Consider the following 144,179-nt stretch of genomic DNA (forward strand, 5'->3'; position numbering starts at 1 on the left):
AGTTATCAATATTATCACTGGTAGGAATACTTCTATAGACTGGAAACTGATTTGAAGGAGATATATTTATTTTGCACAGTATTTAATCACTTGATTTCTGGAAGATTTACCCCCCTTTACGAACATGCCATTTTCTTGCTATATAGCACTATGTTACTTTAACCAACAATTGCACAGTCATGCAACACTGTACCCAAATATTTATTTCTAAGGTTTGATTCAAGCTTCCACCAGCACCAAAATTCAAGGCACCTAATCCCAATTAAAGTATTTAATAAATAGAGAAACCAATTGCTGGTGGGATTTTTTCGGTGCAAGATTTAACAAAAGAGTCATATATATATAAAAAACAATTTTTATTTTCCCATAATAAAATTTCACACATACATGTGTTACAAAAGATATCCTGGTATACAAAGATTACAAGGCAATGGCTGGTCCATATAATGGAAGTATTTTTGAGGTACTTGATTATCCCGACATGTTTCGCAATAGCTTCTTCGGGGGATATACAAGCTAATAGTAACAGAAACATAAAGTTATTTTAAATAAGCACAATCATTTAAAATATATTCAATACACATTTTAATCATAAAGCTTTTAGGTATGAATCTCCAAAATCAAGGCCTCAAGGGGGCGCTTACCCTCCCTCCAAATCCACCGTCCTGTGCAAAGCACCAATCTAGATGTAATTAGAGGTGTGCAGGCCCACCTGATCATCAGCTGACGAAAGGAAAGGCTCGGGGGGGGACATAGATAGGAGCCAGTCTGGACAGTAAAAAAGATTTAAAAGACTTTAAGTTATCTTTACAGTAAATAATTTAATTTAATATCTCTTTTAATAATAAGCCAAGGGGAAAAAGGGGGGGGAAGGAAAGGGGAGAGGGGGGGGGGGAGGGAGGGGAAGAATGGAAGGGGGCGGGAGACACTATCAAGCCTCTATATTAGATATACTTCTCAGAAGAATATATATATGGTATAACAAATTTATCATAGTGTACTTGATATAGGCTCATATCCCACAAGGAAGACATCCTAATGGTCTCAATAATTCAGTCAAAAAAAGGTAGTCCAAATAGTACTTACTAGTGCAAATGATGCTATCAAAGTGCTATTCAGGATGCAAATGGAACATCAAGCCGGTATGCTTAGTAAGGATTAAATGCATATAGATTGCGGTGTGCTGTTACTGCAATACAGCTCAACACCCAAAGACCAGCAACTCTTTCGCTGGGTGCCTATAAGTATGTAAGATGTAATATGTATTGGTATACAAAGACTAAGTAGGTTAGGGTATAAAGCAAGTACAGTTTTCAATTAGAAAAAGCTTACATTGAACCGCAGACCGCATATAAGGATGCCTTAGCACTTCCGCCAGTGCATCTGGCTGGATAGAGCCAGTCTAAGTACTCCCATCCATCAAGCCGGCGTCTGACGTCACCGGCTTGAAGCGGACACGTGCGCCGGCACAGCGCATGTCCGAGGAGGGAAGGAACAGGAGGAGGACTACAATACCCATAAGGCCATTGAAACAATAATGGACCTTACGTAGTCACGTGATAAAAATCACTGAATACCTGGGCAGTACATAGCTTGAATGGGAGGAGCGAAGGCCGCATCTTCCTACACGATCACCCCAACGAACATATGTCCGACGCCGTCATACTAGCGGGCGCTCCGATGGGAATACTCCCATTCGGAGACGCCGTGGGTGTCCGTATGACCACCCAGAATGCCAAAATCCATCTACGAAATAATCTAAGGAGAAAGTAGCATCATTTGCATTAATATCAGGACTGTTGGACAGATTTTAAAAGTGGAGTCAAGGGGAACTTCGCCTCCCAGAGGCAGTAAGCCAATAGGTCAGAAGGGGGACCAGAGATATTCCGACCATAGGGCAAATCGCCAAGGGCCAAGAGTAAGGAGAATCACACCAAACAAAAACATTTATAATAACATACATTTAAATTATTTAATCAGTTATTGTACAAATTTATCCAATAATTAATTAAATAATTAAATAAATTGATTAAATTAATTAAATAAATAATAAAAAAATAAAAAAAAGGAAGAAATAGGGAGGAGCATATAGTAACAAAAGAAGGGGATGACAAATATTCTGTCTCTCCATTTACCCCCCAAAAAAGAAACCCCAAAACACCGACCCCACCTAGGCGATCAGATGGAGGTGCCAGGGGGAAATAGGTATTTAGAAGGTCAAAACAAACTTTATAGAAAAGATCTATAGCTCAAGTTCTCATTAAAGCCTGGAAATTGTATAGCTCTCAAATTAAATATCCATCTTGCCTCAAGCTGAAGCAGTGTTTTATCAACACTGCCTCCCCTCGAGGACAGCGGGACATGGTCCAGAGCAATAAACCAAATAAAATCTGGGTTGAATGCATGGTAGATACCAACGTGTCTGCCTATAGCTGTGGCAATTTTTTTATTTTGTATGGGTTTAATGTGTTCCCTCATACGGACAGAAAAGAGTCTTTTAGTTTTTCCCACGTAGAATCCCCCACACCGGCACTGTGCCAAATACACAATGCCTGGTGTGGAGCACACCACGCGGGATTTAGACAGAAACCACTTACCATTAGGTAGTTTACATTTTGATGAATTCATCATGAATGGACACATGTCACAGTGCCCACACGAATAAGTTCCAAATTGTTTTAAATTAGTGCTGGTTTCAGTGGAAAAATGGCTATGGACTAAGCGATCTTTCAAAGATGGTGCTCGTTTATAAGTTATTTCTGGGTGATTTTTTATATGTTTGTTAATTTGGGGGTCTGCCATTAAAAGGGGCCAAAATCTATGTAGGATATCCCTAAAGCCTTTATGATGATTAGAATATCTTGTGATTAATTTGACAGTATTTATGTCTTTGCGTAATTGAGATGGAAAGATTAAAGAATTCCTCTTTTTTACTTTCACTTTATTATATGCTCTCTTTAAGCAAGTATGACTATATCCATGGGCTTTATGTCTATTGTAAAGATCATTCACTGCTAGTCGATAGTCAGTTTTATTGCTACAATTACGTTTAATTCTTAGATATTGGTTTCCCCGAAAATAAGACCTAGCGTGATTGTCGGTAATGGCTGCAATATAAAGTTCTAACCCCTAAATAAGCCCTAGTTAAAGTCCTTGTAGGTCTTATGTTCAGGGTAGGGCTTATTTTTGGGGAAACAGGGTAGGGCTTATTTGGGTGGTAGGGCTTATATTGCAGCCGTCACCGACAATCACGCTAGGTCTTATTTTTGGGGAAACAGGGTATATGGGATACTTCGCACTAATGATTCAGGATGGAAACTCTTCGCGTGGAGTATTGTATTTCCAGCTGTAGGCTTTCTAAAGAGTGGAGAAGTGAGAGTATCGTCAGGATTCATCTTAATCTTTAGATCAAGGAACTCAATCTGTTCTCGACTATATTTGTATGTAAAATGAAGATTAAAGTCATTGATGGAAATAAGTTGAAAAAAATGTTTTAATTGGAGTTCACTACCAGACCAAAAGATCAAGACATCGTCCAGGTATCTGTACCATGCTATAATGAAGTCAAGGAATGGGTTTAGGTCATCACGTGCAAAAACGTCCTTTTCCCACCCCCCCAGGTACAGGTTGGCATACGATGGGGCTCATTTAGTCCCCATCGCAACCCCCTGCACCTGGAGGTAGTGGGTTTGATTGAACTGAAAAACATTGTGTCCAAGGACATACTCTAAAAGTTCGATAACAAAGTCATTATATTTATTAAAAGATGGACCTCTTTGATTAAGCTATGATCGCACAACTTCAACCCCTTTATGGTGAGGGTTTGCGTTGTACAAGCATTCCACATCAATTGATACAAGCCAAGAATTGGAAGGTACGGATGTATCATCAATAGTTCTCAACAAGTCAATAGTGTCTTTAATATACGAAAAGAGGGAGGTTACATGGGGACGTAGATAGTTGTCAATTAGAGAGCTAGCATTCTCTGTCAAACTTTGACAACTGGAAATGATTGGTCGTCCGGGTGGTTCTGTCACAGATTTATGGACTTTAGGGAGTGCATAGAATGTTGGAGTTTTAGGATCTTTAATGTTGAGGAATTCCCATGTGTTCTTATCAATAATAGCGGATTTATAGGCTTTGAAAATTATATAGCGGTACTTATTATCAAAGTTCGAGATTACTGTAGTAGAGATAGGTCGATACCAGTCACGATTTTTCAAGATATTTTGGCACATATAAATGTATTGTGGAATGTCCATGATGACCAAATTTCCACCCTTATCGGCTGGCTTAATTATTATCTCCGAATTACTTTGTAAAGATTTTATTGCATTTTTTTGCTGCTTGGTAAGATTAAGAGATTTATTAGCAGTGAATAGGCTTTGTTCTATGGTTTTACATACCTGTTCAGTAAAGGCCCATATGTTTGGATTCGAATTTAACAAAGGGAATACGGTCGATTTAGGTTCATAAGTTGATGGAGGGGGGAAGGACATGGCGGCCACGGATATACCCCCAGGATTGATACATCCCGGGTCATCCGGGATGCCATGTCCCTCCTCCCAAAGGTCCATCAAGTCCTTAATAGCCTGCTGTTCAACAATGGTATCTTCTGACAAAAGGTCAGGTAGCTGGTTAGAGGATTCATCCCTAGGTTTATCAAAAATGGTTTTAAATAGTAGCCTACGTGCAAATAAATGAACATCTTTAATTAATTCCAATTTGTCTATATCTGCATCTGGGCAGAATGATAAGCCCAGTTTTAAGACTTCTTCTTCAGAGTTGGTTAAAGAATAACTCGACAAATTAATTATAGCCAGTTCAAAATTTTCTACATCCCCTTGATCTAGACATGTATCCCCGTCTACATTGACCCCGAGGAGGGTTCTTTCCCCAAAAAAAAATTGGGGCAAGACGGAGGTCAGCTGGTATAGAAGTGCCTAAAGGTGAAATAATAGTATTATCCAGGTTACTTACTGTGGGATGACCTGAAACAGATGTGGCATTAGTTGTGCTGGAAGTGACCAAAGTGGGGGTGGGGACAGTGGAGGAAGATCTACGGGGAAGAGATAGAGAAGATTGTTGAAACATTGTACCAGGACGTGGAAGTGCAGATTCAGGAATAGAACTTGGTGCGCAAGGTGGTAGAGGGGTGCCGGAGTGAGAGTGCTGTGAATCCGAAGAGGCTGTGTCCGAATGTCCCTTCCTCTTTTTGGGAAGTCGATCTCCCGAGAGGTCCCGGTAAACGGTAGATTGGCTAGATGAACGGGAAGAAGGAGAAAGATTAGACATATTCTCATCATATTTATTATTTTTAGCTTTATATGAGCGGGGAATTTTAAATCCTTTACTTTGGCCGTTACCTGGCCATTTATAGGCATAGCCACTAGTGTAGGCACTATTATCACGAGTAAATTTCTTTTCCTTAGAACGAATGGTTTCCAAAGTATAATCTTCAACATGTTTTGTTAATTCAAGTTCTTTTTTCTTAAATTTAGGAGTCGTAGCGGCTAATGCATAGTCCTCGTACCATTGAGCAATCGACTTATCTAGTATATCCAAGTCATGCTCATATTGTCTACTTAGTAGGGTCATCATTTCAAATGAACATACTTGGAGATTTTCTTCCCACTTTTGTTTAATAATTTCATCAATCTTATTGAGGTTGGGAAAAATTTGAATTCTCAATCCCCAAGGCACAATTTTATTTTCAATATATTAAAAAAAAAATATTTTATGCCAAAAAGCTCGTATTTTACGTTCCAAAAGACGTTGCAAAAATGAGAAAGCTTGATCAAGGTCCTTATCAGGTATTTCACCAGTCTTCTGTGACTCACGAACTTTGTTCATTAGACCGTCCCAGGCATCTCCGATAAAAGCCGCCCTGAAAATAGGTGGAAGAAGGGGCTAAAAAGGAGGCAAAGGAAAAAAAAAATACACCCAAATACAAATTCTGTGCTTTTTTTCTCACATATAGAGCTTTCTTTTGGTGGTATTTGATCACCCCTGCATTTTGTATTTTTGTTGCGCTATACACAAAAAAAGACTGACAATTTTGAATAAAAAAATAAATAAAATGTTACTTTCTACTATAAAACATATTTAATAAAAAAAAACTTGAACAAAAATCTAAATGTCTTCATCAATTTAGGCCAATATGTATTCTGCTACATATTTTTGGTAAAAAAAAATCCCAATAAGTGTATATTGATTAGTTTCCGCAAAAGATATAGGGTCTACAAACTATTTTTTAACAATTAATCAAGCAGCTCTAATATATATACCGTATATACTCGAGTATAAGCCGAGATTTTCAGCCTCTTTTTTGAGGCTGAAAGTGCCCCCCTCGGCTTATACTCGAGTCATCGCTGTCTGCCCGCTCGATCAGCGTGTCGAGCAGACAGACAGCGGCCATTCTATTCAAAAGCCGCGCCTCCGGCTCCGCCTTCGCCTGTGATAGGCGGAACACTGAATTTCCCAGCAGCCTGTGTTCCGCCTATCACGGACATCGTATCATCCTCGTACTACGGACGAGGATGATACGACGTCTGTGATAGGCGGAACACAGGCTGCTGGGAAATTCAGTGTTCCGCCTATCACAGGCGAAGGCGGCGGCGCAGCTTTTGAACTTTACAATGGCCGCCGACGAAGAGGGCACGGGACGGCACGGGACGGGACGGGACGGGGGCAAGGCAAGGCACGACACGGGACGGATGCAAGGAGGCAAGGCACGGCACGGGACGGAGGCAAGGAGGCAAGGCACGGGACGGAGGCTCGGGACAAAGGTAGGCTGGACACACACACACACACACACACACACACACACACACACACACACACACACACACACACACACACACACATGGATGGAGACACACACAGGGATGGATGGATGGATGGATGGAGACACACACACACAGGGATGGATGGATGGATGGATGGAGACACACACACACAGGGATGGATGGATGGATGGATGGAGACACACACACACAGGGATGGATGGATGGATGGACACACACACACACAGGGATGGATGGACGGACACACAGGGATGGACGGACACACAGGGATGGACGGACACACAGGGATGGACGGACACACAGGGATGGACGGACACACACACAGGGATGGACAGGCATGTCTCACCCTCGGCTTATACACGAGTCAATAAGTTTGCCAGTTTTTTTGGGGGTAAATTGGGGGCCTCGGCTTATATTCGGGTCGGCCTATACTCGAGTATATACGGTATATATATATATATATATATATATATATATATATATATATATATAAAATCAATCATATGATCCTATATACACAATCCTATATCCACAGTTGATCCAGAGGAAGGCAAAAAGACAAACAACAAAGCATGGTCCAATTTGCTCCAGCAGGGGAAAAAAATTCCTTCCCGATCCCCCCGTGAGGAAATCGGATATTCCCTGTATCAACTTTACCTATAACTGTTAGTATCCAGTTATATTATGTACATTTAGGAAGATAGCCAGTTCTTTCCTAAAGCAATATATTGAGCTGGCCAAGAACCACCTCTTGAGGGAGTCTATTCCACATTTACATCTCTTACTGTGAAGAAACCCTTCCATATTCGAAGATGAAATCTCTTTTCTTCCAAACGTAAAGAGTGCTTCCTTTTCCTCTGTGATGACCTTAAAGTGAATAACGCAACACCAAGTTCACTATATGGACCTCTTATGTATTTATACATGTTGATCATATCCCCCTTAATCTCCTCCTCTCAAGAGAAAAATGAAGTTCCTCCAATCTTTTCTCATAGCTGAGCTCCTTATCAGTTTAGTTTCCCTTCTCTCCACTTTCTCCATTTCTCCGATATCCGTTTTGTAAACTGTGCCCAAAACTGAACTACATATTCCAGATGAGGTCTTACTAATTATTTGTACAGGGGCAAAATTATATATCTCTCTCTGGAGTCCATACCTCTCTTAACACAAGAAAGGATTTTGCTCACTTTGGAAACCACAAGTTGGCATTGCATGCTATTATTAAGCTTATGATCTACCAAAACCCCCAGATCCTTCTCCACTATTGCTTCCCCAAGTTGTACTCCCCCCTAGTATTTATGATGCATGCATATTCTTAGCCCCCAAGTCTATAACTTTATATTCATCAACATTAAACCTCATCTGTCACATAGTTGCCCAATTAAACAGTGCATTGAGGTCGGCTTGTAAGTTGGAGACATCTTGTAAAGATGTTATTCCACTACATAGCTTGGTGTCATCAGCAAACACTGAAATTGTACTTTTAATCCCAGAACCTATATAATTTATAAATATATTGAAAAGTAAGGGTCCCAACACTGAACCTTGGGGTACATAACTGATAACCTCAGAGCATTCAGAGTAAAGCCCCGTACACACAATCGGATTTTCTGCAGACAAAACCTTGGACTTTTGTCTGAAGGCACGTGCCTGAATTTTGTCTTGCATATAAACGGGAAGGAATTTTCGGCCAACAAACACGAACATAGTGACGTACTACGTGGTTTTTAGCTCCTTAGCACCACCGTTTGGGCTCCTTCTGCTAATTTTGTGTTAGTAGACGTTTGGTTAGTGTTGATTCGCGCTTTTCATTAGCGATTTTCAGTTTGTTTCTGAACGGCCATTCGTCAACCAGACATATTGAGGAATCAGATATCGTATAAACGTATTATTGGCCTTGGAGTTATTGCTTTGACCCAAGTCCAGTCCAGGAACAGGACGAGGAGTTCTTGGAGCAAAAATTGGTTGCTTTATTAATCGTGACCAATTATGTCATATGCCTGTGCTGCGGGAGCTCCAGGAGAATAATCCAGATGTTTTTCGGAATTATCTCTGGATGACGGACCCAACTCTTGGCATTGTTGACCCACTATATTAAGAAGCAGGACACATGCATGAGGCTATTGTTTGGTTGAATAATAATGATTTGATTTGTTATATTTTCTATATTTTTGGATGCATAGGATACACTTTTTGGTTAAGTTCTATTGGCAGATAGCATGTCTAATTTTATTTGTTTTCTTTTTTAATGCACAATAAAAAATTTGTGTAGAATAATACTTGGCTATGCATTTTACTTCAAATGACAGTTTGTGTTTTTTTTTTAAATGTAACTGCCTACTCCCAATGTAAAATTGACAAGGGACACCAACATAGTTGTATTTTTGAACTACGGGATAATGGTGTTGTGGTAACTTGCCCAAAAAAAAAGCATAATATTATTCATGATATCACTAGAAAAAAAAAGCCTTTGAAAATGAGTTTGCAATAACTCCATCAGTATCACCAGCAAAGCAGCTTCATTATTATCCCATTAAAGAAGAAGAGAATATGCGCTGCATTTCGAGATTTCATAATTTGCCCCGTCACGAATGTTAATTCTCCATTACGAACGCTAGTTTACAAGACCAACCGCTTCTGCTTCCGAGCATGCATGTTTGTACTTTAAACTTTTGTTTGACAGACTTGTGTACACATGCTCGGAAAATCCGACAACAGACATCTGTCCGCAGAAAATTTTAAAGCCTGCAATCCGACATTTATCTGCGGAAAATCCGACAATTGTCTGATGGAGCATACACACGGTCAGATTTTCCGCCAAGAGCCTGCCATCACACATTTCCTGTCAGAAAATCCAATCGTGTGTGCGAGGCTTAAGAATCATTAACCACTACTCTCTAAATTTGGTCTTTTAGCCAGTTTTCTTTCCATTTACAAACTGATCTTTCTAAGCCTGTAGACTTAACCTTACACATTAGCCGTGTGTGGGGAATTGTGTGAAATGCTTTTGCAAAATCCAAATATACCACATCCACAGCCACCCCTCTGTCCAAGGTCTTATGCCGCGTACACATGATCGGAATTCTCGTTGGAAAAAGCTCTGATGGTTTTCCCGACGGAATTCGGCTCAAGCTGTCTTGCCTACACACGGTCACATCAAATTCCGATCATTTATAACGCGGTGACGTACAATACATACGATGTGACTAGAAAAAGGAAATTCAATAGCCAGTAGCCAATAGCTTCTGTCTCGTAGTTGAATCTGAGCATGTGTGATTTTTGGTGTGTTGAATTGCATAACACACGATCGGAATTACCGATAGAAAGTTTTTCCGTCAGGAAAATTGAGAGCATGCTATCAATTTTTGGCTGGCGGAAATTCGGACAGCTAAATTCCGATGGAGCATACACACGGTCGCATTTTCTGGTGAAAAGCTCTCATCTGTCTTTTTCTGGCCGGAATTCCGATCGTGTGTACACGGCATTACTTCCTCATAAAAAGAAATCTGGTTTGTCTGACAACTTTTGTCTTTCATGAATTCATGCTGTCTGTTGCTTAAAATACTTTTTTACAGCAAGAACTTATCTATGTGGTCTTTTATTAAACTCTCAAGTGTCTTCCCAACTATAGAAGTTAAACAGGTCTACAGTTACTTGGAAAAGACTTTGGTCTCTTTTTAAATTTAGACACCACATTGGCCTTACGCCAAATCCAGTGGTACTATTCCAGTCATAAAGAGTCCCTAGAAATGAGAAACAATGGCTTTGAAATTACAGAGCTCAATTCTTTAAGGATCCGTGTGTGTATGCCATCTGGTCCAGGTGCTTTAGCCACCTTTATTCTGTATAAATATTTCTGCACCATATCACTTTTGAACCATTGTGGATCATTTGGGGCTGTGTCAATACCATCCCCATTATGGACATGAGCTCCCCCATGCTCCTTTGTATACACAGAGCTGAAGAAAGTATTTCAAAAATTTGCTTTCTCTTTGTCCCCAGTCACCCACACTAGATTATTTTGTATAGGGCCTACATGCTCACACCTGACCGTTTTACTATTAATATATATGAAGGATTTTTTTCGGGGCTTGTCCTACTATATTTTGCAATCTGTAAAAAACAATGGTGTTGCGCTCCTATTGTGTGCAATATAATGATAATAATAAATCACGTGAGAAATAGTGTGTCCAATTTATAACATAAATCAATGTCTGCTACAATGTGCTAATCAAATTTAAAGTGCCAATGTGCAAATAAATATTAAAATAAATAAGTGTATATGCAGATACCACATGCAGAACATATGTGAACCAATAAACTTACATAGAAACACGTGATTGTGTACCAATTCTCAGCAAATTAGACTGATAAATGTTACTAATCCCAAATCAATTGCAAAACAAATATTAAATATAAAAATAATAGAGTCCTTTTATACCCCTTTTACTTTATGGGTGATTTTTCCCTGTTCTATGGTTCCTCACATTGCAAGCTTACACAGCTGATGGGACTTGAATCAGGGGCAATTTTGATGCCATTTCCCTCCTGGGGCTATTTAAGGCAGACGCCAGAAGCACAGGAGATGCTGGCTTCACTGATGTTTTCTCCCCCAGGGGCTTTGATTTATTTAAGGGATTCTAACGTTACATACGGGGATTATAGCGCCCCTTATTGCAGGACAGGACACTCTACTCCTTATGCATTGTAAGTATTCTTTGGGAAGGCAGAATAAAATATATTTATTTATTTTTATTATTTATATTTATCTTTCATTTTATTTTATTTTTATTTATTTTACTTTATTTTTATTTTATTTTCTTCCCCTTCCCATATGTCATATCATTTGAACTGAATTTTTATTTGTGATTTTTTTTTAGATTCTATGGGCCCTCTTTGCCCTGTTATACAATTGCATATCTGGGTTTGGTGACATCAAATTTTGGAGCGTTGTATAAATCTATCAAAGAGTCTCAACTGACTCGTGGGCTTTTTTGCGATGCATTATTCAAATGATCCATGTAAGGCTTTCCGTTTGGGTTGAGAGAAAAGTATAACTGGAGCCAGAAGGTGGTGCTGTGAGCAGTCCAGCATGGACATTATGTATGGTTTGGTTTTATCTTTCTTCCATTGATATTTTTTTTTATTGGATATTTTGTATTTCCAGAGAGCGGCTTCCCTGAAGAAGATAATTTTTTGTGTCAATCGAAACGCGATGGAAAAAGCCGCTCTTTGTTGCTCTATTTTTGTACATAATGTATGGTGTATTGTGTTAAATATTTATGCATAATTTTTGTATGTATTTTGAAAAAATGGTTTGTTTTGTATCAATATATTGTTTTTATATAACTTCCAATGACATTGCCTTTAAAATCCCACCCTTTTGAGGTATTCCAATATTAAGGTATTGTGGGCAATCTGCTATCGGTACACCGACGTCTGATTGTACCAGGCAAATTTCCCTGCCCCAGCTGCTGCACCGTCGAAAGAAGTTCACTCCCAGCCATCCACATGCCCAGTGGTTGAATGCTAGCTTGGCTAAATTTCTAGCATTTCAACTGCTACCTTTTCAGTTGGTAAACTCTGCCCTCTTCTGTGAGTTTGTGGAATGCGCGGTTCCTCAGTGGTAGGTTTCCAAATGACACTTTTTCGCACAGAAGGTGATTCCGGCTCTGTCAGAAACCATGAACCAGACCGAGACATAAGTACAATTAAATCACACTTGTTTATTAATAAAAAATAAAAAGGTAAATAGAGTAAGCGTAGTCAAAGCATAGCCAGAGCCCAGTAACCGGATCGAGTAGTCAGCCGGTCTAGAGTTCAATAACCAGATCGGGTAATCAGCCAGGCCAGAAGTCAGGGATCCAAGTGGAGCAACAGCAAGCAGGATAAGGAGCCAGAAGGGATGTCAGCAAGCCAGTCTTTAAACAGAGCCGCAGGAGATACTTTCTTGTGATGTGACCAAGACAAAGGCAGAGATGAAGTGAGCTGGACAGCTTTAAGTAGGCAGGTCAGACGAGCAGGATCAGGAACAGCTGGGTAAATGTGGAGAGAGATGAGAGCTGGCAATTAGCCGACAGCTGAGCAGCCAGCCCAGAGAAGGAAGGGTTAAACCAGCCCTGACAGTACCCCCTCCTCTATGACCCCTCCCCCTCAGAGGGCCACCGGGCTTGAGGGGAATATGTTTATGGAACTCATGGAGGAGGACAGGGGCGTGTACGTCCGAGGATGAAACCCAGGAGCGTTCCTCCAGACCGTACCCCTTCCAATGCACCAGGTACTGTATACGCCCACGGAACTTACGGGAGTCAACAATGGATTGTACCTCATACTCCTCAACCTGAATAGGGTGAGGACGTGGCACCGAGGTGGTAAATCGGTTGCAGACCAACGGTTTCAATAAGGAGACCTGAAACACATTTGAGATGCTCATACTAGGAGGAAGGTCCAACGCGTAAGCCACTGGGTTAATCCTGCAAAGGATACGGAAAGGCCCAATAAACCGAGGTGCAAACTTCAGTGAGGGAACATGAAGTTGGAGGTTGCGAGATGACAGCCAGACCCTGTCCCCAACCTGGTAGGAAGGTGCAGGCAGGTGCCTGCGGTCAGCATAGAGTCTGTACCTATCATTAGCATGACGCAAAGCCTCCTGGACTTGTACCCATGTGGAACGAAGACCACTGAGATGCTCCTCTAATGCAGGAATACGCTGCGGAACAAACGAGTCAGGCAACATGTAAGGTTGGAAACCATAATTCGCCATAAATGGAGACAATTGTGAGGCAGAATTCAAGGTACTGTTGTGAGAAAACTCTGCCCATGGTAATAGGTCTGACCAGTTGTTATGGTGGTCAGAAATATAGCAACGTAGGAATTGCTACAAGGACTGATTGGCTCGCTCTGTGGCCCCATTAGACTGCGGGTGATACGCAGAAGAGGAAGCAAGCTGGATTCCCAACTGTGCAGAAAAGGCTTGCCAGAACTGGGAGACAAACTGACTGCCCCTGTCCGAGACAATCACCTTGGGTAGCCCATGTAAGCAAAAGATCTCCCAAGCAAAAATGGAAGCCAATTCCTTAGAGGTAGGCAACTTCTTAAGTGGAATACAATGACACATCTTTGAGAACCGGTCAACCACCATAAGGATAAAAGTGTTGACTTGGGAGTTGGGCAACTCCACAATGAAATCCTGAAATCCATTGACAGGTGGGTCCAGGGCCTCTCTCCATTGGGTATGGGTTGTAGGAGGCCCAATGGAAGGTGTCGTGGAGTCTTACTCTGAGCACACACGGAACAGGCAGCTATGAAAGCAGTAACATCAGCCTGTAGACTAGGCCACCAGAATTGTTGGGATATGGCTCAAATGAGTTGATTCTTTACAGGATTTCCAGCTGCCTTGGGAGAATGGTAAGTCTGGAGCAAAGCAGGACGGAGACTCTCTGGGACAAAGCAGCAGTCACAAGGTTTCTCAGAAGGAGCATGGACCTGAGCAGCAAGAATTTTGTCATCCAAAGAAGAAGTAAGACTGGTGCGAACCATAGCCAAGATACGATCAGGAGGAATCACGGGAACCGGAACCAACTCCGAATTGGAAGTGGAGGAAAATTGTCGTGACAAGGCATCAGCCCTTATATTCTTAGTACCGGGTAAGAATGAGACAATGTAATTAAAACTCGACAAGAAAAGAGCCCATCACACCCTTCTGGGAAAGAGGCGCCTAGCCTCAGACAACAATGTAAGATTCTTATGGTCAGTAAGAATAAGACCCGGCACAGTGGTATCTTCAAGGAGATGTCTCCATTCTTTCAGGGCTCAAATGATCACCAACAGCTCTCTGTCACCAATCTCATAATTGCACTCAGCAGGTGACAATTTCTTGGAAAAGTAGCCACACGGATGCATAGCGCTCTCAGAGTTAGGACGTTGAGACAGAAGGGCACCAACTCCAGTCTCAGAAGCATCAACTTCTAGCATAAAAGGCAACGTAGGATCAGGATGTGCCAACACAGGTGCAAAAACAAAGGCAGCCTTAAGAGTCTCAAAGGCCTTAATGGACTCCGGAGACCAACTCCGTGGGCTACCGTGCTTTCTGGTCATATCAGTCAGGGGCTTGACCAGAGATGAGAAGTTCAGAATAAACTTCCGATAGTAGTTGGCAAAGCCCAGGAAACGCTGCAGGTCGAGGCCACTGTAGGACTGCCGAAAGTTTCTCTGGGTCCATCAAAAAAACAGCAGTGGAAATGACGATGGAACTCGCACTTCTCCCGTTTACAATAGAGATTGTTCTCTTAGTTTCTGCAGCACCCGACAGACATCTGTGTGGTGGCTCTCCAGGGACTTGGAAAATATGAAGATATCATCGAGATAAACCACCACACATAACTGCAACAAATCTCGGAGGACATCGTTAATAAATTCCTGGAAAACTTCTGGGGTGTTACAAAGGCCAAAAGGCATTGCCAGGTACTCATAATGGCCTGTTCTGGTATTAAACGCAGTTTTCCACTCGTCTCCCTCCTTAATGCACACAAGATTGTATGCCCCTCTCAAGTCAAGCTTCGTGAAAACCGTTGCTCCCTTGAGGCGGTCAAATAACTAGGCATTCTTAATAGTGACACGATTGAGACCCCTATAATCTATACAAGGTCTCAGTTCACCGCTCTTCTTCTTCACAAAGAAGAAACCAGCACCAGCAGGAGACGAGGATTTGCGGATGAAACCTCGAGAAAGTGCGTCTGCAACATACTCCTCCACGGCCTTATCCTCCAAGACTGACAAAGGGTAAACCCAGCCACGAGGAGGTATGGCACCAGGTTGAAGGTCAATTGCGTAATCATAAGACCGGTGTGGAGGCAAACTACCGGCATGACCTTTGTCAAGGACATCGCTAAAATCGCGGTACTCCTCCAGCAGAGAGGAGAGTGAAGAGGTGCACAGGACCTTGGCTACCTTCAGGAAGCATATCTCACTGCATTGCGGTGACCAGGAGAGAACCTCAGCACGGAGCCAATCAAAAGAGGGGTTGTGCCTCTGTAACCAAGGATAACCAATAACCAACGGAAATCTGGGTGAGGGAATAACTTGGAATTGGATTATCTCATGGTGAAGAGCCCCTACGGCCATGGACAACGGAACCGTCTCATGAGTCACATGGGCAGGCTGTAGAGGCCTCCCGTCAAGAGCCTCAATGGCAAGTGGAGTGTCACACAGCTGCAGCGGAATCAAGTGCTTCGATACAAAGGCAGCATCAATGAACAGGCCTGCAGCCCCAGAGTCGATTAGAGCCTGTATCTTGATGGACGACTCAGCCCAAGAAAGGGTTACCGAAACCAGGGGCTAATCCTTCTGGATAACTGGGGACGAAACAACGCCACCTAAGGTCTGTCCATAACAGGACCTCAAGGTTCGGGCGTTGCCTGGACGGGTAGGACAAGACTTCAAAAAGTGACCTGCCTGGCCCAAATAAAGGCACAATCTCTCCCTCCTCCTAAAGGCTCTCTCATCCGCAGAGAGAAGCGTGACGCCCAGGTGCATGGGTTCCTCTTCACTGACCAACTTGGTACAAGGAGACATGGGAGGTGAGGGAGGCACGGGTGGGACTGCAAAGCTCGGAGGCAAATGTACTGGAGGCTTCCGTAAGCGCTCCTTATAAGAAAGTCTTTCTCTGAGTCTGGAGTGAATGAGGATGGCAAAAGAGATCAAGCTCTCCAGCTCAGTGGGTATATCTCTGGCTGCTATCTCATCCTTGATGGAATCTGAGAGACCATGAGAAAAAGCAGCCACGAGGGCCTCATTGTTCCAAGCAACCCCTGCTGCCAGAGTACGGAATTCAATGGCGTAGTCAGCAACAGTTTTCGTACTCTGATGCACGAGGCACTTGGCAGCAGAAGCGGAGCGTGCGGTAACGTCAAATAGCCTTTTACAGGAGGCCACAAACTCAGGGTAACTCAAGACAACAGGTTTTTGCATCTCCCATAAAGGGTTAGCCCAGGCCAAGGCTCTCTCAGAAAGCAAAGATATCAGGAAACCTACTTTGCTTCTGTACGCGGGAAACGCCTGGGGCAGCATCTTGAAGTATATCTCATCCTGATTGAGAAACTCTCTGCATTGAACTGGATCGCCCCCAAATAGCTGGGGAAGCGGAGCGGAACCAGACATAACTCTTATAGAGGTGCCTGCCCAGAGACTGGCGCAGCAGCGGGGACGGCCTGCAACTCAGGTTGTACCGGAGCAGCCACAGTGGGGGATTCCAGATGAGCCGTGCGACTCAGGAGCATTTGTAATGCCAAGGCAAACTGATCCATGCGGTGATCTTGCTCATCCAATTTGGAAAAAATATTACCAACAAGTGGATTGAATGTATCTTCTGAATTCATGGCCTTCGCCTACTGTCAGAAACCATGAACCAGACCGAGACAGAAGTACAATTAAATCACACTTGTTTATTAATAAAAAATAAAAAGGTAAATAGAGTAAGCGTAGTCAAAGCATAGCCAGAGTCCAGTAACGGGATCGAGTAGTTAGCCAGTCCAGAGTTCAATAACCAGATCGGGTAATCAGCCAGGCCAGAAGACAGGGATCCAAGTGGAGCAACAGCAAGCAGGATAAGGAGCCAAAAGGGATGTCAGCAAGCCAGTCTTTAAACAGAACCGCAGGAGGTGGTTTCTTGTGATGTGACCAAGGTGAAGGCATAGATGAAGAGAGCTGGACAGTTTTAAGTAGACAGGTCAGACGAGCAGGATCAGGAACAGCTGGGTAACTGTGGAGAGACATGAGAGCTGGCAATTAGCAGACAGCTGAGCAGCCAGCCCAGAGAAGGAAGGGCTAAGCCAGCCCTGACAGGCTCTCTACCGGCATGTCGAAGGCAATGTCTTGGCCTCGCTGGACAGGGCGGTCAGCAGTAAGGTGCATATTATCACTGACTCATGGTCCAGCAGGCATGGACAGGGACGTTACCTATCTTTCACAGCGCATTGGGTGACTCTTTTGACAGCTGGGAAGGATGCAGGACAAGGTGCAGTAGTGTTGGAGGTTGTTCTGCCACCACGCCTCCAAAATGCTACTACTGGTGATTCTGACACATCCACCCCTTCCTCTTCGTAGGCGTTCAAGGTGCTATGCAAGTACACAGGAAAAAATATGCCATGTTATGCTTGCGCTGTTGTGCTTGGGGGACAGGAGCCACACTGGGGCAGAGATTCTGTCAGCTCTGCAGGGGCAGGCTGAGAGGTGGTTGACGCCACTCCAGCTTAAGCCAGGAATGGTGGTTTGCGACCATGGCACCAGCCTCCTCTCGGCCCTCCGACAGGGACAACTGACCAATGTGCCCTGTTTGGCTCACGTCCTTAACTTGGTGGTTCAGCGGTTCTTGGGCAGGTACCCGGGCTTACAGGATGTCCTGAGGCAGGCCAGGAAAGTCTGTGTGCATTTCCGCCGGTCATATAATGCCAGTGCTCGACTGGCTGATCTCCAAAAGGAATTGAACCTGCCCAAGAACTGCCTAATCTGTGACATGCCCACCAGGTGGAACTCAACGTTAGCCATGCTGCAGCGGCTGCACATGCAGCAGAGGGCCTTCAATGAGTACCCGTGTGACTACGGCATCAGGACAGGGTCAGGGGAGCTTGTTTTTTTCCCCACAACAGTGGGCCATGATCAGGGATGCATGCACTGTCCTGTCACCATTTGAGGAGGCCACGAGAATGGTGAGCAGTGACAGTGCATGCATCAGTGACATTGTACCTCTTGTCCACCTGTTGGAGCACATGGTGCATGGAATAATGGACAGGGCACTTGAGGCAGAACAGAGGCAGGAAGAGGAGGACTTCCTTACCTCTGAAGGACCCCTTTATCCAGACAGTGTTCCTGCTGGCCCGCCAATCACACAATAAGAGGAGGAGGAGGATTGTGTCAACATGGAGGTGGAGGCTGGCATTTAGCATCAGCAGCAGTCTTTTAGGGAGCATTTACAGTCCCAAGAAACCCATGGACTTGTACGTGGCTGGGAGGAGGTGGCTGCGGATCATGTCATCCTTAGGCCAGACCCAGAGGACTCCGGACCGAATGCCTCAGCTAACCTACACTGCATGGCCTCCCTGATCTTGCATAGTCTGCGGAAGGATCCTCGTATTCGTTGGATCAAGGAGAGGGATCATTACTGGCTGTCAACCCTCCTTCATCCACATTACAAGGTTAAGGTTGCGGACCTTATCTTGCCATTGCAGAGGATGAAACATCTTCGGGAGGCCTTGCAGAAAGGTCTGTGCAACACGTTCCCAGAGACTGAGAGGTTACAAATTCCTGGTCCTGGACAACGTGCTGCTGAGGCTTCGGTCAGTCACAGAATGAGCGGTGGAGAAGGTGGCCGTCTGACCGATGCTTTCAGACAATTTTTTAGTCCGTAGCCCCAAGGTATGATCGGTTCCAGCAACCATCGCCAGCGTCTGATTTACATGGTGCAGGAATACCTAGGGGCAAGATCAGACTTGGACACCTTTCCCACTGAAAATCCTCTGGGTTACTGGGTCTTGAGGATGGATCACTGGTCAGAGCTTGGCCAGAATGCAATTGAGCTACTGGCCTGTCCTGTATCCAGCCTTCTTTGGAACGCACATTCAGTGCTGCTGGAGGCTTTGTAACCAATCACAGGGTGCGCCTGTCCACCGACTCGGTTGATTAACTGACCTTCATAAAAATGAATCAGTCTTGGATCACCACCAGCTACCAAGCACCTGATGCTGATGTAACTGAATATTTTTTTTTTTTAAATGTCAGATCCCTTCAAGACTGCCTATGCTGATGACTATCCTCTTCCTCCTCAATGATCATGCTGATAGCTTGTAAGAGCATTTTTGGTTCTGGGCACCGCCACCAGTGGCTAAGGCCCAATTTTTCAGCCCCTGTTTAACAGGGGCGTGTAATTACTATTTTTGATGCAATATTTTGCAGGAGGGTTTGTTGCTGCACTCAACTACAATATTTGTGAGTGGTTGCAGTGTTGTGGCACCAGTGCCTAAGGCCCAATTTTTCAGCCTCTGTTTAACAGGGGCGTGTAATTACAATTTTTGATCCAATACTTTGCAGCAGTGCTCATTCCTGCTCTCCATTTAGAGTTTCTGTGAGGTGTTGCAGTGTTGTGGCACCAGTGTCTAAGGCCCAATTTTTGTGCCCCTGTTCAACAGGTGCATGTAATTACAATTCTCGATATAATATTTCACAGCAGAGCCCATTCCAGCGTCCATCAAGTGTAACTGTGAGGACTTACAGTGTTATGGCAACACCAACACCTTAGGCCCAGATTTCTGCAGCGCATATAGGGCAGGCCCCTACTTTCAAACATCCAATTTACAAACGTCTCCTACTTGCAAACGGAAGGAGACAACAGGAAGTGAGATGAAATCTACCCCTAGGAAGGGAAATTCTCTCCTGTAAGAGTTGATATGGGAAAAACGTGTCTCCTCTCCACTGATGCTTTATCCCAAGCCTCGTTTTACTAAAACCCCCACATCCCCACATTTTCAAAAAACATTTGTAATTGGGACAGAAAGTGAGGTGAAATCTTCTGAAGAGGTCCACAGACAGTGAAAAAAATGTTACAGGGGTGATACCTCTTCCCTATGTTTTCCAAAAAGCTTAAAAATAAATTTTTTGACTGGAGCTACACTTTAAAAGTGTACCAGTTCAAAATTAAAAACAGATTCTACTTAACAACAAACCTACACACACTTGTTTGCACTGCCTGTATACTGCTGTTCTGAGTATATAGGGCCTGGGGGCCCCACGCCTTTCCTTTTTTTAATTTGGGTACAGGGTTCCCCTTAATAACCATACAAGACCCAAAGGGGCTGGTAATGGGCTGGGGGGGTACCCATGCCATTTTTCTCACTGATTTTCATCCATATTGCCGGGACCAGACATTACATTAAAACCGCAAGCATTTTGTGCAGGGACTGTTCTAAACACGGGAAATACGTGCCACTTCACAGGCATACCATAGACACCCCCCAAGCACGATATTTAAAGCAATATTTCACTTTTTTTTCACTTTAAGTGTCATTAAAATCAGTGCTACCGAAAAAACTGCCATTTTTAAAACTTTTTTTTTGCATTGATACATGTCCCCTGGGGCAGGACCTGGGTCCCCAAACCCTTTTTAGGACAATAACTTGCATATTATCCTTTAAAATTAGCACTTTTGATTTTGAATGTTCGAGTCCCATAGACTTTAACAGGGTTCTAAAATCTGTGCAAATTTTCGGTCCGTTCGCAGGTTCTGGTGCGAACCGAACTGTGGGTGTTCGGCTCATCCCTATTTCCTATGACCTTTACCGAGTTAAAATATATGGACATCGAAAGCGTTCCAAAAATCTATGGATCGGCAGCAAGCCTGTCCAATTCCACGACAGCATCATACAAAATCAGTTCAGTTCCCAGGTAATAAAGATTGAGACAAAGAGGACCCAGAAATGGTAAGCTGGGGTATCTGTGAGGCATTAGAGATATAATGTATCCAAGTGGCCCAGATCCCATTGAATTTCTCATATCTATTATTACATGTCGTCACCCATTCCTCCACTGCCATCATGTTATTGACCAAGTGGATCCAATCAGCTCGGCTAGGAATATGAGCTGTTTTCCAATGGATGGGGATGGACGCCTGGCTGCATTCAGGATGTGAGCCAGGACTGAATTACAGTAGTGACTGAGAGGAATGGATGGCATGTGAAGCAGGAACTCCAAAAGAAGAGTCGCTGAATTCAATATACAGTATTATCTTAATCTGGGCTGTAATATCTTGCCAAAATGGCCAGAGCTTAAGGCATTACCACCAAATATACAGATAAGTGCCCCGAAGCCCACAGCCTCTCCAGCAGGCAGCTGGGGTTGCGAGCAAAATACTAGCCACAGTGGCAGAAACTCTGTACCACTGGGTCCACAGCTTAAAGCTATTCTCCTGCATCTTTGTGTCTAGAGAACTTTTGTGGGTAAGACTATATAGGTGGTCCAATTGGGCCTCTGTGAACGTATTTTGCAAGTCTTTCTCCAATTCCCATATGTAGACTGGCCTGCTCCTGGACTCAGCTGACACCAGCATCGCATAGAGGACCGCAATGGAGTGAGGGACTGGAGCAGCGACTCATACCTCCCTCTTAAGCTGGCCATACACTAGTAGAGTTTAGATTGAGAATGTAATTTTAAGAACATTTGTTCTATTTTCTAATTGTTAGTGGGGTCAAAATCAACGTTCATTTTTGGTTTTTGTTTGAAAAGTCTATTTACGCCAGAAATGTAGAAAGTACTTTGGAAAAAAACTGTCAGGTCATCAAATGCACTTTAGAGAACTTGCATATGAATGGTCATGAGAAAATCTGTTTGAAATTTACTAGTGAGTTTAGTAGGTCATTATATTCCTGCGTAAAAGGCAGAGACCATCACTGCACAGAACAATGTGGCTTCTCCCAGTTCTGCCCCACGTTATCTCTCTTCATTTTATTGACAGCTGTATATAATAAAACAAGTGGCTGATAAGCGATAAGCACAATAGATGGAGGATTAATGTAAACACAAAACCACCCTATTACATGTCCAGTTCCTAGCAACAAATGAAAGTGGTTCCTATATAGAATTTCCTGTTAGGGAATGTTTACGTTACTTCCCTCAAACAGCAGTAGTACCTTCATCACATCCTATACTTAGGAAGGTAAAATGGAGCTCCACCCAAAAGAGCAAGCGCCGCTGGTCTGCCTCCTCCTCCCCTTCACTGCCACATTTGTCACCTTTTGAGGGGGAAGGGGGAGTGGGTACCTGGTTCTCACAGGTACCTTCTCCCACTTCTGGCTCAGTTCGCCATGGCAAACTGAGCTGGAAGTTCAGCCCCCCCCCCCCCTACCCCGCAACTAGCCCATTCACACAGAGCTTTGTGTATGCACAGTAGGCAGCCAATTATGACTGCCAGTTTCCTTTAGTCAAGATGGTGGCGTCAGCACCAGATAACCGACTGATAAATCGGCTCAGGTAAGGACACTGCTGTGTTCCTGGACAGGTAAGTGCCCTAAAATTATTTGTATCAGTATTATCAGTATTAGTAGCTGCTGACTTAATTTTTTTCTGAAGGAGCTTGGAGATCCTCTTTAATATAAAAGACCCTGCAAGATGAATAGCAGAAATGGTGGATTAAGCAAAAAATATCACATTTTGCAATGCAGCAGTGTAAAAAGGGCCTGAATGTCTAATTTGCAAAGTATCCTAATGTCTATAGAGTTCTAATAGAATAACAGGAAACCATTTGCAAATAGTTGTTTTATTTCAGAAAAAAATATAAAAATGCTCATATCTTTATAATCTTTTACAGAACATAATGAAGGAATATTATGATAACATTAATAAGTAATTACGTTTGCTGACTTCCTAAATGTTGGTAAATATTGAATATTTTGTCCATCAAAACAATTCTTTATTGGCAAGGCCATTCAGTTGCTAAAAAATTGAGTAAAGAAACATAACATATGTTTATATTATGGGTACTGTTGCTCAGCAGATAAAAGAATACAAAGTCTGAAAAAGAATTCAGGTTGTTTCAGTTTCCAAAGTCTTGAGGTAGAACTGCACGATTCTGGCCAAAATGAGAATCACAATTTTTTTGCTTAGAATAAAGATCACGATTCTCGTAGCGCATCATCATCTTTCACATTATACAAAAAATTGGGCTAATTTTACGTTTTTCTTTTCTTTTTATTAATTAACCACTTGCCGACCACCGCACGACGATGTACGTCCATTTTTTGAAGAGGGATATCTCGGTAACGGCAGCCGCTGCTGCCACAACCGAGATATCATCTCTTCAGGCGGCGGTCGGCTGTACGATAACGGTGGTCTCCGCGGCGAATTCGCCACGAGATCACCGCTATCGGTGGCGGGAGAGGTGCCACCCCCCCTCCCGCCGCCCTCCCGCACCTTCCGCCGCTTACCGGAGCCGTCGGTAGCGGCGGAGGCGATCGGGTCCTTCCGTCTGCTGGGCATAGAGACAAGTGAGGCTAAGATGGCCCCCACTCGTCTCTATACCATAGGAGGGCGGAAGCGACGTCAAAACGTCACTTCCGCCCATACCTCTTAAAGGTATTTTTTTTTTTAAATGTCAGATTTTCTTTGTTTTTGTTTTTTTTTGTTGCACTTTAGCCCAAATATGAGATCTGAGGACCTTTTGACCCCAGATCTCATATTTAAGAGGACCTGTCATGCTTTTTTCTATTACAAGGGATGTTTACATTCCTTGTAATAGGAATAAAAGTGATCCATTTTTTTATTTTTATTTTTAAAGTGTAAAAATAAATAAAATAAATTAAAATAAATAAGAAAATTTTTTTTTTTTTTAAAAACACCCCGTTACGACGAGCTTGCGCACAGAAGCGGGCGCATACGTGAGTAGCGCCCGCATATGAAAACGGTGGTCAAACCACATATGTGAGGTATCGCCGCGATCGGTAGAGCGAGAGCAATAATTCTAGCCCTAGACCTCCTCTGTAACGCAAAAAATGCAACCTGTAGAATTTTTTAAATGTCGCTTATGGAGATTTTTGAGGCTAAAAGTTTGACGCCATTCCACGAGCGGGCGCAATTTTGAAGCGTGACATGTTGGGTATCAATTTACTCGGCATACCATTATCTTTCACAGTATAAAAAAAAAATTGGGCTAATTTTACTGTTGTCTTATTTTTTTATTCAAAAAAGAGAATTTTTTCCAAAAAAAGTGCGCTTCTAAGACCGCTGCGCAAATACGGTGTGAAAAAAAGTATTTCAATGACCGCCATTTTATTCTCTAGGGTGTTAGAAAAAAAACAATATAAAATGTTTGGGGGTTCTAAGTAATTTTCTAGCAAAAAAAACTGTTTTAAACATGGAAACACCAAGTCCGAAAAAGAGGCCTGGTCCTTAAGTGGTTAAAGTGTATTTTCTTCCAAACAAACTGCGCAAATACAATGTGACAAAATATTGTCTCTGCTAAAAAAAAAATATATAATGCTTGGGTAAGTAATTTTCTAGCAAAAAATAATGATTTTAACGTAAAACCAACAAGTGTCAGAAAAAGGTTTAGTCTTATCTAATTGGTTAAACTTCCATCATTTACAGACTGAGGTTGATTCCTTTGATCTAAAGAACAAAACGTTACAATGTTTATAGTTAGCTCCGGGCTGAGGAATGTTGTGATACTTGGCAGACTGCCTGTTTTTTGGCGTTTTTTTTCGACAGCTGTCGGCTTGAGCAGAGAATTCTCTGCAAAGAAAAATCAGGAAAATGCTTTGTTAAGATTGCGAGGGGGAAAACATTGCGACCTCCATTCTTAACGATTAAATCGCGCAACTCTATCTTGAGGTAGTTAAAAGAATAACCAATAGCAATAGCAAGTACGATTTACTGAAGAGAGAAGCAATAGTACGCAATTCTATGCAAGATATACTGAAGAGAGAAGCAATATGGATATTTAGGACATAGGTGCTTCTAGGACATAATAAAGTGTAAAATGTATATTTTTTTTATAAATTGTGATGTTATATGCAGCCACAGAATTGTAATTAAGAAGGAATATAAAACAAACAAAAAAAAGGTAAATAAAATTGGTTATATGAGTGATCATTTGTAGACATCTACAGTTTGATTGACATTTCCTTTGGTATAGTATAGCCCAGAAGAGAGGCATGTCTTACTATCCAACAAAAAAGATGTGAAAATAAAAGTCAGTACGTTTTAGCAGATGAGTGCAATCTTGTATTTGTTTCCTCTTTGTATTTGTTTCTTCTTTGAGCCCATAAGAAAGCTTCTAGAACTTGCATGTTTATCTAGGCACCAAGCTGCATGGACGTGGGTGAAGCCAAAAGACAGAGTATAGTTTGAACTGCTTAATGTCAAAACTTGCAATCTTTAATTGCCTTCAAGAAAAACTGCTATAGGAACCTGTCACATGAATACTGCAAGAGGCAAACAGATCTTGCTCTACCCAATTATGCTGGTTCAGTGACTCAAAGCATTAAAGTAGAAGTTCACCCACAATCGAACTAATTCTAAACTTACTTTCAGCCACATTCTAAAACTGATCTATCCCTGTAAAGAAGAAATAGCTATACATGCCCGTTCTGCAGCCGATTCAGTCCGGTCCCATGCTGAGCTGTCAGCAGCGGTTTCAGTGTGTAGAGGTGAAAGACGGCAACAGAAGCCCCATAGTAAGTCTATAGGTGACGTAATTTCCCAGGCATTGTTGGTTCTCTCCTGCACACAGCATCTGCCGCTGGAGACCATAGAGATAGACCAGACTGATTCAGCTTCAGAAAAGGAATGTAAAGGGATAGATAGATTTGTTTTAGAATGTGGCTGCGAGTATGCCTTGAGTTAGTTTTTGGTGAACTTCTACTGGAAACTCAAAAGTGCATGGCTACCAGGCAAATCGCATATTCAGAAAGAGGTCAGAAACAGAATCCAGCGTGTTTCATCTTGTGACAGGCCTACTTTAATTCTACTGCACTACGGAATATACCATTACTGACATTTCAGGTTTTTTTGGCGTTACATGCTTTATTTTCACATACAAGAAAACTTTATTGACAGTATTGTAAACCCACTTTATCCATTACCTATGCATGCTGTTGACAAAAATTGTAAAAAAAAAGCTTTATAGGCTTATGTAGAATACCATGAATTTATTAGTCTTCTAAAGTTGGTGCCCTGATGAGAAGTCTCTTTCAGCTTCTGTAAGCCATCAGTGTTTCGGCAGCATGACTGACATTTCAACGGTGCTCTAGAAACACAAAGCAAAAGCTGTCAAACTGCAAATCATATTTGTCAACTATTATGGTTCATTTATTAGAAATAATATTAATACATTTGTATCCTTTAAATTGTTCACCTGAAACAGCTCAGTTTCTGCTGTGCTGGTAGAAGTGACATATCGCCAAATGTGTACAAAATTAGCAGATCAATCTTATAGCCGGACATTTGCAAGTTACTACAGTGGTGTGCACTGTGTAAATTCAAAAGATAGCTAATGAACTGACTCCAACCCATTGCACAGAGCAGTTAAAGTATGACATGTTTGTTATTTAAAAAATAATAATAATAAAAACCATGCTTTTGCAATCACTTTCATTTCTATATTTCTTGTCAAAGGAGTATAATATATCCAATGATCTGCAGCTATTGCTAGCTAATGTAATCCATGTAATTGAAATTGCTAACTTATAATGTTAAAAGCCCTAAATCTCTCAGCAATAGATGCTTAGCCTTGAAAGATTTTAAGGCTTCCTATGCTTATCAGATCTTTGTATAAGAAATGCATTTTCAAAAATACAGTTCCCACAATCCTGGTTCTGGTTCTAAAATATTTCCCCATTCTTTTTTCTTTTCTATTCCCCCACAAGTGAAGCGGGTGTGGCAATTTTAATTAGAAAAATTCTCGCCCTTTAAAGGTTTCATCCTCTATTCTTGACCAACAGAACAGACTTATTCTATTTGTTAGCAGACTTTTCTGAAACAGGTTCTAGATGAACTGCAAAACTTTAATCTGGTCTATGTCCTCTAATTTGGATAGATGCCCCCAAACTAGAAACCTCCCTCTAGAAACCAGACTAGGGTCTCCACTGAATTTCAGAAGTTGGTTCGAGAGAAGTGAATTTTTAATGCATAGAAAATTAAACATCCCCTTCACAATCAATACATATTCTATTCACCTGTCCAGAAGATATTTTCTAGGCTACATCGTTTTCTTATCTCAGCCCTTACATGTGTGGTACAATAGGATATAGATAATGTGGTTTGAATACACTCCTTGTCTTTTGATCTATACCTGACTGATACCCACACTAGAACTTGTCACTGCAGGTTAAACAAAACTACTCTTAAGGCTGGTACACACTATGAGAATATCAGGCAAATTATCATCCGATTTTCCTTGTTGTTTCACAGCAAGTCGGAACCAAGGAACGAAATAATGTACGAAAATTCTCGTACAACAAAGGATTTCTTTTGTTGTTTATTGTTTCTGATCATGCACAGTCTTTAGTTTCTGATATTTCTCGTACAGAAATTGTACAAAAACGGTACACACTGAATGAAAATCATTTGTTCCATTCACGTACAAGTAAACATTTTGGAGTTTGTCCCTTCTGAAATTTTCGTTTGCAAGTCAGATGTTGAAAGTTGTGTACAGACTATATGAAAATGGAATGATCGTGCCTCATACTGAATTTTTTTTTCCAATTTTCTCAGTGTGTACCTCCATTAAAATACCCTGTGGCATAAGATCAGCTGTCCAATGCTCTCGTCAATATTTTTTCAGCCTAACGCAGGCATAGTGGAAAGGATCTCTACTCTACAGGAATCATATTAACACCTTTCTGCCCGGCCATCATTCTGCGTGAATGTCATATGACGTCCTCTCAGAAAGTGCCGCTCGTGGGGCTGCACAGTCTGTCACCGTCTGTGTCCACCGGACATAGCCAATGACTGATCAGTGTACCGGCTTGCTGCCGGTACTATGTGAGCGCTGTGACCAATCACAGCAGGTAACATGACAGTTGTAAACAATAGATGGCTTCCTTTCATGCCATCCATTGTGTACAATTGTGTTGCTAGCTGTGATTGGTCAATGTGGTCACATGGTACAGACAGGGTCAATAACAGCCCATCTATACCATGTGATTAGCTTTGACCAATCACAGCTATTTACAACAAAACAAACTGAATGAATCAGTTTCATTCAGTAAAATGATTGCTTATAGCAATGTAATGCACTGCTATAAGCAATAATGTGTAAAAAAAAATCCTGATCACTTCCCCAGAGTAGTACAATGTTGCTATTGTAATATTATTTGCTCTGGTCACTGTGTTGAAAAAAAATTGTAATAAAAAATACTGTCACCATTCAGTGTCCCTGATCACTGCCACACCAGTTATATAATGACAATCTACTGCACTGGTGATTTATTTATTTATTAATTTTCCAAAAACCTATGACAAAAACTTAAAAAAACCCACCATGCCTCTTACTAAATACCGCGGACTGTCTACTTTCAAAAAAACAGGTCACTTGGGTGGTATTTGTACTGTTCTAGCATTTTATGACTTCAAGAAATTAGATAGTTTGTCAGTACATCAGGATTGATCAATTTTCACATATAGACCCTAGTTTGGGCACGCTATAACTTTCCTACAGACTAACATACACTGATTTGGGTTATTTTCACCAAAGATATGTAGCATGATACATGTTGGCCTAAATTAATGAAGAACATTTATTTGCAAAATTTTTACAACAGAAATAAAGAAAAACGCTTTTTTTCCCCCAAAATGTTCAGTCTTTTTTTGTTTCTTTAGCCAAATATTAAAAACCCAGTGGTGAATAAATACCACCAAAAGAAAGCTAGTTGTGTAAACAAAATGATAAAAATTTAGCTTGGCTAGTGTCACGTGGCCGTGCAATTGTCAAATTGCCACGGGGCTCCAAGCTGAAAACTTACCTGGGAAGGAAGGGGGTAAAAGTGCCCCAGTATGGAAGTGGTTAAGCATATATGAGGGGTCTGTGCAATTCTGCAGAGAAGCGTTTGAAATGGAATGATAAAATTCTTAAAGCCACTGTTTCACAACAAAAGCTGCTGAACTCTCCCATTTGTGTTTGTTCTGTACTGTCCTGTGCTTTTTGCCAAGAGGAATGGGCAGCTTTACCATCTGAGAAGATAAAGAGCCTCATCCACAAATACCACAAATGACTTCAAGCTGTTATTGATGTTAAAGGAGGCAATATATGGTATTAAGAACGGGGGTATGTAATCTTTTGATCAGGGTCATTTGGGTAGTTTCTGTTGTGATGACAATTTAAAAAGAGTAAACACAGTTGATTGATGATAAATGGCTTCAGCCAAACACCAACTATAAGTGAAAGAAATGTTTTTGTGTTATCATTCATATTCTCTGAAAAATGGCCAAGAAATCAAATTCTGCTAGGGTTTGTAAACCTATGAGCACAACTGTATGTGTGACTTCTAGTCGGGCCGATTTCAAAGTAGTCCCTGCACTACTTTGGTCCGACTTTCATTTTTAAGCAAACACCACAAACGTAACCCTTCTTTCGGCTCTGAAGAAAGATTGGAAGCGACGTGCACAGCCTTAAACCTGGCTCTCACTGCCATAGCCAGTTTTACCACCAAAAAGAAAAGATGGGCTCTCTGCTAGCGAATAGGCTAACACCTAAAATAAGGTCTCATACCTTACCTAAAATAAAATTGCACAATGGCTACCTATCACAAAACCAGAGGTGGAAGATGGGGGTTGTAGAGGGTTACAGTTGTAGTTGGGGGTGCAGACGTGAAATGTGGAGGGGGGGGAGATGTGGAAGGGAGTGCAGAGGTGATTGTGAACAGGTAGTGTAAGCTGTGGATGGGGGTGTGCAGAGGTGACATGTTGACAGAGGTTTTTTGGATGGGGGAGGGGACTGCGCATGCTAATGCAAATTGTGAAATGCAGGGCAGAGAGGGTGAGCTGGCTGTGGATGGAGGGAGGGGTGAAGTATGGGGGGGGGGGGGGGGGGATTGAACTGTGGACGAGAGAAGAGAAGGTAAACTGTGTGTGGGGGGGGGGGGGGGAGTGTGGACAAGGGTAGAGAAGGTAACCTGTGGGGGGGGGGGTGAGTTGAACTGTGGACGAGAGAATAACCACGGGGGGGGGGGGGGGGGGGGGGCGAGGAGGTGAACTGTGGACAAGAGTAGAGAGGGTAACCGGTGGGGGGGGGAGCTGTGAACGAGGGAAGAGAAGGTAACCTGTGCTGGGAGGGGGGGGGGGGGGTGAGCTGTGGAGAGGAGGGGTGGAGAGGTGGACTGTGGACGTGAGAAGAGAAGGTAACCTGTAGGAGGGGTGAGCTGTGAGGGGGGAGGGGGTGAACTGTGGATGGGAGAAGAGAAAGTAACCTGTGGGGGAGAAGGTGAGCTGTGCAGGGAGGGGGTGAACAGGTGAGAGAAGAGAAGGTAACTTTTGCATGAAGGCAAAGGTAACCTGTGTGTGTGTGTGTGTGTGTGTGTGTGTGTGTGTGTGTGTGTGTGTGTGTGTGTGTGTGTGTGTGTGTGTGAGCGTGTGTTTGTGGGGGGTGGACGAGAGAAGAGAAGGTGGCCTGTGGATAGGGAGTTGAGCTGTGGACAGGGGAGGGAGAAGGTAAAGAACACTTTACTTCTCTTTACTGAGGAATGGCGGTATTGGGGGCGGGGAGTTGACTGAGGAGGCTGGGTTCCTGCACCTATTCTCTGAGAAAAAAAGCTGTGTGTGTGTGTGTGTGTATATATATATATATATATATATCATACACACAGCCTTAAAAAAAAAAAAAAAGTATTCATACCCCTTGAAATCTTCCACATTTGTCATGTTACAACCAAAAAAAAAAATGTATTTTATTGGGATTTTATGTGGTAGACCAACACAAAGTGGCACATAATTGTGAAGTGGACAGAAAATGATAAATTGTTATAAAAAAAAAAAAAAATTATATATATATATATATATATATATATATATATATATATATATATATATATATATATATATATATATATATATATATATATATATATATGAAAAGTGTGGGATGCATTTGTATTCCGCCCCCGAGTCAATACTTTGTAGAACCACATATCGCTGCAATTATAGCTGCAAGTCTTTTGGGTAGGTCTCTACCAGCTTTGCACATCTAAAGAGTGATATTTTTGACCATTCTTCTTGGCAAAATAGCTTAAGCTCTGTCAGAGTGTCTGTGAACAGCAATTTTCAAATCTTGCCAGAGACTCTCAACTGGATTTAGGTCTGGACTTGACTGGGGCATTCTAATATATGAATACACTTTGATATAAACCATTCCATTGTAGCTCTGGGTGTATGTTTAGGGTCATTGTCCTGCTGGAAGGTGAACATCTACCCCAGTCTCAAGTCTTTTGCAGAATCTAACAGGTTTTCTTCTAAGGCCGCGTACACACGGGCGGATTGTCTGGCCAACTTAGTCCGCTGAAACGTGTTTCAGCGGACAATCCGCTCGTGTGTGGGCTTCAGCTGACTTTTTCAGCGGACAGTCTGGCGGACTAAGTCTTTCGGAATTTCCGTAATACAGTCCGTCCAAACTTGGTTTCAGCGGACAGTCCACTCGTGAGTAGGCAAGTTGGACGGACTAAGTATGGCGCATGCTCAGAAAGGATTTACACGGCCGAAGGTTGCATTGCAGTGTATTGGACGTCTAATTTCTAGTCCCGTCGTACGTGCCGTACACGTCATCGCGCAAGCTTTCAGCGGACTGTCTGTTCATCGTGTGTGGTCAAGTCCGTTCATTCAAAAGTAGGACGGACTGTCTGTCGGATTGTCTGACGAACTTAGTTGGCCAGACAATCCGCCCGTGTGTACGCGGCCTAAGAAGGTCCTGTATTTGGCTAAATCCGCCTTCTCATCAACGCTGACCAGCTTCCCTGTTACTGCTGAAGAAAGTATCCCCACAACATAATGCTGTCACCACCATGTTACAAGGTGAGGATGGTGTGTTCAGGGTGATGTGCAGTGTTAGTTTTCCGCCACACATGACGTTTTGCTTTTAGGCCAAAAAGTAAAATTTTGGTCTTATCTGACCAGAGCACCTTCTTCCACATGTTTGCTGTGTCTCCCACATGGCTTCTTGCAAACTGCAAACAGGACTTCGTATGGCTTTCTTGTAACAATGGCTTTCTTCTTGCCACTCTTCCATAAAGGCCAGATTTGTGGAGTGCACAACTAATAGTTGTCCTGTGGACAGATTCTCCCACCTGAGCTGTGGATCACTGCAGCTCCTCCAGAGTTACAATGGGCCTCTTGGCTGCTTCAATGACTCCTTGCCCAGCCTGTCAGTTTAGGTGTACAGCCATGTCTTGGTAGGTTTGCAGTTCTGCCATACTCTTTCCATTTTCGGATGATTGATTGAGCAGTTCTCTGTGAGATGTTCAAAGCTTGGGATAGGTTATGAAAAAAAAATAAGCCTGCTTTAAACTTCTCCTCAACTTTATCCTTGAACTGCCTAGTGTGTTCCTTGGCCTCCATGATGCTGTTTGGTGACGAAGGTTCTCTAACAAATCTTTGAGGGCTTCACGGAACGGCTGTATTTATACTGAGATTTAAATTACACACTGGTGGACTCTATTTACTAATTAGCTGACTTTTGAAGGCAAGTGGTTCTACTAGATTTTAGCGAGTAAAGGGGGCCAAATACAAATGCATGCCACAATTTTCAGATATTTGTAAAAAATGTGGAAAACCATTTATAATTTTCTTTCCACTTCATAATTATGTGACACTTTGTGTTGGTCTATCACATAAAATACATTTACGTTTTTGGTTGTAACATGACAAAATGTGGAAAATGTCAAGGCACTGTGTGTGTGCATATACACACACATACACATATTATATTAGTGAGAACTAGGTACCACTTCATCATAAAGTAAATCAGTCAAATTTTCATCTCACATTCCTCTCAAAAGACAATTTATCATGGAGCCAGGAGTTATTAGACAGACAAAATCCATAAGGGACTTAACACATTAAAGCTGTTTTGACAGGTACCCTATCCCCACTTCTGTTGGACCTTGCCACGACCAGGTACGTCAGAGGTTTGGCCCCCCTCCTCCTCCCACTGCCAGGCCAGTAAGAAAACACAGCGTGATCCATGCATGCACAGTAGGGACCTGGCTGTGAGGCTGCAAGGCTTCACTGCTGGGTTCCATTACCAGCAATGGTGGCGGCAACACCCAAAAGCTGATGGAAACATCGGCTGGGGTGCAGACATCGCTGGATTCCAGGACAGGTAAGTGTCCTAATATTAAACAGTATATGTAGCTGCTGACTTTTAATTTTTTTGGGGGGGTGGGGTGCGGAACTCCACTTTAAGGCGAAACATTCCCTGGTGACATCATCACACTATACCATAGCTGGTCCGCGCAAATTGTTGAAAGTGAGAGAGATGTCAAGCTAGCTAGTTTGGGATGTGTTGTAGGCGATGGGCGGATTCCTTACACTCAGGATTTTATCACAAGCTCTTTAAAATTTTATTTCATGTAAGTGGTTTTAATTCTTATAATTTTAATATAGTATGAAGAGAAAACACTATGTAATATCTTTCTGGTTCTTTACGGAGGACATTATATATGAATAGGTGGGGTCTGGATACATTATACTTGGAGCTGATACCATACCTGAAGAGATACTAATGTGCGGGGGACCGCCTATAATTTAGAGGAGAATACATTCACGTACACTGGTGATAAAATAACTACAATTATGGGTGCATGGAGGAGTGATTAGTTCACGGAATTAAGCTTTTTGTTTGTGGAGTTAAATGGAAGTGTTTGTTTTAAATCACAGAAGATTTTAGATGATTTTTTTTTATACAATTGCACTTTTCATAGGAATTTAACTTCCGCTGGACTATTTTTATAATTTTTTATGTTTTTTTTTTAGGCACTTAGATAACGTAAAACTGGTGGTCCATATTTGTATATATTTATCCATGTTAAATAGCAATGATTTGTTAAGATATATTTATTGATAAAGAAAGAAGGCATCCTGTACTGCATTAAAAAGCAACAATCAGGTGTAAACGTGACCATGTGCAAATGATGAATATGCAGCACAATGATAATAACAACAATCATTCAACAAAAATCAGTCCATATTAAGTGAAAAGTTTATAAGTGAATCAATCCATCCAGAAAGTGCACTGTGCATATTTAAACAGATAAAGGGATCTGTCACCAGCAGCACTCTCACAGACAAGCCTCTTACCAGATTTGCAGGACCATAAGCTATAATGGTCAAACAGGCAAAAGCAGCTGGACAACGAAGGGGGAGAGTGGCCGTCAATGGATTACAGATCCCATAAGGTGACTCAAAATGGTTAGGAAAAGTAAACTGCTATAGTGAAGCCCATCAAAATTCAAAGTGTTTTATTCAAAAGTAACAACAATTACCTCAATACAGATAAGCAGCATGTCTATTGCTGATGATTACAAATGCAGCAGGCTGTCGGCTTGTACAATACCGTTGGGTAGCAGTTAGGTGTGCGTGATGTTGTCACTTATAGACCACTCACTGGGTTTTGTCATCAATGATGTCTTCAGAGGATAGGCTGGCCCATATGCACAGTGAACTTTTTGAATGGATTGATTCACTTATGGACTTTTCACTCATTATGGAAAGATTTTTGTTGGATTGTTATCATCATTGTGCTGTATATTTATCATGTGCACATGGTCATGGTTGCTTTTTAATGCAGTACATGATGCCTTTGTAGGAGGTGTTTTTTGAACTTTAGATGATTTTTTGAGTGCTGCGTATATATTTTTCTTTATTTTATTGGCTGGCATCACAGTTTAATAATCGGCTGCCAATATTTTTCTTTCTTCTTTATGCATTTTATGACTGAGCGCAGATATTTCACAAATTTGATATTTATTGATAAAGCACTGCACTGATTTTGGTTGTTATTACTGTACATAAAGTATTTTGGTAAGCAGTACCTTCATGCCTTGAAGAGTATCACACCAGTCCATGGCTGCAATCTGAGGGATGGCAGTCAGAAGAATACTAGTTGCTTTATTTGCATTTTCTTTTAATGTTTTCAACACTCTATCAACAGACACCTGCAGACAAAAACAAGGCACTATTAATAACAAGATAGTAATATTTATTGTAAATATAATCAAATATGGGAAAACGAAAAAAAAAAGAAAAAAAAGCAAATCTGCCAAAACATGGATATTGTTCTAGTGGTTTTTAAGAGTCTCAAAGCCAGGCTAACCTCATAGAGCTTATGGTATATGGAAAAAATAAATAGATAAAAGTAAAAATCATCTTTTACTGCACAAATTGTTGGCCCTCAAAGGTTATCCAGTGTAATAAAAGCCATACAGCAGCTTTACTGTAATAAAAGCCATACAGCATCTTTACTTCAACATCAGTCAATAATTCAAATTTCCTATTCATAAATAAATCCTTTAGTCAATTTGTCACCCTCTATTAAAATACTGAGATACTATAGTTGCATCTACATTTTTCATGTGTTACAGATAATAAGGTAAAATGTTTAAAAATAGAAATACTTCTACACCATGTGAATCAAATATACAAAAGTCCAAAATCCAAAAGTGAAAGTATAAAATACAAAGTTTGTCCGCAAATACAAAATAAAACATACCGAGACCCAAAACCAATTTTTTGTATATGTGATGCCATAATCTTCCTGTATTCATAGGATACCACATGCACCTTCGCCTTCACACTTCATGCAAAATAACTTCTCACCAGAATGTAAGACCCCACTCAGATAAAGAGGTCAAATAGTTACATAGTAGGTGAGGTTGAAAAAAGACACAGGTCCTTCAAGTCCAGCCTATGTGTGTGATTATATGTCCGTATTACATTGCATATCCCTGTATGTTGCGGTTGATTTTGAAACTATTGATGCTCCCCGCTGAGACCACCGCCTGTGGAAGGGAATTCCACATCCTTGCCACTCAAATCACTTAGGCACTTTGCATTTCTCGAAACTGAAAGCCTCCAATCTCCTCCTTCTATAATTATTCAGGGCAAATATATCTCAAACCGTGGAGAAAGGAGAAAAATAAAGCCAAACCCATTAAAACTACTCACATTTAAAAGGTTAAATAAATTCACATAGGAATAGTGCCGTACCACCCAGCTTACTGCTGTCAGTTCCTTACTCCTATAGTGAAATGGCAGAAGTTAGTGGGTGAAGCCAAACCCACTGACATGTTTCATCACCGGGAAGGACTTCATCATGCCTTTAATGGATACCGCTTAGATTTGGCTTTTTCTTTTCTGCTTTTTTTAGCCATTTGAACTCTTCGAGTGAGGTCTTAAATTCTGGTGAGCAGTTGCTTTGCATGGAGTGTGGAGGTGAAGGTACACGTGGTATATGATTACAGGAAGATTTTGGCATGGGGATCATATATATAAAAAATTGGTTTTCGATCCCACTATATTTTATTTTGTATTCACAGACACACTTTGTAATTTGTAATTTCACTATTGAGTTTATGGACTGCTACACACAGTGTAGAAGTATTTGTATTTTAGTTTATGTGGAGCACTGCATGTTTTAAATATTTCTATGTATATGTGAGCGATACATATATTCGTGTCAGCTGCTTGTGTGTTTTATTTTATAATGTAATGTTCAGAAGGAATGCCCAAACCATGGTATTATTAAAGGGGACAACAATCAAGAACGTTAGGGCTCATCCACACATGCGTCAATACTTTGTGTTTATGTGGCATTTACAGATAAAATAATATTACCACAATTAAACATACCATATAAATAGATTGTACATTATCAGTTTAATCAAGTAATTGTTCCATATAATATTTCAATAACCAAATTTATTAAAAGGGGATGCATCCTAAAAACGCGTTTTGTGAATGTTTTTTTCACTTCCTGTGGAAATGCTCTCTTCTGCAATAGAGACGTGTAGCTAGTAAGATGTGTTTCCTGTAGGCAGACCACACAGGATCTGTATTGTGCTAGTGTACTAAAAATAGTTTTGTTTCTTTATAGGATCTGTGACCCCTCTTATGTTCCACAGAGTCAAAATAAAATCAGCAGCCATCTGATCCAAGTCAGTGCAGAAAATTAACAAGCAAGCCTAAACTGGGTGAACTTAGCAGTGGGTAGGCCACACATCCCCATTCCTTGTAAAGCTAATTGAGCCAAAAGGGAGCAGCAATCAGGTAGTCCAGACGGTTCTGCAGTATCCAGGGGTGCAAGTCCAGGTGCACAGAATAGAGGAAACTCAGAATGGGAGTAAGAAGACAAATCTGTAGTACAAAAAAAATAAAAATAAAAACTGTCAACCAAAATAAAAGTCTCGGAATCATCCAAACACTAATAGTTCCGCAGGAGTCCCAGGTTGCAAAATAAAATAATGGCATAGCACTTGTTCAAGCACCCAGGGTGGCCAGTCAGTTGGTATCTGATCAGGTGGTATTGAATATGAGAGCATAAAGGATCATGTAGACTCTGCAATTAGCAGATATTTTTGGAGGCTTCCCATAACAGCCAAGAGAAAATAAGAAAGAATGTCAGGGCATGGCCCTCTCATGTAGCGTTGTTGTCCTGAGGAGAAGACAGGGGCTGTTCATTTCTGTCCAGCCAGGAAGCAGCCGCTTTGGTAGTATTAATGAAGAGAGTTTCTCCATAAGCGACAATCTATCATTTCAATGGATATACAGTAGCTTGGGGTATTGGATTTGCAGGTGCGGAGTCACCCCTTAATATCCACACATTGAGCCTTCTGATTTTGCATTTCAATGGAAAAGTCAGGGAAGAAGATCTTTGACCCATTAAACTCAAAGCTACCTTTCATACAGGCCAAGGTCAGGACAGCTTCCCAGTCTTTGTAGTGTAGTAGTTTTAGTATGAAATGCCTGGGGGAGTTGCCAGGAGGGAGGGGTCTAGCTGGTATTCTGTGCGCCAGCTCCATGGCAAAGAATGATGTAAACCTAGTGCGATCAGAGATATGTAGGAGCCAGTTTTCTATGAACTTCATAGGATTTTTTTCTCTTCTTGCATTCAGGCAATCCCCGGATCCTTATGCTATCTTGCACAGTCTGTTTTAAATTTCGCCAATACGATTGTTGTTATGCACAATTTCAAAGCCACTTGGCACCAACATGGCTTTCAAACGCCACCATGCGTTTCCGCACTTTCTACAAATTATGTCGAAGTGACCTCCTCTTTCACAGTTGCTGAAATTGTAAAGTAAGGGTGGTCAAAGTAGTGTTACAGTTTGGACTGCATTAAATATGGTACATGCTTCAAAGTGGGCTCTGCTCCTGGAGTGCTGAGCTCCTGTGGGATAAATGCAGCCTAGTCTCCTTCCTCCTCCCCAGCTACCAGCTCCCACTCCCCAGGTTTCCCGTTTACCTCAGGTGGTGCTGCAGTTAGGGCAGGCTGTAGAGGCTTGATTCCCTCAGTGTCTGGCAGCGCGATAGAAGGCTGTGGGGAAGGTTCCCTTGCCAGTGTACAGGTGAAATGCTCCAATTTGACAGCAGCCTCTCTCCACTTTTCTTTGTTGGAGCACAGGGGGAGCGAGCCGGCACCATCTTGGGGAGGCCACTCGTTCCTCTTTGTCATGACTTGGGTGCGCAGGTATCTCACTGGATGGAGTGGAGTTGACAGTGGGCAAAATTGTGCAAATGGGAAGCCTCCATAGCCAATGATAAGCCGAGGTATGACTGGAGCTGGACAGTCAGTTTCTTCTTATATGCAGATCCAAGCCCCAGCAAGAACATTTAATGGAAAAAGTCTTTCAGAGAGCTGGTTCTTAGAATCGCCAAGAGTCACACAAGTGAATGGATTTAATGCAGATACATATAAGCAGTAAAGGTTTAAAGGCTGAAGTTTTTTTACCTCAATGCATTCTATGCATTAACCACTTCCCGCCCGTCAATAGCATATTGACGTCCGGGAAGTGGTTCTGTTATCTTGACTGGGCGTCATATGACGTCCAGCAGGATAACATGCCGGCGCGCACTGCCAGAGCGCCGCATCTCAGAGCATGATAAGAAGCCTCTGTCAGAGGCTTCTTACCATGTGATCAGCTGTGACCAATCATAGCTGATCATTGTGTGAACCAGGAAGTACTGGTAAACGGCATTCCTCGGTTCACGCTGAAAGGGAGAGCCGATCAGTGGCTCTCCCTGCCAGGGGGGGGGGGGGGGGGGGGGAGTCTGTGCTGATAATCAGCACATTGATTATCAGCACAGCCCCATCAGATGTGGAAAAAAGGTACCAAGTCAGTGCCCCCTCAAGATCGCCTATCAGTGCCAATTTGTGCCCACCACAGCTGCCTGTCAGTGCCCATCACAGCCGCCTGTCAGTGCCCATCACAGCCGCCTGTCAGTGCCCATCACAGCCGCCTGTCAGTGCCCATCACAGCCGCCTGTCAGTGCCCATCACAGCCGCCTGTCAATGCCCATCACAGTCGCCTGTCAGTGCCCATCACAGTCGCCTGTCAGTGCCCATCACAGTCGCCTGTCAGTGCCCATCAGTGCTGCCTGTCAATGCCCATCACAGCCACCCTTCAGTGCCCATCAGTGCTGCATATCAGTGCCGGCCTTTTTAGTTTGTTTAGCAAACAATAAAAACCCCAGTGGTGATCAAATACCACCAAAAAAAAGCCCTATTTGTGGGAATAAAATAATAAAAAATTAGTTTGGGTACAGTGTTGCATGACCGCGCAATTGTTATTCAAAGTGTGACAGGGCTGAAAGCTGAAAATTGTCCTGGGCCGGAAGTGCCTGGTATTGAAGTGGTTAAGGTAAAAAAAAAAAAAAAACTTGGGTGTAGCTTCCCCCACCAATACTTACCTGAGCCCTATCTAGATCCAGTGATGTGTATCAGAACAGTAGCTCTCCTGGGTCTCTCTCTCCTCACTGGCTCAAGCAGCAGTGAGAGCCAATGGCTCCTGCTGCTGTCAATCACAGCCAGTGAGTCAATGAGGAGACAGCGGGGGGTGGAGCCGAGCGGCACTGTGTGTGTGAATGGACACACAGAGCATGGCTTGGGAGAGAGTCTGCTTGAGTGCCCCCATAACAAGAGGCTTGCTACTGGGGGCACTCAGCAGGAGGAGGAGCCAGGACAACAGACAGAGGACCCAAAAAGAAATGGATCAATGCTACTCATGCATGCAAGTATAACATGTTTGTTCCTTTAGAATCACTTTTGAACAAGTTTCTGTAGCTCTAAGCACTGTGGAGCAATTTATTCCTAATGTTTACAGCAGAATAAATAAAGATATCCTTTCTTAGCAGCTCAGCTACCCCTGCACCACATCCCAATAGTGACTGTCTAGCTTTCTAAATCCTAATGTAAAATGTGGTGGGGAGCAGAGTGAGCAGAGATATTTGTTAAATGTGACTACTGAGGATGCATGAGGTCAGCAAGGGTTATTTTACTTTTCATAAATGCCTATAGCCTAGTTGCCAGTCCACTTTTTAAGCTGATTTTGTTCATGTGAACTTCAGGCTGTCAGTGCTCAACATTAGCACATCAGAAATTCTCCCTCAATGTATTGCATAAGATCCAGGGTATTCAATTAGTTCTGTTAATTTCATATCCACTTATACTTTTCTTTTGGAACGCTCTAATTTTCATAAATCACTACTAACATACAGTGAATACATTTACCATGCATGCAGTCAGTAACATGTACATAGTTGAGTATTGACATACCGCTTCTTCGTGTTCCTTCCAGCAGTCATAATCAGTCGCCATTGCAACACTGGCATAACAGATCCCAGCTTCTTTAGCCAGGACTACTTCTGGAACAGTGGTCATATTAATGACATCAGCACCCCAAAGACGAAACATGTTACTTTCTGCTTTGGAGCTGAACCTCGGTCCTTCTATGGTAACCATTGTACCCTTTGTATGGAATTTAATACCAAGTTTTTTGGCAGTGTCTATCAACACCTACAAGACAAGATTCTAAAATAAATATTTGTAGCAGTTTTTCCATTTTTTTATATCAATAGAAAAATATACGGTCATGTTTTTTTATGATACAAGATACAGCATTTCATCTTTTTCTGCTCAAAAACAAATATACAATGGCGAAAAAAGCACAAACACCTTGGAATTAACTGGTTTTCTGCAGTGATTGTCATAAAATGTTATTTGATCCTCATCTAAGTCACAGCAATGGACAAACACAATGTGCTTAAAGCTGATAACACACAAACAATTCTAATTTATCATGACTTTATTGAACACACCCATTAAATGTTCACAGTGATGGAGGAAAAAGTAAGTGAACCCATGGCCTAATTACTTGAAACCTAATTGGAGTCAGTAGTTTGCACACCTGGAGTTCAAATAATGAAATCAATTAGGAGGTGTGGTTGAGGCTCCATTAACACTTGTGCGACTTGTTATGCCTTGAGCTTTTAAAACCACATTAACCTGATGGAGATGCTGTGGAATGACCTCAAGAGACATGCTGCAAATGTGTCTGAGCTGAAGCAGTTTTGTAAAGAGGAATAGTCAAAAGTTCCTCCTGAATGATGTGCAGTTCTGATCCAGAGTTACAGAAAGTGCTTTCTTGAAATCATTGCTCCAAAGGTTTGACCAGCTACAGCACAGGTGTCACACTGACGGTCCTCCAGCTGTTCACTACAAGTCCTATGAGGCATTGCAAGGCTGACAGTTACCAGCATGATTCCCACAGGCAAAGGCACGATGGGACTTGTAGTTACGCAACAGCTGGAGGGCCGCCAGTTTGACACCCCTGAGCTATACAGTAATAACTCCAAATGTTCTTTTACTTTTTCCTCCAGCACTGTGAATTTTTAAATCAGTGTGTTCAAGAAAGACAAGAAATTCAATTTTTTTTGTGTGTCATCAGCATAAGCACAATGTGTTGTTCCATTGTTGTCATTTAGAGGAGGATCAGATCCCATATAATGCCAAAATTACTACAGAAAACCAGTTAATGCTAAGGGATTCACAGCCTTTTTCTTATCACTGTACATGAGGCCTAGCCCCCTTTCTGACAATCAATGGGATATACTCAGTAATATTTGTTACATACGATAGGAGCACTCACCTCTCTAGTCTTAATGCAGAACGGCTCAGCCATAGGAATGTGACAAACACCTGCCAAACAGTTAGGTCCTCCATCATAAAAGGTCTGCTCTCTTTTGGTAGTTCTGTAATCAGAATGAGAATACATTAACAATCTTACAGGGCCAAGCCACACTAAAGCAATTTGTAGTAGTGCACGGAGAAGTGAAAAATTTAATATATAAATATATATATATATATATATATATATATATATATATTCCCAAACAATTACATATTTTCTGAAAGCAGAGGCGCTGTAGAATGAAATGGTGACAGTTGCAAATTTTTTATATTGCACAATTTTTGTGCAACTGTCTACTGTATATTTTTTTTAGGAAAAATACACTAAAATGAATTTTAGTGCACCCAAATACAACACAATTTTTTTTAGCAAAATATTAAAGAAGTGGTTGTGTCAAGTAAACCGATACCAAACAGGCCATAAATTGCATGCATCCATGAAATAGCAAAAACGTCAGTACCCAAAATTGTTCATTAGTCACATTTTAACCGCTTGCCGACCGCTTCATGCCGATATACGTCAGCAGAAGGGCTCGTACAGGTAAACTAACGTACATGTACGTTGCACTTTAAGAGGCGGCCCGCGGGCATGCGCTCCGCGAGTCGGGGGTCCCATGGACTCGATCGCCGTGGGGATACCCGCGATCATCTCACGGAGAGGAAGAACAGGGAGATGCTAAACAAGCATCTCCCCATTCTGTCACTATCACTACTGTGATAGGGAGCAGAGATCAGTGATGTGTCACACGTAGCCACGCCCCCCCACCGTTAGAAACACTTCCCAGGACACACTTAACTCCTTAACTGCTCCCTAGTGGTTAATCCCTTCACTGCCAGTGGCATTTACACAGAAATCAGTGCATTTGTATAGCACAGATTGCTGTATAAATGGCAATGGTCCCAAAAATGTGTCAAAAATGTCCGATGTGTCCGCCATAATGTCACAGTCACGATAAAAATCGCTGATCACCGCCATTATTGGAAAAAAATTTTTTATATAAAAATGCTATAAAACTATCCCCTATTTTGTAAACACTATAACATTTGCACAAACCAATCGATAAACGCTTATTGCGATTTTTTGTTACCAAAAATATGTAGAATACGTATCGGCCTAAACTGAGGGGAAAAAAATGCAGAGGTGATCAAATACCACCAAAAGAAAGCTCTATTTGTGGGAGGAAAAAAGGATGTTGATTTTGTTTGGGATGCACGTCGCACGACTGCGCAATTGTCAGTTAAAGTGACGCAGTGCCGAATAGCAAAAAGTGCTCTGGTTAGGAAAGGGGTAAATTCTTCCGGGGGTGAAGTGGTTAAAAGACTCTACAGGTCATCTGTTTATAGTTTACAGCAATATGTGTTGTGCAACCACTGCTTGCATACACAAGCAGGCCTTACATGCGTGTTTGCAGTCATGTGTATGTGCAGGGCACCAGGGTTGCTTTTATTTTTTATTTGTTAATTTTATATTATAACAATTTACATTTTTAACACTTAACATTTAGATTTTTTGCTATCACAAGGGAGCCAACAAGCCCTCTATGTGACAGCATTGACAGGTTCTCTCTTTGGACAAATCAGGGGTCTACTACACCTCTATTGTCTCCCCTGCCCTCTGCTAAAGCTAATCAAGCCCAAGACTGTGCTTAATCAGCTTACTAAGATATTCTAGCTGGAATTCTAACAACTCTAAACCCATTAATGCTAAGAGCAGAGCGTTTTAGGGTTCAATGATTGAACGATGGGGAAAGGGGAGAAATGAGGGTACCTTCACAGTTCCATGAACATGATCCTGTGGCTATAGAGCAGTGGTTTCCAAACTGCAGCCTTTTGCCTGCCTTTATACGGTCCTTGGAGATTCCTCCTACAGATCTAAAATCCTATTACACCCACTGATATAAATGTTGAAACCTTATTTCCGTTAATTGACAATAATGATTGGTCACTATTCCTTCCACTGATACCAATGGGGCAATATTTCTTCCACTGACACCAACAATGGGACACTATCCCTTCCACTGACACAAACAATGGGGCACTATTGCTTCCACTGACACCAATTATGGATCACTATTCCACCCACTGACACTAATGATAGGGCACTATTCTTCCCACTAACACCAACAGTGGGACACTATCCTCCCCACTGACACCAGCTATGGGGCATTATTCCTCCTACTGACACCAATGATGGGGCATTACACTGACCTCAATGATACAGCATTATTCCTATCACCAATATCTATTAGGAGGCAAAATTCCTCCGCCTACTGACCACAGCACTGACCATAGTCCAGCCCCCCCCTCCCCCCCTAAAGTCTGAAGCACAGTAAACCATTTAACCACTTCGCACCCAGGCCAATTCTGAAATTTCTCTCCTACATGTAAAATTCATAATTTTTTTGCTAGAAAATTACATAGAACCCCCAAACATTATATATGTTTTTTTAGCAAAGACCCTAGAGAATACAATGGCGGTTGTTGCAACTTTTTATCTCGCACGGTATTTGTGCGGCAATTTTTCAGACATTTTTTTTCCGAAAAAAAAGTTTCATGCTTTAAAAAAAAAAAAAACAGTAAAGTTAGCCCAATTTGTTTGCATAATGTGAAAGATGAAGTAAATAGATACCCAACATGTCACGCTTCAAAATTGCACAGGCTCGTGGAATGGCTCCAAACTTTGGTATTTAAAAATCCCCACAGGTGACGATTTACATTTTTTTACTGGTTACATGTTTTGCGTTACAGAGGAGGTCTAGGGCTAGAATTATTGCTCTCACTCTAACGTTCGCGGCGATACCTCATGTGTGGTTTGCACACCGTTTTCATATGTGGGCGGGACTTACGTATGCGTTCGCTTCTGCGTACAAGCTCACGGGGACAGGGGCGCTTTAAAAAATTTTTTTATTATTGTTAATTTTACTTTTATTTTTTTAGTTTGACACTTTAAAGATAAATAGATTTGATTACTTTTATTCTTCCTATTACAAGGAATGTAAACATCCCTTGTAATAGGAATATGGTGTGATCGGACCTATTTACAGTGAGATATGGGGGTCAATAAGACCCCATATCTCACCTCTAGGCTGGGAAGCCCAAAATAAAAAATAAATAAAACGATCACGGCTTCCCAGCCGAGGCGGCGCCGTTATTTGAATGCAGAGGCCGGGCATGACGTCATAACATCGCGGTGAGTTGGTAGAAGCACCGGACATCATTCGGATATCAGCATTTTCAGCCGTCGATTCCCTGCACCATAAGAAGGATCATAGCGGCTGTTCTGCCACTTGATCGTTCTTACAGGCGGCGGGAGGGGACGCCCCCCCTCCCGCCGCCTGTAAGAATGATCAAGCGGTGGAACAGCCGCTATGAACCTTCTTATGGTGCAGGGAATCGACGGCTGAAAATGCCGATATCCGAATGATGTCTGTAACCTCAGGCATCATTTAGATATAGCCCCGGAAAGTCGAGGCCGTCCCAGGATGCCCTCCCAGCGCGAAGTGGTTAAAAAAATTTTGGAGACCCCTGCTGTGGAAGATCACTTTCACATTAAAGCATTGCAGCACTACAGAAGGTTTATCACCTTAATGCACAGAATGCATTAAGGTGAAAAACCATGAGGGTTTACAACCCCTTTAAGCACGATACTGCAGTTATGATCTTGTTTTAATCCCTTGAGTACCAGAACATACAGTCAGGTCCATGAATATTGGGATATCGACACAATTCTAATCTTTTTGGCTCTATACACCACCACAATGGATTTGAAATGAAACAAAGAAAATGTGTGCTTTACCTGCAGACTTTCAGCTTTAATTTGAGGGTATTTACATCCAAATCAGGTGAACGGTGTAGGAATTACAAGTTTGTATATGTGCCTCCCACTTTTTAAGGGACCAAAAGTAATGGGACAATCGGCTGCTCAGCTGTTCCATGGCCAGGTGTGTGTTATTCCTTCATTATCCCATTTACAAGGAGCAGATAAAAGGTCCAGAATTCACTTCAAGTGTGCTATTTGCATTTGGAATCTGTTGCTGTCAACTCTTAATATGAGATCCAAAGAGCTGTCACTATCAGTGAAGCAAGCCATCATTAGGCTGAAAAAAAAAAAACAAACCCATCAGAGAAATAGTAAGAACATTAGGTGTGGCCAAATCAACTGTTTGGGACATCCTTAAAAAGAAAGAATGACCCAGAAGACCACAGAAAACAACTGTGGTGGATGACCGAATAATTATTTCCCTGGTGAAGAAAACACCCTTCACAACAGTTGGCCAGATCAAGAACACTCTCCAGGAGGCAGGTGTATGTGTGTCAAAGTCAACAATCAAGAGACACATGCTGAAGACAAAACTGAAGGAAGGGAAAATGCCCAAAGAACAAGCAGGAACTGAAGACAGTTGCAGTAGAGGCCTGGCAGAGCATTACCAGGGATGAAACCCAGTGCCTGGTGTTGTCTATACGTTTCAGACTTCAGGCTGTAATTGACTGCAAAGGATTTGCAACCAAGTATTAAAAAGTGAAAGTTTGATGGATGATTGTTAATCTGTCCCATTCCTTTTGGTCCCTTAAAAAGAGGGAGGCACATATACAAACTGTTGTAATTCCTACACCATTCACATGATTTGGATGTAAATACCCTCAAATTAAAGCTGTAAGTCTGCAGTTAAAGCACATCATGTTAAATTCATTTCAAATCCTTTGTGGTGGCGTATAGAGCCAAAAAGACTAGAATTGTGTCGATGTCCCAATATTTATGGACCTGACTATATATAAATGTACCTTGGTAGACAAGAACTGTATCTCATCCAATTGTCTTTGAATTTGTTTTTATAGGCAAAAATCTGCAAAATTGATAAAATGCATGCAGTTTATTTAAAATCCATTTTTAGAACAGAAATGCAAATGAAAATAGGTAATGAAAATAACATAGGAGTTATGCTTTTGTGAACTGATCCTATAGTGTTAACTTTAAATACATAAACAGAGTGTGATATGAATGCCAGTCTTGTACTTTCATACATTACTCTTTTATTGCAGTTTAAGAGATAGCTGACACAGCATCAGTTGTACAGTGTCCCCTCCCTGGAACTGGCTTCTCTTCTGTCAGAAGAGACAAGTCCAGGCATGCTTTAGACAGAGGAAATCAGGCAGGCATAATGATTATACATACTTTTTTCATTAGCAAGTGTTACATTGATACAGTAAATACATTTCCCCTTAAAGGAAATGTATAGTATTTCAATTAGTATTATAAATATTGCTTTTCATGTCAGTATCATGTAAATATTTTTATCAATGTATGTTTAACCACTTCACGCCCAGGCCAATTCTGACATTTCTCTCCTACATGTAAAATTCCTATTTTTTTTTTATAGAAAATTACATAGAACCCCCAAACATTATATATGTTTTTTTAGCAAAGAACCTAGAGAATACAATGGCGCTCGTTGCAACTTTTTATCTTGCACGGTATTTGCGCAGCAATTTTTCGAACACGTTTTTTTCAGAAAAAAAAACAGTTTCATGCTTAAAAAAAAAAAAAAAAAAAAAAAAAAGTAAAGTTAGCCCAATTTGTTTGCATAATGTGAAAGAGGAGGACACGCCGAGTAAATAGATACCCAACATGTCACACTTCAAAATTGCACGCGCTCATGGAATGGCACCAAACTTTGGTATTTAAAAATCCCCATAGGCGACGCTTTAAATTTTTTTACTGGTTACATATTTTGGGTTACAGAGGAGGTCTAGGGCTAGAATTATTTCTCTCGCTCTAACGTTCGCGGCGATACCTCACATGTGTGGTTTCAACGCGGTTTTCATATGTGGGCGGGACTTACATATGTGTTCGCTTCTGTGTGAGCTCACGGGGACAGGGGCGCTTTACATTTTTTTTTTTTTTTTTTTAATTGTTAATTTAATTTTGATTTTTTTTAGTTTTACACTTAAAAAAAAAAAAAAAAATGTATGACTTTTATTCCTATTACAAGGAATGTAAACATCCCTTGTAATAGGAATATGGCACGATCGGACCTATTTACAGTGAGATATGGGGTCAATAAGACCCCATATCTCACCTCTAGGCTGGGAAGAATAATAAAAAAAAAACGATCCTGGCTTCCTAGCCAGATCGGCGCCGTTAATTTGAATACAGAGCCTCCGAACGATCATAGAGACTCCGGGGATGATCTGGTCCTCCGGAAATCTCTATGGTAACTTGCTGGGGCCGGCCGGTCCTGTGACCGACTCACCGATGGAAACGGTGAGTCGGTACAAGCACCCGAGGACAGCGGGGGGCGTCCCCTCCCGCCACCCAGAAGAACGATGAAGCGGCGGAACAGCCGCTATGATCGTTCTTATAGTGCAGGGAATCGCCGCCGGAAAACGGAAATATCTGAATGATGTCTGCGGCCTCAGGCATCATTCAGATATAACCACCAAAAGCCCATGACGTCAATAGACGTAGTATGGGCGCCAAGTGGTTAATATCTAACAACTTCCAGACCGCAATATGTACATATACGTCATCTGTTTGAAGTTTTATACCAGCTTGATGCCTGCAGCTACAGGCATCGACCTGGTATTTTTTTGTTCAGCCAGCAGTTCTCCGTTTGGTCAAATAGATCCTAATAGCTAATTAGCTGCTGGATCACTTTTAAAGTGGCAGGAGGTGTTGCCCCCTCCCACCACTTTCTGCTCTCTCTAGGCTCTCCTGTCCTCTAAAGAGCAGAGGAGAAATCGGAGGCCCAATAGACCCCAGATCTCTCTGTAGAGGACCTGTCACCACACATGAGGCATCATTGTAAACGCTACAGTGGGAGAAATGATTCTAGCACCAGACCTCCTGTGTAACTCCAAACTGATAACCTGTAAAGGCTTTTAAAACATTGCCTATGGAGATTTCTAAGTACCACAGTTTTTCACCATTCTACGAGCGTGCACAATTTTAAAGCAAGACATGCTAGGTATCTTCTTACGTGGGTTAAACTATCATCCTTTATTTTTTTTAAAACGAGTGCTAAAACAATTGCATTGTGCTTTTGTGCCTTAAAAATCAACAGTGTTTTTTTTTTTTAAATGCATTTGAAAAAAATCACTGTGCAAATACCGTGTGATATAAAAAAATTGCCACACCCACAATTTTATTTTCTAGGGCCTCTGCTTATATATATGCTAAATATGTATGATGTTAGCGTTTAAGTAATTTTCTATAAAAAAAAATTACAGATTTTTAAATGTAAACAAAAAGTGTTAGAATTGGCCTGGTTTTAAAGAGGAACTGCAGTGTGCTCACACAATTTGTAATAAAACATCTTTGCCATTCTGAAGCTTCCCTCCAACCACTTTGCATATATATATATATATATATATATATATATATATATATATATATATATATATATATATATATATATATATATATATATATATATATATATATATATATATATATATATATATATATATATATATATACTGTGATTCTGTACTGTGCTGCAGAAATCTCCCTCCACCAAGTCTGGCTGCAATCATTTGAACTGTGGGCAGCTGAAGCTACTGCCTGTTCACTTCCTGGATTTACACAGACACACACCTCCAGCTCTGCAGCTCTCATTGGCCTCCTTATGACTCACCCCCCCTCCCTTCCCGTCAAACTCTCACGAGAGTGAGAGAGAGCTATGCATGATGTCATAAGCCTAGGTCTTTTTACTGTGGGTGGCACGCATTTGCGACTGTTACGTGGAAATGCAGGATCATATATATATATATATATATATATATATATATATATATATATATATATATATATATATATATATATATATACATACATACACACGTGATCCTGCGCACAGCGGCCCCCCTTTAGCAGTAAAACTGCTATAGGATGGTTTTAAAGATGTTAAAGTGGCTAATAAAGATATTGTTTCTATGCACAGATTTTATATGCTCAGGCTCCGTTTCCTGCTATACACAGTGCTAAACAATGACTGTTTGCTGAGCCTGCTCAAAGTACAATAAAATGTATCAACTGACCCAATGAAGATCTGGCTTTTTGTTTTTTGTTTAAAGGGGATGCCTTTTTCTGTGGATTGCAACCTGCATTTTTTGCATTACTATCCTAGGTTGGAATGCCTCCCTCTTCCCCTGCCTGATGCCTCCTGGGATTAGTCATGTCATGTATCCAAGGAGTCTTTGAGGTTGTGTAGAGCCCACTGTGCATGAGTAGTGTAGCTTCATCAGGTATCATGGTATATCTTGATTGTAAATGTTCTGGAAAACAAAGTGGAATTGAACACAAAACCAAAAATGTGATAGATGTGGTGGCTGCATTACTTTCCTTTAGTTAGGCTTTTTCCCCCTCTGTTTTCACCTGGTGAGCGGTCCAGTAACACAACTCCTGTATTAGAGTGCCTAGACTCTGGATTAAGGAGCACAGAGACACTTTTCAACAACAGCATTGTGTGTCTGGGAGGGTAGTGCTCAATATACTAGTAGATTTACACTAAATAAGAGTTAAACTCCAGCTAGCACTTTTTTTGCAGTTACAGCAAACAGTTAAATTAAAGCTGTAATTAGAGCAGTGTAAGAACATCTGTCAGTGTGTTTGTCTTGACCCCTTAACTGCTACATCTGCAGCACAGCTTGTTCTACTGAAAACAACAGACTTACTGGCTGGATCAGCAGGTGAGAATAAAAGAAAGCAAGCCGAAAAAAGAAAACCAATGAAGTCCCATGCCATCCTCCCTTCTTTCAATTGCAAATAACTTTGCCAACCTTTGTAATAGCAACGTAATACTGTAGTGTCATCATAAGAAAGCCAGTACCACACATTTCTTTTATAGTTTTACATATTTTGCCTATAGATTGCATACAAGATAGACCTTTTGCAAACAGCACTCTAATGCAATGCACCCTGTGCTAATGTCCTTTAATTGTACAGATGAGGTGTTCTGACAGTCGTTAGCGGCCCAAGATCTGTAGTGTAAGTTCAACCTAATTCAGGATCCCTTTAATGCCAGTCATATGACTAAGTGCTATTACTTTGTCATGTAATAGTAGCCAATGGGGCTAAGTGGACTGGTGAGCTATTTTAGTGATGATTTAGATGATTATTGTGAAATGACTCCAAGTTTGATTATTAATTTTCTAGGGGTTTTTCAGAATTACTCTGTGTTGTAGTGCTCTGCTTTGCTCTGTTATTTAGGCAATTTGCTGCTCTGGCAGCTTATTCATATGAACAGATTGCCTAAGCCCTTGTACACATGGTTGGACATTCCGACAACCAAATCCGTTGGATTTTGTCCGAAACTGGTGTTGCATACACGCGGTCGGACAAAGTTGTCAGAAAATCCGATCGTTCAGAGCGTGATGACGTTATTTTGTTACGACGGGACTACGTTCAGGCTAGTAGTCAATATCTTTGGTCTCGTAATTTGATCTGAGCATACGTGCCACTTTGACCGATTGGAATTCTCTACAAACGATCCGACAAAGTCCGATCGGATCATGTTGTTGGAAAATTTCATAGCCCAGCTCTAAAACTTTGTCGGTCGGATATTCTGACGGAAACAGTCCGATGGAGCCCACACACGGTCGGATTATCCGGCAACACGGTCCGATTGGTCATTTTCCGTCGGAATGTCTGACCGTGTGTACAGGGGCTAACACAACATGTGTTAATGCAACACACCTGAGTGTAATAGTCTGAAATGGCCCAAAAAAAAAAAAAAAAAGCTACCTTTCAATACTGGATAGAATCCATTAGGTCATTGGTTAAAGATGTTGTATACTCATTTTGTTTACTTTTACCTACAGGAAAGCCTATAATAAGGAGATATTCCCCTCGGTATGTGCCGCTGACTGCAGCTGCGCATGCGCACAAGGGGATTCTCGGCTGAAAGTCCGGCAGTGGCCGGACTCGGCCTTTTGCTTTGCAGGTGGTAAAAAAATAAAAAAAAACATTAGCGGGTTTACTACCGCTTTAAGGTGTCCTTTTATGAAGCAGTGAAATCTATTCACTGCTTCATTCTCCGGCATTCACAGAGGAGATCTTTCTCCTCTGTATGCCAGTTTATAAAGCGGAGTAGATCACTTCACCCTTGGAGGAGTGAAGCGATCTACAAACGCTTCTAACACTGGAGAACGGCTCCTAATACTGGAATCTCTTGAGACTTTACGAGATTACAGTACTAGAAATTCACCGATACACAGAGATGTCAATTTATTAAGCAGTGATAAATTATCACAGCTCAATACACTGACACACGGTGTGATTAATGTTAGTAAAATAAAGCATCCCCCTACATAATATATACATGTATACACACATTATATATACATGTATATACACACACACATATATATATATACACACACACACACATATACACATTATATATATATGTGTGTATGTATGTATATATATATGTATACACATAAATATGACCGGGGGACATGGTTACAGTGTTGGGGGGTCTGAACGAGGCATAAGGAAGTTAATTATCTTCCTCTTTCCTCCTCAGATCCCCCCACATTCTCTCTTCACTCCCCGATTCTCCACCTCTGAGCTGGTGAATCGGGGAGTGTGAATTCTGACACAGATCGCCAGTGAAGCGCTGAGATCCCAGCTTCATAAACTGGCCGTTACTGTGTCATTCAATGAGGATTCTCAGTGTGCGGGGATAATTGGTGGGAGAACAAGTTCAAACACTTCTCCCCCTGATTATCTCTGGTTTATAAACTGTTTATGGGCTGTGATCAGCGGCGATCTTCTGGATCCCCACTGATTACTGCTTCATAAACGGACACCTAAACGTAGTTTACAGGAAAATTACACTGTTCTAATAATGTTTGACTTTGCCAACATAACATCAGCTTACAAAGTATTTTACAATGGTGACACCTAGTGGATAGTATGAGTTATTTCATTCATTTTTAACCAGCATAACAACTTGAAGAAAATTTATATTTGAATGATTTAACATGTAGAACTGGTTTATATGATTAAATGTCAAATTTTTGACAAAATGGGAAAAAAGTTAGAAGCTCTGTCAAGTTTTCATTGCGTTCTTTGTCCCATCTGGGAAGGATTTATTTTATGTCCTGTACCAGTGATGGTGGTCACAGACAAAGGACCTTTCTCTAACAGGGAGATGTGATAGAGATAGGGCCTTTCTCAACGTGGGGGTCACCTTCACTTCTCAGTCCACTTCAAAGCCTGTGGTGGTTGGAAAGAAAAGGAGGGGATATCTACCCAGCAAAGACCCAGACAATAATAAAACCCTGACTGAGGTCCTAAATTTTCCCTGTTTCCAAAACAGCAAAACATGATTTGGCTAGAATTAAATGTTAACTACCCAGTTACAATTTTAAAAAGGTATATGATTAACTTTTAGAAATCATATTTCTACACTAGTTATTTTTTCCCTATATCTTACATTTCTACTGTTCTGTGGCTTAACTTTTAGCACTGATTTCTTTTCAATGCTTTTTTCTCCTTGATATTGCAGTGTCCTACTTCAAGATTTCCTTTTTATAGCAGTGTTGAGGACTGAGAAGAAGGTCCAATTACCTGTGAGAAAGGTAAGGAGCTAGTGGATACTCCACACCATATGTCATTCATAAAATGCACAGTGCATTGTGAAGCCTATGGTGTCTGCTGGATTGTTTTCTGTATAACTCAGAAAACAGGAGAGCCTGGTCACATAATTTTATAAGATCATGTGGCTCCCATACCTTTTTTTACCCCCATTAATGATGCAAGCAAAGTGGAAAATATTTATTAAAGGGGTTGTAAATCCATCCTATGCATGAAGGTGAAAAAACTTCTCACACTGAGCAATCCCCTAGCACCCTGTTGTACTCATTTGAACTAATTTGTTACCTCGGCGGAGACATAGATTGATAGCAGCGCAGCCATTGGCTTCCACTGCTGTCAATCAAATCCAATGATGCAGTGGCGGGGGGCAGGGCCGAGTCCTGCATCCTGTGTGAATGTACACAGATGCAGGACTCGGGAGCACGCATGCACGGGTGTCCATCTTAGGAGAGCCTTCTCCAACGTGGACACTTGATGCGGTGAGGAGCTACAAGCAGTGCCGGGGGAACAAAGAAATCAAGGATCGGGGGCCACACTGTGCAAATAGAACTGCACAGTGTAGGTAAGTATGACATTTTTTTTATTTTTTTATTTTTCATTTGTGTTTACAACCCCTTTAGCACAATGCTAGGCTTCATAAATTTTCCAGGTTTTTTTTCTATTTTTAAAGTTGCAGTATGCTCACTGTTTTTTTAAATCAATCCCTTATATTTCTCACCTTATTTAGGAACTATTCACTCATGCTTCTCTGCACCAATTACTGCAACTGAGCAACGTCTATTTCTCATGGAAACACGTGTACAAAGAACTAATACATAAAAATTAGTAGTGTTTCCGAGATCATTTGAGGAGCTGCTAGAGATTAAGCTTTAGGAAATGCAACTGACCAACTGCATGAGCCAAACTGTGTGTCGTCAAAAAAGGTTACTGGTTATTTGAAATACTAGAAGTCGTATCTTCGGCTGAAGGGGCAGCAAACAGATTTGTAGACGTATTTATTAAAGGAAAGAGCAAAGTATAGAAATCATAGCAACCACAATACATCTTTCAGTGATGTAACCAATAAAAAAAATCTGGTTGCTATAGTTTCTTAACTTTACCTGTGCTGTTAGCATTGCATAACTGAATACGAGTTGTTTTAGAGGCACCACCACCACTCCGTTTCTAAAGACTACATTTCCCTTAGTACATCAATACAAGCTGTGATTCCTGTACCGATTCCTGAACCTCCTCCTCTCAGGACCTCTGGAGATCAGAAGGCAGGCTCTTATGAAATGTGTGACACGGCAGTACCTACTCACAGGGTAGAGTGAATAAGTGTCAGAGAATTCAAGGAAGTGAATGTGTGGAGATCTTTACAATGTAAGTTTTAGTTCAGATTAATAGGAGTAGGCTAGAAATAATTGAACTACAAGCACCAACTTTAAAACTGAAGCTTCTATTTGAGTGCTATGGGTTTTAAAGCTTGCATAGAGCTCCAGAAGAAATGTTCAAGTATGTTCAGGCACCTCTGGGTGTCTGCAATTCATTTATATTACCAGCTTAAGCACTTCACTCAAGAAGTTGCAACCTTAAACAGCCGCCTGCAAAACCTTGTGGCCGAACCAAGCATCCGAAGATGAGCTCACATTAACCTTGTAAAATTTGGTGAAAGTGTGAACAGACGACCAGGTCGCTGCCTTACACAACAAATGTACTTACTAATGAATGAGTCGTCAAGGGACACTGAAAAAAGACAGCCAAAGCTGATAACTGCCCCTTAATGGTGCTTAATGCAAGTTTCTGATCTACTCCTCGCTGCAAAAACAGCAGGATCCTGGAAACTGAATATGTACGTGGACGCAACCCAATCTCCTCACACATGGAGATGTAGGCGTTCCACATACCTGGCTTTCAACAGCCATGCCGTTAAAGCCAGTGATGGTAAAGCAGGATGAAATATTAGACCTTGCAATAGAAGGTCCTCTCGCATTGGCAGTCGCCATGGAACATCCGCCACCATTCGCACAATGTTGGCGTACCAAGGGGAAATCAGAATTACCGGAATCCCCTCGGCCTCCACTCTGCAAAGCAGATGTGGTAAAAGTTTGAGTGGGGGAAAGGCATAAATCAGTCGATAATGCCCCCATGGAGCCAATAACGCATCTACCATGTCTGCCCAGAGATCCTTTGACCTGGCCACAAACCTCTGTACCTTCCAATTGAGTCAAGAAGCCAGGAGATCCACATCTAGCGTGCCCCACCTTAGGCAAAGGAGACAAAATACATCCGGATGTAGCGACCATTCCCCTTGGTCCAGCATCTGACGACTTAGGTAGTCCGCTTGCCAATTTTCTACGCCCGGAATGTACACAGCCGACAGAGCCAGCACGCGCCGCTCTGCCCACCACAGGATGTGAGCGACCTCCAGTGCTGCAGCCAAGCTCATTGTTCCTCCTTGATGGTTGACATATGCCCCCGCTGTGGCGTTGTCTGACTGGATCCTGACTGGACGACCCTCTAGCCTCTGTGACCATGTGGAGAGGCACCGCCTGATTGCCCAAAGATCCAGCATGTTGACTGGCAGGCAAGATTCTTCCTGGGTGCACCTGGCTGACTGTACGCCCCAAACTCCCCCCCAACCAGTCAGGCTGGCATCCGTTGTGATCACCGTCCAGTGAAGAGGAAGGAACGACTTCCCAGACCGAAGAGCCAGCAACCTCAGCCACCAGAGCAGGGAATCCCTGACTAGCTGGCTCACTCGAATTTGACAATCCAGGGACAACAGAGATTTGTCCCAACTTCACAGGATCTCCTTTTGCAAGACTGTAGTGTGGAATTGAGCATACGGTACCGCCTCGAAAGTGGCTACCATGAGACCCAGGACTCTAATGCAAAAACACAGCGACGACCACCTGCGGGACACCAACAACTTCACCGCAGCTTGAAGAGTCTGCAGTTTGTCCGAAGAAAGAAAGACTCTCACCTCCGAGGAGTCCAGAAGCAGGCCCAGGTACTCCAGGTGTTGAGTTGGCACCAACGCCGACTTCTGTAGGTTCAGTACCCAGCCAATCTCCCGAAGGGTTTGCATGGTGATTACCACATCCTCCCTTTATTCTGAGGCGGAAGCTGTCCTCAGGAGGAGGTCGTCCAAGTAACCCACGATTGCGATCCCTCGCTGCCTTAGCAAAGCCAAAATTGGTGCTAGCCCCTTGGTGAAGACCCTCGGTGCCAACGCCAGGCCAAAAGGGAGAGCTACAAATTGGTAGTGCTCGTCCCCGACTGCAAATGATAATTGATGCATATGGGGACATGCAAATATGCTTCCTTGATGTCCAGGGATGCCAGAAAATCCCAGATGGAGTGCAGCGACCACTGAGCGAACTGATTCCATCCTGAACCTTTGTACTTTCACAAAGCTGTTGAGGGCCTTAAGGTCCAGGACCAGACATACCCCTTCCTTCTTTGGAACTACAAACAGATTGGAGTAGAAACCCTGAAAACTTTCCCTGCATTGGTACAGGTACTATCACCCTGCACAGCAGCAGGTCCTGTACTGCCCCAAACAGGGCCTCCTGATGAGTCGGAAGAAGATGAAGGTTGGAGGGAAAAAAATATGTTTGACAGACAAGAAAGAAACTATCTTTGTACCCTGAGGAAACCAGTTTGCAGACCTACTGGTCGGAAAATAGGGCGGTCCATCGGGCTGCAAACTACCGAAAATGACCCCCCCCCCCCACCCAAGAGTCGGACGGGGCAAGCCTCCATGCGGTAAAAGATTTGCTCGCAGGCTTGTTTTGCTTGCGAAACCAGGATGCCTTTGTCCCTCAGCAGGCACCTTGTTGGACTGGGAACGCTTACCTGCCGACCCGGGCGGACGAAAAATGTGCATCTGAGCGGAAATGGAGGGCCCTTGCCTACGGCGTGGCTCCTTTCCTTTTCTGGACTGTGGGAGTAACGTACTTACCCCCAGTAACATTCTTAATAATGTCATCCAGCGAGGCTTCAAATAGCCTCTCTCCCTGGACGGGTAAGTCCACCAGTGCTTTCTTAGGTGCCTGGTCCGCAGACCAGCATTTCAGCCAAATCAGGCGACGTAGCACTACTGCTGATACTGAGGCTCTAGAGAGCAAGGAGGCCGCATCACAGACATACTTAAGGCCCTGCACCAATTGGTCCGCCAGCTCCACGCAGACCGGGGTAGCCTGTTGCTTCTCCAATTCACGGTGCAACAATTTAGCCCCTTCAATAAGCGTCTGAGATACCAGGGCCGTTGCTAACACTGGCCTCAATGCTGACCCCACCATGGTAAACATGGACCGGGCAACCGCCTCGGCCCTTCTGTCGGCAGTGTCCTTGAAAGCTGGAGTCCCTTCCACCAGAATCGTGGTTACCTTATTTAAACCTGCATACCTAGGGGTCAGCGATCGGAATAGATATCCATTTCTTCAGGAGACTCTCCTCAAAGGGGTAACGCACCGCCATGCGTTTCGGGACTGAAAAGGCCCACTGCGGTTTTCCCCATTCCTTGTAAATAAACTTATCAAAATAAGTTGGGTAAGTAAACACCTTAGATGTGCGGGCTGGCTTGTGGGACCCGAAAGGGACTGATACATCTGTAGATGCCCCCGCCGTATCCTCAATTTTTAGGGTATCCCGCACCACTGTAATTAGTGCCTTTTCCTGCGCTGACCCAGACACGGAGTCATCCTCACTGTCCAAACAGTCCTGATCCTATGATACATCAGAACAGGGGCCGCCAGTCACAGCGGGGCCAGAGTCTGAGTCAGAGCTTTCCCCAGAAGACGGTAGGGGGAGAGGGTGTTTTTTACCCCCCTTGCGCCCACACGCCACTTCCACCCTGGCAACAAAGGCCTCTGGGACTGCCGACAGAGCGTCCATAGGCACCGCAGGTGCAGGGCAACCAGTTGCAATAACGGGGGTGTCTGAGAATAAGTGCCAGCTTCTGATGCTATGCTGCCCCACACTCGCCTGTCACCACTTAGGGACCTAAGGCAAGTCACAAGAAAAGTCCACCCTCCTAGCTGCACAGACTGAGGGGCCCCCCACAGGACTCACCACCCTGACCCAGGTACTGCGCTGTGCTGCTGCTGTCCGCTCTCCCCTGTGTCATCCATGAGATGTCTGTGTGGTAAGCGCTCTGTTCTAGAAGGAAACAAGCACCCAGCGCTTGAGGCAAAACTACCTGAGTCTACTTAGAAAATGGGCGCCGGCCGCCTCAGCAAAAACATCTAAGGGCACCAAGAAAATCGCTTCTGAACTACTAGAATATGGCTGAAGGCAAAAAACTGGCTCTGGCTACAAAAAAATTGCTGTAGCCCCAGGAAAATGGCCACAGTGCATGCAGCAGCCTCCCCACATGTCTCACACAGCACGAACACCCCATAGTGGCCCATAAACAGAGGACGAGCGGACCCCCAACATCCAGCTAGCCCACTGCCAGGACCCAGAGCCCCCCCCCCCCCCAGAGGACCCCCGGCCAGGTACGTTCACCGCACCTCCATGTGCCCAGTCAAACAGCGGCGCATAGCATGGGGAGGAGGGAAGGGACAGGAAGAGAAGAAAGGGAGAATGAGAGACCCCCTAGTCAACCTCCAAGGGAATGCCCAGCTGCTCCATCCTGCCGAGACAGGTGGAACCATACTTACCCCTCCTGCAGGGACTGCTGAATGCATTCCACAGACAGACCCATCACCCGAGCAGTACAGGGTGGCTGCCGGCCACAGCACACTGTGACACAGACAGCAGTAGCCTGGTCATACGTGTGCCCCGGAGCATATAGGTCGCCGATCGCCCCTGGATTAGACGGGGTATGTCGTGGCTGACCCAGCGCGTAGCTAGGGCCTGCTCACGATCAATGGCCAGGCTGAGGAGACTACAAGGATCTATATTATCCAGCCTGTCACCCAGCCCGGCTGTTGATTGTAGATCACAGGAATCAAAAATGCAGAAAAAAGAAAAATTCCTAGGACCAATGGGCTACTGGATGCAGTGTGAGGGGTAATAGCCAGTAGGACCACCCCCTGGGTGGTACTGTGCAAGTGTTGCTGTTTTTAACACTTTCTGCCTAGTCTTCTCCTAAAAGGGCGATATAACTCTAAGGTCAAGAAGAGCTGCTGTGTCCATTAATGAACGATAGAGAAATACTGTGCAATTTTCTAAGGCTGGGCTCACACATGTCTGGTGCGAATTGTATATCTGTTTTCCCTGCAAATAAAAAAAGCATTTGTTCAGCTGTTCAGGTGCATTTTTTTTTTTTGCATTTCTAATGCAAATTTGCAAGGCTCAGGACTTTTTGTCACAGCTGCGATTTCAGTGCCGGCCAATACATAAATGGTGTCAACTCCTGTAGTAGGAGAGCAATCTATGCTGAAATCCTGAACGCAACTAACACAGAAGTGTTCCCATAAAACTCAATGAGCCTGGAATTCGCAACCTGAACAGCACCGCAGTGCTTTGAAAATGCTGTGTATGCAAAGCATATATGTGAACCGCTTCAATGGAAATCAATGTTATTTCACATGTTATGCGAGTCGGATATGGTTCAAAACGCATACAATTTGCATATATGTGAACCAAGCCTAAATTCTACAGGTGCCAGGACATAAATGTAAACAAGTTTCTACACGCAATAAAAAAAACATATCTTTTTAAGTTTCTACACTTACCTGTCAATAAACTGGTCAATTAAAACAACATCCCCAGGTTGAATTTCCTCTCTCAGTGATCCACAAGCCGTAGTGACCAGAATATGAGAGCAGCCTTCAGTTTTCAGAGCCCAAATATTGGCACGAAAGTTAACATTTGTTGGAGCAATTGTATGCTGTCTGCCATGTCTGAAAAAAAAAAGAAAGAGAAACAAAATAGATTCAACCACTTTCAAAAACATTAAGAAAACACATGTAGTAACATTTGGAAGGGAAACATCCATAAATCTTTGGGCAGTCAGAGAGGCAACTGGATGTGCTTTGGAAGAGTCAGTCTGGGTGGTCTCTAACGACCCAAAGCAGTATCTTACTCCATGTTAGACTTGCAACTATTGTCCAGTATTTCTGTAAATGTATATAAGCATTCAAGCTGGGATGAAGAGCCCCCAAAAATGCCTTGGCTGTTTTATCTTTTATTATTAAAAAGAAAATCTTACTGGACTCCCTCAAGTTTTGTGGAACAATTATATTTTTATTGCACTCCAGATTACTTCAGGGAGCCTATATGACAATGGTCATCAAGCCTGTCCTCAGGACCCACTAACAGGCCTGGTTTGCAAGATAACTAAAAAAATCACAGGTGATATAATTCGCTGCTCAGTGATTGCAGTATTCTAGTCTGCATCTCCTCAAGGTAATATCTGGCCTGTAAGTGGGCCCTGAGGACATGGTTGATGACCTCTGCTATAGGACACCTCCGGTGGACAGTGAGCTGCCTCTTAAAGTTGGACATTTGCCTATCCTGGGGTCCAGTATTCAACTAACACATATCCTTTCAGTCCATTTGGAGATATTCTTCTTGCAAATTTTGTACTAGCCTTCAGTTTTCACTGTGGAGGCAGTTTAGTTTACTATTTCTCAAAGATCTGCAAAAAAGTTATTGAAAATCCTAAAATCTAACAGTGACCATATTATATGGTTTTGGTAAATCTGAAGGAAAAAAATCATAAAGGAAATAATAGGTAAACATAGGTAAAAAATAAAAGGTGAAATAAAGGAATAAAGCCCAAAAACAAAAGCTAATGCAGCCACCAAATCAAAGGACTGGTAAGCTGTAGTATATTACATTTTGGGTTTTTTACCACTTTCATTTAAACAGCTATTGAACGACCCCACTTGGCACCACATCTTACCCTTTTAAGCATCAGGGGCAGGAGAGGGCAGGGTGATGCATCAACTTCTTAGCAGTAGTCAGTGTTTACATAAACTGTATGCCCAGACTTTTATGGCTCCTTACCCTTTGATATGCTCATGATTAGCAAATTGTTTGAAAGAATTAACAGAAAACTAAAGTTGATTTAGCTCAGGTTTATTAAATTTAAGTTCATAAAGTTTTTTTACATGCATGTACTATTTTACAAACGCATATTACCGCGTACTTCAATGCTTCAGAGTTTGCAAACCAACAGACTGAAGATCCGGATAAGCTCTTTTCCTCCTACAAAAGGAAGAGGGTAGAGCTGCGCGATTAATCACTAAGAATCGTTATCACAATCTTGAAAAGATTATTTCCTGATTCTTTCTATGTAGAGAATTCTCTCTGCTCTGCTAAAGCCAATTGCCATCAAAAGAAAGGAAAAAAAAAAAAACAGGGAGCCTGCCAAGAATCACAAATACTTAAAGAGGAGGTCCGTTTAAAAAAAAAAAAAAAAAAAAAGTCAGCAGCTGCAAACACTGCAGCTGCTGACTTAATAAACACACTCACCTGTCCAGGGCGCCCGCGATGTCGGCCGCCCGAGGCCGACCCGACCCTCGGCTCTCGGCGCCGCCATTCCCTCTAAGGGAAACAGGCAGTGGAGCTTTATGGCTTCACTGCCCGTTTCCTACTGCGCATGCGCGAGTCCCGCAGCTACTGCGCATGCGCGAGTCACGCAGCGCTTTCTGAATGGGACGCGCTGTGTTCTGGAACACACAGTTCCCAGAACACAGCGCGACCCATTACCCAGAAGACGCCGCGACGAAGAGAGAAGACAGAAGATCTCCGCGGAGGAGGAAGAGGAAGATTAGGAGAAAGTGCCTAGCAACAGGCATTTCTGGTAAGTAAAAAAAAATTTTTTTTTCATTTTATTTTTTTTTATATTTTTTTTGTTTTCAGGGTGGCCCTCCACTTTAAGTTTCACTGCTAAGTATAAACATTGTAACAAGTTGTCCTTTAGATCAAAAGGATACACTTTGGTGTGAAAATGAGGGGAATTAAAGTGGTTGTAAACCCTTACAACACACTTTGACCTACAGGTAAGCCTAGATTAAGGCTTACCTGTAGGTCCAAGAAATATCTCCCAAACCTACACGGTTTAGGAGATATTTACCGAAAGACAGGTACCGCTGTCTACAGCGCATGCGCACTGAGCGCGCCGCGGTCAATGTCGATATGCCGCGCGTGGCGGCTCCCGTGCGCATGCCCCGGGAGTGATGTCATTGCGGCTTCGCCGAATGACAGCAGCGGAGGGGCGAGACCCACCGAGAAGATGGATGCGCTGGACTACAGGGGACAGCGGTGACTTCGCTGGCTCCTGTGTCAGGTAAGTGACACATAATGGACTACTATGCGAGTAGTCCATTATGCTTTGCCTTTGCAGGGAATTAAAGAGGAAGTAAACTCATCAGGGTTTACTTCCTCTTTAACCACTTGCCGACCGCCGCACGACGATATACGTCGACAGAATGGCACGGGCAGGCATATGGGCGTATATATACGATCGGGCCCCCCCCCCGGTGCCAGCGGCAGTCGGTATCCGTACAGGAGCGATCCAGGATGAGGGGGCGGCCATTCGTTCATGGCCACCCCCTCGCGATCGCTCCTGACGAATGGAAGTGAGGCGTGACATCACTTCCACTCCTGTAATGTAAACACAGGCAGAGGAAGTGATGTAATCTCTCCTCCGTGTCGATATTTTTTGTTCCGGCACCGAGGAGAGAGGATCGGTGAGTTGCACCAACACGACACTACACAGTAGAACATGCCAGGCACACTCACACCCCCCCTTCACCCCCCGATTACCCCCCCCAATTACCCCTGCCCCCCCAGTCACAGTGACACCAATTGCATTTTTTATTTTTTTTTGCATTGGTGTCATTTGTGACTGTAATAACTGTTAGGGCAGTTAGGGTTAGCCCCCTTTAGTTCTAAGGTACCCCCCTAACCCCCCCCAATAAAGGTTTAACCCCCGTGATCACCCAACGTCGCCAGTGTCACTAAGGCTGGGTTCACATTGCAGCGGTTTATGAGAACGGATGTGATTCGCACCGCACTGCAATGGAAATCACATCCGATCTCTGTGCGATTCGAGTTCAGCCATACAGATAGTATGGCTGAATTTGCGTCGCACCCGCCGCAAATTCGCACGGGACCCTTTTTTTGGTCCGCAGCAGAATCGGATGGCATGGGTGTTCACACCATGCGATCCGAGTTTGCAGATCGCACTGCGATATGCGAACTGATCTGGGGGTGTCATTAACATTTCATTCATTCATATTCTAATCTGGTCAGGGGATAGAGATAGTCTAAATGACTTTTGTTCCAATCTGAATATGAATCAAAAAAATATTAAACTGGTATGGAGTATCAACGAGGAAAAAGCAACCTACTTGGATCTAGTGATTGAAAAAAATGGAAATTCACTAAGTACCCGCACCTATTTCAAAACAGTGGATAGAAATAGCTATCTCCCTATAGATAGCTGTCATCATCGAAGATGGTTGGATAACATTCCCAAGGGACAGCTAATCAGATTGAAACGTAATTGCTCCAATAAATCAATCTTTTTGGAGCAAGCCAATCTAATTGGTGAGAGATTTATACAAAAGGGTTACCATAGGGATTTTATTAAGGATCAAATAGAAAGCGTAGCATCACTGGATAGAGAGGTACTTATACAGGATAGCAAAACAAACGCTGAGAAACAAGATTTGGTACCCATTATTATGGATTTCAGTATCCAACATAAACAAATTGAAAAAATAATAAAGAAACATTGGGAGATTATCAAAACTGACCGTCATCTTGCCAATATTTTACCTGAAGTCCCAAAATTTGTTTACAGAAAATCACTAACGTTGAGAGATAGTCTGGCAAAAAATGTCCCTGACCCTCCGAAGAAACCTTTCTCCTTTTTTGAGGGAAAAGGTTTTTTTCCGTGCAAGAGATGTTACGCTTGCAGACATATTAGTGAAAAAATTAAAAAGAAGTCATTTAGATCTTCAGTGACAGAAAAAGAATACATTATTGAAGATTGTATTACCTGCTATACGGAAGGGGTGGTTTATTTATTAGAATGTCCCTGCAAGATCCAGTATGTAGGTAGAACAAAAAGAAAATTATGGAAAAGATTGAGGGAACACATTCAAAACATAAAGAAAGGTTTTGATAAACATAGCTTATCCAAACATTATACTAAGTTCCATAATAAAGACCCCACGTCACTTAAAATCTGTGGTATCCAAAAATTTATACCTCATTGGAGAGGGGCTAATAAGGTGATTAAAATCAGCCAAGCTGAGTCTAGATGGATACATGAACTTCGTACCCTCACACCACTAGGACACAATGTTGAATTTGATCTCAATTGTTTTATTTCTAATTTTTAAACCTTTTTTAGTATCTTAATAAGAGAATTTTATACATATTTTAGAAAAAAATCGATATTTTATTTGGTTTTAGGATTTTTCTATATATGATATATATTAGCGTTCATATCTACTGGTACTGTATGTAATTATGTTCATTTATGACAAATTATGGTGATTTCTCTATCTTTATGATATTTACAGTGATTTTTATGTATATATCTATCTATTTATTTTTTGGAGATATGGATATGATATTGAGATATTCCTTCTCATATAGTTAGTTCTAATAGAGAGGATCATTTATCATGTTGAATGATAATAGTAATATAACCCCTCTCTGTTTATACCATTATGGTTTTTTTTCCCTTCAATACTCTTTTTTGGATTCAAGCATATCAATCTAAAGAGCAATTTTATATTTGATCGCTAGATGTCGCTCTTCCTATTGAGTTTGTATTATTATTATGGTGTTATATATTCAAGCTTAGTAATTTAAAGCGCAATTTTATATTTGACCACTAGATGCCGCTCTTTCTATTCGAATCCATATATACTATTATGTCATTTTAAATTCAATTTATTTTAATCATTTAATGCACTCCAACTAGTGATCCACACATTTGGTTTATGTTTTAACATTTCTACTAGTAATATTATTGGAATATATAGATTGTGGATGCTATAGCCACTCTATTACTGTTTTAAAAAAAAGCGCTGCCGCCCTGAGTTAATATGGCGACGGCGCTCGTCGTATATAAATACCCATGACACCTACTTCCTGTTACCCTTTGAAAAAGTTACGTTCTGTAACGCAACGCGTCAGGGAAGGAATTCGGTGTCGGACCCATCACTTCCGGTTTTCGGCCGAAACCGGAAGTCCGCGTCTGCTGCACATTTTGCTGAGATCTTAAATGTAAGTGTGGATTTTACTGTGTCTTTCAATAAAATAGCGAAGTTACTGCACATGAGAGCCCTCTGTGTTTTTTTATCCTGTATGGCCTGGAAACCCTGGAGCTATTGGGAGGGCAAGTAATAGATATCCTCACAGTATCAGCGGTGAAGCAGGGTGAACAAAGTAGAAGCCAGCAGTTACCCTTTATACAGTGCCTGTATACCAGTTATTGGAGGTGAGAGGCTGGGGGAAATAGGTGGTGCACCCATTAAGCACTGAAGCTTGCAGTGATTTGGCACGTGTGGGAATCGTCTGATCACATTTTTTTGCATGAACTTTATCCATTAATTTTTGCAATGGCATCAGTCACTAATGCACTTTAATTATGGACTAAATATCAATCTACTTATTTATTTTTCACGATATTTCACTAGTATTTTTTTGGATATTCTATTATGTTTGTTTGCATCTGGATTGTCTATGTGGACTGTTTAGGTGTCTGAATATTTTGTCACGGATTTCTATTCACTATCTTTGCACGTCTATTGTATACACGTATATTTGTTTACATTTTTTGATATTTATTCATTACTTATTGTATTTATATTTAGTGTATATTATTTGATTCACATATATTTGAGATTATCATACACTATTTTTATTTAGCAATTTTTGGTAGCGCCGCATTTTTACTAATTTATATATCTATTCTGGTGCAGAGAACACTTTTTTATGCTGGCTGCTTCCTAGATACATTATTTCTTTCCTGTAGGTTATCTTAGGTGGAGCGCACTAGCATTTTCTTATTATATTAACATTTCACTGACACTCCCAGCAGTTCGCATAGGGCAGTGTGAACTGCCGCCGTGAGGCATGTGATGCGGTAACCCGCCGCGGATTCGTGGCGTTCCCGCATCGCTCCAGTGTGAACCCAGCCTAATAAGCGATCATTTTTCTGATCGCTGTATTAGTGTCACAGGTGACGCTAGTTAGGCAGGTAGGTATTTAGGTTCGCCGCAGCTTTTTATAGCGCCAGGGACCCCCATATACTACCGCATAAAGCCCCCTGATTGCCCCCTAGTTAACCCTTTCACCAGTGATCACCATATAACTGTTACAGGTGACGCTGGTTGGTTAGTTATTTTTTTATAGTTTCAGGGCACCTGCCATTTATTACCTAATAAAGGTTTAACCCCCTGATCACCCGGCGGGTGATATAAGTTTGAGGGTCAGATAGGGTCTGCGTCGCCCCAGGCAGCGTCAGGTTAGTGCCATTACCGCTAACACCCACGCACAAAGCATACACCTCCCTTAGTAATATAGTATCTGATCAGATCTATATTAACGTCGCCAGCAGTTTAGGTTTCCCAAAACGCATTGTTAGCGGGATCAGTCCAGATACCTGCTAACACCTGCGTTTAGCCCCTCCGCCAAGCCCAGACCAGCCCACCCAAGTGCAGTATCGATCGATCACTGTCACTTACAAAACACAACACGCATAACTGCAGCGTTCGCAGAGTCAGGCCTGATCCCTGCGATCGCTAACAGTTTTTCTTGTAGCGTTTTGATACAGTCGCTGACAGCCTAGGTGCTTTTTTACCTGTGAGTCTCACTAGTGTACCCCTAAATTTAGGGGTGTCCACTTTCCAAAATGGGGTCATTTGGGGGGGTTTGTGCCATCTTGGCATTTTATGGCCTTCAAAACTGTAATAGGTAGTGAGGAGTGAAGTCAAAAATTTACGCCCTTAGAAAGCCTGAAGGCGGTGCTTGGATTTCGGGGCCCCGTACGCGGCTAGGCTCCCAAAAAGTCCCACATATGTGGTATCCCCGTACTCAGGAGAAGCAGCAGAACTTATTTTGGGGTGTCATTTCACATATGCCCATAGCATGTGTGAGCAATATATCATTAAGTGACAACTTTGTGTAAAAAAAAAAAATATTTTTTTTTTGTCATTATTCAATCGCTTGAGGCAAAAAAATAAAATATTCAATGGGCTCAACATGCCTCTTATCAATTTCCTTAGGGGGTCTACTTTCCAAAATGGGGTCATTTGGGGGGGTTTTGTACTGCCCTGCCATTCTAGCACCTCAAGAAATGAGATAGGCAGTCGTAAACTAAAAGCTGCGTAAATTCCAGAAAACGTACCTTAGTTTGTAGATGTGACAACTTTTGCGCAAACCAATAAATATACAGTTATTGACTTTTTTTTTACCAAAGACATGTGGCTGAATACATTTTGGCCTAAATGTATGACTAAAATTGAGTTTATTGGATTTTTCTAATAACAAAAAGTAGAAAATATCTTTTTTTTTTCAAAATTTGCGGTCTTTTTACGTTTATATCGCAAAAAATTAAAATCGCAGAGGCAATCAAATACCATCAAAAGAAAGCTCTATTTGTGGGAAGAAAAGTACGCAAATTTTGTTTGGGTACAACATTGCATGACCGCGCAATTACCAGTTAAAGCAGCGCAGTGCCAAATTGTAAAAAGACCTCTGGTCATTGACCAGCAAAATGGTCCGGTCTGAAAGTGGTTAAACCACTTAACCTTTTTATGACATTTGTTCGTTTCAAGTTAAATATTTTTTTTTTCTAGAAAATTACTTAGAACCCCCCAAACATTATATATATATATTTTTGGGGGGGAAAAAATGACACTTTAATGAAAAAAAAAAAAAAAAACTAACCAGTAAAGTTAACCTAATTTTTTTTTGTATAACGTGAAAGATTTTATGCCACAAGAATCGTGGTTTATTCTAAGCAAAAAAATTGTGATTCTCATTTTGGCCAGGATCATGCAGCTCTAGAAGAGGGTTTGTGTGTCTGCACCTCCTCAAATGCCTTTAACGCCACGTGTTTCTATTTTTTATTTTATTTTTTTTAATCCTGCTTTTCCACTCCATACTCAAAGCATTGCAGTAAACCCTGGATAATTAAATGTGTTCTGGCCACCTATTGTCTCCAAGCAGTGAATTTTAAATACTAAAATCAAAGTAAAGATTTACCAGACTAAAAATAATTAAAATATTTGAAAGACGTGTATAACTTGCATTATTTTAGTCATGAACATGATATAGGAAATATACTTTAAAGTTACCTTGCAAGTAACACACAGTCCACATTCTTAATCTTTCCTAAGACCAAGGCATCAGATGGCTTGAAGGGGAAAAAAAAAAAAAGCATTGTTTATTGATTTCACAAACATCGCTTGGTATAAAATATGAGTGATTTTACTGTGACGTGTCTGGAATGCACTGGTATTTAGGCAATGAATCTCATTAATAATTTCTTTAAACAGTTCCCAAGTGACTGCTGTTTTGTTTAAAGGGAACCTGTAGAAAGTTTTAACATTCCCGAAAAAGGCTCCTGCTCCTTGCTGCAACTACATATGATCTTCACAATGCCTGGGGGTCCCCACATACACAAGCAGATTACCAAATGTATTCCCTGCATGGGACTTTAAAGGCAATTAATAGCACATAGATACTTAAAATATATATTATATAATGCCTTAAGGCTACTTTCACACTGGGGCAGTGAAGGTATCGGCTAATTTTAGTGGCGCTTTTCGGGCCGCTAGTGGGGGGGGGGGGCGCTTTTCACCCCCGTTATCGGTCGAAGGTGTTAATAGCGCCTGCAAAGCGCCACTGCCGAATCGCTTTGCAGGTGATTCAGCAGCACTGCCCATTCATTTCAGTGGGCAGGGCATTTTTACCAAAGATGCTGCTTGCAGGACTTTTTCCAACATCCTGTCAGCGCACCGCTCCAGTGTGAAAGCCCTCGGGCTGGAGTGACAGGAGAGGCACTTAACAGGCGCTTTGCAGGTGCTATTTTTAGCGCCAAAACGCATGTAAAGCCCATCAGTGTGAAAGGGGTCTTAAAATCCCATATGAGGAATACATTTGGTAATTTGATCTAATAGGGATGTGGCACGCACCAGAGTTAATCCACATGTCTGCAACCTCTGACCATCTCTTGTATTATGTCCGCAACCTCTGACCATCTCTTGTATCCTGTCCCAAGTCTCTAGCCATCTCTTGTGCCATGTTCGCAACCTCTGACCATCTCTTGTATCCTGTCCCAAGTCTCTAGCCATCTCTTGTGCCATGTTCGCAACCTCTGACCATCTCTTGTATCCTGTCCCAAGTCTCTAGCCATCTCTTGTGCCATGTTCGCAACCTCTGACCATCTCTTGTATCCTGTCCCAAGTCTCTAGCCATCTCTTGTGCCATGTTCGCAACCTCTGACCATCTCTTGTATCCTGTCCCAAGTCTCTAGCCATCTCTTGTGCCATGTTCGCAACCTCTGACCATCTCTTGTATCCTGTCCCAAGTCTCTAGCCATCTCTTGTGCCATGTTCGCAAACTCTGACCATCTCTTGTATCCTGTCCCAAGTCTCTAGCCATCTCTTGTGCCATGTTCGCAACCTCTGACCATCTCTTGTCTTATATCATGTCTGCAGTCTCTGAGGGGGGAGTCTGGAGAGGAGCCAAGAGTGGGAGTGCCGACAGGATGGGGATCATGGGAGAAGTAAAACGTGTGGACTGTGGAAAGGAGATTATAGGATAAAACCAGTCACCAACCTGGAGCCGTCTAACTGAGCCCTGCACAGTGCACCTGAGAGGAGGTCAGTGACAGCACCGGCAGGCAAGTCTGAGGGGGAGGAGTGAATACAATAATTTAAGGGGGGACTGAAAGAAAAGTTTCCCCTTTATATCAGTAACCCCCCCCATTCTTTCTGTGGAAGGTGCTCTCTGGAAACCAGAGGTCCCCCCCATGTTCCTGGGGTGCCCCTTGAAGATGGACACATGGAAATAATGATGTTATGATGGTTTTGATGTTGGGTTGGTATAATAATGCTAAGGGTCTGGTTTGACATTTTTTCAAGTCCGGCCCTGGTTGAGGCATTATATAAATAAGAGAAACTGTTCTGGAAGATATGAACCTACAAAATGCTCACAAAACTCTAATTTACCTGTCTGTGACTGGCTCACTGCAAGTCCCTACTTAGATACAAGTTACATTTCGAGCAACTCTTCTTGAACTAAACAAAAAGTGGGGTAGAAAAAACGGTCTTTATATTTTAATCAGTTTTTTCTCCTTTGGGGGGCATTTAATGACCTGGAAGGATTTGCCCTCTTAATGACCAGGCCATTTTTTGCGATAAAAAAAAAAAAAAAAATGATTTCTACATCAGTTTAGGTAGAGCTGCATGATTTTGGCCAAAATGAGAATCACGATTTGTTTACTTAGAATTAAAAGATCACGATTATTGCAACATAAAATCTTTCACATTATACAAAAAAAATGGGCTAACTTTACTGGTCAGTTTTTTTTTTTAATTATTAATTAAAGTAATAAAAAAAATGCATTTGAAAGACCGCTGTGCAAATACAGTGTGACATAAAATATTGCAACAACCATAATTTTATTCTCTAAGGTGTCTACTAAAATAATATATATAATGTTTGGAGGTTTTAAGTAATTTTCTAGCAAAAAATAAATAAAAAATGTACTTGAAATCAGCAAATGTCAGAAAAAGGTTTAGTGTTTAAGTGGTTAAACTTTTTTCACACAAAGTGTATTCCATTGACAAATTGTTACAATGTTTTTTTTGTTGCAATAAGCGTATATTAATTGATTTGTGCAAAAGTTACAACGTCTACAAAATAGGGGATAGATTTATGGCATTTTTATTATTATTTTTTTCTAGTAATGGCGGTGATCTGCAATTTTTAGTGGGACTGCAACACTGCGACGGACAGATTGGACACTTTTTTGGGACAAGTGATAATCGATTTATACAGCGATCAGAGCTAAAAATAGCCACAGATTACTGTATAAATGTCACTGGCAGGGAAAAGGCAGGGAAGGGGTTAACACTAGAGGGTGATCAAAAGGTTAAGTGTTCCCTAGGGAAGTGTTTCTAACTGTTTGGGCAGTGTACTGACTGGAAGAAAAGAGAGATCGCTGTTCGTGATCACTAATAACAGCATGTCTCTCTCTACTTCCCTGCCAGAGTAGGGATCTGTTTGTTTACATACACAGATTCTCATTCTAGCTCTCTGTGGAGTGATCGCGAGTGGCCGGAAGACATTGCGGCTGCCAGCCATGCGCAATCAGCTCTGGCGTCACAGGCACGCATGCCCCCAATTGCTCTGAAATTGTCCGATGTACACCTACGGCGATTCATGCAGACGTGCCAACCTGGTCGGCAAGTGGTTAAAACTGAAATTTCCCTTGTACAACAATGGGACTGAGTTTCTCCTCCAGCAGCTAGCTACAATTTCTCTGGACAGAGAGCTGCAATTTCATATTGTATTTGCAGTACTGTGATCAAATCTGGTATTAAAGTATGGGCTAAGCACATGACTGAAAGGGATATGCCCACCTTTAAAAAAGGCAGAAAAAAAAAGGGAAATATTTAGCTTCTCTCCATATTCCTCAAGAAATACTGTATCAGACAACTACATAAAAAATTGTAGATCATTAGGAGCTCATAAGATTAAAGTGATTGTAAAAGGCAGAAGCTTTTTTACCCGAGATCCTGTTCACACCTGAGTGATTTTCTACTTGAAGCTCTAAAACACTCAACAAGACAAATCCCATTTATTTCAATAGCCCCTGTTCACATCTGAGCTTTCTTTCGCCTGTCACTCAAAAAAGTACACAAGCTTCTTTTTGGCAAATTACAAGCGTTTTCGGCCTCATAGACTTCAATAGAAACGCCTGACTTGTGCGTTTTAACAGCAGCTCTCCTCCCCTACTTTTCTCTCGCTCTCCTCCCCCTAGTGCTTTCTATTGGCTGAACAAAAATGCCTGAAGCTGTAAAACACTTGCAATATGCTTCTAAAACCCTTTTAAAAAGCTGCAAAACCGCAAAAAAAATAACGCCTGAAAAACGCAAGATTCTATGTCCCTCCGCAGCCCCTGCCTCACACGGCAGATTGATACCACTGGCTACCGCCACTATCAATCAAATCTTCTGAAGAGGGAGCGAGGGGTGGAACTGAGCTCCACTGTCTGTCTATGGACGCAGACAGTACAACTCAGGATCGAGCCCGCAGGTGTGCCATCATAAGAAGCCGCTTCCTATGTTGGCACACAAAGAAGAGTAGGAGGGCCAGTGGAGGACCCTAGAAGAGAAAGATCAGGGCTGCTCTGTGCAAAACCACTATACAATGCAGGTAAGTAGAACATGCTATAACATTTTTTTTTTAAAAAGGGTTTACAATTCACATTAATATCTAGCAAACACTAGATGGTGCTGTGCACATAGAACGTATATGAGCTAACTCAAAGGCTAACTATTATGGTTGCTGGGTTTGTCAGAAGAGGTTCATTCCTATATTGAGGACTTGGGCGGCTCTCGACATAACGATACTATACTAAAAAATGGTTTTAGGCCTTATGAAATACTAATACAAGTTATATTTAGTTGTTATAGCTAGACACTCTGGAATTTCTTCTGCATTACTTGCTCAATATGCCCTTATAATTCTTCTTAGCTAATAAACACCAATGATGACTAGAACTGCAACAGCTTTTTTGTGACACATATACAGGCAAGCTTCCGATACTGTGGGGACAGTCTTATATTGTTATTTTAAATAAACATATACTATATAATATAAAGTGTTTTTTTTTTTTTTTATCTGAGTCTGTGTAGTTAAAATGCAACACAAAAGTTCAGTCATGTGACCTACCCAGAAGTGATACAAATTCACAGGCAGCCAGCAGCTTTGAAAGTATGGATACAGCCGCTGTTTCCAATTTGACATCTGTGAAGGTGTGTTTCCCCAAATGCACAGTGTGAGTTCTGGGTCATGCACTGCAACACATACGGTTGTCAAATTGGAAGCTGAGGCTGTGTTCATGCAGTCACTGCTCCCAGTAGACATAAATGGGACTGCCTGCACACAAATGCATGGAACCTGTGCATCCTGTTTGGGCAAACGCGGCCCTCACAGGTGCATGAACTAAATCAATAACATGAAATATTTTTAAATATACAAATATAGAAATGTTACAAGTGTTATTGAAAAGAATGGCGATAGGAGATTTCAGCGACTAAGGGTCCATTCACACAGGGGCGACACGACTTCCAGGACGACTTTGTGAGGCAACTTGGAGACGACTTGAACAAGATCTGGGGTGACTTACAACACGACTTTAAGTCGCCCCAGGCCAGGCGACTTTTGCCGTGGCCAATCAGAGAATGAGCTCTGAAGGGGGAACTCCACGCCAAATTTATGAAAAAAATTTGGCGTGGGTTCCCCCTCCGAGAGCATACCAGGCCCTTAGGTCTGGTATGGATTCGAAGGGGAACCCCCATGCCGAAAAAAAACGGCGTGGGGGTTCCCCCCAGATCCATACCAGACCCTTATCTGAGCACGCTACCCGGCCGGCCAGGAAAGGGGGTGGGGACGAGCGAGCGCCCCCTCCTGAGCCGTACCAGGCCGCGTGCCCTCAACATGGGGGGGTGCCTTGGGGAAGGGGGGCCGCTCGGCCCCCCCACCCCAAAGCACCTTGTCCCCATGTTGATGAGGAGAAGGGCCTCTTCCCGACAACCCTGGCCGTTGGTTGTTGGGGTCTGTTGGTGACCCGGCCCCCTTACAATGCCACAGTCCCGGAGGATGCTGGGACTGTGACATCGTAAGGGGGCGGGGTCACCATGTGACATCAACCGGTGACCCCGCCCCTTGTCCCTATATAAGTCGCCACGCACCGCGTCTCTGGCATTGCGGCCGGAGAGAGCGTCGAGTCAACATCTCCAGAAGAAGAAGAAGAATGGGCGGCAAGAAGAACCGAAGAGGGGGACAAGACCCCAGAAGTCAGAAGAAGAGGGCGGCGGCGACGAAGAAGAAAGCCGGGCTCCTCCGCTAGCAAAAGAGCTAGCAGAAGATATCGGAGGAGTCCGGCGAGAAGACGGAAGACCCCCGGAGCTGTGCAATAATTTATTTTAACCCTTGTGGGTTGCGTTTTTTTGTAAATGTTTTTCACAGGTGAATGGGTAGCGGTACATTGTACCCCATACTCATTCACATAGGGTGGGGGGCCGGTATCCGGGGGCCCCCTTATTAAAAGGGGCTCCCGGATTACGATAAGCCCCCCGCCCGCAGACCCCGACAACCAACGGCCAGGGTTGTCGGGAAGAGGCCCTTGTCCTCATCAACATGGGGACAAGGTGCTTTGGGGTGGGGGGGCCCCCTTCCCCAAGGCACCCTCCATGTTGAGGGCACGCTGCCTGGTACGGCTCAGGAGGGGGCGCTCGCTCGTCCCCACCCCCTTTCCTGGCCGGCCGGGTAGCGTGCTCAGATAAGGGTCTGGTATGGATCTGGGGGGACCCCCACGCCGTTTTTTTTTGGCGTAGCGGGTTCCCCTTAGAAACCATACCAGACCTAAGGGTTTCTTTTTCAGAAATTTGGCGTGGAGTTCCCTCTTGAGAGCTGATAATGCTGTCAGAGTCGCCTCCGTATAGACGGAGATCCGACTTGGAGACGACCTCCATTGAAATCAATGGGTACCGGTCGCCTACAAGTCGGATTCAAGTAGTACAGGAAACTTTTCTGAAGTCGGAGCGACTTCAGAAGCGTGCATTAAGACGGCTCTCATTCACTTACATTGATTTTTAAATGTTGTCCGACCTGAGGCGACTAGGGGCGACCTGAAGTCGGATCTGAGTTGCCCCTGTGTGAACGGACCCTCACAGTGTGTTCATTGCAAAAATAAACTTTCTGGACATAACATTAATAGCTGCTCCCAAAATATCAGTATTCCCACTGGCAATGCTTACAACGCCCAATGCCAACAGAAATGGAAAGTCTAAATAAGTCCAAGGGACCCAAACCAAAGAAATAAAATTCTTGCAAGGAAGCAAATAATGTTCAGTCTAATCCGAGTATGACCAGGCAAAATAAAAAAACGTTGTGATTATGTCAAACCTTTAAGCTAGGTTCACAAGTGTATTCCAAAAATGCATGCAAAATTATTTCCCACAACACACAAAAACACCCTTCTGCAAATGAAAGGTAGTACCATTAATTCTAAATGGCATACACACACCCTGCTAATGCGCACATGCCCTTGTTACCCCCTCTAGGGCTGCCCTAGATGCAACACAGAAATGCTCAAGTGCTCCCTCACACCTGCATAGGTGTGAGCAGACCCTTAGCCCTTGTACACACGGTCGGGCATTCCGACGGAAAATGTCCGATCGGACTGTGTTGTCGGATAATCTGACCGTGTGTGGGCTTCATCTGACTTTTTCTGTCGGAATGTCCGACCAACAAAGTTTGAGAGCTGGATATAAAATTTTCCAACAACATGATCCGATCGGACTTTGTCCGATCGTTTGTAGAGAATTCCGAATACTCTGAATATCATTTTTTTTCATACTTAGGAGACCTAAATGTAAAAAATACATTTGTTTAACGTTCAATAACTGAAATTCATAAAGACTGGCGCAGACAGATTTTGGGTCTCTTGTGTGTTGTCAAAGTGATGCAGCAAATTCATGTACCTGTCTAGAACTTGTACTTGAATTTGGTGCAAGCTATCCCAATTGCAGGGACCCCGAATACGTGTTGATTTTGATGCACAAGTTAGAGTTGTATGGTTGATAAACAAAAGCGTATTTTAGATATTGGGTATTTTCCAGTACTATGTTCTGAGTTCTATGACTGTTATTACACTACCTCTAACACTAACATATATATCATTAGAATACAGGATTTATATAGCGGCAACAGTTTATTCAGCACTTTAAAACATAAGGGCAGACAGTACAATTGCAATACAATTTCATAGAGTAGAAATCAGAGGGCCCTGCTAGTTGGAGCTTACAATCTAAGAGACATCATCTCCTAAGGCCCCATTCACACCTCAGCATTTTGTAGCTTGAAGCCTGAAGCTACAAAACGCTGGAGGGGAAAAAGTCCATTATTCTCAATGGAGATGGTTCACATCTCCACTCCATGTCGCCTGAAGCCAAACGCCTGAAGCTCAAATAAGTTCTGGACCCTTTTTTGTCGCTCAAATCGGGCAGATTTGGGAGTTTTTGTTCTTTTTACATTGGTGACCTTTTGCCCTGCACAAAAACAAATAACGCTGCAAATCGCTGTAAAATCGCACGATTTTCTGCCTGAAAAATGCTACGTTCGGGTGTGAATGGGGCCTCAGGGCTGAAGCTGCTGTGAGTGAGAGTGAAGTTAACATAGCAGGAAGTTGGAAAGTTTGTTGCTGTGCACAAGCTTTCCCTATTATCTCTCGAATTGTTTAACCATTTTAGGATCCTCAATAGCTTTGTGCAATCTGCTCCTAGAGATTATAACCATGTCCAGAGTATATGGACTTACACAGAAAAAAAATAAAACACATTTCAACAAAGCGGTTGTAACTCCTTACATATACCCAGTGAATTGACTGGCCTCACGCAGAGCTGAAACAAATCTCCTAAACAAGCTGTATCTGTTTACATGCAGTCTTCTCTTCTTTAAAAATGCAGAATTTATACAGCTTGTCTGAGCTTTTAGAAAGCGCGGGGCGGGAATATGAAGATGACTGGAGGGGAGGGACATACTCACCCTTTACACAGCACACAGGAACAAAGGTAATGCCACGTACACACAATCGGAATTTTGGTAAGAAAAAGCTCCGATGGTTTTCCCGATGGAATTTCAATGGGATTTCACTCAAGCTGTCTTGCATACATGCAGTCACACATAATTCCAAGAATGCAGTGACGTACAACGGGACTAGAAAAAGGACGTTCAATAGCCAGTAGCCAATAGCTTCCATCTCGTAGTTGAATCTGACTTGAATTTGCGTCGGAATTGCATACACACAAAAGGTATTTTCGGATAGGAACTTTTTCCGACCGAGAAATTGAGAACATGCTCTCAATCTTTTGCTGGCCGAAATTCCGCTAAGCAAAATTCCGATGGAGCATACACACGATCGCATTTTCCGACCGAAAGCTCTCATCAGTCGTTTGCTGGACGAAATTCTGATCGTGTGTACGGGGCAAAAGGCTGTCACTCACAGGCTGAAGCTCCCCACCCTTTTACCTCTTGGTGTCAAGAAAACTTGTGAAAAGTGATTCATGCAGACAGCAGAGGAATGAGGCAGCAGAAAGAAATTACATTTAGTGTTCTGGATTGAGATATACTACCGTACATACTATAGAGGGATATGCTTTGTTAATATTATATGTCTGAGGTTTACAACTACTTTAATATCCTCTCTGTGTGGGGATTATTCCAAGAGCATGGGTATGACAAATGGGTTAATCATAAATATACTATTAAATAATTTGAACTATGTTGCCCACACAACATACGCATGTAACGTCTGTGCTTACATTTACACATGTACAGCATAAATGTATCTTATTTGTTAGGACACTGCCATCTAGTGTTCAGGTTGCTAGGATGCAGGTGGCCCCTTCTGCCTAGTGTCCTAGGTTACTAAGGTGCAGACAGCTCCTTCTGCCTAGAGCTCTCGGTTGCTAGGAAGCAGGAGGCCCATCCTGCCTAGCATCCTCGGTTTCTAGGAAGCAGGCAACTTCTCCAACTTAGTCCTAAGTAACCCCCTGATTTCTAGCACACGGGACAGGATGCTGTCTTCATCAGGGGAGGTTGTAATTATGCACCTGCAGAAAAGGTGGTGTGCATTTTGGCTTTGCATATATAAGGAGTTAGGGAGAGGAAAAGTTGGGCTTTGTTTTTTTTTGTTTTTTTTCCTGCGCTTCTCCTTTAATAACAGTGTAGTCAACTGTGTGGTGAAAATCGAATGTGACGAAGCAACAGTAATTGAAAAAATAAAATAAATGGCAGAGCCCTTTAACATTTAATTACATACATATAAATTTGAGAAACCTTCATTATCTCTGGATCAGCAAAAGTGTATACCTTGCCAAACGGTGTATCAACATACTTCTCAGTTCTCCCTTCCAAAATATCTGGATCATCTAGTCCTGAGCCACCAATTATTCCAATCTGTTAAAAAACAAACAAATGCAAGTTAATTATTTCCACATCTGGTGACAGGTAATCTACAGACAATGTGCGAGTTACACAAATCGCATTAGGCATTAGTTCACATGGGCTTACTGAAGTGCATACCCATGTGATGGTGCTCTGTGCATCCCCAAATATGCAGTCCTATTCATGTCAACTGGGATGCCTGCATGTGGATGCATAGAACACCTGTGCATCAATGCGGACAAATGTGACCCTCGCATGGGTGTATGCTTAAGTATGCACATGTGAATGATACCTTAAGAGCCGGTTCACACTGCGGGCGATGCGAGGCGACACGACTTGCCTCGCCTCGATCTGACAAGTCGCCCCCGTTCTGTACAATGGAACCGTTCTGAGAGGAGCGACTCGAGTCGCTCCGACTCAGAAAAAAGGTTCCTGTACTACTTTCGGGCGACCTCGGGGCGACTTGCATTGACTTCTATACAGAAGTCATCTGCAAGTTGCCGCTGAGGTCGCGGCGAGGCAAGTCGGTGTCGCCTCGCATCGCCTGCAGTGTGAACCGGCCCTAAAGGGGTTTGCACAACAACGTTTGGATCAAAAGATGTTTATTAAAGACATTTTAATTGAACACTTGATGAAGAACTTTATCACAAAAGTCAAATATCGTAGGAAAGCCAGCAACATCTTCTATATCAAGCAAACAAAAGCAAAATAATAAATAGCCTAGTAAAAGTATAAAATAAAAAAATAAAAAAACAACTTTTGGGAATATACTCTTATACTCTTACTGTATCTTTAATCCAGAGATTCCCTCACAGTTTTTTTTTCACACTAGATGTCCTCAGTGTGATGGCCAGCATTATACTTCCCCTGAGACCAGATCATCCTGGAATCTCCCCAGCCTGTAACTGGACAGTGATAAGGGAAACAACACAGTGATGGTCTCAACTCCCTTTCACTCTGCTTTTAATTCCCATCAGTGTCCCTTGTCAGCACATCAGCTGATTGGCTATTTGTACTGCTTCTTCTCCTCACACTCCAGCCCTCCAATACAGGGACTACAAGAGGGGGATCAAAGTTCAAATAGAGGTGATGACACTGCTTGCTGAATTGAGTGGGGAAGGGTTAAAATTCCTGTCAAGATTTTTATTTTATTTTTTTAATACATGTCCGATTTGGGAGGATTACTTCCTGTATTCTAGACACAAAAGAAATTTACCCAGTTTATCCCTGTTCTGGCAAGTGCCTAAAATGTTGAATCTTTTCTCACTTTCAGTGCCAGTGACTGACCAGCTCAAACAGATTTGCACCCAGATTTCATGTTCTTCTATATTCTGTTGCCATATCAGATACAGGGATTTGTAGATTACACACTAAATAGTCTGGGATTTGACTTTGTAGTCAAATTTGAGAAAACCCCATTATATGTTTGTTGTTTTTTTATTTCTTACCTTTTATGAGGTTTCTCAGGAGGAGGTGTTATAGTTGAGTGCAAAGTTTTTTGAAAAATGTCAGAGTGAGCCTGTCCCAAATCTGTCCTCATTAGCATACAATGCAAGAAGACCAGTCCCTACATCTTTAGACCTTTATTATGGCAGACAGTATTGAGATGTAATTACTTGATAATAAAGAAGAGCTGTACAGTACAGTCGGCATTAATAATAGCAAACACAGCTGCCCAGCCCACTCAAACAAAAGAGAATATAAAGGACTTTTCTTTGCTGGAGAGTCCAGGAAAGGGAATATAAATAAGGTAAACTGCATTTTTTTTTACTTATGCTACGCAAACAAGCAAATGTAACAAATATAAAGTAGGTGTTAGAGCTGCACAATTCTGGATTTTTGTTTTGAATAAAGATCACCATTGTCTGCATAACATCATCTTTCACATCATACAAAAAAATTGGCTAACTTTACGGTTTCGTTTTTTTTTTTTAAATTCATTGACATGTATTTTTTCCTCAAAAAATTGCATTTCAAAGACTGCTGCGAAAATACAGTGTGACATAAAATATTGCAACGACCACCGTTTTATCCTCTAGGGTCTCTGCTAAAACAATTATATGTAATATTTGGGGGTTCTAATTTTCTAGCAAAAAATACTGATTTTAAATTTGTAAGTAACAAGTGTCAGAAGAAGGTTTAGTCTTTAAAGTGATTGTAAGGCTGCTTTCACACGGGGCGGCGGGTCCGTTAGCGGACTTTACCATCGTTTTAGCGCTTTCGGGCCACTTTTAACCCCCGCTGCCAACTTTTCTTCAAGCCAAACCTGAACACTTTAGCAGCTTGGGACACCTTTGGTTGTCCCAAGGAGAGGAGTAATGTGGTGTGCATAGCGGGCCTCAGTTAAAATTGGGTGTGGCCAAATTGCTCTTGCTGACATCACCGCCCTGCTTCCCCGGTGATGCCGAACCTGCCCCCAGACAGCCGCCTGCAGCTCCCGCATGGCAACAGATTTGTGTTTGACTATTTTGGTTACTTGGGGAGCCACAACCCAGTCTGAATTATGTGTCCAGGTTCTAGTCTGCCTGAAACTCGGACACATGATTCAAAACCCAGACTGTCCAGGTGAATCCCAGACAGGTGGCAACACAAGGCCAAAGCCGCATGTTCTGATACTTTGATAATAGTTCCAGCAGCTCGGAGACTCCAGGGGCGGAGCTTGGCTGCTGGATCCGTGCTGTATATTCACAGCTAGTCTGTAGTGTGACAAGAGTGTCCCCTGCACTATGTCTGATGACTGGACACAGAAGAGTAGGGGTGGGCTCCGGCGTGTTCGCACAGCCCACGTGCAGAGCCCCCCCCCAGGAAGTCAGCACCGTGCTGTGATAATCACAAGTAGCGAGACATTTCCTGATCTCTGCAGCAGCGCATTGGGACAATGTTTCACTGCCTGTGATTAGCACAGCGCAGTGCCGACTTCCTGTAGAGCTCTGCATGTGGACTGTGCGAACACAACGGAGCTCATCTTTATAGCAGAGGAAGACTTAATTCACACAGGTTTTAGTGGAGGTTGGATTCTGTATGACGGGCGAACAGGCCCAAGGGCTCTCGGGCGAACCGGCCCAAGGGCTTTCGGGCGAACCGGCTCTCGGGCTCTGGGACGAACCGGCCCTCGGGCTCTGGGACGAACCGGCCCTCGGGCCCCCGTGCGAACCGGCCCTCGGGCCCCCGTGCGAAACGACCCTCGGGCCCCCGTGCGAAACGACCCTCGGGCCCCCGTGCGAAACGACCCTCGGGCCCCCGTGCGAAACGACCCTCGGGCTCCCGTGGGAACGGGCTCTCTTGGGAACCAGCCCTCGGGCTCTCGTAGGAACAGGCTCTCGTGCGAGCCGGCCCTCGGGCTCCCGTGCGAACCGGCCCTCGGGCTCCTGTGCGAACGGGCTCTCGTGCGAAGCGGCCCTCGGGCTCTCGTGCGAACGGGCTGTCGTGCAAACCGTCCCTCGGGCTCTCGTGGGAACTGTCCCTCGGGCTCTCGTGGGAACGGGCTCTAATGGGAACCGGCCCACGGGCTCCCGTGCGAACCGGCCCTCAGGCTCTCGTGGGAACGGGCTGTCGTGCAAACCGTCCCTCGGGCTCTCGTGGGAACGGGCTCTCGTGCGAACCATCCCGAGGGCTCTCGTGGGAACGGGCCCTAAAAGCAGGGAGATATGAATGCAGGAAACAGTGATGTGGGAGGTATGCAAGTTTTTAATCCATTTTTCTGATAAATTCTGCATGTAAAAATGCTAAACACAGGAGTGGCGGTATGAAGGCCATAACATATTTCTGAATAAAGGAAAATTGGATGCAGTGAAGTGCAGAAGGGGAAATAAGAGAGGGTTCATGGAGCAGAAGACACTCCACAGACGAGTAATGCACAGTCACACACCTATATACAGGACATAATAGGAACTTATTGGTATTATGAAGTGAAATGTGAGGAGAGCCCGTGCTGTGTAGTGTACTGTGCTATGAGGAGACAGTACGGAATGAATGCGGCAGCATGGCCTGTGTGCTCCCAGTCAGCGTTAGTCCCCCGGAGAGCTCCATTCTCCGGACTCTACCAGTCACACAAACTGCTAATCCGTACACTTCCGCCCTACAATAAGGAACAGAATGTATTTCACAATGGCGTCACCAACCTTCACAGCGCGCACAGCCATAGCACGAAGCAGACACGAAGCTCTCCTGATAACGGACTTTCTGTGTACCGCCTAGACCAGGAAGTAGCGCTGCAGTGGCGGAAGCATTGTACACATCATCAGTCACCTCAGGGGGCTGGGAGGACTGCACACTGCATGTCGCTATACAGCACACTTCTCCTCACTATATATGGGGATGGAGCACAGAGAAAACTACTATTTCTGGTGAAAGTAAACGTGTTTGTAAATCCTATCACAAGCTTTGTACAAGCATATTTGCAACTGTATCAAGTTCCCAGGGTCTGTTCCCTGGGCTTGGTAAGGGGAGGAGAGCAGTTATATCACATTAAAATCTCACACCACACCCACAATTTACTGGTGCAGCCACGTTTTTATTGGCATTTCCAAAAGTTACACAATTACAGTTTTAAAGAGGAAGTAAACTCTATTTTTCCCCCTTTTTTTCTTCCCTGTAAAGTAAAGGCATAATGTGCTAGTATGCATCGCATACTAGTATATTATGTGACACCTGCAAGCGAAGCCCGCACTGTCCCTGCATCCATCTTTGCCTGTCTTTCTTCAGTCGCGGACTCTGGCTGTGTGACGTCACTCCCGTGCATGCATGCACATGGCAGCCGCTGGTCAATGGCACACGCTTCTGAATAAAGGGCACAGGCGGCCGACATGACATCATTGGCTGGGTATACAGCAAATATCTCCTGAATGGTGCACGTTTAGGAGATATTTACAATACCTATAGGTAAACCTTATTATAGGGTTACATATAGGTACAAAGTATACAGGGAGGCTTACTTCCTCTGTAGGCGAACATTTAAGTATTTTCATTCAGGGCCGTGTTAATAGCATCATGGGCCCCTGGGCAAAGTAATTCACTGGGGCCCCTGCCAGCTTGCCCCAATATACACACCTACTTTCAAGAAATAAAGTATAAATAGTTGATAGAATTAAACATATTCATTACTACTTTCAATAAAATTGATTTTACAAAAGGAAAACATTCCATAAATCAAAGACTAGTCAACACAAAGGGCACAGTACAGGGGGGAATACAGAAGGGCACAGTATAGGGGGGGTCATGAGGGCACAATATAGGTTCTGGGATGCTTCCCTGAACACGACCATATCGGTACATTTTAGTAAAAAGCATGACTGTCCGAGCAAATCCTGGACAGTTGGCAAGTATGATGCAATGCAAGATTATTGTGGGGCTCCCATGTATCTGGGGCCCCTGGGCAGTGCCCAGGAGTGCCCTTGCATTAAGATGGCCCTGCATGTGATTACATGCAGCGGAAGCCGATGGGCGGGTGCCAGGTACAAAATGTCCACTGGCACCTGCCGATCATCAGGCAGAGACACAGAAATGCGATCTGCCTATGTAAACAAGGCAGATCACCGTTCTTACAAGAGGGGAAGGATGGAGTTTTTGTATCCGCAAAGCAGGGAATAAATTCCATCCCTTCTGCTAGTAAAAGCACCCAATACAGTTCTCATAAACACTAGTTAGGCACACATTTAACCCTTTGATCGCCCCTGATGTTAACCCCTTCCCAAGCAGTGTCAGTACAGTGACAGTGCATATTTTTAGCACTGATCACTGCATTTGTGTCACTAATTCCCCAAAAAGTGTCAGAATGTCCACCGCAATATCGCAGTCACACTATAAATCTCTGATCGCCGCCATTAGTAAAAATAAATAAGTACAAATATCTCATAATTTGTAGACACTATAACTTTTGCGCAAATCAATATACAGGCAGTCCCCGGGTTACAAACAGGATCTGTTGGTTTGTTCTTAAGTTGAATGTGTTTGTAAGTCAGAACAGGTACATTTAAGTGTAGTTCCAGCAAAAAAAAAAAGATTTTTAAGCTTTTTGGATAACATAGGGAAGAGTTAACACCCCGTAATGTTTGTTTAGCTGTCTGTGCCCCTGTACAGAAGATTTCACCTCACTTTCTGTCCCAATGACAATTGGATTTAGAAAATTCTGGGTTGTTGTGGAAACAAGCCTTGGTGATAAAGCATCAATGGAAGTACCATTTTCCCATGATAACTCTTATGCCCTGTACACGCGGTCGGACTTTCCAACGGAAAATGTACAATCGGATCTTGTTGTCGGAAAATCCGATCATGTGTGGGCTACAATTTTTTTTAAATTCCGATCAGACAAAGTGCCACGCATGCTCAGAATGAATTACGAGACAAAAGCTATTGGCTACTGTCCTCTATATAGTCCCGTCGTATGTGTTGTACATCACCGCGTTCTGAACAATCGGATTTTCCGACAACTTTGTGCGACTATGTGCATGCAAGAGAAGTTTGGGCCAAAATCCGTCAGAAAAAAATCTGACGGATTTTGTCGTCGGAATGTCCGACCGTGTGTACGCGGCATTACAGTAGAGAATTTCCCTTCCTAAGGGTAGATTTCCTCTCACTTCCTGTTGTCTCCCTCCATTTGTAAGGAGGAGTCGTATACAAGTTGGATGTTTGTAACTAGGGGACCGCCTGTATGCTTATTGGGATATTTTTATTTATTTTTTACCAAAAATATGTAGCAGAATACATATTGGCCTAAACTGATGAACAAATTATTGGATAGGTTTTATAGCAGAAAACTTTTTTTTTTTTTTTCCAAAATTGTCAGTCTTTTTTTGTTTATGGCACAAAAAAACGGCACTGACAGTCCCGCTCCCAGCTTGCCTTGCTCCCGTCCCATAGACCCACACACTAGGCTCCGACTGCTCGGCTCGGTTCCCTTGCACTATGACATCACACGACACGCTCAGGCACCGTCTCCACCAGACCCGCTCCGCACCAAAGCTGCCCAAACACCCTGTAGCAGGCACCCAGATGGTCTTGGCCGGCTCCAGATTGTGCATGTACAGTTCTGAGCCGAGAGTCACAGCCATATTTTTTTACTGGGGCCCTTTTTCTGTCACTGGCATTTACTGGCAGGAGAAAACTGCCTGTTTTTTTTACTGGCTAACACTACGACAACACAGCTAAAGGGGGAGCTTTTTGCGTTTAGACCAAAAGTAAAATTTTAGTCTCATCTTAATTCCACGTTTGCTGTGTCCCCCCAGGGCCAGATTAAGAACATCATGGGCTTGGTGCTGAGGATTTTGGTGGGGCCTTTTATAAACAATAAATAAATAAAAATGCAAACAATTTTTTGTTATAACAAATTAAATTAAAGAGAAAGAGGGAGGATGAGAGAGAGAGAGAAAGGGGATGAAAGAGGTGTGAAGGGTAAGGGAGGGAGGATGAGAGAGAAAGGGGGGGGGTGATAGAAAGAGGATGCACATGAGCATGTGTGGGAATGACATCAACGCAGCCTGGCCAAGGCAAGTGACCGAAGGCACAGAACCCAGAAGGAAGACCGGGTGAAGATGGAAGTGCCCGGGGCCCCGCCTGATTGATCACAGCACAGCACTGGAGGGCTCAGTCTGACAATTTAAGTTATTTTAGAAAAGTTTACTACCGCTTTAATATCACAGGAGCCTCTCATGGGGCCCCCTACTGACCCTGTGGCCCTTGGGCAGTGCCTAAGTGAATAGTTGTCAACATTTCAAAAATATTTTTAGGGACACTTTTTTTACAAGTGCTATATTTAGAGTAGCTGACATCCCCTATGTTCCTCTATACATCACAATAGTAAATACCAAATTAAATAAATACTAATAATGTGGCAGAACAAATATGAGGACTGTAAGATTTCCTTTAGTTGGACTGACAAAAGTGTGCCCATTCTAGAGCTGGTAACATTGAGGATATTCAGTATAATTTTAAAGAACCGTTTTTGTGGGTAAGAGGCATAGGGGAGGAGTATGGATGGTATAAAAGTGGGAAGTATGTACAGGTGAGGGAAAGGAATGTGGAGGGTCTAACAGTGGGCACTATGTACATGAGAGGAGTGCAGAGGGTATGGCCGAAGGCACTATGTACAGAAGAGGAGTGTGAAGGGTATGATAGTGGGCAGTATGCACAGCAGAGGAGTGTAGAGGGTAAGACATTGGGCACTATGTATAAGAGAAGAGTGTGGAGGGTATGACAGTGAGCAATATGTACAGGAGTGTGGAGGGTATGACAGAGGACACTATGTACAGGAGAGAAGTGTGGAGAGTAGGACAGTAAGCAGTAATTACAGGAGAGGAGTGTGGAGGGAGGGTATGACGGTGGGCACTATGTATAGGAGAGGAGTATGGAGGGTATGACAGTGAGTAGTATGTACAGGAGAGGAGTGTGGAGGGTATGACAGTGGGCACTATGTATAGGAGAGAAGTGTGGAGGGTATGACAGTGGGCATTATGTATAGGAGAGGAGTATGGAGGGTATGACAGTGAGTAGTATGTACAGGAGAGGAGTGTGGAGGGTATGACAGTGGGCAGTATGTATAGGAGAGAAGTGTGGGAGGTATGACAGTGGGCACTATGTATAGGAGAGGAGTATGGAGGGTATGACAGTGAGTAGTATATACAGGAGAGGAGTGTGGAGGGTACGACAGTGGGCACTATGTACAGGAGAGAAGTGTATGACAGTGGGCACTATGTACAAGAGAGGAGTGTGTAGGATATGACAGTGGGCGTTATGTATAGGAGAGAAGTGTGGAGAGTATGACAGTGAGCATTATGTACAGGAGAGAAGTGTGGAGAGTATGACAGTGGGCACTATGTATAGGAGAGGATGATGAAGTAATCTGGGAAGGAAAAATGTAAAGGTTTGTGGAAGGATGTTTAGGCACTGCGTAGTGGTTAAGCGGGCCATACATGGATTGAAATTACACCAATTAAGCAGAGACCAGCCATAGTGGATCTATGTATGGGCTAGCTGGTTTTACACAAGTCAACCTATTAACTGACTTGAGTACAACCAGCCTGTCAGGTTTTCCCCAAAACAATCAGTGCTGCCAGCTATAGTTACCAACACTAATCATTGTATTGACTGGCAGAACACAATAACACTGCGGGAGTGATTGCTCCATTCACAGGTCAGCAGGTGAGAGGGTGTGGAGACAAGCTGGGGAGAGATACTAGTCAGTCCCTGGGTAGGCACTGGTTAGTATCAGAGCCAGATACACACAGGTTACATACGCCACGATCGTTAGAGCGAGAGCAATAATTCTAGCACTACACCTCTTCTGTAACTATAAACATGTAACCCGTAAAAAAAAAAATTAAAGCATCGCTTAGTACACAACAAAAAATCGTGCTAACTTTAGTGTTTTTTTTATGAATGAAACAGTTTCTTTAAAAAAAAAAACTTTTTAAAAATTGCTACGCAAATATCGTGTAACATAAGAAGTTGCAAAGACCACCATTTTATTCCATAGGGTGTCTGCTAAAACAATATATAATGCTTGAGGGTTCTGAGTAATTTTCTAGTATAAAAAAATGATGATTTTTACATGTAGGAGAGAAGTCTCAGAATGGGCCTGGGTGGCAAGGGGTTAATTATCATAAGTAATATACAAATAATTATTATAAGCACTGTGAGGTCATCCTCCCAGTCTGCTGCAGAGTGTTCCAGCTTGTATTTATACTGCCGCTCTGTATGCAGCTTCTGACAGGCTGCGCAAGCAGCCCTGTATCTCCAGAACCGTAGATGATAGCTGCCCCATTTTTTAACCAGTGCTGGAGTGGGTCTTTAGCTACCTACCCCCCAAATGTGGGGTCTCTGACTCCTGATTGGCGAGCTACAATCCTCAAAATCAATCTTTTTTTGTGATTTTTCTTTTTTTTTTTTGGGCAAATGGGCCTATCTTGAGAAAGGGGCCTGGAGCTGCAGCTCTAATAGCCCCTATGTTAATCCGGCCCTGTGTCCCCCACAAGGCTTCTCGCAAACGGGACTTCCTATGGCTTTTTTCCAACAATGACTTGGATCTCTGCAGCTCCTCCAGAGTTACCATGGGCTTCTTGGCTGCTTCTCTGATTAACCTCTTCCAGACGAGCTGCTGCAGTTATACTACAGCAGGTTGGCTCCCCTGTGCGAGCCATCGTAGCTGTACGTTGGCTCTTTAAGAAGCTTTAGCAGGTGCACACGCCACCGCCAGAGTCATGTGCATTGCGGGCACGATGACCAGAGGGCACCCATGATCGCTCGTGACAGAGTGAGAACACACAAAGCACAGTTCTCTCAGGGGAGTAGGGACAGATTGTGTGCTCCTACTAAGTAGGAACACTGATCTGTCTCCTCCCTTAGTCACTAGTCAGTCTCATTCCCCCCACAGTTAGGACACACCTAGGGAAAGCAGTTAACCCCTTGATTGCCCCCTAGTGTTAACCCCTTCCCTTACAAGGACAATTATACAGTAATCAGTGGCTATTTTTAGCTCTGATGGCTGTATAAATGTCAATGGTCCCAAAAAGGTGTCAAAAGTATCCGATGTGTCCGTCGCAATGTCACTGTAAGGATAAAAATCGCTGATCACCGCCATTACTAGTAAAAAAATTAAATAAATCCCCTGTTTTGTAGATACTATAACTTTTGCGCAAACCAATCAATATACACTTATTGTGAATTTTTTTTACCAAAAATATGTAAAAGTCTACATATCAGCCTAAACTGATGAAGAATTTTTTTTTTAATTTTGAAATATTTATTATAGCAAAAAGTACAAAATATTGTGTTTTTTTTTTCTTCAAAATTGGCGCTCTGTTTTTGTTTATAGCGCAAAAAATTAAAAACTGTAGAGGTGATCAAATACCACCAAAAGAAAGCTCTATTTGTTAGAAAAAAAGTACATCAAATTTGTTTGGGTACAACATCATACGACCACACAATTGCCTGTTAAAGCGACACAGTGCCGTATCGCAAAGATTGGCCTAGTCAGGAAGGGAGTAAATTCTTCCGGAGCTGAAGTGGTTAATGCTCTCCTTGCCCGGCCTGTCAGTTTAGGTAGACGGCCATGTCTTGGTAGGTTTGCAGTTGTGCCATACTCTTTCCATTTTTGGATGATAGATTGAACAGTGCTCTGTGAGATGTTCAAAGCTTGGGATATTTTTTTATAACCTAACCCTGCTTTAAACTTCTCCTCAACTTTATTCCTGACCTGCCTGGTGTGTTCCTTGGCCTTTATTATGCGGTTTGTTCACTAAGGTTCTCTAAGAAACCTCTGAGGCTTCACAGAACAGCTGTATTTATACTGAGATTGAATTACACACATATTGGGGATGATTTCCGAAAGCCGTGCGCCATCACTAGAGGCACAGGGTGAGGCGCAAGTTGCACATTTCCATATTTACGAAATGGTGCGCCGGTAACAGAGCTCAAATCCCCCATTTACTATCGCGATCTCGGCTCACGGGAGAATGCAATCTGTGCACCACTATGGACATGGCACATGGCATCTCCAAATTAATAATGACAGAAGATGGAGGTGCCAATATTATGGGGTGATGTGAGGAAGTTTAGTAACAACTGCCCAAGTAACAAATATGCCCAAAACAGAATGAGAAAGTAACTTTTTCAGAGAAAGCCTGCTGTGCCTGCAAGTACATTTAGAACTGTGTGAGATCAATATAAGCAGTGCACATGCACAAACGGCTCTTGTGCTCTTTCACATTCGTTTGTTCACTGCGCGGCCAAAATCTTAGTAAATGTTAAGCAACGTACATGCAATTGTATGGGTTGAACGGGTGTACTTCTAAACCTGACATATTTGTTTTTTTAATGCTGGTTCACCTTTATGTATTTTTTTAAGGAGATTTGCACACAGGTCATGTTAACATGTTATGTTGCCAACATGTGACATGCACCTTGTTAAAATTATGTAAAAAGACTCTCGCTCCTCTAGCTACTCCTAAAAGGGCATTTAACCTTCCCCCTCTAATGGGAATGATTTACTTGGGCTAGCTTTTGCTTTTAAAGGGGAACTCCACACTCTATTCTACAATGCTCTTTTTTCCTCCCTCTAACCCCTTGGATTTCCATGGGGTAACTTTTGCTTTTAAAGGGGAACGCCACACTCCACTCCATACTCAAAAAGGTTTGAGCTGCCTTCACCAATTCAAACAGCATCCTTTTTCAGAGCACACAACAGGGCCAGCTAGGAAAAAGGCGAGAAGTGCGATCGCCCAACCCCCTCTTGGACCATACAAGCCCACATGCACTCAACATAGCTGGCTGCCCTTGGGACATGTTGGGCTCAGCCCAATACCAACCACAAAGCACCTTGTACCCACTAGTTTAACCACTTAAGCCCCAGACCAATTTGCAGCCAAAGGACCAGGCCCCTTTTTGCGATTCGGCACGGCGTCACTTTAACTGACAATTGCACGGTCGTGCGACGTGGTTCCCAAAAAAAATTGGCGTCCTTTTTTTCCCACAAATAGAGCTTTCTTTTGGTGGTTCCCTATAACAGGGAACAGACGATCAGTGACAGGCTCAGTAGGAAGCACAGGGAGAGGTGTGTTTACTCAGACCTCTCCTAGTTCTTCAGCTCTGTGACCCGATTGTGGGACACCGGCCGCGGTCACGGAGCTCAGGACCGGTGTAGCTTAAGGAGCAATGTCCAGGTACGTGCTTATGCCCAGCCGTGCCATTCTGCCGACGTATATGTGCAGGAGGTGGTCCTTAAGCGGTTAAAGGGGTTTTTGCACATTCCATAGCCCCTCTGTCTGCAGCCCCCCACAACCCCAGCCTAGGGTTATGTGGAAGAGGCCCTTGTCCCCCTGAATATGGGAACAAGGTGGTTGACTTTTGGGGTGCCTGAGCCCCTCCTGCCCCAAGCATCCACCCCCCTTTAATGGCCTGACTTGCTGTGTGTTTGGCTAGGGGTTTTGTTAGTGTGTGGGAGGGGCACAATACTCAATATTTTTTTCATTTGGGGTGGGATTTTTCACATGGGGGTTCTCATTTTAAGCAGGGCTTGATTAAGGTAGGGGCTATTGGAGCTGCAGCTCCAGTTGTAAGAGTTTTACAATGCCTCATGGGATGTGTAGTTCAACAGCTGGAGAGCTGTAGTTTAAAGACCTGATAACTCTAGCATGTCTTGAAAAAAGGTATTTTTTCATGTGCCTTGTATGATGCCCAAGAAATATAATTTGGAAAAATACAAGTTGAGCATGGCACATCTACATTCCAAATTTGACACTTAAAAGGGTCATGCACTATGCAATCTGATTGGCCAATCTCTGTATAACTTGATATTTAGGCAAAATAGGTAATAGGAAAACGCACTTGAACAATGAATTCAAATTATAGAAAAATCAAACAGTCTCTTGCACTAAATCTAATTTATTTAAAGTGGTGTTGCCACCAAAAAATAAAAAAGTGTTTAAAATTCTTAAAAAATAAATAAATAAATAAATAAATAATTGGAAATTTTTTTTTACTCACCTCTAAATACCTGTTGCTAGGGGGTCCCTCGTAGTCTGCCTTTTCCTTGCTCGGGCTGGTGACATCACTTCCCCTCGCACCGCACAGTCATCTGGGACCTGTCACGTGTCCCAGATGACTGTGCGGTGTATCACGGCGCCCTGTGCCGCTTGCGCATGCACAGTGGGTGCCCGGCTGTGAAGCCATAGCCGGGTGCCCACAGTACGAATGATGGCGCAGTGAGTGGAGCGGGGAACAAGGGGGGGCTTCGTTCCCCCGCATTGCTGGACCCTGGGACAGGTAAGTGTCCGATTATTAAAAGTCAGCAGCTGCAGTATTTGTAGCTGCTGACTTTAAAAATTTTTTTTTTTTTTTTTAGGGGCACCCCACTTTAAGATCTAACTGAATGCAGTGTATGGTCACCTTTAAATATCAAGCTCTGAAAATATTAATTTATTGGGGTTATAAAAACTTCTCTGTTCTTTGAAATGTATTGAAAGGTTTGGGTAAAAAAAGAAAAAAAAACACATTTCAAAGATATATTAGAAGTGATAGGAATGAGATTAGCATTAAAAGGGTTAATTAACTGAGAACACCTACTAATTGCCTAACAAGCCACATACAATGAGATGAAATTAACTAATTATCTTGGACGTGCGCTATTATCAGTGAGAAAACCACAACTACCCTAGCGGAAGTTGCAGTTTACATATGCGGGTATTTATTATCGATAATTTGCGCTTCAATGTGAGCCAGTTGGCACGTTCGACTGATGATTTTTCCAGCGTAGCAATTAATGAACTGGTGCAGTGCCTTCTTCTTAGTAAATCAGCCCCATGGACTCTATTTACTAATTAGGTGACTTGTAAAGGCAATTGGTTCCACTAGATTTTAGTTGGGGGTATCAGAGTAAAGGGGCCTGAATACAAATGCACACCACACTTTTCAGATATTTATTTGTAAAAAATTCTGAAAACCATTTATCATTTTCCTTCCACTTTACAATTATGTACCACTTTGTGTTGGTCTATCACATAAAATCCCAATAAAATACATTACATTTTTGGTTCTAACATGACAAAATGTGGAAAATTTAAAGGGGTATGAATACGTTTTTAAGGCACTGTATGAATGTGAGTTAGGGACCTTAGATTGTAAGTTTCTTGACAGGCTGATGTGAATGTACAATACATCTGTACCGAAGAGTACCAATAATAATTTTAGTATGCAATTTATTTTTTTAGAAGAATGTAGTTGACCTCCGTTAGTATTTTATAAAATTGAAAAAAAAAGGAACCAATAATAATCATAGTATGCTTTTTTTTTTTTTTTTGCTAGGGGTTTGGTAGAATGAAATTGTTAAACACAGATCCTAAAGTGACTCCGCTGGTATTTTCTAAAATTACACACATCTACATGTCCAGCTAAAACTAGTCCACAGGGTGACAACACTGCAGTACTTTTACTACAGAAGGAATAGCATTGTCATATCAGTGGATCTGCTCGGATGATTTATATGAGTATATACAGGTATATACAGTTTATAATATATACTGTGTGTATGTAATATATATATATATATATATATATATATATATATATATATGGGATGCCCATAGAATAGTTCATTTCTGCCATCATCATATTTAAGGGTTTTAAACGTTAGCACATATTTGAGCCTGAAGAAATGATATACATATATGATAGCTATGATCTTCCTCCTGCATTACCATGCAGACTATTGCTCCTCTTCTGTTTAACTCCCGCAGACTATTGCTTCCAGGCATTCCCCACCCATGATCGTGTAAAGCCTCATACACACGGTCGGACTTTGTACAAACTTTTCCGCGGACTTTTGTACAAAGGGCGTGGTCCACAAGTTTGTATTGCATACACACGGTCGGACTTTTTGACAACAAACACGAACGTAGTGATGTCACAACGTACTGACGCCACTTCAAAAGAGGACGTTCAATGACTCCAGCGCCACCTTTGGTCAACTTCTGTATTGTAGTCTGATCTTTTGCATTGGTTCTGAGCATGCGTGTTTGTACCTTGTACAAAAGTCCGATGCTTTTGCGTACACACGGTCGGACTTTGCTCCATCGGACTTTTGTTGCCAGAAAGTTTGTCCGTTCGCACAGCCAACAAAAGTCCGATGAAAACAGAAAAAGTTTGTCCGATGGAGCGTACAGTCGGATGTTGCTCCAAAAAAGCTAATTTGCATGTTTGTTGTCAAAAAGTCCGACCGTGTGTACGGGCCTTAAGGGTGATGTTCCTAGATATCCTTTCCTCCTGCACAAACCTATCATGAAATTGTTAATGAAGTAATATGTCACATCTTCTTCTCTATGTTAGGACCCACTCTGAATGGTTCCTCTGACTGGCTCTGGTTGCTCACTGCTAGCAGGCCAGAGGCCTGCAGTACCTCTCCCCGGAGGCCCGGTAGTCTAGAGGCACATGTTGGGCAATGGACTACTGTTCTCAGCTAGCCCAGCTTGCAAATCCTGTGCCCTCAGGCCACATCGATTTGACACACCTCCCCACAGTCTCTTCTCCTCCAGTCTGATCCAGGACTCCCCATCATTGACTGTGTAATGATGAAGACTTTGCTAATGACCGTGTAGAAGCAAAGTTCCCTTACAGACTTCCTGGCACATCCAGCCCTCCACTGTGGTACACTCACGACCTCTCTCTGCCCTGAGTCCTTAATGGAGAACCTGACTGGACCATACATCACGACAGCTTCACCTGCCCCTCTTCTCCAGGAGTTCTTTATCAAAGACCGTGTGATGATAAGGACATTGCCAATGACCATGCAGAGGCAAAGTTCCTTCACGGCTCTCCCTGGATCTCCTCCTATGATCAGCGCACCCCAACCAGATGGGGGTGCCCTCCTGCTGCTGTCTAGTATTCCATCCTCCACTTCACTCAGCCGACAACTCCCCCCAGTGGCATGTTACATCAGCTTTTATAGGAGGTCCGCCCCTGCCAATACCAGTTGGGAATTGGTCAGGGCTCCCACATGAGCTGCCTGCCACTCCAGTTCTAGGCCCTGCCCCTTTTCCAGAACATTCTCCCTGGAAGCAGGGGAGGTGCCTCAGAACAAGAGCACAGGTGGCCACACCCACAGCGTGCAGCATAGGCTTTCCTAAATTTGTCTGTTCTGACAGTCTCCTAGAAAAATCCTATTACTAGCACCTAGCTATTGGTAGAGAGTGCTAAATATATATACACAGTATATATATTATATTATTTTGGTATGGAATCTTCTTAAGGGCTAGCATATGTAACATATGAAGCATTATTTTGAAGAGCAGAAAGATTAGTTAGCTTATTCACCTTCCACCAAAAGAAGGTACCAGAAGGAGGTAGAATTGAACCTGGGATCTCCAAAAAAGGAAGCCAAGGGAGAGACGGATGAGACTTTATGTTTATAGAGGTTCCAGATACAGAGTGATACCAAATCATCTCATCAGGATTAATATACAGTATATTGCTAAAGTTAAAGTGTGTGATGATTGACCATAGACTGCTTCTAAAGGACAAAAGTTTTGTGTGTTTTTTTAATGATCCTTTTTGCATGGCATTACGTTCTATTGTGGGCATAGTAAAACATTATATTACAAAGTAAATGTTTATGCTGTATTTTATTGTGCTTAATGAGAAGGAGATCCTGTAACATGTCATTTCATTTTGGTGGCTTCCTTAGATGAAGATCAATTGAAGCATTCGGATGTGATATAAATACTTGTTTACTAGAGTTCAAAGGGTGGTAATATGAAAGGATACCGGAGGAAACAGTAAGAGATTAATGATCAACCTTAGTCAGAAAGTCTATTAACAAAATAACAGTTCTGAATACCCTAGCACCGCCTTTATCAACTTTTTTTTAACACTAGGGAACCCTTCAGATAATTTTCATGTCTTGAGGAACCCCTGCTAATTTACTACATCTCCAGCACATTTTATGCTTGATAAGTTGTATATAGGGATGAGCCGAACACCCCCCGGTTCGGTTCGCACCAGAACTTTCGAACGGACCCCAAATTCGTACGAACTTTAGAACCCCATTGAAGTCTATGGGACTCGAACGTTCGAAATTAAAAGTGCTAATTTTAACGGCTAATATGCAAGATACTGTCCTAAAAAGGGTTTGGGGACCTGGCTCCCGCCCCAGGGGACATGGGTCAATGCAAAAAAAAGTTTTAAAAACAGCCGTTTTGGCGGGAGCACTGATTTTAATGACGATTAAAGTGAAAAAAAAAGTGAAATATTCCTTTAAATATGGTGCCTGGGGGGTGTCTGTAGTATGCCTGTGAAGTGCCACGTGTTTCCCGTGTTTAGAACAGTCCCTGCACAAAATGACATTAAACGGAAATAACACCATTTAAAACTGCTTGCGGTTTTAATGTTATATCTGATTCCTGCAATATGGTTGAAAATCATTGAGAAAAATGGCATGGGTAGCCCTCCCTGCCCATTACCAGCCTAGTTGGGTCTTGTACGCATATTAAGGGGAACCCTGTACCCATATTAAAAAAAGGAAATGCGTGTGGCCCCCAGGCCCTATATACTTAGAACAGCAGTATACAGGCGGTGCAAACAAGACAGGGACTGTGTAGGTTTGTTGTGTTAAGTTGAATCTGTTTGTAATTTTCAACTGGTACATTTTTAAAGTGTAGCTCCAGTCAAAAAAACTATTTTTAAGCTTTTTGGAAAACATAGGGAAGGGTTATCACCCCTGTATAATTTGTTTTGTCGTCCATCTTTTTTCATCTCACTTGCTGTTGTCTCCTTCCGTTTGCAAGTAGGAGATGTTTGTAAGTTGGATGTTTGAAAGTAGGGGCCTGCCCTATATGCTCTGCAGAAATGGCGGAACAAGGTGTTGGTTTTGCCACAACATTGTAAGCCCTCAAAGTGACTCTTGGTGGGCGCTGGAGCGCCCTGCTGTGAATGATTATATCAAGAATTGTAATTACATGCCATTGTTGAACAGTGGTAGAAAAATTGACCTTTGGTGGTTGTGGTGCTGGTGCCACAACACTATAAGTCCTCACCGTTACTCTGGGTGGGCACAGGAAGGGGCCCTCCTGTGAAATATTATATCAAGAATTGTAATTACATGTCCCTGTTAAACAGGGGCAGAAAAATTTGGCCTTAGGCACTGGTGCTGGTGCCACCACACTGCAACCTCTTCCATATACTCTAGTTTTATTGCAGGAATTAGCCCTGCTGCAAAGCATTGCATCAAAAATTGTACTTAAACGCCCCTGTTAAACAGGGGCAGAAAAATTGGGCCTTAGGCACTGGTGCTGGTGCCACCACACTGCAACCTCTTCCATATACTCTAGTTTTATTGCAGGAATTAGCCCTGCTGCAAAGCATTGCATCAAAAATTGTAATTAAACGCCCCTGTTAAACAGGGGCAGAAAAATTGGGCCTTAGGCACTGGTGCTGGTGCCACCACACTGCAACCTCTGCCATATACTCTTGTTTTATTCCAGGAATTAGCCCTGCTGCAAAGCATTGCATCAAAAATTGTAATTAAACACCCCTGTTAAACAGGGGCAGAAAAATTGGGCCTTAGGCACTGGTGCTGGTGCCACCACACTGCAACCTCTGCCATATACTCTTGTTTTATTGCAGGAATTAGCCCTGCTGCAAAGCATTGCATCAAAAATTGTAATTAAACGCCCCTGTTAAACAGGGGCAGAAAAATTGGGCCTTAGGCACTGGTGCTGGTGCCACCACACTGCAACCTCTCCCATATACTCTTGTTTGATTGCAGGAATTAGCCCTGCTGCAAAGCATTGCATCAAAAATTGTACTTAAACGCCCCTGTTAAACAGGGGCAGAAAAATTGGGCCTTAGGCATCACCCAGAACCAGAAATGTTCTTCCAACATATCAGCGGAGGAGGAAGAAGATAATCAACATAACAGGACAGTCACTCAGCATCAGCATAGGCAAACTTGAAGGAATGTGATATTTCAAAAAAAATTATTCTGTTACATCAGCTTCAGGTGCTTGGTAGCTGTGGGTGATCCAAGACTGATTCATCTTGATGAAGGTCAGTCGATCAACTGATTCGGTGGACAGGCGCACCCTGTGATCGGTAACAAAGCCACCAGCAGCACTGAAGGTGCGTTCCGAAAGAACGCTGGATGCAGGACAGGCCAGTAGCTCAATTGCATACTGTGCAAGCTCTGGCCAGTGATCCATCCTCAAGACCCAGTAAGCCAGAGGATTTTCGGTGGGAAAGGTGTCCAAGTCTGACCTTGCCCCTAGGTATTCCTGCACCATGTAAATCAGACGCTGGCGATGGGTGCTGGAACCGATCATACCTTGGGGCTGCGGACTAAAAAATTGTCTGAAAGCATCAGTCAGACGGCCACCTTCTCCACCGCTCCTTCTGACCGATGCCTCAGCAACACGTTGTCCAGGACCAGGAGTTTGTAACCTCCCAGTCTCTGGGAACGCGTTGCACAGACCTTTCTGCAAGGCCTCCCGGAGATGTCTCATCCTCTGCTCCCTCTGCGATGGCAAGATAAGGTCGGCAACCTTACCCTTGTACCGTGGATCAAGGGGAGTGGCCAGCCAGTAATGGTCCCTCTCCTTGATCCGAAGAATACGAGGATCCTTCCACAGGCTTTGCAGGATCAGGGAGGCCATGCAGCGTAGGTTAGCTGAGGCATTCGGTCCGGAGTCCTCTGGGTCACTAAGGACAACATGATCCGCAGCTACCTCCTCCCAGCCACGTACAAGTCCACGTGTTTCTTGGGACTGTAAATCATCCCAACAAGACTGCTGCTGCTGCTGAGTGCCAGCCTCCACCTCCATGCTGACACAATCATCCTCCTCCTCCTCTTCCTCCTCCTCATCCTCTTCCTGTGTGATGGGTGGCACAGCAGGAACACTGTCTGGATAAAGGGGGCCTTGAGAGGCAAGGAAGTCCTCCTCTTCCTGCCTCTGTTCTGCCTCAAGTGCCCTGTCCATTATTCCACGCAGCGTATGCTCCAAGAGGTGGACAAGAGGTACAGTGTCACTGATGCATGCACTGTCACTGCTCACCATCCTTGTGGCCTCCTCAAACGGTGACAGGACAGTGCATGCATCCCTGATCATGCCCCACTGGCGTGGTGAGAAAAAAACCGAGCTCCCCTGACCCTGTCCTGGTGCCGTAGTCGCACAGGTACTCATTGATGGCCCTCTGCTGCGTGTGCAGCCGCTGCAGCATGGCCAACGTTGAGTTCCACCTGGTGGGCATGTCACATATAAGGCGGTTCTTGGGCAGGTTCAACTCCTTTTGGAGCTCAGCCAGCCGAGCACAGGCATTAAATGATCGGCGGAAATGCACACAGACTTTCCTGGCCTGCTTCAGGACATCCTGTAAGCCGGGGTACCTGCCCAAGAACCGCTGCACCACCAGGTTAAGGACGTGAGCTACACAGGGCACATGGGTCAGTTGTCCCTGTCGGAGCGCGGAGAGGAGGTTGGTGCCATTGTCACAAACCACCATTCCTGGCTTAAGCTGGCGTGGCGTCAACCACCTCTCGGCCTGCCCCTGCAGAGCTGACAAAACATCCGCCCCAGTGTGGCTCCTGTCCCCCAAACAAACCAGCGCAAGCACGGCATGGCATCGTTTTGCCTGCGTACTTGCGTAGCCCCTGGAATGCCTACGAAGCACAGCTGGTTCTGAGGACAGAGCACTGGAAGAGGCCATGGAGGAAGAAGAAGAGGAGGGGGTGGAGGAGAGAGGTGTGTCACAACCAATAGTAGCATTTTGGAGGCGTGGTGGCGGAACAACCTCCAACACTACTGCACCTTGTCCTGCATCCTTCCCAGCTGCCAGAAGAGTGACCCAATGGGCCGTGAAAGACAGGTAACGTCCCTGTCCATGCCTGCTGGACCATGAGTCAGCGGTAATATGCACCTTACCGCTGACCGCCCTCTCCAGCGAGGCAAGGACATTGCCTTCCACATGCCGGTAGAGAGCCGGAATCGCCTTCCGTGAGAAAAAGTGGCGTTTGGGGACCTGCCACTGAGGAACCGCACATTGTACAAACTCACGGAAGGGGGCCGAGTCTACCAACTGAAAAGGAAGCAGTTGAAGTGCTAGCAATTTAGCCAAGCTAGCATTCAACCGCTGGGCATGTGGATGGCTGGGAGTGAACTTCTTTCGCCGGTCCAGCAGCTGGGGCAGGGACATTTGCCTGCTATAATCGGACGTGGGTGTACCGCTAGCAGAGTTCCCGGAAGCACTTGGCTGTGACACACCTAATTCTACACCTTCATTCCTCTCAGAGCAGGTTTCAGAGAGGACTGAAGGTCTAGTGGGGTTGGAGATGCCAGCTGATGAGGAGCAAGGAGAGGTCCGCTTTGTTCTTTGGTGTGGGTCTTTGAGGTACGCTTTCCAACGAGCTGCATGGCAGGTCAACATATGTCTGATCAAGCATGTGGTGCCCAAGCGGCTGATGTTTTGGCCACGCGAGATACGCTTGAGACATATGTTGCAAATAGCAGCAGTGCGATCTGATGCACTCGTCTCAAAAAAGGCCCACACCAAAGAACTTTTAGAATAACGCGCAGAGGCAGCGCCCTGCACAGGCGGAGCTCTGCGGTGTGATTCAGTCGGTGTGCTGCCCCTAAGCTGGCCCCCGGAGGGCATCCTGCCTCGTTGGACATGTGCCTCCTCCTCCTCCTCCTCCTCCTCCTCCTCCTCTGATGAAGAGGGCTTGGTCATCCACTCTACCAAGTCGTTGGCATGTTGCGGTTCAACATGTCCAGCTGCCGAAAAGAAGGACAAGCATGTCCCATGGCCACGTGCTGATGACAATGCACCGCGTCCACGACCAGCACTGTTGTCTCTAGACACAGAGCCTGCTTGCCCTCTTTTATCGGCTCGCGCCTGTCTGCCACTCCTTGCTGGCCTTCCAGACATGGTAATGGCCTGAAGGGAGTTGGGTAAAACAGCAGTGTAATGGAGTCACACAACACCCACTAAGCCCTGCAGATGGCTCTATTAGAGAACAGCAATAAACGGTAGATACAGGTGTATATTGTGCTGGAGGCACAAAAAACCCACTAACTCCTGCAGATGCCTTTTTTATAGAACACCAGAGATAAAGGGGTATATACAGATGTATACTGTGCTGTGCTGGAGGCACACACAACTTCCAATAACTCCTGCAGATGGCAAGTGGGCTCAAATAGAGAAGAGCTATGTAGGTGGATATAGCGGTGTGTACTGGGTACAGAGCACGCAGATAGCACGCACAAGCTCCTAACACTACTGACTGCAAGCTCTATTATAAAAGATAGATCACTAGCTATATAGGTGAGGTGAATATAGCGGTGTATACTGCGGTCAGGGCACACAGACAACAACCACTACACAACAGCAAGATCGAAAATCAGCCGAAAACGATCGGTGTGTACTGTGTTGAAGGTACACAGAACACCCACTAACTGCTTCAGACGCCAACACACTACACTAGGCCGCTGCGCTGGCGGCCTTATATAGTGTGGGGCGTGTACTACACAGCCTGAGCTATGATTGGCCGAATTTGGCGCGAACGGCCCATAACGTTCGGAATTCGCCGAACGGGCGAACAGCCGATGTTCGAGTCGAACGTATGTTCGACTCGAACACGAAGCTCATCCCTAGTTGTATATATAATAATACATAAAAGAATGTAGTGTATCTCACACATTTGACTCATCCCTGCTCTATAAGAAAGTAGTAACAATTATGAAATGTAACAAAATTATTATGGCCACAAAAGAAACCAATGCTGAAAAAGGTAGTGCAACTTACATTGTAAAAGTGCCTTTGTGTATTGGTAGATGGTGTAGATGGTGTAGTGCTCCATTACATTGGTGGACAATGGGAGAAGGACCATTTATATTAATGTTCAGTGTTGACCCAGTGGAAAAACTTCCCCCCTACACAGATAAAAATATAATTGATATCAGTGATAACTGGGAGCTAGAAACTCTTCAATATTCAACCCTAGCAACCTCTGAAGGAATTCCAGAGTTCTACTGAACCCTAGTTGAGAAACCCTGCCCTAGCCTTTTGTATTATGTATGCTATGCCTTTGCAAAGCTAAAAGTCATATGTGAATTCCCAGGGAGCCTTAAGCCTGGTACACAGTACTATTGATTTTTCGTTCAACCTAGCAGGAACAAAAAAAAACTGGCAGCTCAGGCGGAGTAGCTGTACTAACGATGCAATGTTAGTACAGTGATCTCCCCTGCTGTGCTACTGTATTCTGACAGTGGGGACTGCCCCCCAACAGGACACTTTGGTTAGCACTCTCGGCCATTGGCTGAGAATGCTGATTGGGAGCTGATTGCGGACCTTTTTTAGTAATGACCCTTCGGCTTGTGTCAGACCAGCTGCAGTACTCAGTATGCACGGGCCGAATGTTGGCCTGTTTCTGTGGAACCGGCTGATGCCACGTGACATTTGGCCCATGTGTACTAGGCGTTAGGCACACTTTTTCACTAAGGCTGCTTTCACACTGGGGTGGTATTCAGGCGTTACAGCGCTAAAAATAGCGCCTGTGTAGCGCCTGAAAAAAAAACGGCCCCTTTCCCTCCAGTGTGAAAGCCGGAGGGCTTTCACACTGGAGCAATGCGCTGGCAGGACGGTGAAAAAAGTCCTGCTAGCCGCATCTTTGGAGCGGTGAAGGAGCGGTGTATTCACCGCTCCTAAACCGCTCCTACCCATTGAAATCAATGGGACACCGCGGCAATACCGCCGGCAAAGCGCCGCTGCAGCGGCGCTTTGCGGGCGGGAATAACCCTTTTTCGGTCGCTAGCGGGGGTTAAAACCACCCCGCTAGCGCCCGCAGACCGCCGCTAAAACGACGGTAAAGCGCCGCTAAAAATAGCGGCGCTTTACCGCCGACGCCGCTCCCGCCCCAGTGTGAAAGCAGCCTAAGTGAATTCCTCAGAACTAAGCCACACTTACCTACCGTTCAACTATTTATGTATATATTTTGCAATGAGAGCTTTCAGTGGGTAGTGGCACTGGTATATGGGATTTAGATGCATGGTATGGCTTATCTAAAGTTAAATACTCCTTAGCAATAAATTGTGCCTAGGACTGCCAGAGGTTAAAGGTAAAAAGGATGTTGTGGGACCTTCATGTAAACAACTGGTCTTGAAATGGGCAAATCTCTTTTCAAATGCTGTTGACCCATGGTTAGTACTGAATACACAGATACATTGTTTAAATAGAGGTCCAGTCTGGATAACAATTATCCATAGGTGTGCACATGGGGAGTGCCGCCTATGGATGGGCTGCTGTGAAATTGTCAGAAACCAGGAATCAGACCGAGACAGAAGTATAGTTAAGTATAGGTAAATTACAGTTGTTTAATAATAAAAGTAAATAGAACAAACATAATCAAAACATAGCCAAAGTTTGGTAACTGTAACGGATAGTCAGACAAGCAAAAAAGTCAGGAAGCCAGGAATCGGTGTAGTGGAACAGCAAGCAGGATCTGGAGCCAGAAGGAATGTCAACCAAGCACGTCTTTAGACCCCTTTCACACTGGGGCGTTTTTCAGGCGTTTTTCATGCGCTTTAGCGTTAAAAAAAGCGCCTGAAAGAAGCTGCAACTGCAATCCCAATGTAAAAGCCCGAGTGCTTTCACACCGAGATTCCTTTCCCACTGGGGCGTTTTTCAGGTGCTTTAGCGTTAAAAAAATCGCCTGAAAGAAGCTGCAACTGCAATCCCAATGTATAAGCCCGAGTGCTTTCACACTGAGGCGCTGCGCTGGCAGGGCGTCAAAAAAAGTCCTGCAAGCAGCTTCTTTGCAGCGCTTTTGGAGCGGTGAATACAATGCTCCTAAAGCGCCCCTTCCCATTGAAATCAATGGGAAGCGCCTGTAAAACGCCTGAAAAACGCCTGAAAAACGCGATTGGCAGCAGCGTTTTGTGGGCGCTTTTAACCCTTTATTTGGCCACTAGCAGGGGTTAAAAACGCCCCAATAACGCTCGAAAAACGCTGGTAAAGCGCTGCTAGTTTAAGCGGCGCTTTACGAGTGTTTTTCGGGCACTGACATTGTGAAAGGGCTCTTAAAGCACTTGGGCTTTCACATTGGGACTGCATATGAGGCTTCTTTCAAGCGCTTTACAGTCGCTTTTTTTAACGCTAAAGCACCGGAAAACGCCTGAAAAACGCCCCAGTGTGAAAGGGGTCTTAACAGGAGAAAGTTTGGTGCAGGAGAAAGTTTCTGTGATGTTGACCAAGGCGAAGGCAGAGATCATCTGGGCTTAAGTAAGCAGGACTGACGAGCAGGATATCACCAACAGGTGAGTCACTGTGGAGAGATATGAGCTGGCAATTAGCCGAAAGCTGAGCGGCCAGCTCAGAGAAAGAAGGGCTGAGCACAGCCCTGACAGTACCCCTTCCTCAATGACCCCTCCCCCTCGGAGGACCACCAGGCTCAAGGGAAAAACGTCTATGGAAATCACGGAGGAGGACAAGGGCATGATGTACATCCGAGGATGAGACCCAAGAGCGTTCCTCTGGACTGTACCCTTTCCAATGCATCAGGTACTGTATTCGCCCACGGAACCTATGGGAGTCAACGATGGACTGTAATCACCACACTACTATTTACAATAAACTACTGGAGGTAAAATTAAAAAGTGTCAGCAAAAGGCCTGGCGCTAAGCACTGTTAAAAAAAAAGCAAAAAAAAAAAGCACAGAGCTAATTTACTGATCAATAACTTAACAATAATGGTGTAACCCTCTAATGCAGTGATTCTCAACCAGGGTTCCTCCCAAGGTTGCTAGGGGTTCCTTCAGCATTGGGTAATTGCTGCCTCTCAGATAAGTTCCCACCGACACCATTGATCTTTTTAGCTACCTGTAAGGAGGTAATTCTTCCCAATGACCACAAGTGTTAATACCATTCTTCCCACTGACCATCACACTATTGTATCATGAGTTGTAGATTTCTCATTTTTAGCAGGGGTTCCTCGAGACTGGAGAACTATTTCAAGGGTTCCTCTGTGTTGAAAAGGTTGAGAAAGGCTGGTCTAATGTATGGAAATCTCAATAAACTATACTGTTAGCACAATACCAGTCTCTGTGATATGTAACGTCACATATAACACACATCAAACTAAAAACAAGACATAAAAAATGAAACTTGGCAGGGATGGTGGAAACCCCATCTATAGATATTTGCCATACAGATTAACTTCAAGTGCAAAAATTCCAGTGATATGTGATTTTGCATGTAATACACATCAAAATGAGAATAAGACATACATTTTTTTAAACTTAGTAGGGATGGTGGAAACCCCTCTAACCCCTCTACAACTTTTTAGTTGGGAGGTTCACACCATTATAGCACTTTGGAATTTTTAGTTTTTTAGATTGTTACACTTAATTCTATATGTTTTAGTTACTATTATATGTGATTTTTTGCACTAATTAATTTTCCACCACCCTTGCTAAGTCCATATCTTTGTGAACCTTGCTTTGTGCACTGGTGGGCAGTCGTGTTGGAATAGGAACTGTTCCCACAAAGTTGGGAGCATGAAATTGTCCAAAATGTCTTGGTATGCTGATACCTTAAGGGTTCCCTTCACTGGAACTAAGGGGCCAAGCCTAACCCCTGAAAAACAGCCCCACACCATACTCCCTCCTCCAGCGAATGATTTGGACCAGTGCACAAAGCAAAGTCCATAAAGACATGAATGAGTAAGTTTGGGGTGGAGGAACTTGACTGGCCTGCACATAGTCCTCACCTCAACCCAATAGAACATGGGGTGAATTAGAGCAGAGCGTACGAGCCAGGCCTTATCGTCCAACATCAGTGCCTTACCTCACAAATGGGTTTGTGGAAGAATGGTCAAACATTCCCATAGACACACTCCTAAACCTTGTGAACAGCCCTCTCAGAAGAGTTGAAACTGTTGTAGCTGCAAGTGGGCCAACTCAATATTGAACCCTACTGACTAAGACTGGGAGGCCATTAAAGTTCATGTGTGTAAAGTCTAAATGCCCACTACTTTTGGCAATATAGTGTGTGTGTATATATATATATATATATATATATATATATATATATATATATATATATATATATATATATCTCACAAAAATGAGTACACCTCACACATTTAAAAAAGTTTAAATTTAAATAATATTTATATATGACAACACTGAAGAAATGACACTGCTACAATGTAAAGTAGTGAATGTCCAGCTTGTATAACAGTGTAAATTTGCTGTCCACTCAAAATAACTGCCACACACAGCCATTAATGTCTAAACTGCTGGCAACAAAAGCGAGTACACCCCTAAGTGAAAATGTCCAAATTGGGCCCAAAGTTTCAATATTTTGTGTGGCCACCAATATTTTCCAGCACTGCCTTAACCCTCTTGGGCGTGGAGTTTACCAGAGCGTCACAGGTTCCCACCGGAGTCCTCTTCCAGTCCTCCATGATAATATCATGGAGTTGGTGGATGTTGGAGACCTTGCACTCCTCCACCTTCTGTTTGAGGATGCCCCACAGATGCTTAATAGGGTTTAGGTTTGAAGGCCTGCTTTGCCAGTCCATCATCTTTACCCTCAGCTTCTTTAGCAAGGCAGTTGTTGTCTTGGAGGTGTGTTTGGGGTTGTTATCATGTTCAAATACTGCCCTGTGGCCCAGTCTCCGAAGGGATGACATCATGCTCTGCTTCAGTATGTCACAGTACATTTTGCTATTTATGATTCCCTATATGAACTGTAATTTCCCAGTGCCGGCAGCACTCATGCAGCCCCAGACCATGACACTCCCACCACCATGTTTGACTGTAGGCAAGACACACTTGTCTTTGTACTCCTCACCTGGTTGCCTCCACACGCTTGACACCATCTGAACAAAATAATTTTATCTTGGTCTCATCAGACTACAGCACATGGTTGCAGTAATCCATGTCCTTAGTCTGCTTTTCTTCAGCAAACTGTTTGCAGGCTTTCTTGTGCATCATCTTTAGAAGAGGCTTCCTTCTGGGACGACAGCCATGCAGACCAGTTTGATGCAGAGTGCAGCGTATGGTCTGAGCACTGACAGGCTGACCCCCCACCCCTTCAACCTCTGCAGTAATGCTGGCAGCACTTCATACATCTATTTCCCAAAGACAACCTCTGGATATGATGCTGAGCATGTGCACTCAACTTCTTTGGCCAACCATGGCGAGGCCTGTTCTGAGTGAAACCTGTCCTGTATGGTCTTGACCACTGTGCCGCAGCTCAGTTCCAGGGTCTTGTCAATCTTCTTATAGCCTTCTTTATGTAGAGCAACAATTCTTTTTCAGATCCTCAGAGAGTTCTTTGCCATGATGTGCCATGTTGAACTTCCAGTGACCAGTATGAGAGATTGAGAGCGTTAACACCAAACTTAACACACCTGCTCCCCATTCACACCTGAGACCTTGTAACACATGACACAGAGGAGGGAAAATGGCTAATTGGGCTCAATTTGGACATTTTCACTTAGGGGTGTACTCAGTTTTGTTGCCAGTTGTTTAGACATTAATGGCTGTGTGTTGAGTTATTTTGAGGGGACAGCAAATTTACACTGTTATACAAGCTGTACACTCACTACTTTACATTGTAGCAAAGTGTCATTTCTTCAGTGTTATCACATGAAAAGATATAATAAAATATCTACAAAAATGTGAGGGGTGCACACCTATGCAATTATCAGTAACATTTTATAGCATTTAACTATGTTCATTTTTTATTTCTTTTTTGAGGCACAATTTTCTTATGCATCCTTAATCACTTAGAGCTTAGAAAAACATTTTTTTTTTTTTTTTACGGCTGTGCCATGCTGTGAACTCAGCACCTGGGCTTTCCAGGCATACCTAAAATGGCAGCCTGCTTCTGTGAACTGCATTTTATATATGGGAAAAATTCCAAGCTGGAAAAGCTGTTTCTTGAGTTGAGGAAGATTGTAAGAAATATTTGGAAGGTCTGACAGTGTTACAACAAATTCTCTGCGGCTGCAAAATGGTGTGAATCAAAGTGGCGCGGATCACTTATTATTATCTGCCCCAAGCAAAACGGCCTAATCTGTCATCACCGCTGACTCATGCAGATCGGTTTTCTCACTCATACGATTGATGAATAAAAGGTCAATTAGTGAGGCTTTTGCCTGATCTTGATCTCCTTTCCCCAGATATGCAGAACTTTTTCTTCATAGCAATATGCAAAAATGGCACCTTACTTCAAGGTTTTCATCCGTTTCTATATTGCCATTAGAATCATATGTTCCTTGGTATTTTAACCACTTGCTTACTGGGCTCCTAAACCCCCTCCTGCCCAGACCAATTTTCAGCTTTCAGCGCTGACGCACTTTGAATAACAATTACGCGGTCATACAACACTGTACCCAAATGAAATGTTTGTTTCATAGTTTGTTATAAAATTTTGCAAACAGGTAATTTTTCTCCTTCATTGATATGCGCTGATGAGGCGGCACTGGTGGGCACTAATAGGCTGCACTAATAGGCCCTGATATACACAGTTAAGGCAGCACTGACAGGCACAGATAAGGCGGCACTGATGGGAAAAGATAAGGTGGTACTGATGGGCACAGATAAGACGGCACTAATGGCCCCTGATGGGTGGCACTGATGGGTGGCACGGATGGGCACTGATAGATACTGCTGATGAATGGCACTGATGGGCACTGATAGGTGACACTGATGTGCAGCACTGTTGATGAGGCACTGATTGTGGGCACTGATATGTGGCACTGTGGAGACTGATAGGTGGCACTGTAGGCACTGATGGGTGGCGCTGGTGGGCACTGGTAGGCGGCTGCTAGGTGGCACTGGCAGGTGGCACAGGTGGGCACTGAGGATCTGGCAGCAGCTCTCCATGATCGGGACTGATGTCCCTCTCATGGCAACCGGTGATCGGCTTTTTTTATCTCCTCACGCTGTCAGCGTGAGGAGAAAAAATAGCCGATTACCGTCTCTGTTTGCATCACGTGACTAGCTGTCATTGGCTGACAGCTGATCACGTGGTAAGGGGTCAGGACCGACCCCTTCTTCCGATATGTGATCCAGCGAGTCTCATAGACTCGCTGATCACAGAGCCCGCCGCGCGCGCCCTGCAGGAGGCACGCAGGCCGCTTGAGCATGGGAGGACATCAATAGATGCCCTCCCGGCAAAGCAGATCTGCGCTGTAGCCATCATTCGGCTATAGCGTGGATCTGAAGAAGTTAAAGATGCCTACTGGATCCTCTTTTGATCAGACAATTTCAAGAAAATAATTGTTGCTACATGCAAGGTTTTATACTACTTTTTCCCCTTCTATCATATTTTCCTGAAAAGTTTGTTGTCAGGAAAAAAAACTGTGATGTTTTTTCTCATTTCATGTCATGTGTTTCAGATCACATTTCTGCCTGTTTGAGGCTGGCTTCACCCCATTGCGAATTCCCGCATCCAATTCACAATAGCAGGAGATTTTGACCGGCTCTCTATGGAGCTGGTTCACATATCTCCGAAGTGGGTCTGTGCGCCTTTTGGTCCATTTCAGGCCAGAATTCAGCCCAAAATTCAGGGTGAAATCGGACCTGAAATGGTGAACCAGCACGCACCAGACCCCTGCTGTGTGAACCGAGATGTTTGTCATTTAGGTTTTGTAAGAGAACGTTGTAGCTTTGATCTGCATGAGGACAAGTAAGATCTAGTCAAGGAATACACCTGGCACGGAGAACCTTTGAATATACAGTAAGTTACCTAAAAGAATTTAAGATAAGGAAACCTCCAATGCCTCACCATGATGAATATAAAAGTGCACACTGCTCCCTAGTAGTCTGTGTTTAAACGGAAAAAAGTTGCGCAAATGCTAATAGGACTATTGGGAGACCTTGTACTGAAATATATAAACTAAATAATAGTATTTTTTTTTTTCTTAAAGCCATAAAATAATTTTTTAACCAATTGAGGACTTGAATGTAACAAATACTCAAGGCTTGGGTATCCCTCGTGACCGTGGTCCTTCTCCCAATGCTCATCCGGGTCCTTCTCCCCTGCCACAGCCATTCTGCCTGTATTATTATCTGTGAATAAGAAGCTGCTGTACTAATGTCTAACTGATGCATGCAGCCAGTGATTGCAGGAATGTGTTGTAACAATGTTATCTTTGGCTAGTTAGCAAACATTTTTTTATTCGGTTACATCTTTTTCTCTGTAGATAAGAAATTTACAAGACACTTTTGCCATAAGAAATCATTATTTGTCCCGGAAAAAATCAATGTAAAAGTTGCAGAAACAATCAGTCCTCAGGCTGAAATGTAAATGTCACTGTAGTTCATAAGGGCTTATAGGTTCAGAAGCTAGAATAGTTAAATACAGGTAAAGTAGAACTATAGGCAAAACTTTTTTTTCTTCATTTTGGATAGAGCAAAGGGAGGGTTATATCCACCGGGCAGATGTTTATTCCACCATCTTGTATCCCATTGCGGTAATTTCCCCTTCATTTCCTGTCCCATAGCTCTTTGAAATGTGAGAAAATCCCTGGAAATTAAGGGAATTCCTTGGGGACCCCCAGGTCACCAGAGCTAGTGTACCCATTGGAAGATTTCCTCTCTATTACTTTCTTTGGGACCATCCAAAATTTGGGTAATTTATTTTACTTTCACTTTTAATAATAATGGTAAACAGGACAAATAGGGAGGATGAGCCTCCCTAATGGGTGCACAGACCGCAATAAAAACTCACAGGTGTTCTAATCCATCTCCACTCCATATCCAAACAAAAACATTTTTTTTTTGCCTTTAGTTATACTTTAAAGTGGTTGTAAACCCTTACAAACCACTTTGACCTACAGGTAAGCCTAGATTAAGGCTTACCTGTAGGTCCAAGAAATATCTCCTAAACCTATACGGTTTAGGAGATATTTGCCTGAAGACAGGCACCGCTGTCTACGGCGCATGCGCCGTAGACAGCGACGCGCAGGCGCACTGAGCGCGGCATTTCCAACAATGGATCTGCCACGCGTGTCGGCTCCCGTGCGCATGCGTGGGAGTGACGTCATCGCAGCTCCGCCGAATGACAGCGGCGGAGCTGCGAGACGCCACCAGCAAGATGGATGCGGCGGACTACAGGGGACAGCGGCGACTTCGCTGGCTCCTGTGTCAGGTAAGTGATGCATAATGGGCTACTATGCGATGCATAGTAGTCCATTATGCTTTGCCTTTGCAGGGAATGAAAGAGGAAGTAAACTCACCAGGGTTTACTTCCTCTTTAAATTAGATGAATAACTGAAGGAACTGATGCCATAACCAAAACAGCAATTGGGATCTGCAAACTGGGCACCAAAAGGATGAAAAATTACCTTTTCACATGACAGCCAGCCACACTGACAGAGGTTTTTTTAGGTTTAAAATGATTGTAAGGGTTCATTTTTTTTTTAATAGCAAACATGTCATACTTACCTCCACTGTGCAGCTCATTTTGTGCAGAGTGGTCCCAAACCTCATCTTCTGGGGGTCCCCCAGTGGCTCTTGCGGCTCCTCCCCACATCAGTTATCCCCCCCTAGGAGAAGTGCTCTTCAGGGGGGTTACCTTGAGGGTGCACTTTCGAGTCCAGCATTTGCGACCATAGACATGAATGCCAAACTCGACCCCGCCCCCCCAGCGCTCGTGTCATTGGATTTGATTGACAGCAACGGGAGCCAATGGCTGCTCTGCTATGAATCTATCCAATCAAAAGCTGGGACCTCGTGGAGAGAGGGAGAGCGTGTCTATGCCAACAGAAATCTCAGGTAAGTAAAACAGGGGGATGGGGGGGGGGGGGGGGGGCGGGGGGTCAGTCACTGGCAGGTTACATTAAGGTGCAAAAAGACAAGTGTTTACAACCCCTTAAAGCACCATCAGGTGCAAAATAGAAAACGGGTGTAGTCATAATCTGTGTACTCTATTGCCCCGTACACACGGTCGGATTTTCCGATGGAAAATGTTCGATGGGAGCTTTTTGTCAGAAATTCCAACCGTGTGTAGGCTCCATCGGACATTTTCCATTGGAATTTCTGTTGCACAAAATTTGAGATCTGGTTCTCAAATTTTCCAACAACAAAATCCGTTGTCGGAAATTCCGATCGTATGTATACAATTCCAGCACACAATGATGAATCAAGCAGAAGAGCAGCACTGGCTATTGAACTTCATCTTTCTCGGCTCGTTGTACGTCACCGCGTTCTTGCCGTTCGCAATTTCCGACCAACTTTGTGCGACCGTGTGTATGCAAGACAAGTTTGAGCCAACATCCGTCGAAAAAATCCATGGATTTTGTTGTTGGAATGTCCGATCAATGTCCGATCGTGTATATGTGGCATAACACTGAAATAAACCCTAGACCAATGAGTTTCATGTACCAATCACTATTATCTGTTACATTTTACCCAAACTCCCTTATGTGAAACTTCATTAAAAATGAATATCTTATTATTATAGCTGTTATGCCCAGTACATACGATGAGATTATCGGATGTTTGATCGCCTGTTTTTTTTTTTTTTTTTTGCATGCTAATTTCATATCGAATCTGATGAGTTTACTAAAGTCATAAAAAATTTGCGTATGACAGAATAAAAATTCGGAAGTGATGTCATGTGTTGTAATGCATTTGTATTGCATTTTCGAACGACAGCTGTACTGATTAAACGAAAAGAGTACAATCTGGCATTGTATGAAAACTATTTTTGTGCATGTCCGATCAAATAATATAGGATTAACTGTCCTGATCGGCTCTTGAAAGCTCTGTACTAATGGTCTGATTATTGTAGGATCACTCAGAAATCTGTATTTTTCGTACGATTTTCTGATCGTGTGTACCGGGCATTTAACACTGCCAACTTGAAAGTCGTGCGGTTTTGATGCGATTTCAAGGAATGCCTGTGTAAACTTGAGGTCTATGGACCTCAACGCGCATCAAAGTCAGACCAAAGTAGTACAGGGACTACTTTGAAGTCGGTGCTACTTGAAGTCACACAGATATGAATGGTACTCATTGGAAATCGTGGAGTACGACTTGTCATGTGACTTCGCAGTCCCAACTCGCAGGACAAGTCGCACAAGTGTGAAAGGGGCCTAAAAACAAACACAAATATATTTATCTACAAACGTTTCTTCAGCTGCTAGTCCTGGTTTGGACCCATTGTCAACTGACAGGAACTGTAATTCTTTTCTCTCTGGCACAAGCCAGCATTTCTGGGATTCTGCCGAAGAGCCAGTGCCACAGTGAGTCAGATGAGAGCTCTCCTGATTGGGACCAGCTTTTAAGAAGGGGTTGCTCAAGGCATGGGTGTTCAGATTCAGACAGGGCTAGACTGGGAATAAAAACCAGCCCTGAAATTATTTCATACCAGCCCCATACCAGCTCCATAACCTTAATTTTACCAGCCCAATAGCATTATTATACCAGCCCAATAGCATAACGTCATTATTTTCTTCTTCATAAAAGGGAAAACCATGCATTTTAAAGTACATTTGAAGAGTGTATTATATATAGATAAGGACAGATATGAAAACACATAGGACTTTATATATATAAGAGCAAATTCCTGTTAACCACTTTAGCCCTGGAAGAATTTACCTTCTTAATGACCAGGCCATTTTTTGCTATACGGCACTTCGTTGTTTTAACTGACAATTGCAGACACTGTACCGAAACAAAATTGATGTCCTTTTTTTTTCCACAAAAGCTTTCTTTTGGTCGCATTTGATCACCTCTGCGGTTTTTATTTTTTGCACTATAAACAAATTAAGACTGATGACTTAAAAAAATAAATAAAAAAAAAACAATATTTTTTTACTTTCTGCTATAATACATATCCAAAATATAATAAATAAAAAAATTTATAAATATTTATTTATAAATTAATTAGTTAATTAGTTTATAAAACTAATTTATAAATTTATAAATAAGCATATATTGATTGGTTTGCGCAAATGTTATAGCGTCTACAAAATAGGGGATAGATTTAGGAACGTTTAATTTTTTTTTATTGTTTTTATTGGTAATGGGGCGATCTGTGATTTTTAACGGAACTGCGACAAATCTGACCACAAGTGCCACTTTTTGGGGACCAGTGACATTATTACAGTGATCAGTGCTGAAAAAAAGCACTGATCAATGTATAACTGACACTGGCAGGAAAGGAGTTACTCCTAGAGGGCGATCAAAGGGTTAACTGTGTTTCTTGGGTAGAAACAGAACGAAACTCTGGATAGCCGCATTCCGGATTGTGTAAAAATTAGATGCCTTTATTTCTTCAAAATGCAAGTGCAAAACACCATTGAACAAAACGTCACAGCAAAAAGGGAACAAAAAAGGATTTTTGAATAAAATAGCTAACGCGTTTCATGCTACAAACAGCGCTTACTCATAGCTAGCTTATGTTCTGAATGACAAACAAATATATACTGTTCATGTATAAGCACACCACAGTGAAATTAGAGGTAAAACCATGACAGCTGATAAAGCTATCATCATAGATTCTCCACACATGCATTCCACACCCAGTTGTTGGTTGGTGAAAATAACTGGGAAAGGAAGAAAGGGGAAAAGGGTGAACATATCTGTGTGTTGAAACGTGATTTGATGAAAAGTATAAATATGTAAAAAATATATATATATATACATATAGAAGTGAAAATAACAAAGTGTGAAAATAAAAATAAAAATGTATATATGTATATAGACGTGTATAAATGTGTGTATATAAATATATTGGTGTAAATGTGATAAAAATACTTGTAATTGTGCACTAGTGCAGAGTAGCCTTTTAATGCATAGATAAAGAATATGAATAAATGTCATACAATTCAAAGTGAAACAGTATTGAATGTTTATATGTATGTAAATAAACTCAAATATTTAGAGAATAAACTGTGATATAAAAGTGACAGGGATGAACATGCACTAAACAAAGTCACATCGGATTGATGGCCATATTTATGTGAACTGTCGGTGAAAAAAGAAAAGGATAATAATAAAAGAACCAATATGAAACCATACAATTGATGGACTTATTTCGATGACAAGTAGTATGCATGCATGGAAAATCCAAGATTCAGAAGCAGATCACAATTGCCAAATATTTCTAAAGTTGTACATACACCAACCAATCTCGTGTTTTTATCGATGTGTAAATGAATGTAAATACACCAATCAATGCATAAAATAAAGTATGTACCTGCAACTACCACTATAAAAACACACAAATATACAGATATAACATGTAAAATAGTTAAATAAAAACAGAAACAAAAATGAAAAACAAAAAACCTTTTAGAACCCAGACGGACACTAGAGTAAGCCTAGACGCCTCAATCAAGTGCCTAAAACAGTAAATGCACCCAAATGAGGCGTATACTTTAGGCAATCAACCATCTACTTGAATGTTCCATAAATATTACGATTAATGGGCGAGTAAAGGAAAAAACATTAATAAGGAGGGGGGGGGGGGGAATTAACCCCTTCCCTCCTGAACTATAATTAACTTGTGTTATTCACACGGGTCGCCCATATAAAAACCAATACAGCGGCATGCAGAAATGTCTGTAATACAATAAATGCAACTAGTGTACAGACACCATCTGTTCTACATAGAATAGTGATATATAGTGTGTAATCGCAGTGTATATAAAGTCACTTAGACATTTTTTATAAGTTGTATAGTATGAAAAGGAAATATCTCACTATAATGCTGTGAAATATCTCCTTTTCTTTGAAGACCAATGACCTGAGTGAATATTATGAGAGAGTCTATGATGGAATAGAAGCAAAGATGCAATGGCTATAACGGGTGATTGAACATGATCAATTCCGCATGAGATAAAATGGTGATATATATAACCACAATATGTATAAACTCATATGAACACAGTTTGTGGATTATATATATGCAGAAGGGATCACGCTGCAATGCTGTGAGATATCTCTTGATTTCTATTTTTTATTTTTATTATTATTTATTTATTTACCTAATGTAAATGACACCTCTCTAGGTTGTGTAAAGTGAAAAAATATATAAAAATTTTTACTTGTTAAAAGACTATAGTCACGGAAAAAGAATATTTCCAGATCTGTACAATGGTTGAATGTGAAATGTGCTGTATATAAACCGCAGCAATGAATTGCATAAACCGCAAAGTGTGTAATGCGGTATATACAAATTCCCCAATATCTGGGTTATATCAGTAAACCACATACATGTAAAACAGTAAGTGTGTCCCATATCTGTGAGACTATACCCATGTAATATATACTGTATCTGAAAATATCTATATATGGGTAACATTCACAAGCTAGACAAAAACCCCCCTCTATGGTATTAGTAAATATGGGGAAGAAATGTCAATTGCCACCCACTTGGTGTGTCTGACTAGCGCACATATGTATAATTTTAGGCATTCACATGGATGTTATCATTTTGATCCCATGTGACAAGCTTATAGAGGGTGTTATTGTGAATGAACCTATGACTATTATAACGTTAAATTTCGGGATGGATGGAAGAGATAATGAAAAATAAGAAACAGAACTGGAACACTAGTACATCATAAAAGATAACATTAAATTGGGGTAATCTTAATCCTGAAGGGGAATTACAAAATAGGGGATAGATTTGGGAACTTTTAATTTTTTTTAATTGTTTTTATTGGTAATGGGGCGATCTGTGATTTTTAATGGGACTGCGACAAATCTGACCACAAGTGCCACTTTTTGGGGACCAGTGACATTATTACAGTGATCAGTGCTGAAAAAAAGCACTGATCAATGTATAAATGACACTGGCAGGAAAGGAGTTACTCCTAGGGGGCGATCAAAGGGTTAACTGTGTTTCTTGGGTGTGTGTGTTCTAACTGTGTGGGGGATGGGCTTTTCAGGGACAACACATGTGTTACATGGGCAGGGCAGGGCAAAGGGGATGGGGTCAGGGGTGGAGCCGGGGGGGCTGCAAAATGAGGTTTCGCCTAGGTTGTCAAAAATCCTTGCACCAGCCTTGAATCCCATATACACAATCTTATACCCACAGTTGATCCAGAGGAAGGCGAAAAACCCCAGCAAAGCACGATCGAATTTGCTACTAGACATGGGCGCCGTCTCAAAAAAAATTGTTTTGTTTCGTTCTGTTACGTTTCATACGAAAAAAAACTGTATTTCGTAATTCGTGTAAGAAATTCAATTCTGATTCATACAAAATACAAATTTCGTTTAGATTCGTAAACTTTTCGTTATAATAACGAAAGTTCGTTATGATGAATTTATCATTATAAGGGGCTCCCACCATTCCTGTGCTGTGCTGACTTCCGGAGTTTTTAACCTTTAGTTTTGTTAACTTTTCGTAAAAATAACAAACGTTTGTTATGATGAAATTATCATTATGAGGGGTTCCCACCATCCCTGTGCTGTGCTGACTTCCTGGGTTTTTAACTTTTAGGGTTGTTAATTTTTTTCGTAACAATTACAAATGTTCGTTATGATAAATTTATCATTATGAGGGGTCCCCACCGTCCCTGTGCTGAGTTCCCAGGTCTGTACACCTGCTGTGTGTCCATTATGAGGGGTTCCCACCATCCCTGTGCTGAGTTCCCACGTCTGAGTGTACACCCGCTTTGCCCATTATGAGGGGTTCCCACAATTCCTGTGCTGTGCTGGTTTCCTCTGATTGGTGAACAAAACACCAGTCACAAATCTGTTAATTTGGATCCGAAATCCGTTAACGAAATTTCGTATTTCGTATGAAATTCATAAGCATAGAAATTCCCCATAGGGTTCTCACCATCCCTGTGCTGTTCTGACTTCCTGGGTTTTTAACTTTTAGGTTTGTTAACTTTTCGTAACAATTACGAATTTTCGTTATGAATTTGGATCCAAAATTCGTAAACATTTCATATTTCGTATGGAATTCTTATGCATAAAAATTTGTATTTCGGATTCGTACAAACGTATGAATTTCTGGAATTTTCATACGAATTTTCGATTCATAAGAAACAAATCGCACATGTCTATTTGCTACAGCAGGGGAAAAAAATCCTTTCTGATCCCCTGAGAGGCAATCAGGTATTCTCTGGATCAACTTTACCCATAAATATTAGTACCCAATTATATTATGTACATTTAGACAAGAATGCAGGCCTATTTTAAAGCAATCTACTGAGCTGGTCAGAACCAGCTCTCGAGGGTATTTATGCCATATTTTCACAGCTCTTACTGTGAAGAAACCTTTCCATATTTGGAGATGAAATCTTTTCCTCCAGATATAAAGTGTGCACCTTTGTCCACTGTGATGACCTGAAAGTAAATAACTTAACACCAAGTTCACTATATGGACCACTTATGTATTTATATGTTGCTCATATCCCCCTTAATCTCCTCTTCTCAAGAGAGAATAAATTATGTTCCTCTAATCTATCCTCATAGCTGAGCTCCTCCATGCCTCTTATGAGTTTGGTTGCCCTTCTCTACACTTTCTCCAGTTCCCTGGTATACTTTTTGAAAACTGGTGCCCAAAACTGAACTGCATATTCCAGATCATGGATGAGCTTTATGTTCGACTCGAACATTGGCTGTTCGCTGAACAGCGAACAATTAAGGGTGTTCGTGGCAAATTCAAAAGCCGCGGAACACCCATTAAAAGTCTATGGGAGAAATCAAAAGTGATAATTTTAAAGGCTTATATGCATGCTATTGTCATAAAAAGTGATTTGGGGACCTGGGTCCTGCCTCAGGGGACATGTATCAATGCAAAAAATTTTTTTAAAAATGGTCTTTTTTTTGGGAGCAGTGATTTTAATAATCCTTAAAGTAAAACAATAAAAGTGTAATATTCCTTTAAATTTCATACCTGGGGGTGTCTATAGTATGCCTGTAAGGGGGAGCATGTTTCCCGTGTTTAGAACAGTCTGACAGCAAAACGACATTTATAAAGGAAAAAAAGTAATTTAAAACTACTCGTGGCTACAATGAATTGTCGGTCTGCAATACACATAAAAGTTCATTGATAAAAACGGCATGGGGATTTCCCCACAGGGGAACCCCGAACCAAAATGAAAAAAAAAATGGAGTAGAGTTCCCCCAAAAATCCATACCAGACCCTTATCTGAGCATGCAACCTGGCAGGCCTCCTGAACCAGGCCACATGCCCTCAACATTGGGAGAGTGCATTGAGGTAGCCCCTTAAAGCACCTTGTCCCCATGTTGAAGGGGAGTAAAGCCACTGGGCAAGAGTTGTGGGGGTCTGCGGGCAGGGGGCTTATCGGACAAAAAGGTTTGCATGCCCGGATAAGGGTCTGGTATGGATATTTGGGGGGGCCCATGCCATTTAAAAAAAAAATTGGTGTGGGGTTCCCCTGATTATCCATACCAGGCCTGAAGGGCCTGTTATGGAATTTAGGGGGACCCCCACACATTTTTTTAAAAAATTTTTGTTCCTATGGGGAAATTCCCAATGCCGTTTTTATCAATGAACTTTTATGTGTATTGCGGACCGACAATTCATTGTAGCCGCGAGTAGTTTTAAATTATTTTTTTTCCTTTAGAAATATAATTTTGCTGTCAGACTGTACTAAACACAGGAAACATGCACCACTTTACAGTCATACTATAGACAACCCCCAGGTACGAAATTTAAAGGAATATTACACTTTTATTTTTCACATCAAGCATTATTAAAATCACTGCTCCCGAAAAAACGGCAGTTTTTTTGCATTGATACATGTCCCCCCGGGGCAGGACCCAGGTCCCCAAACACTTTTTATGACAATACCATGCATATAAGCCTTTAAAATTAGCACTTTTGATTATTCATGTTCGTGGCCCATAGACTTTAACGGTGTTCGCGTGTTTCGAACTAATTTTTTTGCCTGTTCTGGTGCAAACCGAAGGGGGGGGGGGGGGTGTTCGGCTCATCCCTATCCCAGATGAGGTCTTACTAATGATGTACAGGGGCAAAATTCTCTTTCTTTCTCTCTCTCTCTCTCTGGAGCCCATACCTCTCTTAACCCCCCTGACGGTATTCCCGAGTCTGGCTCGGGTGGAATTTTTATACCAAGAGCGGTAACCCCGAGCCAGACTCGGGACTGCATCGCTGGATCCAGGAGGATGTTTACTTACCTTCTCCCTCGGATCCAGCGTTGTCTCCCCGCTGTACGAGCGAGCCGTGTCTCGCTCGATCTATCACGGAGCCGATCTCTGTTCCCTGCGAGCGTTGCGACGCACGGGGACGGAGATCGGCGCCAAATTCAAAAAGTGAAACACACAGTATACATACAGTATAATGTAATCTTACAGATTACATTGCTGTATGTAATAATTTCACATACCCTTTGTCCCTAGTGGTCTGTCCAGTGCTCTACATGCAGTTTTATATAATAAAAACTGTTCTTTATGCCTGGAAACTGGAGATTGTCCATAGCAACCAAACTGTCATTTTACATCAAAAATGGTTTTAGACCAGCTAGAAAACAGCGATAATAAATTGGAATCACTCGCAGAATTGAGCGATATCGATTTGTGGGGAGATCCGTCATCAAATATTGAAAAGTAATGACAGCGACAATTCTGCAACTGAGCAAATTTCAGTGTTTTTGATTTGATTACATTATTGAATAATTTTTATTATTGTTATATTATTATTTTGTACAATTATTTATAGTTATTTATTATATTATAATTTATGATTTCATTTTTCAAACTTTATCATACCCGGGATGTCTGCTAGACTCTGGTTTAGACAGATTTAAGTGAGTTATTCCTAAGAATTACAGGACTACAATATAAAACGCCAAATTTTCATGCAAAATAATGGTACCGCTTTTAGCACCTAAAATCCGAAATAATCGTACCGCCAGGGAGGTTAATACAAGAAAGGACATTGCTCGCTTTGGAAACTGCAGCTTGGCATTGCATGCTATTATTGAGCTTATATCAGTGCAGTCTCATCAGTGCTGCCTCGTCATCGCACATTAGTGAAGGAGATAAATTACTTATTTCGAAAACTAAGGAAAAGAGGAAAAAATGGTGGGGGACAGAATCGGCGGGGGACACTGATGGCTGGGGACACAATGGAAGCACAGATGAGGTCGACAGAATGGAATGGGACACTGATGGCAGAGGCCAGAATGGTGGCAAAGATGAAGAGGAAAAATGGCTGGCACATATGAGGAGGCACTGATGGGATGGACAGAATGATGGGCACTGATGATATGAACAGAATAACGGGCACTGATGAGATGGACAGAATGATGGGCTCTGATAATGAGGACATGGCAGGCACTGATGAAAGAACGAAGACACAGGATGTGATGCCAGTCTGTGCATAAAAAAAAAAAAGTGCATGAAAACTTATGTCCATGTGCATAAAAACGTACTTAAACACACGTGGAAACTGATGTAAACTCACTTATCTGCAAGTGAAATCTGTGTGGTTTTTCCATCAATTTTTATGCATGTATGGTGTGAACAAAGCCTTGAAGTAAATCATGACTGCTGAAGAATCAGACTTCTTTAGAAACTAGTTATATGCCATCCAGGCAGCCAATGTGCTTGTGTACAGTAGATGATTTTGTGGAATGTAGTAATGAAAGCAGTGATGACTCATACAATGCAGTAACATAGCACTGAGGTCCCGAGATCTCCAGGTTTCAACAAGAATTAAACATTTAGTTCCCCATTGGTGACTCATCACTTGGATATAATGATGAATATCAGTCAAAGCTTGGCATTTGAACCTGGTGATGAAGTATGCTGATGTGGGCATTATGGGAGTGCCTTTACGTAGGTGTCCTATTTATTATGTTTTTTTTAATGTCATATATAAAGTAGGGATGGGCAAAACTATAAGTAAGTGAATCATAGATATTTATCTTTTTGGGTCTTACTCCATTAATTTAACTTGTTGTATAATGTCAACCATTTACCTGTTAGTGTGCCCCTTGGTAAAATTGTCTTGCTGCTATGGGTAAAAATAAACATAAAAACTAGGAGTACAGAAAATTGCTGCTACCAGTTACTGTTTAGGGCTCTTACACATGAATGCCTGAGCCTGTGCAATGTAAATTCCATGTAAATGCGGTCAGTCATACTATTCATTAAATATGAAGGCTCTGCTTCCTGCTTTGCAATGCTATGTAATGGTTTTGTATTACTGTCCCTCCGTATAATGCAAGTTCACGGGTCGGCTTACGCATTGAGAATTTTTTAAAGAATAGCTGCAGTGAGCCACTGAGAACTCTTGACCAGTGTAGACCAGATATCCCAAAACTTCTTGATATCTGCCTGACTACTCGTACTCCACCTCTCTTACCGCTACCTAAAATTAACTAGACCACATTTGGAATTGGAGTACAAATGGCCATAGCAGCCTTTTATTAACAAAATATTACAATTTCGCAATCTTTAACACATAAACATCTGAAAACAAAACTATCAGTCACTCAGCCTGTTGGTCTTTGATGGCACCCCAAAATTAAAATATATTCCACTTCTACACTGCGGGATCTCTCCAGCCGTAACACCCCAGCTCGTAACCAGGGGCACATACCATCGGTGAGGCCCCAACACTTCCATCTCGTATGTTTTTTCATACACCATCAAAGACTAAAACACCACCATGTATATGATGTAACCTGCTCGCACTGTTCCTGTAAATAAAAAAAAACAGACAAACAAACAGGGAGGGTGGATGGGAAACTGCTTCATGCCTGGCCCTTCTCTATTTTCTCTTCTTTTCTCTCGCTTTGGGTCTCACTTGACCAGCGTAGACCAGATGTCCCCAACCTTCTTGATATCTGCCCGACCACTCATATTCCACCTCCCCCTTACTGCTAACTTACACATCCCACTAATGAGTAAGGATGAGCCGAAAACCCCTCCGGTTTAGTTCGCACCAGAACTTGCGAACAGGCAAAAAATTCAGTCGAACACACAAACACCATTAAAGTCTATGGCACACAAACATGAACAATCAAAAGTGCTAATTTTAAAGGCTTATATGCAAGTTATAGTCATTAAAAGTGTTTGGGGACCCGGGTCCTGCGTCAGGGGACATGTATCAATTAAAAAAAAGTTTTAAAAACGTCAGTTTTTTTTCGGGAGCAGTGATTTTAATAATGCTTAAAATTAAACAATAAAAATGAAATATTCCTTTAAATATCATGACTGGGGGGTGTCTATAATATGCCTGTAAAGTGGCACAGTTTTCCTGTGTTTACAACAGTGCCACAGCACAATGACATTCTAAAGGAAAAAAAGTAATTTAAAACTGATTGTGGCTGTAATGAATTGTCGGGTCTCGGCAATATAGATAAAACTCATCGAAAAAAATAGCATGGGTTCCCCCTCCATCCATTACCAGGCCCTTTGGGTCTGCTATGAATAATAGGAACCCTGAACCAAAAATGAAAAAAAAAATTGTGTGGGTGTCCCCCATAATCCATACCAGGCCCTTCAGGTCTGGTATGGATGTTATTAGGAACCCTGTGGCAATTAAAAAAAAAATGTCATTGCTGTCCCCCCAAAATCCACACCAGACTCTTCAGGTACCACACCATCAAGTCCTCTTGATGTTCCCTATTGAAACTGATAAAATGGGTGCGAGCCCTAAACCCCCAGGTAAACGCAGTCAGCCATCGGCAAAACACCCTGCCCATGGGAATAATGCGACATGCGAAATTAAACTTACCCAACAGGGATTGTAGCTTCCGAAGCTGAATCTTGCGCAGTCCAAATCTCCATATTGAGTGCCACCAATTTATCCTCCTGCAGGCAACCCTCCATAGCGTCCGAAAAACTAAGCACAGAAGTCGGGCCCTTCGTCTTAACCGCAGCTAATGGAATACCGAATCTACCGACACTGTGCTGCAATGTGGACAGGTGCACCACCGCAACCCCAACCCCCCCCCCCCTCGGGAAAAAACTGATTCAGGGCCCGAGCCAGGGACATCAGATGCATCCAAAGGCTAAAGTCTTTGTGGTCCCAGCGGAGAGACAGACAGATGGCCCTACACTGCTGGAACTGCTCGTTGTACCATAGCCATGCTGATCCCCCGTACACTCTGTGAGCCTCTCCAATGGCGTCCATGTAACAAAAGAGTGCTGAACTGTGTTCTGGGTTATTTTCCCCAATGACGCTTGCCATAATGGAAAATACCTGCAACCTGTTCAAGATAGTCCACTGAATCCAACTGCCCCTCAAAGCACACGTAAACCTCACATTTTGCTGCATTGGCAATCCTAACAGCATCCATTTTACCCGTAACCTCCTGCAATGCTCCAGCCTTCTCCACTGCCGCCACACCTACAGACACCGAGGCCAAGGACGATACCATAAGCCCTGGAGTCACAGGTGAGATCGGGGGGTAGGGGGACCATCCCGCTTTACCCTTTTCGGGCGCCATCCGCAAATGACCGGCCACCTGGCTGGACCCACGGTGACACCTGCGGGGACTGAACCCCTTTACCTCCCACAAATCGCTGCGCCAAATCCCGCAGACCCCCCAGCAAGTCTTGCAGCTGTGCATCTGCCCTAGAAGTGGCAGGCAGAGCGCCCACCACTTGTGGGTCAGCTGCCGAGCCTGCAGATGACTGTGGCGTGGCTCTAGCAGCCACTGTGGCACCCCATCCACTACCCTCAACAACCCATACAATGTAGCACTCAAAGAATTGGTAGTGCCCCCAACAGCCGCTGCTCAAGAATCAACCAATGCTGTGTGACTCTGCACCTCCTCCTCCTCTCAGCAAGACAGCTTGCCCTCTGACCACACTCCAGGAGATTGTTGGTTCTCCATATGCAGCATCCCAGGCGAGGAGGGCCTGGATGCCATAGATCCTTGCCGCTTCTGGCCCCACCTACCAGCACGGATCCACCCACCAATGTGCCACTTCGTTTGCCCCCTCGACTTGGGCCCCATGCAGCAGCCCTTCGATGTCCTGATGCATCTCCGCCTCCCCTCCATCCCAGCAGGAGGACCTGCCTTCTCATTGGAGCCGCCTGTTACGTCTGGTCATGGCCTGGTGGCCATGGCTACACTTTTCTCCCTCGACAAGTCTCCCCACGCGCAGTCACCACTGAAGGGTCGTAGTCCCTTGGCTCCCGACATTTCCTCAGAGTGCACAGGGTAGAGGCTCATGCACATCCTGTTACCCCACCCACCGAGCTTTGCTGATGGCGAAGATTCCGTCCAGGTGCACCACCCACGGAAGTCAAGATGCGCTACCCTGGTGGGACTGACAGGTCCCGTGTGGGGCTCCTACCGTGGTGCAAAGCTCCGGTGAGAAATGCTCCGGAGGTCTAGACCTCCGAGCCCATTGGAGCTCTTGCCCCCCCCACTGCTGACCCATATACCTGGTCCTCTAGAAGGGAGGACACCTAGCTGTGCAGCCATTTAGGTCCCTTGGTCAAGCAGCCGCCCCTAGCTGGGCCAGAATCCGATCCACGTCGGCCATGGTGCTGTGATGTATAACAGCGTGGAAACTGCTTCAAATCTCATCTGCCTCTACCACTGTTTCCTGGGAGCTCCTTAAATAAACAAAACCTCTCCCAACTCTGCTCTTCTTCACCAATCCTTTCTCCCCCCTTCTTGCAAACCTTCACTGCCTTTTAATCCTATGCTGTCTCCCCTTCTCACACTGTCATGCCCGGCCCTTCCCTATTTTCTTTTCTCTTGCTTCGGGCCTCACTTTGAAGCTGCTAATCTACAACTATCTTTGTATAATTAAATAACAAAAATGCAAAAAGCAAGCTTTAGGGCTCATGCACACTAGGCTTAAAAAACGCAGCTTTTACAGGCGTTTTATTTTTTATTTTTCTGCCTGTAAATGCACCTCTATTTTAGGCTATGCGGCCATGCACACACACACATTCACATGCATATTAGATAAATAATGTTTACAAGCAGAAAAAAAACATCAGAAATAAGTTCAAGAAAGGAGCATTTGCGCAGAAAAAGTGCTTGGCACAACTAAAATGCATTCAAGGTGGTTCTAAAGCCAAAATATGTATACACCTAATGCATTACCTGCATTAAGGTGACAAAAAAAACTTACACTAGCTGTTCCCTCCACCCAGATTCCAAAATACTTACTCAAGTCCTGTATTGATCTGGCGTTGTGCCATGTGCAGCAGCGCTGGTCTCTCCTCATGCTCTCAGAGCCAGTGGGCCAGTAGTGGGAGCCATTGGCTCCTGCTGCTGTCAATCAAATCCTGTAACAAGGGAGTGGGTGGCATGGTCGAGCTGCACTGTGTGTATATGAATGTACACAGCCTAGCTCTGGAGTGTTCCTGCACTTATGCCCCCATAGCAAGCTGCCTGATTTTAAAGCTGACCATAGATGGTTTGAATCTCGGACGGTTTATCAGGGCCGAGATTCGATCCATATATGGGCAGGCAGCTTGTACCAAAGATGATGGATCGATCGGCTTGGGTACAACCAGCATGTTGGATTTCTAGCACGCGATTATTGCCAGCAGCTATAACCACTAGTAATAATCACTGCGGTTGATTTACTAAAACTGGAGAGGGCAAAATCTGGTGCAGCTCTGCATAGAAACCACTCAGCTTCCATTTTTTTTTGGTCAAAGCTTAATTGATCAAGCTGAAGTTAAAAGTTGATTGGTTACCATGCACAGATGCTCCAGAGTTAGCATTTTCCAGTTTTAGTAAATCAACCCCACTGTGTTCTCCCAGCAGGGATGGATCCCCATGGCACCACCCCCCCCACTCCCTTCTGGGAGTACACAATAGCTCCTTGGGAGGGATTCCACCATAAACAGAGTCAGTGGTTGCAGGAAAGAAGCTTGCATAATTTATGGCCTGCTTAAGCCCTATGCACCTGTCATCCTTTCAGCCAACGAGGATGTCCCAGTGGCTAATAGGGATTCTCGCTTCACAAAGGGAAGGGAGTAGTGATGGATGGGCAAGTGTGGGGGCTTATCAATGAATTTCAGAGTAGTTAAAACCCTTTCAGTGGGGTGGACAAAAGAAAGTTTCTAGCTAATAAATTCAGAACATAAAAATTATTTTACACAAGTGTCCTAAATATGCTTAAAGTCTATCAAAAGCCATAATTTTTTAGCTTAGCATTAGGGGAGAAATGGATCCGGGCCCCTGTCTGGTTTTATTACAGTCTATGAAAGTCACCCACTTTCTCCTGGCAATCGGTGTCACCAGAACAGAAATTAGAGAGGAAAATCCAACATTTCGAGTTGTCATGAAACCAGGACTTAAGGTGAAAAGGTTTAGTGGGGACACACTTGTTTCAATGACAGCCGTCTAAGAGGATATTTTTCTCACTTTAGAATTTCGCACTTCATGTTTTATCTACAGGACATAAAGTAAAGGTGACTCACCTGAGTGGGTACATATGGCATTACCTACTCTACCCTGCTCTAATGCAAAAAAGAAAACGGGGCTTTAGATATACTTTGATTGATAAGGCAGTCGGGTACTTTAAAATAATTACATTTCAACTTTTTGCCAAGTACACACCTGAAAATCCTATTTTTAATTTTCCATAGTTCTCTGAGTGGACAAGCCATCTGGGGAGGCCACTGACAATAACAGTGCTGTAGGATCAAAACCTGTTGCCCTTTGGTGGCTTGAGCTGCATTTTCTAATTCAATTAGTTTTTACTGTACGTCTAAAATGTGCCTAAAAAACGTCCATGGATTGCATTTCCTTAGTTGTAGCAAGCACTGAGGTTGCTATATCTAGCTACCAGCATTATTTAAATGGTTGCAAGATAATAATAGTTTATGCTCATCTGGTGTTAATGTCTTAGTTATATTATTTTCTTCCTCTGCAGATTACAGTACACACTGTGATTCTTGTAATTTAAAATCAGATGCCTTGTTATTTTCTTAGTAGCCTAAACGTACAATTTAAAGGTCTAAAACACAGTTTTCACTCAAACATCCTTTCAGTATTTATATTCAACTCTTCCATCTCTGGTTTTGTTAATAAAATAAATCCAGGATTAATGTTTTATACATTGTTTCAGGTCAAACATTCCTTTAAACATATTTTACAAAGTTTGCTCCAACACCACGTTTCTGTTATGGTTTTCTCATGTCTCCAGATATTTTTTCTTTGTAAAAAGAATAAATAATGTAGTATAAGCTCACCGCATAAGCTGCCCAGTTTGGAGTGGGCACACCCAGGGGCTTAGAAGGGGAAACAAGGGCCCAACTGACTCCTTACTTAGAGCATCCATCAATAGCAGAGGCCCAACAGCTAGACTAGTGTGAACTGGTTATTGGCCCCTTTACCATGATAGCCACAGAGTTCAAGCAGCTTCTTGGCCATGCCACAATTATCTCTTCTTTCCAGCCAAGAGATTGACAGACCACTAGAAGACTGGGGAGAGAAGACTCTGAGACTCTGACTGGCTGCATTAGTGACTCAGTGAGCCCTAGCCAATAAAATGGCAGAGAAGGAGAAAGAAATGTGGGTGGGAACCTGAAGCTTTCTCCCCAATCCACAGAAACCAGAGCCAGGGAGAGAACTGGGGGGAAAAACCTGCGGGAATCCAGGGGGACAAAAGAAGGAGAGTCATTAACAGTCTGTGTCTCCATATTGCACCCCCTACATCCTACTTTGCCCTCTCCTGGTCATCAGCGACACTGAGGGTTGGTAAGGGGCCTTTGGAGACCCTTTTTTTAATGAAAACTTGCTTGCTATTTACTGAATCTTGCTGTCGCTAGTAGAGCTCTATCCAGGATACTGTCGGACTGTTTCCTCAAGATGTAAGTTTCTGTTAGACTGCCACTTGTGATACACTAATTAAAGCATATTTTGTGGGTTCAAGGACTGTGCCATATGTTACCATGTACACAGTAAGTAAGTTATAGATGTCTCTCCAGTTGTGCCACACCCACAATTTGCCACAGCATGCGCTGCCTCATTTCTTTTCTCTGGTGACCAAGACTGAACCCCCCCAGGTAAAGAAATATCTATACACCAATAAAGAGATAACTTTAATCCTTCAAGGTGGTCCAAGAAAAGATAGCAAGAGCAGTTCAGGGGAGGCTATTTAATCAGTCCTGGGCAATGTTTCTGTCTAAGGGAACCTTTACTTAAGTGGCTCAAATCTCCAAAGGTTTTTCACCTTAATGCATTCTCTGCATTAAGGTAAACATCTTTCCACTGTCTACTTCCTCAGCCCCCCCCCCCCCACCAAATAACGACACAAGTCCTATAATAGTCCAGTGCTATGACTGACTGCAGTTCTTCTCTCCCTACTCTCACAGGCTGAACTGGTGGCAGCAGGAGCCAGAATCAAAATTTGTGAGGACAGCGGAGAGGCAAGGCTGAGTTGGGCTTTGTGTTTATGGATGCACACAACCTGGCTCTGGAGCTCACCCACACGTGTACCCCCACAAAAGGGAACATGTTTTAGCCTGTGCACAGAAGTCTGTCCTGAGGAGTCATTTAGTTTATTGCCAAGCCTTTCCTTACAACATCTAACAGTACACTTAAAGAGGAAGTAAACCCTGATGGGTTTACTTCCTCTTTGTCTCCCTGCAAAGGTAAAGCATAATGGGCTACTATGCATCGCATAGTAGCCCATTATATGTCACTTACCTGACACAGGAGCCAGCGATGTCACTGCTGTCCCCTGTAGCACGGAGAATCCATCTTCTTCCAGGTATTGCTGCTCCGGCCACTCACAGCGCCGGAGCAGCGATGACGTCACTCCCACGCATGCGAACGGGAGCCACCACTAATGCCATATCACCGTTAGCAGCAGCATGCTCAGTGCGCCTGCGCGCCGCTGTCTACAGTGCATGCGGCGTAGACAGCGGTGCCTGTCTTTTTGTAAATATCTCCTAAACCGTATAGGTTTAGGAGATATTTATTGGACCTACAGGTAAGCCTTAATCTAGGCTTACCTGTAGGTCAAAGTGGTTTGTAAGGGTTTACAACCACTTTAATGAACAGGTAGCAGCTAGCAGTAACCTAATTAAACAGTCACCTAATTAACAGTAAGCCAATCAACAGCTAGGCACCTGAACAAGCCTTGATTAGTCAGGGAGTCCCCCCCCCCCCCCACCCCAGACAGCCTGGCACTAGTATTCAAGAAGACCCAGGCTGTCCAAATTTAATTAACCAACTTTCTTTTCACATACATCTTCTCACTGAGTTTCAGGTTGGCAGAGGCCACCTTGGCCTCCTTGACTGTTAAATGTGGTAATGTCATGTTACATTATATAACAGGACATCTTCTTGAATGCTTGTAGCTCTCTCAAATACCAGGGCCCATAGTCAGTAAACAAGATGCTATGATCCTGCAGTCCCCTCCAAAAGCCCCTGATCTGGTTGGGCCTGTCACAGTAGATTCACACATTTTGGTCCATTTCATACAACTTTCCCAACTGTTGTAAAGCATGTACCATGAAGTTAGACTGTGGACCAGTGATTCTCAACCAGGGTTCCGTGGAACCCTAGGGTTCCTCCAGAGGTTGCTAGGGGTGCCTTCAGTATTGGGCCATTTCTGCCTCTCGGATAAGTTCCCATTGACACCATTGATCTTTTTAGCTATCTATAAGGAGGTAATTCTTCCCAATGACCACAAGTGTGAGGAGCATTCTTCCCATTGACCATCACACTAATGTATCATGAATTGTAGATTTCAATTTTTTAGCAGGGGTTCCCCGAGACTGGAGAACTATTTCAAGGGTTCCTCTGTATTTAAAAGGTTGAGAAAGGCTGCTGTGGACAAACAGAAACATTTACAGTACATTTAAAATGCTCATATATGAACCAATTGTGTTTTGCTGGGATTAAGCAATACCATGTGGTCACCAACCTTCCTTTAGTCTTTTTTTTTTTTTTTTGTAAAATCTTTATTTTGAAACATTTTAACAGAAGAATACACTTGAGTACACATTAGACAGGTGTGTCAGGACCAATTACAAGTCAAATAAACTGTAATAAACAATTACACCTGTTTATCCTGTTCAGGGAGGCAGAGAGAAGATGGTCTTATTCGGGCACTTAGACCCATTGCCCTACTTTAAGCTAGTACCTGCAATGTCTCCTGCAAATCTATATCCGTTCTGGTTTCTTTGATCTGTGGCCCTGCCGGAAAGTGCTTCTAGTTTCACGGGGGGGGGACAGGCTGATGCCCGATCCGCCCGCCCTCCAATATGTGTGGGGTCGGGGCGGCATAGGCCCACCCCCCGGTGGCGACCCAGGAGAGGGGGGCCAAGCTGCCTCCATCTACCTCTCCCAGGCCTCCCCTTCCTTTAGCCTTTGATTGGGCACTGAAGGGGAAGCTGTACTCTGATAAGGGTATGAAACAAAAATGTTCTGATTAGCTCAGAGGGATGCTAGCGTGAGTGCTTCTGTACTTGGGATTACATCAGCTGATATCAGGACAGTTTCAAATATCTATGTTAGCTCCATGTAAAAAAAAAAAAAAAGTTTGCTAAATACCACCCAGGTGCATCAAAACAAAAGATGTGCAAAATGTTAACATTATTTTTCTTTACTCTATGCTGTAGAGAAGGACCCCGACTCTCAACGTGGAAACTGTGGTATCTCTGCTGAGGTATGACACACCTTTTGTTGCACTTTAATCAGCAAAGCTCAATCTTCCAGCTAAATGGAGAGCTCTAACTGTGACTTAGCAGAGGTATGTTAAATCTTTGCAGAAAAAAACATTACTTTCACACAGAGAAAAGGTACTTTTCTGAAGCACATTGGTAGGAGACAGACTTTTATGCTGAAGCTGTGGCTGCTTTCAAATGAAAACAAGCTGTAAAGCTTTGTACACACAAGGCTTTATAAACGATGTGATGACAGACTGTTTGCCTAAAATCTGACAGTTAGTACGCTCCATCAGACAATTGTTGGCCAACTTTCCACCAACAGATGTTTGATGGCAGGCTAGTAAATTTTTGGTGGACAATGGTTTGTTGTCAGATTTTCCTATCATGTGTACACAAGTCCATCACACAAAAGTCCAAAGTACAAACACGCATGCTCGGAATCAATGCTCACCAAACACGACATTAGCAGAAGGTGAACAAAGAGTGACGCACAAGAGCTGAAATTCCACGTAGTACGTCACTATGTTCGTGTTTGTTGGCTGAAAATTGTGTGCTGTTAGTATGCAAGACAGAATCCAGGCACATGCCCTTTGGACAAAAGTCTGACGCTTTGTCCAAATCCAATCGTGTGTAGAAGGCTTAAGACTTTGCTTACCTTTTGTTCTGATATACCTGGAATAGATTTAGCTGATTTACACAGAACATTCAGTTGGGCTTTAACTTTGCTAGATCCTCCTTATATCGCTCTCTACTAGATCTTTACTCTCAACTTGCAACTCCAACCTCTGGTATAGTCAGGACAGAGTAGAAATTGAAGAACACCCATTTTCATCATTATTTTTTATCTGTACCTGACACCAGTAGCTGATTAGTAGCTGAGTAGATAGTAGGCACCCTAATACTGGATGTGTGTTACTGGCTCGTTCATCAGGTGAAAACAAAGGGAAAATATATAAAAAAGAAAACTAATGCAACCACCACATCTAATGACTGGTAAGCTGCAATATATTACATTTTTTGTTTTGGGTCGAATACTGCTTTAACCACTTGCAGACTGGACCATTTTGCTGGTCAAAGACCAGACCACTTTTTGCGATTCGGCACTGCGTCGCTTTAACTGACGATTGCGCGGTCGTGCGACGTGGCTCCCAAACAAAATTGATGTCCTTTTTTTCCACAAATAGAGCTTTCTTTTGGTGGTATTTGATCACCCCTGCGGTTTTTATTTTTTGCGCTATAAACAAAAATAGAGCGACAATTTTGAAAAAAACGCATTATTTTTTACTTTTTGTTATAATAAATATCCCCCAAAAATATATAAAAAAATTTTTTTTCCCTCAGTTTAGGCCGATACGTATTCTTCTACATATTTTTGGTAAAAAAAAATCGCAAATAAGCGATTATTGATTGGTTTGCGCAAACGTTATAGCGTTTACAAAATAGGGATAGTTTTATAGCATTTTTATTAATAATTTTTTATTATTTTTTTTTTTTACTAGTAATGGCGGCGATCAGCGATTTTTATTGTGACTGCGACATTGTGGGGGACCCATCGGACATTTTTGACACATTTTTGGGACCATTGTCATTTATACAGTAATCACTGCTATATAAATGCAGTGATTCCTGTGTAAATGACACTGGCAGTGAAAGGGTTAACAAGTGGGTGGCAGTGTAGGGGTTAAGTGTTCCTAGGGGTGTGTTACTAACTGTGGGGGGGTTGGGCTTTCATTTAGTGAACACTGATCTCTGCTCCAATCACATGGAGCAGAGATCAGCGTCACTAGTTGCTAGGCAGAATGGAGAAATGTTGTTTACACAGCATTTCCTCCATTCGGCCGCTCCGTGAGACGATCGCGGGGATGCCCACGGCGATCGAGTCCGCGGGTCCCGCGACCAGACTCACGGGGGTCCCGGCCAGCGCGGGAGTGCGCCGCCGGCGGCGTGCTCCCGATGGCAGGGCGGCATTGAATATTGGACGTACCTGTACGCCAATATGCCTGCCGTGCCATTCTGTCGACGTACATCGTCGTGCGCTGGTCGGAAGGTGGTTAAGCACCTCAAACATAAAAATAAGCCCTGTCAACATAAAATAAAAATAAAAAACACAATTAATTTGAAAACCCCAAAATACTAACCCTGAAACAAAGCCTTCTATTTTAAATGGTAAACTTGCTATTGATAGGAAAGCAGCTAAAAGTTGCTGCTAACCTTAACCTCCCTGGCGGTAATCTCGAGTCTGGCTCGGGCTGGGATTTCAGTACCACGAGCGGTAACCCCGAGCCAGAATCAGGATCGCATCGCTGGATACAGGGAGAGTTACTTACCTTGTCCCCTGGATCCAGCGATGTCCCCCCGCTGTGTGTGCGAGCCGTGCTCCGCTCGATTCACACAGTGCTCGAGTGCCGCCGAGCTCCGTTCCCTGCGACATTACGACGCACGGGAGCGGAGATCGGCGCCAAATTTAAAAAGTAAAAATACACAATACACATACAGTACTGTAATCTTACAGATTACAGTACTGTATAAAAAAAGACACACCCCCTTTGTCCCTAGTGGTCTGTGCAGTGCCCTGCATGTAGTTTTATATTATAAATACTGTTTTTTTCTGCCTGGAATTTGGAGATTGTCCATAGCAACCAAAAAGTGTCCCTTTATGTGAAAAGTGATTTTAGACCAGCTAGAAAACAGCAATAATAAATTATAATCACTTGCAAAATTGAGCGATAGCGATTTGTGGGGAAATTCGTCATCAAACACTAAATCTAATGACAGCGACAATTCTGCAAATGAGCAAATTTCAGTGTTTTTGGATTTGATAACATTATTGAATAATTTTTATTATTATTTGTTATCATTATTTATAGTTATTTATTATATTATAAACTTTATCATACCTGGGATGGCTACTAGACTCTGGTTTGAACAGATTTAAAAGAGTTATTCCTAAGAATTGCAGGTCTGCAATATAAAACTCCAAATTTCCATGCAAAATAATTGTCCCGCTTTCAGCACCTAAAATCAGAAATAATCATACCACCAGGGAGGTTAAAGTCTTACTAAACCCACAACAGTAAAATCAGTCTGTATATGCAGCATAGCATGCTTGTTATACTCACTGTGGAACTTAAAGGGTTAATGCTCTGCATCGTGTAAAAAGGCTGTTTTACCCTGTATGCACAGATCCTCCCCCTCCTGCAATGTCTATCCGGGGAAGGCCAGCTAACACAGGCAGGGTAGCCAAACTGCACATGTTCAGTTGTGTCTTTTATGTTGGAGAGAACATTTACTTGTTCTCAGAGCTAGCCAGGTCACATGATATTGGCATCACACATGTGAGTGTGTATACAGACTATAGTGGAAATCTCCTCCTACCTGAACTCTCAGCACTGGTGAAACTCTGCACTTTATAATGTAACCGTGATATACAGATCATCCAAAAAGGTATATAGTGGCAGTATTTTAAAGTAAAAAGAAGATTTATAAGCTGTGGGCACTGTGGGGGGGGGGGGGGTTAAGTATTTTCATATTACTGGGTTTAGTAACACTTTAACACAGGCCTGGTTCACACCTAGTTCGTTTTCAGGTTTGCAGAAACACACTACAGTCCATTTAACATGGTTTCCTATGGATGTAATTCACATTTGTGCATTTTATGGAAAGAGCCAGGTATTTTTTTCTGGTTTTTGGTTCCATAGACTTCAATCTGTGCGTTTTGTATTTAAAAATACAAAATGCACCTGGAATATGCAAATTGCAACCTGCATAGGTATGAATCAGGCCTAAATCAACAACAAAATAAAATGAAAGAAAAACCTATAAAAATTAATAAAAATGGGATTTATTGCCTAAAGCACTATCAATCTGAAATAAACTATAGTTCCTTAACTGAGTTTGTCAGTTTTACTATACTTCCTCTACAACAGCTTCTAGATCACTAACACTATGGCTGCTCTGTGCCCTCCCGCCCCATGTTTTATAGTGAGGAGTATGACTTTTCGAAAAGCCTACATATTGTTCTTTCTTAGCCTGCTGGCCATAATTATTATTATTATTATTATACAGAATTTATATAGCGCCCACAGTTTAATTCAAAGGCCATGCAGTACATGATGGTTTAGGAAAGATTTAGGGGTTCACCTCAAATCCATGGTGGAGGCAAATTCAAAGCTCATCCCTACTGGACAGCTCCTAAAGTGACCACATCCCTTACAACCCATTATATTTATGTTACATTATCCCTTTGACTTATTGACTAAATATTTGTTTTTATTCATGACTAATCCAGGAACGGCTGCTCACTATGTATTTAAAAAGCAATGGTCCTATCATCTGACACTGTGTTAAAAAAAGATGGCACATCAGCAGTGATAAGGAGGTGCAGATACTAGTCACAGCTAGGAAAAGCTTCAGTTCAATCGAAAGCCACTGTGCTATCATTGTGCAGCAACTCTCATAGGGAATGGAGTATATTTTTAAGCTGTCTATGGAGTTGATTTACTAAAGGCAAATAGAATGTGCACTTTTGAAAGTGCAGTTGCACTCTCAGAGTGCAGTTGCTCCAGAGCTTAGTAAATGAGCTAAAGCAGGGGTCTCAAACTGGCGGCCCTCCAGCTGTTGCAAAACTACAAGTCCCATCATGCCTCTGCCTGTGGGAGTCATGCTTGTAACTGTCAGCCTTGCAATGCTAATGGGACTTGTAGTTTCGCAACAGCTGGGGGCCGCCAGTTTGAGACACCTGAGCTAAAGCTTCACTTTACAAAGAATACCCAATCATATGCAAGGAAAATAAAAAATATAAAATTTTTGCTTGTGCATGATTGGATGGTGGAAGTCAGCAGAGCTTTCTATCATTTACTAAGCTCTGGAGCAACTACTGTACACTTGCAAAAGTGCACAGTCTATAGGTCTTTAGTAAATCAACCCCTATATGTGTTAAAAATTCTCCATTTGCAAGTGCTTATCAAATGGTACTCACCGGTGGCTATAGTTCAGCTAAAACAGTTTGTAATGCGACTGCAACCCTTATATTTCCTATGTACATTTTAATGAATAACTTATTCTCTTCCTTCTCCTCTTTCTATAATCTGAATGATTGAGAATAGTTTCACTCACCTCTCCCTTTTTTGTAGCAGAGATGCCAACATTTTAACTAGCCAATAACATAGTCTGCTAGAAAGTTGGGAAATCCTGTTTTTTTTAAATAGAAAGCCCAGCATGCATTGTAATCAGATTGCAGAGGATACACCCTTTATGTTAACTGCAAATAAAATTAGTCTTTTAAAATTGCATTACAAAATACATCAGTTTATAAACTTTTACAGAAGATGTAAAATAAAGATGTAAAAGAAAAAGAAAAAAAAGTAAATGCAAGCAAGCAGAGTTAACTTTTAACTATATTTGCTGTATTTGTACCATGGCAATGCAATACTTTTAATACAGTATGTTGTCATCCTGAATTAAATATAATGTTAACTATATTTCACGTATTTGGCTTTATAATCTATGATTGCTGCTGAAGGACATTTATCATACTGGTATTTCTTTTATAATACAAGGAAATTTGCTTTTAAGTAAGAGTTAGAGCATATCATGACTTTGCAGTTTGAAAAGTCTTCTTTGTTTGAACAAAGTATGAATGAGAACAGAATTCTTGCAATGCATGTCTTTATTTTTATAAGTACTGGTGAATCAATCACAATTTAACCTCCTTCTAGTATATTAAATATGTTATCTGTGGGTGTTGGTATGTATACAGGAGGAGTAGATGATGACTAATTCAGGATATGAATCACTGTAATCGACCAGTCCATGGTAACCGTGAAAATTTCAAATTTGCTTTCAATGGAAAAGAATAATACAAACATGAATGAAGGAGTTTGGATGTGTGTAAAAATATCCAGGATTTAAGTTATTTCAGATGTGATTTATTCTCTTCTTAGAGCTAGACCGTACCAAGCCTTTTCTATTATTCTGTTCCTATATTCTTCTCTTCTAACCACCCAGCCTTCTAAATGGATATTAGTGTCAAAGTGTTACAAAAGTGACAAGAATTTGTCAGCCATTAGGATAGTATTTTATATGTTTTACCTGTCTGTCAGTTCATCATTTTAGCACTTCACCATATCCCGAATAATGATCTTTTGTGGCATAATGTAAAAATACACCTATGTATCCCAACAATTAAAAAATAGTTCTACTCTAAGAGCTACTTGCTTTAACGTCATTTGTTTGCAAAATAATCTGTATCTACAACTTTCTCAGATTTTGGGCAAATGGGGGAATGAGTTAAAGCTGAAATCTACGCACATATAAAGTAAACAAATGAATGTACCTCTGTAGTAGTTGATAGATCAATACATTTACTTTTGCAAATGCTAACAGTGTAAGAAAAATTGAAATTTCCTCTTTTCATTTCTGTATATCAAGGCTGGGATGTGAGAGAAAAGCACCATACACACTATCACACATATAAGAGTTTTTCCTTCAGATTTACCAAAAATATGATATAAGATCAAACCTTAGGAGTTTCAATGTGTATGCAATCAGGCAGGCCCTTCTACTACATAGTTTTGGTAAATGTGAAGGAACAACTCTGATAGTGTGTATGGGGCTAAAGAAGCAGTACGAGGATCAAATCAACTCATGTCCTGAAGCTATCCAGGATGCCTTGACCCAAAGGAAGAGGGCAGAATGATGTTGGTCATTAGGCTGAGGACATCTTGTGGAAAAAAAAAATACTTTGGGTTGAACCATCTGGATTGAAACTGAATATTACAGCAAAATCTGTTTTTGCTTCTTCTAATGGACTATTCATTTTTATCTTGTGATTTTGGGGCAGCATTCAACTTTAACGCTTAAGACCATTCAAAGTTTTCTTTTTATTATTTATTTTAGTTTTGCATAGAGTGGGGACAGATTACAAACCCATTCAGGTGTGTAATTTATCCAAATGGGGCTCTGTTAATTAGATTTATTTTTCTCATGTCCCAGTGTTAATGGTCTCAACAGAAGAAATATCTACAACAGGCTACAACTAGCCTTTCCCTACTTCTCTAGAAAAAAAAAGAAAAATTATATTTCTTAATTGCTGATTAAGATTTTTTCTCAAATTTCCATTTGGTTATAACTGTTGTGACCAGATCAGAAAATGAGAGTGAATACATTTAAAGTGATTGTAAATGATCACCTTGTAAAGCAACCCATTCAGATTAACATAGAAATGAAATGCAAGACGTTTGTGTATAGATATAAAAAACATTATAAATGACCTTTTTTCCCCCCTTTTTTATAAGTGATCACATTCCCTCTGTTCTCAGCTGCATAAGAGCTGGGGGAGGAGAAACAACAGTACACAGATATTCCCAGTGAAAGGCTGTAGGGGGGGGGGGGGCAAGACTAGTCTGAATATTGGAAGAGAGCAGGCTGAGTTCCCAGCAAAGCTAGAGAACTGACAACAATCGGGTTTAGTGTGATCAGTTTTTATAGGGAAAGCCAAGGGACTGACAGGAACACCAGGGATTTCAAACAAAGGAAGCAATACAACGAGAACGGGATACTTTTTCATACAAGTACATGGTACAACATGCACATATCAGGAATATGAAATGCTGGATTTACATACTCTTTAACCACTTAAGGACCGCCGTATTGCCATTGTACGTCATCGCAATGGCACAGGCAGGTACAAGCACGTACATGTACGTGCCTGCCTTCCAGCGGGTGGGGGGTCCGATCGGACCCCCTCCCGCTGGATACGGCGGTCCGGTTCGCTGCAGGAGCGATCCGTGATGAGGGGATGGCCGTTGGTTTCTGGCCACCCCCTCTGGACTGCTCCTGGCCAATGAGAAGCTTCCTCCCACTGTGTATTGTTTACACAGGAAGGAGGAAGTGATGTCATTCTCCTCGGGGCGGTCTTTTTGACCGGACTATGAGGAGAAGACTAAAAGTAAGTGTGCACCAACACTACACTGACATGTAGGTACACACAGGCACACAAACCCCCCCGCCAGGTTTTTATAGCGCTAGGTACCCCGATATACTACCCAATAATGGATTTAACCCCCTGATTGCCCCTAGTTAACCCTTTCACCCCCTTTTGCCAGTGTCACTAAGCAATCATTTTTCTGATCGCTGCATTAGTGTCGCTAGTGTCGCTAGGTAGCTAGTTTTTTTTTAGGTTCACCGCCAGGTTTTTATAGCGCTAGGTACCCCGATATACTACCCAATAATGGTTTTAACCCCCTGATTGCCCCTAGTTAACCCTTTCACCCCCTTTTGCCAGTGTCACTAAGCGATCATTTTTCTGTTCGCTGCATTAGTGTCGCTAGGTAGCTAGTTTTTTTTTTAGGTTCACCGCCAGGTTTCTATAGCGCTAGGTACCCCGATATACTACCCAATAATGGTTTTAACCCCCTGATTGCCCCTAGTTAACCCTTTCACCCCCTTTTGCCAGTGTCACTAAGCGATCGTTTTTCTGATCGCTGCATTAGTGTCACTAGTGCCGCTAGGTAGCTAGTTATTTTTTTAGGTTCACCACCAGGTTTTTATAGCGCTAGGTACCCCGATATACTACCCAATAATGGTTTTAACCCCCTGATTGCCCCTAGTTAACCCTTTCACCCCCTTTTGCCAGTGTCACTAAGCGATCATTTTTCTGATCGCTGCATTAGTGTCACTAGTGTCGTTAGGTAGCTAGTTATTTTTTTAGGTTCACCGCCAGGTTTTTATAGCGTTAGGTACCCCCATATACTACCCAATAATGGTTTTAACCCCCCTGATTGCCCCTAGTTAACCCTTTCACCAGCGATCACAGTATAAGTGTCACTGGTGACGCTGGTTAGCCAGTTAGTTATTTAGGTTCCCCGTCAGGTTTTTATATAGCGCCAGGGACCCCCATATACTACCTAATAAAAATTTGAACCCCCTGATTTCCCCTAGTTATCCCTTTCACCACTGATCACCGTATAAGTGTTACGGGTGACTCTGGTTAGTTTTCTTTTTATAGCATCAGGGCACCCACCATTTATTACCCAATAAAGGTTTAACCCCCTAATTACCCGGCGGGTGATATCAATTAGGTTTTAGGGTCAGGGTCTGCGTCGCTCCAGGCAGCGCTAGGTTAGTGCCAGTACCGCTAACACCCACACGCAAAGCATAAACCTCCGTAGTGGTATCGAATCTGAACAGATCAATATCTGATCTGATCAGATCTACACTAGCGTCCCCAGCAGTTTAGGGTTCCAAAAAAACGCATTGTTAGCGGGATCAGCCCAGATACCTGCTAGCACCTGCGTTTTGCCCCTCTGCCCCCTCAAGTGCAGTATCGATCGATCACTGTCACTTACAAAACACTAAACACATAACTGCAGCGATCGCAGAGTCAGGCCTGATCCCTGCGATCGCTAACAGTTTTTTTGGTAGCATTTTATATTTAAATCCGGAAGGCAGTGCTTGGTTTTCGGGGTCCCGTACGTGGCTAGGCTCCCAAAAAGTCCCCCACATGTCGTATCCCCGTACTCAGCAGAAGCAGCAGAATTTATTTTGGGGTGTAATTTGACTTATGCCCATAGCATGTGTGAGCAATATATCATTTAGTGACAACTTTGTGCAAAAAAAAAAAGTTTGTAATATTCCCGCAACTTGTGTCAAAATCTAAAATATTCCATGGACTCAACATGCCTCTCAGTAAATAGCTTGGGGTGTCTACTTTCCAAAATGGGGTCATTTTGGGGGGTTTTGTGCTATTTTGGCATTTTATGGCCTTCGAAACTGTGATAGGTAGTGAGGAGTGAAATCAAAAATTTGCACCCTTAGAAATCCTGAAGGTGGTGATTGGTTTTCGGGGTGCCGTGCGCGACTAGACTCCCAAAAAGTCCCACACATGTGGTATCCCCATACTCGGGAGATGTAGCGGAATATATTTTGGGGTGCAATTCCACATATAACCATGGCATATGTGAGCAATATATCATTTAGTGACAACTTTTTGTAAAATTTTTTATTTATTTTTTGTCATTATTCAATCCCTTAGGACAAAAAAAAAATATTCAATGGGCTCAACATACCCATCAGTGATTTCCTTGGGGTGTCTACTTTCCAAAATGGGGTCATTTGGGGGGGTTTGTACTGCCCTGCCATTTTAGCACCTCAAGAAATGAGATAGGCAGTCATAAATTAAAAGCTGTGTAAATTCCAGAAAATGTACTCTAGTTTGTAGACGCTATAACTTTTGCGCAAACCAAAAAATATACGCTTATTGACATTTTTTTTACTAAAGACATGTGGCTGAATAAATTTTGCCCTCAATGTATGACTAAAATTTAGTTTATTAGATTTTTCTTATAACAAAAAGAAGAAAATATCTTTTTTTTTTCAAAATTTTCGCACTTTTTCCATTTATATCGCAAAAAATAAAAATTGCAGAGGCAATCAAATACCATCAAAAGAAAGCTCTATTTGTGGGAAGAAAAGGACGCAAATTTCGTTTGGGTGCAATATTGCATGACCGCGCAATTACCAGTTAAAACAGCGCAGTGCGAAATTGGAAAAAGACCTCTGGTCCTTAAGGTGTTTATTGGTCCGGGGCTGAAGTGGTTAACAGAACTCAGGATAGCTAATCTAATAATCTAATCCTTCCACGCTCTATCAAAGATTACCATTAAAAAATTGGATGGACAAACACTTTATCAGAAGAATTGAAAAAAATTTATAAAAAATTCATGCATGCACCGAGTCTCTTATGAGACAGCTGACATTTGCCCTGTATATTGCTAGCAGTAGATTCATCCTATTATGATATCAATCAACGTCTTATTTTATGAGTATGCATGATTCATGTAAATGGAAGAAAGAAAGATAATTAATAATAACTGAAAATAGTTAAGCACAGTAATGGTTACCAGTAGAAAGTTAGTGCATATACTTTCTAGACTTTAGTTGCATAGGTCACATTTTGTGATACTTGTAAATTCAAATAGTTCTCTAGTATCAGAATTTGAATTCTCTTTTACTGATAAGTTCACAACATATACATTGTCGTGTTGGGGAAGATCACTGGGGAGGGAAAGGACAATTACTTGAATTAATGCCTTCAGGTAATCTCAGACTAGTTGTATACCAAATAGGTACATGGGTCATAGTCTAAACCCCACTGAACCAAAACCTAATATTTACTGCATTGTTGATGCCTTTATGTGATGGAAAGTGTTGTACCACTTGAAATGTTGCCATTGTAAATATATCCAATAAGTATAACATTCCAGTTACCCTCTCCTTCATTATGCTCTATTAAGGGGTAGAAGATGTTTAATTAATACTTTAAAAGACGCAGTCAATCGATTAAAAATAATCAGTACTATCTGATGGGCTTGTGTACTGATTATAAAGATATACATGCTTTGCCCATTTTTCATTTCACATTGCAGAAACACAGAAAAATTAGAACCCATTAGGTAACATACAGCATTCTGAAGTAAAGCACCACCCACGCCTGCAGCCTAGAATGCTTATATGTCAAAGAGCATTTGAAGAAACAGGGGAACTCCTTTATTTTAGCCTGAGGGGAAATAAAGTCACCTGCTGATTTAAATTTTACAAGTAGAACAAGATTAAACAGTACAGATCCATTTGTAGTGGGAACTAGAGGGAACCTTTCATTGATTTATAACAAAATATTATATAAGTGCTAGACAGAAAGTTGATAATTCAAGCAGGCTTTAACTAGATTGTAAAAATTTGACTCAACACCTTTTCATTGTTTTATATTTCGTATCTGACTCATATTTGCATTGTGGTATTTTAGCACTTTGCAAGCTAAGCAAGCTACTGTATTAACCTGGTCTTTATCAACTGGTTTT

At 42.7% G+C, this 144,179-nt stretch overlaps 1 protein-coding gene across 6 annotated transcripts; it reads right to left on the bottom strand.

The window, feature by feature from the left end:
* Positions 1-339: 339 nt before the first annotated feature.
* Positions 340-83,555, bottom strand: MTAP (methylthioadenosine phosphorylase). 6 transcript variants are annotated; one of them, XR_013272167.1, is made up of 10 exons: positions 83,392-83,554; positions 79,196-79,282; positions 69,382-69,440; positions 60,784-60,951; positions 42,473-42,575; positions 41,101-41,340; positions 35,363-35,485; positions 26,488-26,592; positions 5,100-5,260; positions 340-516 (listed from the first exon to the last, which is right to left on the bottom strand). XR_013272167.1 is itself a non-coding variant. In XM_077475160.1 (8 exons), exons 1-8 carry the CDS (start codon positions 83,410-83,412, stop codon positions 26,554-26,556), a joined length of 840 nt encoding a protein of 279 aa, XP_077331286.1. In that variant the 5' UTR covers positions 83,413-83,554; the 3' UTR covers positions 24,743-26,553. The 6 variants fall into 6 exon arrangements, 3 of the variants coding, with proteins under 3 accessions (XP_077331286.1, XP_077331288.1, XP_077331289.1); XR_013272166.1 differs by having other exon boundaries at positions 4,981-5,260; XR_013272165.1 differs by lacking the exons at positions 340-516; positions 5,100-5,260 and adding an exon at positions 24,743-25,076.
* Positions 83,556-144,179: the final 60,624 nt, after the last annotated feature.

The sequence above is a fragment of the Lithobates pipiens genome, unplaced genomic scaffold (genome assembly GCF_037356315.1).
Source record: "Lithobates pipiens isolate NorthernLeopardFrog02 unplaced genomic scaffold, aLitPip1_a1.2 Scaffold_13, whole genome shotgun sequence".
In the NCBI taxonomy this organism is placed as follows: Eukaryota; Metazoa; Chordata; class Amphibia; order Anura; family Ranidae; genus Lithobates; species Lithobates pipiens.

Excerpts from the sequence above, each read along its gene's own strand:
- MTAP (XM_077475160.1), bottom strand. The coding sequence starts at position 83,412 with ATGGCTGTGCGCGCTGTGAAG. Across the intron at positions 69,441-79,195 it reads TTGATACACCGTTTGGCAAG|CCATCTGATGCCTTGGTCTT; the intron begins GTATACACTTTT and ends TTCCCCTTCAAG. Across the intron at positions 35,486-41,100 it reads GGAAGGAACACGAAGAAGCG|GTGTCTGTTGATAGAGTGTT; the intron begins GTATGTCAATAC and ends TTTTGTCTGCAG.